The following is a 125,118-nucleotide window of genomic DNA, read 5'->3' on the forward strand; positions in this document are numbered from 1 at the left end:
AGTTGATGGTAAGATCCACATCTGCAGGCTGACTGCCTCTTGAGAATGGCTTACCTGGATTAAAAAGCAGGTTCTATAAAAACCCCAACAGAAAACAAAAGCCTTTAAATATCCATGCAGTATTTCTTTACTATTATGTAATAACATCAACACATTACCCACATAGATGGCAGTAAAATTCAGTTGCCAGAAGCAGCACAAAGCACCAATACTGTGCTTCATCAGTCTGATACAATTCTTCCTATACCATATATAGGTTCCCTTCAGGCCCTAATTGCCACATTATTTTAAACCCAAGTCTGCATATTTATGCTCATTTAAGAAAATGGTGTTTTCTTCACACTCAGTCCATTTAGGCTGATGAACACAGTATCAACAAAAGCAAGTCCTATGAACTTATCAAAGAAGAATCAGAACTTTCATGTTAGCAATTATCTTTGACATAATACTTATGCTAGAAAATTCATTTAATTTTCTTACACTTTGTAGTAGAGAAAGAACATGCATGTTACCTTAAGATCAACCACCATGGACTGAACAAGTAGGAAAATGACAGAGTTCTATTTCCAATTGATGTAAATATGCACTTTGCACAGTTTGACACAGGCAATTGAAGCACTTTCTGTCAGCTGCCTGCTTCCTCCATGGCCAGCAAGAGCTTTTTGTAGACTGTCCAGAAACAACTTCTACAGAATTCAAATATAGCGATAACATAATGTATGAAGTTTCTTCTATTCCAGATGTACCTAATATCATAGCAGATTAACAGCCTCTAAAACTCATCCTATAAAGAATGCATAATTCATATTTGTGGTTTTCAATTTCATAATTTGAGTGGTGGTCATTTAAATGTTTCTCAAATTAAAAAATATATATTTTTTCCTATTTCTTTATTGAATTACTAAAAGAATATACAAAACAGTCCTTCCCAAACAAGGAAGCTGTTTTCTGAACTTTTCTTTTTCCCCCCTGATATGGAGTCTTCCTCTGTCACCCAGGCTGGAGTTCGGAGGCATGATCTCAGCTCACTGCAACCTCTGCCTCCCGGGGTCAAGCGATTCTCCTATCTCAGCCTTCAGAGTAGCTGGCATTACAGGCACCTGCCACCACACCTGGCTAATTTTTGTATTTTTGGTAGAGACAAAGTTTTGCCATGTTGGCCAGGCTGGTCTTGACCTCTGAGCTCAAGTGATCCTTCTGCCTCAGCCTCCCAAAGTGCTGGGATTACAGGCGTGAGCCATCATGCCTAGCCTTCAACTTTGAATTCAGCTGATCATATCTTCTTTTTGATATTTAAAATCTAAATATTGTACTATCTTGGCTCTGGTCTATGATAAACTGTTCCATCCTTTTCTAACACTCCAGACTATATTCAATGTTCAGCCTTCTAAATAAGAATATATTCAAGGCTGTTCTGTTGCTCTAAATTTGTTTCTCAAAATAAAATCATCTACTCTTGTGATGTCAACCCCTCTTTACAGTTCATTAACAAATGTCTTCCCTTGACTTTTCTCCTAAATGAATATCTCACATCTCCACCTACATGTATTCTCAAATATAACATGTCAAAAACTAAACTCACCCAACACCAGCATAATATATTCTTCTCAAGTATACATGGAACGTTCTCCAAAACAGATCATATATTAGGCTACACAATAGGTCTTAATGCATTTAAAGAAACTGAAATCATACGAAGTATGTTTTCTGATCATAATGGAAATGAAAAACCAACAGCAGATGAAAAAATAAAAAATTCACAAATATGTGAAAAGTTGTGAATCTTAACCAATAGATCAAAGGAAAAAATCACAAAGAAAATTAGAAACCATCTTGAGACAAATGAAAATGAAAACACACTAAAACTTACATGATGCAGTGAATGCAGGGCTAAAAGGAAAGTTTAAGGCTGTAAACACTTACATTAAAAAATAAGAAAGTTCTCAACTCAATAACCTAACCATACACCTCAAGGAACTAGAAAAACAGTAAACTACACCAAAGCTAGCAGAAGGAAGGAAACAGTAAAGATTAGAGTGAAAATAGAGAACAGAAAAACAATGGAGAAAAATTACAAAATGAGAAGTTGATTCTTTGAAAAAGTCAAGAAAACTCTAGCTAGTTCAATTAACAAAAAAAAATAAGTAAATAAAAGAGAGACAGAGAGAAAGAACACCAAATTACTAAAGTCAGATAGTAAAGTGGTGACACGGCCAGGCACAGTGCCCCATGCCTGTAATCCCAGCACTTTGGGAAGCCAAGGCAGGCAAAACACTTGAGTTCAGGAGTTTAAGACCAGTCTAAACAATATGATAAAGCCCCATCTCTGCTAAGAAGACAAAAATTACACAAGCATAGTGGTGCACGCCTGTAGTTCCAGCTACTCGGGAGGCTGAGGTGGGAGCATCGCTTGAACCCAGGAGGCGGAGGTTGCAGTGAGCAAAGATCATGTCACTGCACTCCAGCCTGGGTGAAAGAACAAGATTCCATCTAAAAAAAAAAAGAAAAAAGAAATAGAAGAAAGAAAGTAGTGACACTACTGATTTTACAAAACTAAAAAGGATGATGAGATACTATATGAAACTATATGCCAACAATTTGGATAACCTGGACAAAATGGACAAATTCCTACAAACACACAATTTACCAAAACTAACTCATGAGGAAATAGAAAATCTAAATAGAACTATAACTAGTAAGGGGATCAAATCAGTAATCAAAAAGCACTCAAAGAAAAGGCCAGAATCAGATATCTTTCACTGGTTTATTCTACCCAAAATTTAAAGAAGAATGCTTCTCAAACACTTCCAAAAAGTTAAAGAGAAGGGAACACTTCTCCTCCTTAGTTCTATGAGTGCAACATTACTCTGGTACTAAAGCCAGACAAAAATACTACAAGAAAACTACAGGTCAATAATACCTTAAGAATATTGATGAAAAACTCAACAAAATTGACAGCCTATTAAAAGGATGACATACTATGACCAAGTGAAATTTATTCCAGGAGCACAGGATGGTTCAACAACAACAACAAAAAATCAATGTAATACACCACATTAACAGAATGAAGAAGAAACTCCACGTGATCATCTGAATCGATACAGAAAAGCCACTTGACAAAGTTCAACACCTTTCATGATAAAAAACACTCAAGCTAGGAATAGAAAGATATTTCCTCAACATCATGAATGCCATATATTAAAAACCAATAGGTAACAACACACTCAATAGTGAAAGACTGAAAGGTTTTCCTCTAAGATCAGGAACAGCATGAGGATGCCCAGTTTTCTACTTCTATTTGGCATAATACTAGAAATTCTAGACAGAGCAATTAGGCAAGAAAAAGATGGAAAAGTCACCCAAATTGGACAGAAAGAAGCAAAATTATGTCTATTCACAGATGATATATATGTAGAAATCCCTAAAGATGACACATACACACCAAAAACAAACTTACAGCTAATAAATTCAAAGTCATAGAATAAAAAATCAGCACACAAAAACCAGCTGAATTTCTATACATTCACAATGAAAAATACAAAAAGGAAATTAAGAAAATTCCACTTCTGATAGCATCAAAAATAAAATACGTGGGAATTAATGAGGTGAAAAACTTATACAATTAAAAACTACAAAACATTGCTGAAAGAAATTAAACATAAATGAATGTAAAGATATCCCACGTTCCCAGATTGTTAAGGTAACAGTATTACCCAAAGCAATATACAGATTCAATGCAATCCCTATCAAAATCCCAATGTTATTTTTCACACAAAAAAAGAAAAACCCATCCTAAAATTCATATGAATCTCAAAGAACCGCGTAATAGTCAAACCTATCTTGAAAAACAATAAAGTTGGAAAACTCACACTTTTTTATTTGAAAACTTACTGCAAAGCTACAGTAATCAAAACAATGTGGTACTAGCATAAGCATAGTTATACAGACCAATGGAATAGAGAGCCCAGAAAGAAACCTCACACATATGACCAAACAATTTTTGACAAAGGTGGTAAGACCATTCAATGGAGAAAGAACAGTCTTTTCAACAAATGATGCTAGGAAAACTGATTATCCAGATGCAAAAGAATGAAGATGGACCCTTCTCTTACATCACATACAAAAATTAACTCAAAATAGATCAAAGACCAAAACTTAACAGTAAAGCTATAAAACTCCTAGAAGAAAACAAAGGAAAGAAATATTTCCACCACTGGATTTGGCAAAGATTTCTTGCATATGATGCCAAAAAAGCACAGGCAATGAAAGAAAAAAACAGATAAATTGGACTTCATCAAAATAAAAATTTCGTGTATCAAAGGACACTATCAAGAAGATGAAATGACAATCCACAGAGTGGGAGAAAATACTTGCAAATAATATATCTCATAAGGGATTCATAACCAGAATATATTAAAAATTCCTATAACTAAAAAATAAAATTTAGAGCCTTACAGTTTACAGTTTTTAAAAAAAAAAAACTGAAAATAGATAAACCAAGCCATTGCCTCAAGAAATAACAATATAAATAAAATGAAACCTAAAATTAATGAAACAGAAAAATTTAAATGCTAGAAAACAGCTGGGCGCAGTGGCTTACGCCTGTAATACCAGCACTTTGGGAGGCTGAGGTGGGTGGATCATGAGGTCAGGAGTTTGAGACCAGCCTGACCAACATGGTGAAACCCAGTCTTTACTAAAAATATGAAAACTAGCCAGGTGTGGTGGCGGATGCTTATAATTCCAACTATTCAGGAGGCTGAGGCAGGAGAATTCCTTGAACCCAGAAGGCGGAGGTTGCAGTGAGCCAAGATTGTGCCATTGCACTCCAGCATGGGTGATAGAGCGAGACTCCATCTCAAAAAAAAAAATAAATCAAAGACTAGGTTTTAAAGACCAATAAAATAGTAAACATGAAAGGGGAAAAAGAGAAATGAGGAAATAGTTACAAATATAGATATTGGAAATTATTATATGAGGATATAGAAATATAATACAACCTTTATATAATTGTACAAGTAAAACACATAAATATTATATACAACTATTTACTGGTAAAATTGAAAAATACATTTTTTTAGCAAAGAACAAACCATCAAAAGTGACTTTAAAAACAACAGAAATTCTTCAAAAAATTAAAAATAGAATAACCATATGATCCAGCACTTCTACTTCTGGAGTTATATTCAGAAGAATGAAAGCAGGGCCTTGAAGTTATTTGGACACCCACGTTCACAGTAGCATTATTTATAATAGCCAAAAGATGGAAACCACCGAAAAATCCATTGGCAGGTAAATTTAGATAAATAAAATGTTGGTATATACATACAATGGAGTATCATTCAGCCTTAAAGAGAAAGAAAATCCTGACATACTACAACAAGATGAATACTATTTCGGCCATAAAAAAGAATAAAATCCTGTCTTTCAAGGCAACATGAATGGAACTGGAGGACATTATGCTAAATAAAATAAGCTCATGTCAAAAAGACAAATACTGTGTGATTCCACACAGTTGTGACCAGCCTGACCAACATGGAGAAACTCCATGTCTACTAAAAATAGAAAATTAGCAGGCATGGTGGCACATGCCTGTAATCCCAGATACTTGGGAGATTGAGGCAGGAGAACTGCTTGAACCTGGGAGGCAGAGGTTGCAGTAAGCCAAGATGGTGCCATTGCACTCCAGCCTGGGCAACAAGAGCAAAACTCCATCTCAAAACAAAACAAAACAAAACAAAAATAAATCCAGAAAGATTCAAAAATCTGAACTTTTAAATCTAGAAAATATCAGAGAAAAATTAAAAAGCATATTTCAAAAATCTTGGCACATGCCAAAAAGGTCACATGCTGAATGATTCCATTTATGTAAAATGTCTAGTTTAGAACACGTAAATCCATAGAGACAAAAAACTAGAACAGTGGTTGCCAAGGGCTGCAAGAGGAGAAAAGCAGGGAGTGACTACTAATGGGCTTCCTTTTCAGAAGATGAAAGTGTTCCGCACAGAAACAGTGGTGACTGATGATTGTACAACTTCATTAATCCAGGGACTGGGCCAGGGAAGGGCTAGTGCGAGGGGAGGGCCAGGGCGGGGCAGGGACAGGGTAGCACAGGGCCAAGACAGGGCAAGGGTGGGGCCAGGGCAGGACCAAGACAGACCAGGTAATGGTATGGTAGGTCCAGGGCACAGGCAGGGCAGGGCCAGGCCAAATGTCAAGGCCATGGCCAGAGCAGGGCCAAGGCAGAGGCAGGGCCATGGCATGGCAGGGCCAGCGTAGCATAGGGCCAAGGAAATTCCAGGGCATTTAGGAACGAGGGCAGGGGCACGGCCGGGGTCAAAGTAGGGCCAGAAGCAGGGCAGGGCCAGAGCCAGATCAGAATCAGGACTATGCCAGGACCAGTAGCAGGGTAAGGGCCATGGCAGGACCAGGGGCAGGGCCACGGGCATGGCCAAGTCAGGGGCCGGGCCAAGGCAGGGCCTTGGCATGGGCAGTATTGGGCAGGGCAGGTCCAGAGTAGTGCAGTTCCCAGTCAGGGCTAGGCCAGGACAGGACCAGAACCAGGTCAGGGCCAGGACCAGGGCAGAACTGGGGCAGAGTCACTGCCAGGGAAAAACCAGGAACAGGATCACAGCCAGGCACATGACCGGACCAGGGCCAGGACAGGGCCAGAAGTAGGGCAGAACCAGAGCCAGGGCAGGGCTAGGGTAGCACAGGGCCAAGGCAGGGCAAGGCCAGTGTAGAGCAAGGACTAGGCCAGGGTGTGGCAGGGGAGGGACAAGGAAGTTCAGGGCCAGAGCCAGGTCCAGGACATGGACAGGGCAGGGCCAGAAATATGTCAGGACCAGAAAGGGGCCAGGGCAAGGGCAAGGCCAGAGAAGACCTAGACAAAAAGCATGGCCAGGGAGGTACCAGGGCAAGGGCAGAGCCAGAGCAAGGGCAGGGCCAGGGCAGAACCAGAGCCAGGGCAGGCCAAAGGCAGGGCCAGGGCAGGGCAAGGCCAGGGGAGGGCAGGTCCAGGGAAGGGTGAGGGCAGGGCCAGGGCAAAATACCACAGGGCCAGGGCAGGACCAAGGAGGGGCCAAGGCATGGCCAGCATGGGGACTGAGCACTATCAGGGCCAGGGCCAAGCCTGGGCCAGGGACAGGGCCGGAGCAAGGGCAGAGCCAGGGAGAAGGCAGAACCAGACATGGTCCAGAGCAAGGGCAGGGCCAAGGCAGAACCAGGACCAGGACAAGGCAAAGCCAAGGCCAGGACAGGGCAAGGCCAGGGTAGGACAAGGCCAGGGTAGGAGAAGGCCAGGGTAGGGGTAGGGCCAGGGTCAGGTCAGAACCAGGTCAGGGCAGGGCTAGAGTAGCACAGGGCATGGCCAAAAGCAGGGCAGGACTATAGCAGGAGCAGGACTAGGCACAGGGCCAGGGCAAGCACTGGACCAGGCCATGGTGGGGACAATACACGGCCAGAACAGAGGATGACAAGGCAGGTCCAGGGCCATGTCATGGACAGGGTAGGCCCAGGGGCAGGCAAGGGTAGGGCCAGGGCAAGGCCGGAGAGAAGCCAGGGCCAAGGCAGTGCCAGGGCAATGCAGGGCCAATGCAGGGTGAGGGCAAGGCCGCGGCGTGGAAGGGCAGGGAAGGACCAAGGAAGGGCCAGGACAAGGCCAGAGCAGGCTCAGGGCCAGGACAACGGTACAGCCAGGGCCAGGAACACGGTAGAACCAGGGCTGGGCCCAGGCTGGGACGCACAGCGCAGGGCATGGCCTGTGCAAGGCAGGGCCAGAGTCAGGCCATAGAGAGGGGAGGGCCAACACCAAGGCAGAGTCAGGGTAGTTCCAGGGCTGAGCAGGGTCAGGGCAGGTCCAGAGTTGAGGCAGGGCTAAGGTCCAGGGAGGGCCATGACAATACCAGGGCAGAGGAGGGCAGGACAATGGCAGGACTGGGCCATGGCAATGCCTGGTCAACTCCAGGGCAGGGCCAGAAGCAGGACAGGGCCAGAGCTAATGCTCAGGACAGGGACAGGGCATGGCAGGAAGTGCCAGAGCAGGGACAGGCCAAGGTTGGAGCAGGGCAAATCAAGGCCAGGACACTTCCAAGTCCAGCTCTGGCCCTGCCTTGGCCCTAGCCCCTCCCTGGCCTGACCTTATCTTTGGCCCTGCCCTGTCCATGCTCTGTGTATTTGACCAATGTTTCATAACCAGAATCCTACAAGGAACTTAAACAAACTAATCAGCTATTTTTCTGCATTTTTAGTAGAGACAGGGTTTCACAATGTTGCCCAGGCTGCTCCCGAACTCCTGAGCTCATGCCATCCACCCACCTTGGCCTCCCAAAGTGCTGGGATTACAGGAGTGAACCACCGTGCCAGGCCAAGTATTTAACCTCTTTATGCCAAATGTAACCTTTCTTACATTTGGAAAATGGGGATTCTGTAAGTGCCTACTATATAGAGTTACTGTGAGAATTAATGCCTCACATATATACCCGTTTATATAGCTATACTCTTAGAATAGTACCAGAAACAAAGAAAGTACTGGCTAAAATTTAGTTATTACTAACTATCACAAACATTGCTACTATTGCAAATAACATAGTACATAGACAATATTGTTACTATTATAGTTATCTTAAAAACCTAAAAACAAAATTTTAAATAATATTCTAACATAATCTCTCCTGCTCTGCCCTGGCTCTGCCCTAGCACTGGCCCTGTCTCTAGTCCTACCATATCCCCGGCCCTGACCCCTCCATGGCCCTGTTGCTACTCTGGCCCTTCCCATCTCCAGGTCTTATCATGGCCCCACCCTGGTCGTGACCCTGGCCCTACCCCTGTAGAACAGAGAAGAGGTAGGGCAGAGCCAGGGAAGGGCCAGGGCAAATAAGGGACAGAACACATCCAAGTCCCAGAAAGGGCCATAGCCATGACAGAGCTAGGGCGAGTCTTTGGCAGGGCCAGGTTCCAGGCCAGGGCCAGGGAAGGGTCATGGAAGAGTCACTATATGGTCAAGGTCCAGGCCAAAGCCAGGGCAAGGGCAGGGTCAGGTCTGCATAAGGGCAGGACCAGGGCCAGGGATATGGCAGCACCAGGGGCAGGGCCAAGGCCAGGGCTATGCCAGGACAGAACAAGAGCAGAACAGGGCAGGACCAGAGCCACGCCGTAGAGAGGGCAGGGCAAATGCCAAGGAAAGGCCAGGGTAGTGCCAAGGCTGAGGCAAGGTCAGAGGAAGTCCAGGACTGAGTCATGGCTAGAACCAAGACAGGAGCAAAGGCCAGGGCAGATCTAGGGCACAAGCAGGGCAGGCTAGGGCAGGGCAGTAACAAGACCAGGCCATGGCAGGGCCAGCCCAAGACAGAACAGGGCACAGGCAGGGTGGGGCCAGGGCCGTGGCTGGGGAAGGATAAGGACCAGGGTCCAGGCCAGGGCAAGGGTATGGCCAAGGCAGAGGTAGGACCAGAGCCAGGGTCTGGGCAGGGATAAAGCAGGTCCATTGCAGGGCCAGGATTCAGATCAGGGCCAGATTAGGGCTGGCGCAGGGCCAGGGCCGGGGCCAGGGCCAGGGCCAGGACCAGGGAAGGGCAATGTCAGGACCAGGGCAAAGCCCAGCAAGACCAAGGCCAGGGCAGGACCAGCAACATGGCTAGGGCCAGGACAGCGACAGGGTCAGGACTATGGTCAGAATAGCATGTCAGGTTAGGGCCAGGACAAATCATGGCCAGGACAGGGTGGGGCCCAGGACTGGGCCAGGTTATGGCCTTAAGCAGTGAAGGGCAAGGGCCAGGGCCAGGGTCCATGCCAGTGCCAGGGCCAATCCAGGGCAGGGGGAGGGGCAGGACCATGGCTTGGGCAGGACCAGGTTCAGGGTAGGAGCAAAACAAGGGCAATGACAGTGCAAGTTCTTGGCACAGCCAGGGTCTAGTACAGCGTCAGGGCAGGGCCAAGGCAGGGTCTGGGCCATGGTAAGACTTGTGACCGGGCTGGGGCTAGGACAGTGACAGGGCCAGAGTCAGGGCAAGGGCCAGAGCAGTGCAAGGCCAGGATAGGGCCAGGCATTTCAGTGTCAGGACAGGGTCAGGGCCAGGGCAGAACCAGGGTAAGATCTCAAGCAGGGAAGGGCCAGGGCCAGGAGAGGGCCAAGGCAGGGCCATGACAGGGCCAAGGGCTTCGTTAGGGCCAGGGCAGGGTAAGGGCCAGGTCCAAGGCCAAGGTAGGGACAGGGCCAGAAATATGGCAGGACCAGGGGCAACGCCAAAGCCAGGGCTGAGCCATGGCTGAGTCAGGGCAGGGCATGGTATGGCCAGTACAGGACAGGACTAGAGCCAGACCACAGAGACAGCAGGGCCAATGCCAAGGCAGAGCCACAATAGTGCAAAGGCTGAGGCAGTGTCAGGGTATGTCCAGGGTGGGGCCAGGGCCAGAACCAAGCCAGGGCATGGCCAAGGCAGGGTAGGGCAGGACAATGGCATGGCCAGGTCCGTGCTGGGACAAGGCAGAAGAGGGCAAGGCGATGGCAGGGGCAGGGCAGGGACAGGCTTAGGCAGGCCAGGGTCACTTCAGGGCCAGGACACCTCCAAGTCTAGTTCAGGACCAGGGCCAGGGCTTTGGCAGGACAAAGGGAGAGCCAGGGTCAGGTCTGGGCTAGGGCTAGGGCCAGGTCCAGAGCAGGGCCTAACCAATAGGGTGAGGGCCAAAGTAGGGTTAGGGCAGAGTGAAAGCCAGAGTAGGGAGAAAGCAGAACCAGGGCAGGGTGATGACACAGCCAGAACACGGCAGGGCAGGGTGGTGCCAAGACCAGGGGCAGACCACTGCCAGCTCAGGCCGTGTGAAGGCTGGGGCAAGGGCAGAGACAGGAAATGCTCTGAGTCAGGGCCAGGACCAAGGCAGAGCAGGGGTAGGGCCATGGCAGAGTCAGTGCAGGTCCTCGGCAGGCCCAGGTTCCATGCCAGGGCCAGGGCAGCAGCAGGGCCAGGGCCAGGGATATGGCAGGACCAGGGTCAGGGCCAGGGCCCGGGCTGGGAGAGGACAGGGCCAGAGCCAGGCCATAGTGAGGGAGGGCAAAAGCCAAGGTAGGGTCAGGTCAGGTCCAGGGAGTGGCCAGTGCCAGGTGGGGCCAGGGCAAAACCAGAGCAGGGTAAGGCAGGGCAATGGCTCACTGGGCCATGACAGGGCAAGGTTAGTGCCAGGAGAGGGCAGAACAGACAGGACCATGGTGGGGCCAGGGCAGGGATGGGCCAAGGCAGGGCTGGGACAAATCAGGGCCAGCACATGTCCATGTCCAGGTCAGAGCCAGAACAGGACCATGACCATGAGCATTGGCAGGGCCAGTGCCATTGCAGGACCAGGGTCAGGACAAGAGGCAGAGCCAGAGCCAAGGCCAGGCAAGCATAGGATCAGGGAAGGTCCAGGGCAGAGGCAGGGCCAGGGCCTGAGCCAGGGAAGGGCCAGTACAAGGGCAGGACCAGGGCAAGGACAGAGTAGCACAGGGCCAAGACCAGGCCAGGATGGGGTCAGAGCAGCGCAGGGCTGAGACAGTCAACATAACGGTAGGGCAGGTCCAGGGCAGGGCAGTACACGGCCAGGTCCATGGCAGGGGCAAGGCAGAGCCAGGTCCATTGCCAATTCACCGGTTCTCCCTATAAGGCTCCTACCACCTGGCGACTGCTGCAGCCTGGCCACCACTGTAGGCCTGACTCGACCACTGTTGCTGCCACCTCTGCCGACTGCAGCCCCCAACCCATCCCCCACTGCGAAAAGTTCAGCCCTGGCCGCAGACACCTGCCCTCCTAGCATGGCTGCCCTTCTACTGCTCCGGCGCGCTGCAGTCTCCGTTGCCACCACCAAGCTGCAGTGAAGTGAGCCACAGTGTCACAAGCTCCAGGTGTTTCCTCCTCCTCCTGGCATGGAGCAGTTGGGTGGGCAAAGCCAGAAACGCCTAGAGGAAGATGCAAGGGGTGGTAGCGTTAGAGCCTCACCTTGTCATGCCAGCCACTGGGTGGCAAGGGGCAGTTTCAGCAAAGGCACTCACACCCATCCTCCAAAGTCCAGCCTCTCCTTTTGGCCCAAGCTGGCCAGGAACTGGAGGATGGCGTGGGTGTTGGAGACGCCACAGCCCCTAGCTCCCCACTTCACAGGAACCGCTGTGCCAACTGGTTTGCACTCCTCGGGGAGCAGGAGCAACAGAAACTGAGACCCAGACAACCCGCCCCATGCAGGTGCCAATTCCTGTTCCGGATGCCTCCACGCAAAGGGCCCTGTCCCCCGTGGTGTCTGCAACTCCACACTTGGGATAGCCAGGCAGTCTCTGCGGCACAGACCCAGAGTGCATGGGCTCAGGAACCATGGTGGGTGTGGGGGCTCTGCCATGCTCAGGATTCCCACGGAAACACTGTGCGCCTGCCACACTCCAGTATGAGTAAGAGTAGGTCGCCTTCTGAAGTGTGGAGTCCAGGGAGAGGAGAACCACTCCTTCCTTGGATGCCACCACTGTTGCTGCCACCTCTGCCGACTGTTGCCAATAGTGCAGTTCCTGATAGCACCCAATTCGCCCCTCTCCACAGGTAGTCCTGCCCTCAATAGCACCCCCACCTCCACCCCACAATGCTGACAGCAGCGTATATCTGACAGTGCCCTAACCTGTCCCCCACCATGGGCATTGCAGCCCCAAAGAGTGCCCATGACCCACCCACCGCCATGGGCAGTGCAGCCCTGTATAGTGCTACCAGCCAGTACCCCCAATGCAGGTAGTGACACCCCGGATAGCACCCCCAACCCACCCCACACTGCGAAAAGTGCTGCCCCAAATAGCCCCTGTCCTACCACTTTGGTTGTGCTGCAGTCTCTGTCGTCACCGCCATCAACCGCAATGAGGCAAGCCACTGGGCTGCAGGCTCTAGCACCCAGCAGCTGGGCACAGAGCAGCTCTTGCTGATGGCTGCCTCCTACCACTCTGATCATGATGCTGTCTCCATGGCCATCTTCTTTGACTACAAAGGAATAAAACTAGATATCAATAAGAGAAGGAATTTTGGAAAGTATACAGTCACATTAAAGTTAAACAATACACTGCTGAATGAATGACTAGTTGGTCAATGAAGATACTAAGATGGAAACTGAAACATTTCCTGAAACAAATGGTAATGAAAACACAATATACCAAAACGTATGATATGCAGAAAGCAGTACAAAAGCAGAAATTTATAGCCATAAGTGCCTACCATCCAAACAGAAAAAAACTTCAAACAATACATCTTAAAGAACTAGTGAGAACAAACTAAACTTAAAATAAGAGAATAGATGATAAAGATCATAACAAAAACAAAATTGAAATTAAAAAATACAAAAGATTAAACAAAAAGTTGGTTTTCTGGAGAGCTAAAGAAAACTGCCAAACTTTAGTTAACCAGGCTAACTAAGAAAAAAGAGAGAAGACTCAAATAAAATCAAGAGATAAAAAAGGAGGTATCACAACTGATACTTCTAGAAATTCAAAGGATCATAACTGGCTATTATATGCCGATAAATTGGAAACCCTAGTAGAAACTGACAAATTCCTAGACGCATACAACCTACCTAGATTGAACAGTGAAAACATCCAAAATCAAAACAAATCAGTAACAAGTAATGAGATTGAAGCCATCAGAAAATGTCTCCCAGTAAAGAAAAGCCCAGGAATTGATGGCTTCACTGCTCATGGCTTCACACCAAACATTTGAAGACCTAGTACCAATCCTTCTCAAACTATTTTAAAAAACAGGAGAGAATACTCCCAAACTTATTCTATGAGGCCATTATTACCCTGATACCAAAGTCAGACTAAGACATCAAAGAAGGAAACCACAGGTCAGCATCTCTAATACTAATGCATAAATCCTGAACACAACACCAGCAAATCAAATTCAGCAATACATTATAAAGATAATTCATTATGATCAAGTGGGATGTACTCCTGGGATGCAAGGATCATTCAACACACAATGTGATACACCTTATCAACCAAATAAAGGACAAAAACAGTATGATCATGTCAATTGAAACTGAAAAAGCATTTGATGAAATTCAACATCCCTTCATGCTATAAATCCTCAAAAAACCAGGTACAGAAGAAACATACCTCACCACAATAAAAACCACATGAGAGAGACTCAAGCTAGAATTATATGGAACGGGGAAAAATGGAAAGCTTTTCCTCTAACATTTGGAACATGACAAGGATGCCCACTGTCACCACTGCTATTTAACACAGTACTGGAAATCCTAGCTAAAGCAATCAGTGCAGCCCCTGATATGGCCCCCAACCCACCCCACCCCTGCCCGCCACCAGCAGTATAGCACCCCAACACACCCAAACCGCCCCGCCTCCCCGCACTGTGGGCACTACAGCACTCCATAGCGCCCTCAACCCAACCCCCCACCCACAAAGGGTAGTGCAGGCCCAGATAGCACCCTTAACCCACCTCACTGCTGCTGTCAATACAGTCGCGGATAGTGCCCCCAACCCGCTCGCTGCGGAGGGCAGGGCAGCCCCAGACAGGACCCCCAACCCACCCCCCCTCCAGTGCAGGCAGCACAGCCCCAGATGGTGCACCCAACCAGTCACCCAAGGCAGGCAGTCATGCCTGAGATAGGACCCCCAACCCACCCCAGGCCGTGGGCGATGCAGCCCTGGAGAGCACAGTTACTCCAATGCCTTTCTACACTCTGGACAGCTGCAGTTTCGGTCCCTGCCACCAACCGCGGCGAGGCCAGCCAGCGAGGAGAGATGGAACAGCAAGATGAGTGCCAGTGAGGCCAGCCACAACCCTGCAGGCGCCAGGCTCCAGCGTGCGGCAGCCTACTCCAAACTGGGAACGGAGCAGCTAAGAAGTCCCACACGGACAAGGCTGGAATAGCGCAACTCCCCACCTTAGCACACTTTATATACCGAGATTGTAAACTACATGTTCTGATTGGATAAGAAGAAAACTGCTAGGCCTACTTTGATTGGACTTTATCTTCACGTTCTGATTGGCTAGCCTAAGACTCGCTCTCATCCAATCAGAACATGAAAATAAAGTCCAATAAGAGTAGGCCTAGTGTTTTTCTCTCATCCAATCAGAACATGAAGTCCAGGAACCTAGCTTGTATAACCTCAGTATATAAAGCATGCTAATGGGGAGTACCACCATTGCAGGCTCTTGTGTGTAAGCTTGCGTTGGTTTTGTGTTCATACCTTAGAGAAGGCTGAAGCAGAGTCCAACGTCCTACACTGGAGGCAGGAGCTTGTGGCACCAAGTCTTGCCTCTGTATGGCGTGTGGTGGTGATTGAGAGAGGCGGCTGGCAGCGAGAGCTGCTCCATGCTTGGCTACAGGAAGGGAAGAAGGAGGAGGCACCTACCACAGGGTGGAGGCTAGAGCCTGTGGGACTGCTGTTTACCTCGCCTCGCCTCGCCTCGCCTCGCCTCGCCTCGCCTCGCCTCACCACGGTTGGTGGCAGCTATGGACCCTGCAGCCAGCCAGAGCGTAGAAAGGCGATAGGGTAGGTGGTCTATCCGCGGCTGCACTGCCTGCGGCTGGAGCTCGTTGGGGAGTTATTCCAAGCGTCACTACTTTAGGTGTACTAGGGTGTTATTTCAGGTGCCCGCAGTCGGGGCTGGGGTGCGGGTTGGGGGCACTATCTTGGGTGGTATTGCCGACAGAAGTAGGGCTGGTTGGGAGCGCTACTGGGTGCTATACTGCCTGCGACAGGGGTGGGTTGGGGCCGCTTTATGGTTACACTGCTGGCGGCAGTGGGGGCCGGGGGACTGATGCGGACACTGACCGGCCTGGTTCATTGCCCACAGCAGGTTGGGGATGCTAGCCGGGGCTGCAGTGCCTGCAGCGGGGGCTCATTGGGGGCGCTGTCTGGGGCTGCAATGCCTGTGGCAGGAAATAGGTTAGGGGCAGTATGGAGTGTTACACTGCCGACGGTGGGGTGGGGAAGTGGGGGTTGCAGGGAGGTGCTTGGAGGGTGTGGTTTCGGGTGCTATCCAGGGCCAGACTGCCCTCTGATAGAGGATGGGTTGGATGCGCTATTTGGGGCTACACTGCCCACGGCAAGTGGTGGTTGGGGGGCGATACCCCACTGGTGGCAGGTGGGGTGGGTTGTGGGCACCGTTCAGGGGCTGCACTGTAGTCAGTGGGGGGTGAGTTAGGGGCGCTATCAGCTGCTGCACTCCCTGTGGTGGGGGTTGGGTTTGGTGCTATCGGGGACCATATTCCCATAGCGGCATACGGGGTAGGGGCGTTGTCCAGGGCTACATTGCCCACGGCGGGGTGCGGGTTGGGTGTGCTATCCAGGGCATCATTCCCCGCGGCGGGGGGATGGTTGGGGGTGCTTTCCGGTATCTGGGGCTGCATTGCCCATCATGGGAAGCAGGTCGGGGGCCTTAAGAAACTGGCTGCACAGTTCATGGCGGGGAGCAGATTGCAGTGCGCTCCGGGGTGTCAGTGTTCCGGGCAGGGAACTTTTTGGGCGTCCAATCCGTGACTGCATGCCTCACGGCAGGGGGCAAATTGGGGGAGTTAAACTTGGTGCTGCAACGCCCAAGGCGGGGATGGGTTGGGGGCTCTATTGGGTTGTACACTGCAGCGGTGGAGTCGGGGGAGTGTTAGGGGCCCTATCCAGGGGCCAACAGCAGATGGCGGGTTAGGGGCGCTATCAGGGGCTGCCCTGCTGGTGGTGGCAGAGGTTGCAGCAACAGCAGTAGCAGTGGTCTCCAAGGAAAGAGCTTTCCTCCTCCGCAGACTCCAGACTCTAGAGGGCGACCTTCTCCTGCTTGTGCTCGAACTCAGTGAGCACACAGCATTTCCACAGGAATCGTGAGCAAAGCAAGGCCCCCATACCCGATGTGGTCCCTGGCCCTCTTGCTCTGTGTTGCAGAGACCGTTTGGGACCGCCAGGCACGAGGGACCCGGGGTAACTGACACCACTGGGGAACAGGGCTTTGTGAGTGGTGGCATCAGGATGGGGAACTGGCACTTGGGTAGGAGGGCTGGCTGGGTCTGAGTTTCTGCTGGTTCTGCCCCCCAAGGAGTGCAGCCCTGGTGAACCCAGCGGTTCCTGTGGATTGGGGAGCCGGGCAATGTGGTGTTTCCAGTCCTCACTCTAGGCCCAAGTTTCTGGCCAGCTTGGGCCAAAAGGAGAGGCTGGACTTGGAAGGGTGGATACATGAATGCTGCTACTGAGACCGGCCGCTGCCACCCAGTGGCCACAATGACAAGGTGAGGCTCTAAGGCTACCACATTCTGCATTCTCTTCTAGGCTTTTTTGGTTTTGCCTGCCCAGCTGCTCCATGCCAGGAGGAGGAGGAGGCACATGCTGGAGGCTGGAGCCTGCAGATCTCCTGGGGCTGCCACTCCTCTGGCTGCCATTGGTGGCAGCTATGGCTACAGAGGCTGCAGCATGCCAGAGTGGGAGGAGGATGGCCGGCTGTGGCCATGGCAGGGACAGGGCTGTGGCGGTGGCCAGGTAGTAGTAGCTTTGTAGGGTGGGCCAGTGCATTTAGGGCAACAGCAGCGATGGTTGTGTTGACATTGGTGCTAGTGGGGGCAGCAGCAAGTCCCGGGACTGGGAAGGGGGAGTAGGAGCCCAGCGGGGCCTGCCCCCCCCCCCAGGCCTTGGGTGGGTAGGAAGCTTCGGGTGCTGTAGCATGGGCCTCGGTGGAAGGGGTGGAGGAACAGTGAGGGCAAGGAGGAATCCTTGTCCTTTCTCATGCAGTGGGCGTTCTCTTCCTCCTGGCACATGAGCCAGGTCTAAGTGTCAGTATATTATCTCTTTTTCTTTATTTTTTTCTGAGACAGAGTCTCGCTCTGTCACCCAGGCTGCGGTGCAGTGGCGCAATCTCAGCTCTGAGCAACCTCCGCCTCTTGGGTTCAAGCGATTCTCCTGCCTCAGCCCGGCGAGTGGGGTAGCTGGGACGACAGGCGTATGCCACTGCGTCCCGCTGATTTTTGTATGTTTAGTGGCGACAGGGTTTCAGCATGTTGGCCTGGCTGGTCACGAACTCCCAACCTCAGGTGATCCACCCGCTTCAGCATTATCTCTAAAAAAAATTAAGGCGTGACTATTTGTGTATCTTTTTGCTTTTTTGTTGTTGTTATTGATACTGGATTTATTCAAATTTCATGAATCAGGGAGGGGAAAAAAGGTATAATAGGCCTTCTAATTCCCTCACTTGTTCTTTTCCCTTCCTTACAGTCTGTGTTTTCTTCTTATCATCATCTTGCTGCTCCTTCTCTTGTTTTCTTTTTCCCAAGCAGTGGCCTTAAGAAACAACAAACCATAACTGAGTTTTAAGAATAAACTACTTGTTAGTGTGTTGTCTTGTAAAAATAATCTGTTATGTCTTAGAGGTGAGGGGTAAAAATTAGTTGCATAATTACTTACTTATTAGCTATGCTTTCATGATCCTGTCAATGTGTCTTGACTCCTCACTCCTCGGGTGTCCTGGGAGCCCTGACTCCTAACTCCTCAGATGTCTTGAATGGCCCTGGACACCCTTTTCTCCCTTAGGTCCGGCTGGGCCATGACAAAGGAGTAAATGAAGTCATGGAGAGGTCAAGAGGTCACATGGGATCAAGGTCACAGAAGGGTTGAGTCAGCTTCCTGGCTGGGGATCAGGGTCTCCCTAGGGGGGTGTCTTTGCCCTGGAGAGACAGTGTGAAGTCCAGTGGGAGGGGGCAAAGGTCAGAGCTGATGGAGTCACTCACTGTGACTCCTTTGGCTTCTTTTGGGCCCAAAGGTCCCTGTGAGATGAAGAATGATCACTGCAGGGGAAGGACAGGACTTGGAGGAGTGTAGAGGCACCAGGTCCTGAGTCCACAGGAGCCTTGGGTTACCACAGCAGGTGCAGGCATTGGAGAATTTGGGGACTTCGGAGCCCTGGAAGTATGGGGAGGAGGAAGCACTGGAGGTGTGAAGACAAATGTGGACTCTGAGGATTCGGCATGTTACTCTGGAGGTAATGGGAGGAAACAGTGGGGTTTAGGGGATTTATTGGAGGAACAGAGGGTGGTGCTCACCGAGACACCAGCGTTTCTCCAGGACCAATGGGACTGGATGCTCCTGGGATACCCTAGGGGAGGGTAAAGGGCTGGCTCAACTGGGTTCTCCTCTGTCCTCCTCCCCAGCCTCTGCTCCCTTTTCCACAGCTGAGTCTTGACCCCACCCCTCAACCCCAACATGGATCCCTGCCCTCCTCCCCCAACTTTCCAGGACTAGGTCCTCTACTCATCTGTTATCCTCTGCAGAGGACAGTCCTGAGGGCCAGGAAGGCCACATCTTACTTCTCTCCCTGCCCCCTTGGGGGCCCAATCAGTTCAACAAGACCTGGGTGCCCCTAGAGAAGGGAGCCAGGTGGACAAGGGGATGCAGGAGGAGTCACGCACATGGGGGAGAAGAGCCAAGTTACAGAGAGAGACTGGGCACACCGTCTCTGAGTGGCCCTCACTGAGCAGGGACCCCAAGGTCTGGAACTGGGGGGGCCTGGAGCAGAGCCAGGGGCCTTGGGGTCCCACGGCTTCATGGCTGAGGGTGATGGAACAATGCTTGGCTGTGTGTATCGCTCGCCTTCTCTGCTTTGGCTCCAGGATTGCGGCCTAGGCCAGGAAGCCCTGGGGGGTCCCTGTGGGGAGATGGGAAGTCCCCCTTTCAGGCAGAGGTGGGACCAAGTTCTCCCCATCACCTTCCACTTGCTCCAGTGCCTCAACTGGCTGCCCTAGGACACAGGCCCTCATCCCTCACCAGCCGCATCCCAGTCAGTCACTGCAGGACTGGAAGGTCTGGACTGTGTCTCCAGCTCGGCCTTCCTGACCCTACAGATCTAAGGGTATTACAGGGGTGAAGAGGAGGAGTGTCCCTATGCCACACCCCTCCCATGGACTTTCTCCATCTCCCCAACCCCAGTCCCTCCCTGCCATGACTCACACTTAGCCCAGGAGCACCTCAGACCAGTGCCAGCTTTCCTTGCTGACCCTGTGGGACCCTGTCTCCCCTGCGGCACCCACAGCATTGGTCGCACCTGAAACACACACAAGGAGTGTGGAGGTGTGAATGCACTGTGTGTGCAGTGTATGTGTACAGTGTGTGTACAAGAGTGCAGTGTGTGTACATGAGTGCAGTGTGTGTACATGAGTGCAGTGTGTATACTTGTGGGCATGTGTGTGCAGTGAGTGTCCAGTGTGTGTTCATGTGTATGCAATGTGTGCATGTGTGTGTGCACTGTCTGTACAGTGAGTGTGTGTGTTCACACGCAGTGTGCCTTACTCCTGAAGGACAGTGGAGGGGGTGTGAACTGGGGTAGGGGTTCAAGGTAGAAGGGGTGAGGCAGGAAGAGGGGCCAAACCCCAGGAGCCCCAGGATTAGCAACAAGTATAGAGAACTCCTGTCCCCAAAAGGGCTCAACATGGGAGAGTTGAACACAGGGTAGGCATCTGGAGACAGAGGCACCTGGGGGGCGGGGCGGTGGAGGGGATGCTCTAGCATCCACGGTGGCGGCTTCCTACTCTCCCTCATCGTCCGTGAGGACCAAGGATGCCAGCAGGACCCTGTAGATGGAGTGGGAAGGGAGACAACGTGAGGCCCTGGGCAGCCAAGCTCCTGTACTCTTTCTGTTTCCTGTGCTATGCATACACGCACACACACCAGCAGACACACACACTGCCCTCACAATACCCTGCACAGACAGTGCGCACTCACACGTGCACACACAGGCACAGACGCAGTGACAGTTCAGAGTAGATGCAGCTGTGCGCATTGTGAAAAGCTAAGGAGCCTGAATGGGGAAAAGCCCTTGCCCACACCCCACCTTGTTGCCTTGGTTAATCCCTGGCCCAGCCGAAAAGCCGGTCAGCTCCCCTACCCCCACCCCACTGTCCATTCTGATTGGTCAGTAAAGGTGACTACCCTGGCGAGAATATACACACCAAAACCCATTAACGACATACCCGAAACATGCACACTCATAAACCCATGAGCTCATGAGCACACATTCCATCCAGAGACAGCGTAGACACCAGGCATCCCCCTGCCCATCCCACCTGTCACTGTGCACAGCCTGTATCACATGGCCCAAGGACTGCCTCCTGAGGTCCCAGGGTCCATCCCACTTACCTGCGTCCCAAGTAGCCTAGGAGGTCTGATCTCCCCAGTGGGATCAGAGGATCCCTAGAAAGACAGGAATAGGGGTGGGTGAGTGGACCCCTATCTCCAGGTAGAAAGTGTCAGAATTTAATTAGAGGGCACCCATCTGGTGAGTTGATTGCTTGATTATGGGTAGGGGAAAAACCCCACAGATTCGGTCGTGGAAGCCTTCGGTGCTGATGACTGTTGTGATGTGAAGGTAGATGGTGAGTGTGCTTTTTCCTTCCTGTAGAGCAGATAAAGGACTGCTGTGTACTGGGGTTTATTGCTTCTAGTTCACTTGTGAAGAAATCATGCTCTGTAAGTTGTACCTTATCTTATGATGATGATTCTGCTAATGGTACCATTTTCTCTCAGTCTGATAGGGCTGTTAGAATTCTGACTATGGTACACTGCAGTTCACTTGTGAGATACCAAATTTTGATAAATACTATTCTCTCTTGCATTTGATGCACATCGAGCATATAAGGAGGGGAAGTAGGAGATCTAAACCATTAATTGCCTACCATAGGTATAATTAATAGTGATTCTAGTGTAGTCTCCAGGTACGTTCCCAAAGGAATGCTTTGTAACAAATCATACGAATTTTTGTAACAAAGCATCGGTCTTACGCTTTTTCTTACTACAACACCTGAAGCATGCAGAAAAGTGTAGGACTGTTTTTTACATGAAGGCAGTTTTGCTGTGTTGCCCAGGGTGGTCTTGAACTCCTGGGCTCAAGTGATCCTCCCGTCTCAGCCTCCTGAGTAGTATCTGGAATTACAGGCATGTGCTGCCATGCTCCCTTATGATTCTAGTATTTTATGTTTTCTGTTGTTGATTTAAAATGTATTTTTTTCTCTAATAGTGCATGGTACTACCATTGAAGACTGCATAAACAGGTAGGGATTTCACAGATTTTGAAAAGTGATGTGTCATCTAAGGGACTGCAGAGAAAAGAAACTAGTAACTGTTGGGTGTTTTACTCTGGGCTTATGTGCTTCACATTTATCATCTCCTGTAGTCCTCACATAGCTTTGCAAGTATCTGTGCTGTTGTCACCTACTTTTTAAATAATTAGGCAACCATACTTCAGAGAGGTTGGATAATTAGCCCATGATCCCATAGTTAACAAGTAGCCAACCCAAGACTTGACCATGAGCCTGCCTGGCCCCCCAATCACTTCTCTTGAGACGTGTGCAGCAATGGGATCAATGTACAGGTCCATGTCAGATCAGTTCAGAAAGTCACATTTTGTTTTATGTCAGTACTCTTTAGAGTCCTCCTTAGAAGCTTAGTTAGTTTATTGCAGCACTATTCACAATAGCAAAGACTTGGAATCAACCCAAATGTCCATCAGTGACAGATTGGATTAAGAAAATGTGGCACATATACACCATGGAATACTATGCAGCCATAAAAAAGGATGAGTTTGCGTCCTTTGTAGGGACATGGATGCAGCTGGAAACCATCATTCTTAGCAAACTATCACAAGAACAGAAAACCGAACACCGCATGTTCTCACTCATAGGTGGGAACTGAACAATGAGATCACTTGGACTCAGGAAGGGGAACATCACACACCGGGGCCTATCATGGGGAGGGGGGAGGGGGGAGGGATTGCATTGGGAGTTATACCGGATGTAAATGACGAGTTGATGGGTGCAGCAGACCAACATGGCACAAGTATACATATGTAACAAACCTGCACGTTGTGCACATGTACCCTACAACTTAAAGTATAATAATAAATAAATTAAAAAATTTAAAAAAAAAAAAAAAAAAAAAAAAGAAATTTATCCTAACATACTTGACAATTGCAGTGCTAACCAGCACCTTATTTTTACCATCAAGGTTTTTAGGGCAGATCTCACTTAGCTGGACTACAGGACCCTAGGTTTTCCATAAGCAACATCAGGCAAGTCCTGGAGCGGAATATTTTGCTGTAAGTGGTCTGCCTATAGACCACGTTATGTAATTACCTTATTTTGCTCACAAAGGAAATGTTAATTGATTGCTCTACTTTCTGAGTTCTCTGTTTGGTTTTTCCCTTTAGGCAAGTACCTTGCCTTAGTTCCATGAAGCTTTTTCTTTTTCTCTGGAGTCCTTTTTTTCATGAGTTTTCTGTATTTTTTTCTTGATTTTGTTACTTCTGTGCGTTTCTTGGTGGTTTTTTCTTCTGTTACTGTGCTCATGCCAACTAAGTATTCTCCATTTTTCAATAGAATCAAAAGCACATAGATTTTCAGGATTTTAAGGGATCTCGGAGATTAAACAAAATATCCTTTAGTACTTTGATCTGTGTTTGACATCGCAGTCAAGTGGCTGTTCAGGTGAAGAACCTGAAACTGGAAGAGAGTAAATGATTTATTTGGGTACATTTTGTAGCATAAATGAGATTCGAACTCAAATTCCTTAATTCAAAGCCCAGTCCTCTTGTATATCATCCTGTCGGTGAGTGTTTTAATAATAGAAACGGGAGAGTAGGTCTAGTGATCCCAGTGGAAGAGGATGAGAATGGAAATGAGCTGGTGAACCTTAATGGAAGTGGATAAGAGTGGAATTAGCAGGGAAAGGTCAAAGACACTGAATTGGATAAGAGTAGGGGTTTTAGAAAAGAGATCAGAATGTTGGACTTTGTGATAAAGATAAATTAGAGGAATGAAAAACACAGGATGTTGGGAGTTAGCAAAATAGACATGTGTAAGTAGGGGGTTTAAGAGAGTCCTGAACAGGTTGCTGCTTTTTTGTTTCTCTAATTGGAGAGACTGACAAACATCGGGGTTTTTTTTTTTTTATTTTTTTGTTGTTTATTTATTTATTTATTTTTGGAAAGATATTAAGAATTTGAGCCACTAGAAACTTTGTTGCTGTTGTTTAACCTGTAGTCAATACTGTTAAGTAGTCAGTACTGTTGAGAGAACAATGAGAAAGTATAGCATAGGTGTGTGGATTTCCAGTCTGGAGTAGGTTAAGTTTTAGTGGTCTAATACTGGTGATATCCTATGGGAATAGAGTGATTTGGCACTCAAGACCTCTTGATAAGATTTTAAATATTTTGACCTCGAATGAATTTCTGTCATTGTGTACCAACTCTGTGGTAGGCAGTAAGACAGTGAATACACAAGCATGAGGGCTTATCGTAGAGCAGTAGGAACACAGAAACAAGGAAACAACAAACACATAAGTCACTACAAGTGCTTTCTATGAAGAAAATAGAAAATGTTACATTCCAGAAAATTGAGGAAGTTTGTAGTTAGGATTGTGATGGGAGTGTAGGAGTAGAATTGTGTGGTCAGAAAAGATCTTTCTGTGTGCCATTTAAGCTGCCAGCCAGAGGCTGAGAAAAAGCAAGCCCTGTGAAAGTCTAAAAGGAGGAAATTCTGGACAGAGAGAAAAATGGATAACAATTGTTCGTCATTTTGCTTTTAACATCTTCGAATGACCAGGAATCAGGGAGTGGGGTTAACCATCATCATCATTTTTAATGTGTAGAAAAGAAAATGTGCAAATGAGAATCTGGAACATTGTAGGTGCTTTGTGAATAAATGTTCTTATTTTTCCTTTTTTATTAAGGCTTGCTATAGTTTTTGAAGTTATTTCTTAATTGGAAAAGAGTGGCAGAGTTTATCTTGCTTGCATTTATTTAAACATAGCATAAACAGAAGTTTCCCTTACTAGTCATTTCATTCAACTGTTTTTATATCAGTAAAAATGTTACCAAGAAAAATTTTACTTTCTTCAAGCCCTTGTTTACCTAAATGAAGCAGCTTCTTCAGTGTTCTGTTTATACACAACATGAAGTACTCCAAAGTTTTTTTTTATCATGCCAATTATCTTCTTTTAATAATAAAAAAATTTATAATTAAGAATAATTTAAATGTTAAATGCTGTAATATAGCAAATGTATGTTTTAATGCCCTCTTTTGATCGAGATTGCAAATTAAAGTTAGGTCTTCTGAAGTGAGTGTCTTTATTGAAATATGCACCTAAGTTAATACTTTGTAAGTAGATTTCCTTTTGCCTACCATAGTCAGTTTTACAGAATCAATAGCCTAATGAAGATAAACAATAAGCTCCATCTAAAGAGCGTATGTAAGGTTCTCTGTTGAAATGTTTTGGTTTTCAGGCGGGGCACAGTGGTCCATGCCTGTAATCCCAGCACTTCGGGAAGCCAATGCGGGTGGATCACTTGAGGTCCAGAGTTCAACACCAGCCTAGCCAACACGGTGGAATTCCATCTCTACTAAAAATAGAAAAATTAGCTTGGTATGGTGGCATCTGTCTGTAATCCCAGCTCATCAGGAGGCTGAGGCAGGAGGATCGCTTGAACCCAGGAGGTGTGGAGGTTGCAGTGAGCTGAGATCGCGCCATTGCACTCCAGCCTGGGCTCTCAAAAAAAAAAAAAAAATGTTTTGTTTTTCAGTACCTACTTCTCTTATTTTTAAGTCTAATTGCTTTTAATATAGGCAGTTTGGATTTTTAAAATAAGTGATTAGGAAATCTTTAAGCAACTGATTGTTACTTTGTATTGAAACTCATTATTGATATTAATTTTAACAGAGTATCTCCTACAAGAACCTTCTCCAAAAGAACCTTCTCCAAAAAAGGTCATTCATCTGGGCCTGCTGATCAACAGAGGAAAAGTGCAGTAAATGGAAATGTAGATGGTAATAAACGTATTTTATTTTTAGAAGCATTTAACATAATGTTTACTTGAAAACACCATCACTGATGTATTATAACAAGCAAAGGAAGGTCACTTACTAACTGCACAGTAAGAAAAAGAAAAGTGGAAAGGTGATAAATTGTGTGTTTTAACAGACATCTACAAGAGAGTAAATTGAGAGTGCCACTAAAGAAGCTGAATTAATAGCTCCATTTGAAGGTATTCTGAGATCTGAGGAAAGTCAGGAAATAAGAAAGGAGAGAAGAGGAAATAGAGAACGAGAAAGGCAGTGAGTGCAGTGCATAAAAGAAAAGGTACATATGATGGAAGTTGGCAAAATACAGTAATTCCTTAGAAAAAGGAAGAAAAGGGTTTTAGAAAAGTGGGAAGAAGATAATAGTGGGCTTCGAGCACCAAAACTTGTCAGAGAATTAGAGCAAAATTTTTCATTCTTCCTGTCTTCCTCATTGATGGAAGAACCTGACCAGGCAGAGCTATGGTTTTTCTACCATAGGTGAATATAAGCATATATGGTCATCTATGCATGTATACAATTGAATGTCATATACAGCCAGTGTAGAACGGAACTCACACTTCAGTAAATCACATTGGGGGCCTTGTTAAAATGCATATTCTGCTTCAGCAGGCCTGGGATTCTGCATTTCTATTAAGTTCTCAGGTGATGCTGATGCTGCTGATCCTCGAGCGATGCTCTTGAGTGGCAAGGTTATAGACTTTTTCCTGTATAGAAATTGGATAGAAGAGGCACTGGGGAGCTGTTGAAGACGTAACAGGCTCAGAGGACAGCATGATTTTGCTTTTGTTTGAGAGCACATTTCTAGCCAGAGGGGAAGTAGAGATGAAGAAACAGAAATTAGAGCTGTAAGAAACTGTTGCTATAAAGGGGAGATATGGTTGGAGTAATCCATAAAAAATGTGGAATGGGAAGAATCAAGACCACAGATGTGGAAATGTTCACAAGGTAGATGGATTGTGAGCAAGGACAGAGGGGAAAGAAAGAAGTTAGGTAATTTTGAAGTTTTTGATGAGAAAACATATCCATCCATGCCATTGTAAATAACAGGATCTCAATTCTTTTTTATGGCTGGACAGTACTCCATTGTGTATATGTACTTTTTTTTGTCCATTTGTTGGTGTACAAATAGGTTGATTTTACGTTTTGGATTTTGTGAAGACTGCTGCAGTAAACGTGAGAAGGCAGATACCTCTTCAGTTTACTGATTCCCCTGCTTTTTAAGTATATACCTAGCAATGGGATTGCTGGATCATACGGTAGTTCCATTTTTAGCTTTTGGGGGTTTTATTTTATTTTATTTTTTAGACATACAAAAAAATGTCGCCTGGTCTTAAGCGATCCTCGCACATCAGCCTCCCAAGTGGCTGGGACCACTGGTGCGTGATTCCATGCCTGGCCAAATTTTTTCACTTTTGGTAGAGACAGGATTTCAACCTATTGGCCAGGCTGGTGTCAGACTCCTCAGCTCAAGCAGTCCTGTTGCCTTGGCCTCCCACAGTGTTGGAATTACAGTTGTGAGCCCCCACACCTGGCATGTCTTCAGTTTTTTGAGGACTCTCCACAGTATTCTCCGTAGTGGCTGTAGTAATTTACTTGGCCACAATGTATGAGGGTTCCCCTTTCTCCACATCCTCATCAGCACTCGTTATACCCTGTCATTTGGGTAAAAGCTGTTTTAACTGGGGTAATGAGATGATGTCATTTTTATTTGCATTTCTCTGTTGATGAATGGTGTTGAGCACCCAACCATATACCTGTTTGCCATTGGATTGCTGTTGGATAGCAGTTCAAAACATAACAGGGCCAAGGGTAGGTGTTGTTTTGCTTTTATTTCTGAACGTGTTTCCAGCCAGGTGGTAAGATTGTGAAATAGAAATTATCGATGTGAGATACTACTGCTTAATGATTAAAGAGGAAAGAAGTGGTGGGTATAATCCATGAGAAGTATATTCAAGGAGAAGGGAGACTACACATTGAGAGACTTTTCCAAAGACAAGGGGATTGAGAAGGGGGAATGAGGGAGGAAAGAAATAAGCTATCTCAGTAGTTTTGGAGTTAGTGATGAGGACATTTGAGAGAACTTAATTCAGACGGCTTCAGTATGTTTGCTCAGGACATTAGATTATCACTGCCCTTGATATTACTGGAAAGAGAAGTGAGTGCAATAATTGGGGTAAACCACAGCAACTCGTTGCTGTACTTTGTATCACACGTCAGAGGTACAGGTTAAATTTATATTTGATCATCAAAGTCATTTGAACTAAAGAACTGTCAACTGTTTTTGTTAAGAAAGCTATTTTTTAATTAGATACCTGTTCCATAAAAGTACTCGAGAGACTAGCATGGTATACCCAATCACAGTAATTTCAGAAACAAAAAAAGTACAGGATTTATTCTTTGAATAACAAATGTTATCAATAAACATTGTACTGATTTTGAAATATAAAAGGTTATTAGAATGAAGGTGAAATTTTTATTTTTTGCAATAAATATTTACACATTGAAAGCTGCTTATACATTATTTTGTGATGTGTTATATATCCCATCTTGCATGAGGGGATCAAGAAACTTTTAAGACAGGGCCAAACTACAGGATACAAGCAATGTACACATAGCAATATCCCACCTTGTAATTTAAAAAAGATGTATATTTATATTAAGTGTTATTCTATGACTGAACTGATGAATTCGGAATGGTTTATCTGAGGAGAAATGAGTATGTTCAACTGAACTGTAATCACAACTGTAGAATTCCTCACTTAGAAGACTATGATGAATACTTATAGGATAATGGTATAAATGAACTTGACGTGTTGCAGTAACGATACGCCACACCATTTGCCCGTCATCTTTGATATTTATCCTTTCAGGGTCATGATGGCTATTCTTATTGAAGATCTTTTTTTAATCATTGCAATATGTGCCCTTTTGTAATTTATAGTTAGTTGAAATAAAATCTTTTGACACCTTAAATGCATGTCTTATTGAAATTCACATTATATAAAACTTTTATCTAGGGAAAGATAGGATAAAGGAAAATAGCATATAGCTCTGCGAATCTTACAAGGTGAAAAGAAATTTGTCAGAATAGTAGAGGAAAACATTTCAGATATAAAGAACAGTGTACACTGATGAAGGGATAAAGAGAAAGTCATACTGGAAATTATTAGTACTAAATAACAGGCTTAGTATGTTACAAAGGTACTATTATAAAGTGAAGGAAAATATACAGTGTTAGTTTATCTGTTTCTTTTGGATTTTTAATTTTTTTTGTTTCTGACGGTTTTGTTCATTGATGCTGGGTGGATGAAATTGTGACTGAAGCTATGAGATGATTGTATGGCTTGACTCCGGTGACATCTAGTGTCCTGCCAAGTGATTTGTTGAAGTTTTGTAGAATTAGAAGTATTTCTTAAAGAAGCAAATACTCCACTAAAGACTAAGCTTTATTTGAACTTTCATTTTATAAAAAAAGAAATATTTTTTATTCATGTTGGTAAAGACTATAGCTTTTGTCTGTTTTAAGTAGTTCATTTGAATGAAATTACGAATTTTTGAGCAGAACAAGACTTAAAATTGATGTCGGGGAGAGAGCAAGAAAGGCGTCAAGGATGTGAAAATAACCAGCCACAGGTATGTAAAAATTCAATTTCAAATTTCTGTTTTCCTTTGCTTTGCTAACATAGCATAGTTCAAATGAAGTTACCTTTGGCCTTTTAGAATCAGTTGATTATAATTTAATATTTAATTGAAAAACATTTTAATTGGTTATACAACTGAAAATATTCTCAAAATTTATAGTGATTTACAGCTAATTTTTTCCGTTGGAAATGAAGCCAAAAGTTCCAGAATATTGTTTGCTGTTTATTTTTATAACATCCTAATAGAGAAGGTAACATCAAATACTGAATTATAATTTTAAGCAATCAAAATTATGAACAATTTAACAGTGATGGCTGCTGACTTGGATTCATGTTAAAGGAGTAGTCATTGCTATTGGGTCAAAATTTGCAATTTTATTTATTACTGGTCACTAATACTGTGATTAAACTTGTATTCTCCATTGTGACTTATTTATTTATTTTTTAAAGATGAAGTATTGCCCTGTGACCCAGGCTAGAGCGCAGTGGCATGATCTTGGCTCACTGCAACCTCCACCTCCTGAGTTCAAGTGATACTTCTGCCTCAGCCTCCTGAGTAGCTGGGATTACAGGCACGTGTGACTACGCCCAGCTAATTAATTTTTTGTATCTTTAGTAGAGACAGGCTTTCACAATGTGGGCCAGGCCAGTCTTGAATTCCTGACCTCGTGATCCGCCCGCCTCAGCCTCCCAAAGTGCCGGAATTACAGACATGAGCCACCGTGCCTGGCCCGTGATTTTTAATTTGAATTTTGGTATCTCTGTTCAGGGAGAGAATGGGGTCATAAAGTCAACCCAAATGACTATCAATAGAACCGGACTTTGCAGAATGGGAGCTTTGGTGTTAGGGTACAAACAGTAACTTTGTAACTTATGTCTATATGGCAAATCTGTGTTGTTAAAAATTTTTTAATCTACTGTCATTAGTGGACCTTAGAATATATTGAAATTTGACTTAAGACGATAGTCTATATAGAACAGCTACATAACACTATCATATTACAGTATATAATTTGAATTAAATTGTAAGATTTGCCTTTGTTTCTGACTAGTTTTGATTTTGATATCTATTAAAGATTGTCTACTCACCAATTAGTAATCTTTGGGAAAGAAGCACTCAAGTGTGCTACTGTTTGTTCAGAGTATCACTATTTCAGGTACAGAGAGAAAATCGTCCTAAGTGAAGATGCCTTTGTAATACTGCAGACCACCTTTTAATTCATTTTTGGTAAATTAAACACATAATGAATTAATCTTAGTCCAAACAGTTACAAAGTTAAGATTGATGGTTTATATTTTTCCCCTCTTTGAGGCTAAGGTAAACATAGATTAAGAAGTTTAAGAATTAAATTTTTATTATTTTTAAATTTTATGTTTCCATACTTGATTAATGACAAAGTTATCTAAAACATGCCCCCTGACAGAGAAGACATCTGACAAACAAAACTAGCAAATCAACCTTCCACTTCGTATCTGCAAAAAATGTCCACAAACAGAAGTGAACAAGTATGTAATAGCATACATCTCTGTATGTGGCAATCCTTTGTGTGCAAAAATAAGAGAAAATGTGCATCCAACAAGGCACATGACGGTGGAAAAAAATTTAAATCTCATCACAATTGAGTTAAGGGAGAGTTTGAGTGAAATTTGTGAAGACTCCAAAACTTCTGATTGTTCAGAGGAGGAGACACTGCAGGAGGAAGAAATGTAAAGAACATACCCTCTAATTTGACAAATAATATATGTGATTGTCAGGAAAAAATGCATCTGGAGTACTTATCTGTGTAGTGTTCCAGATATTTTCTGAACAAAAATAGTTCAGTCTCATAAATGTCTTTCCATTCCATTTCTACTCTGGGTCCCCAGAATATGGTTGCCAGTCATATTCTGATTTTTCTTTAAAAAACGGAAATAAAGTATGCTGTGAAAATAATAACAAACCAGACACTATACATGTTTTTAACACAGACCAGAAGAATTTTTAAAATGACACAAAGTACAAAAGCAAGGAACCCAGAAGTAGTTACCATAGAAATAAAAGAAGAACAAGAGTGGCACATGATGAAAAAAATCCCCAAAATAGCACTAATTGCAAATTGGACATCAGAAATGTGCTGCCTCAGTGTAATGATCAAAAAAACCTTTTAGATTTGTGGCTTACCTCCTCTAGAGAAATGAAGCATGTGAGTAAACAAAAAGGCATGCTGTTTCTGTTGTTACAGATACAAGAATACAAAACCAGTAACAGAACTTGTTCTGGAAACCATTATATTATAATTGCAGTGCAAATAACAATAAAAGAATAGAACTTGGATTAGTAAATGGGCATTCGTCACCACCACGTAGTGACAGAGCATCAGAAGTATATCTAGAAGAATAGTTACAGCACCATATACGAAGACTGAAGAATGAAGTAGTCATATTAAAACTAGAGTTCCTGACTTTGAAGAAAGAAAAAGTTCAACTTGAGAAAGACTTAGGGGGTCACTTGTTGCTACTTGTGTTTTTTCTTCTGATCAATTGGTGCATTCTAGTTTTTTACTTATGTAAAGCTCTTGTGTAAAATGGGGTTTCTAAATACATAATTATGTGTAGAAATAGAATATTTCTCTATTTAAATAATAGAAGCTCAGGACATTCTACAATCTTTGTTTCTTAATTAACCCAAGTCTATCAGTTTTCCAAGTGGCATGGGGACTGGGAAACTAATCTGTTCGTATACCATGTATATGAATACTTCTGAACTAGGGTAAGCATACTATAAAGAATATAAATTATAAAGAATATATGTTATTTATGTAAGATGTATATAATACAAAGATTTTAATATATAATATGCAATATATAATAGAGAATACAATAAGCTCTAGGATCTAATTTTTCCCTATTAAAGATGAAGTGTACTTAATAAAGTGGGAAATCAGTGGGAAGGAAGCAATGACTGAGAAGTGATATCAAAATGTATCCTTGAGAGTTGGAACAAATATTCATAAAGGAAATTATGTTGTATGTTGTGCTTTGAGGTGTGCAAGTTGATCCATTTAATTCAGTATGTTGGGGCTTATAATCCTGATCACCTTAAATATGTTTGAAAACCAATGTATATGGATACATCTATTTTTTAATCACCACTCATACATGTTTCTGTCAAATCAGCTTTCAACGTGATTTTAATAGAGTGTAAGTTTTAGCATGTATAACTTTATTATACAAGTACTATAGAATCTCAGCCAAAAATTTAGTTTTTGACTCCAAAGTAGAAACCTGAATTCTGTACATTGAGTCTGAAAGATAGACAAAAATCTGGTGATACTCACCTTTAAAAGTAAAAGTAGATGAGGCCTCTCAGCCCCTGCTGAGGTATTAAGTTACTTTCCCAGAGTGATATTTTTAATTCTTCTGATTAATTTGATGAATTTATCAGGTAATATATCTGAGCTTTATGAAATAGTATTGGGTTTTGTGCCATAAAATGCTAGGAAATGCCACTTTAGGAGCATTGGATGAGTCATTTAATCTTTTTTGATAATGAGGCTAAAGTAGATAATTACTTTCACTATTTCCCAGCTATAAAATGTCATGGTTACTGAATGTGAAATTCCGAAAGCATCTTAATTTTCCAGAGCTCTATACTAGCATCTCAGCAGTTCACTCTCCTCCTCCTGTGTTTTTCAAATTTTGGTTCCTGTATTTCAGCAAGCACCGTCACATTTTTGATATCCTAGGATCCAAATGAAAAAAGATGGAGGGCAGTGGGGAACGCTTACTGCAGAAAGGGAAAAGCTTCCTTTCTCTTCCTGAAGCCCCACAACGTCACATTCTCTCAATCTGACTGTTCAGGGTAAACTCCAGGAGGTAAAGATAGAAGAGGATAATTTCATGGTTTTGTCCTTTTATTTCTCTATTACTGCTCATCACAAGGGAGTGAAAATTTACATTAGACAGCAAAGAGTGGATGGGAAATAAAAGCACAAACTTGGAATGGGCCCTTTATGAAAGTTTGAAAAATTTTATTGTATTCACTGAAACAGAAACGAATCCAAATTTATATGAATTTCCATGAAAAAATCATAATGTAACTTATCTGATAATTATATAATGATACAATGAAAGTAAGCATAAAATATTTTAATGACTTATGACAGACTGAGTCAAGTTACAAAATGAATGAAAACAAGTACTTTCTATTGGATAAAATAATGACTTTTTTTCTCAGTGTCAGACTTTCATTGAAGGTTCCAGAAAAAAGGAAGTGCAGAAATAAGAAAATGGAAGTGTCAAGAAATCTGTATGCTGATGACAATGACGATGATGATGAATTAATTCAAGAAATAAGGAGCAGAGAACCTGATAATCACCAGTTTCCCAGGCAGAAGAGCGAACAGTATAATAGGTAAGCCTATAGCAATCTTTGATAGATTATTTATTGTACTATCAAATGAATTCTAATTTCAGGTAATATGCATGGTTAATGAATTTCATACTTTCACTAGAGATATTTTGTCTTGCCTGGTAATCAGAAAAATGCAAATTAACAAGCAATTAGTTACAGTTTTTCCAAGCATAATGGCATTTTATTAAAAAACAACTAGCGTGGGCAAATGTGAAAAAAAAAGGTCGGTCGTACACTTGATAAATCTTTATTGAAGGGTAGTTTAGTAGCATGTGTCACTTTACTTCTGAGACTGGATTCTGCAGGAAATATGGCTTCACACATACACACAAGTTATGGGCATTTATTATATATTATATATAACATACAATAGGTCAACATATATATTCTGAGATATATCTGTGTGTGTGTATGTACATTGAGGTGTTTCTTAGAACGCACACAGTGGCATTTTAGTAAAGTGTCACTCCTCTATTTAAAAAAAAGAAAAAAGAATTTTGATGAATTCTTAGGTTGAGGATGAGGCCGGGTATGGTGGCTCATGTCTGTCGTCCAAGCATTTTGGAGGCCAGGGAGGGTGGATCATTTGAGATCAGAAGTTCAAGACCAGCCTGGCCAACATGGTGAAATCCCATCTCTACCAAAGTATAAAAATTAGCTGGCAGTAGTGGCGCACCTGTAATCCCAGCTACGTGGGAGGCTGATGCAGAACTATCACTTGGGCTGTGATCTTGCCACTGCACTCTAGTCTGGGTGACAGAGCAAGACCCTGTCTCAAAAAAAAAGTTGGATTTATTACCTTCTGTAGTTAAGAGATCTGTGCTGGTGAGGCACAGTCTCTTTACTGGAGCAGCTGCTGATTGTTACGTAAGGTTTTTGGAAGACTGGACTTGAAGGCTTGGCCGACTCTCACAGGCATAACTGGGTTGACATCATCTGGAGCAGTGTGGTTATCTGCATGAGACTGTTGTGGATTAGTTGGCGCTTCCAGGCATGCTGATGGGAGTGAGTGAGTCTCTGGATGTCTTTCAGAGGCAAGTAGCTGACGTTGGTTGGTGTTAGTGAGGCCAGTGGTCATTGATTGACTGACTAGATTTAAAATGGGTTCAGGGGGGCACCTGTTACCATGGCTACAGGTCACCGTTTTCCTTAGTTTGTGGCAATGTTAATCAGATGTTTTCTGTTTGAAAGTTACCTTCTATCTTTTATCAACTATGGTCAAAATGAACAATATGTCATATTCCAGAATTATATACTTACTTTTGAAGTTTGGGTCAAGAGAAATTGTTTAATAAATGCTCTCAGAAAGTTTTTAGAAGCTTAGTCTTAAACAGAAAACTCATCTACATGTATTTTTGGTAAATAATTGCTGGATTTATTTTTGCTTTTTTGTGTCTTTTGGGGTTCAGGCTGAACTCCTGACATAATAATCTCCGATGGGAAATTTCATCCTTTTTGTAAATTTATGTAGGTATATGATAGTGATATTCTTATGCATGTGTTTACTACAGATAAAGTAATTACAATTTTCTACTGGTGAATCCAGCTTTTCATATTAGGAATAGATACTTCATGATAAGTATACAGAAGTTTTTAAATGATTCTATTTTCAAACAAAATCCTATCTAATCAGAATAGTGCTATTTTTGAACTATATATAAAGACATATAGGTATTTTAAAAATAAGTGTTTTTCCCTTTAATGTGTTTTGTTTTTTTCAGGTTATTTGTGCCTCATGGTATTTTGAAAATTCACGTGAAATGTATTAAAACAAAATCTATGGCACAAATCCAACTATGACCCCATGTCTGAGAGTCACTGCTTGCAGGCAGTGAGCTCCAGCCTTTTAGTGTAGCATTCAAGCTTAGTGTAACATTCTTCTCTCACTGTTTGCTTTCGTGTGTTTTAGACTTTACCTTTCAAGTTCCCAGGAAACAACTGGATGCCATGTGCCTAATCCCTGTGCTCACATTCTATTCTTTATGTAGAATGGTTTTCTCCTACTCTTCTGGGTTTTGTTGTTGTTGTTGTTGTTTTTGGCCTGGTGAGCTCCTCTTGTGTTTTGCTTCTTACATAAAGTCTTTCTCATGCTCAGATACAAATTTTTCTAGATCAACTGTTACATATTGCATTGTGTCATAATTATCTGAATGCCTGTTTTGCTTTTTTTTCTGAGACAAAGTCTAGCTTTGTTGTCCAGCCTGGAGTGCAGTGGCACAGTCTCGACTCACTGCAACCTCTGCCTCCTAAGTTCAGGTGATTCTCGGGCCTCAGCTTCCTAATGATTACAAGCGTGCGCCAGCACTCCAGCTAATTTTTGTATTTTTGATAGAGCAAGAGTTTGGTCATGTTGGCCAGGCTAGCCTCAAGTGATCCACTTGCCTTGGCCTCCCGAAGTGCCGGGATTCAGTGTGAGTCATCACGCCAAGCCTGCTTATCTGTTTTTGTTTTTTGTTTTGTTCTGTTTTTGAGATGGAGTCTCACTCTGTCACCTAGGCGGGAGTGCAATGGCGCGATCTAGGCTCACTGCAGCCTCCACACCCCAGGTTCAGGCAATTCTCTGTCTCAACCTCCTGAGTAGCTGGGATTACAGGTGCCTGCCACATGCCCAGCTAATTTTTGTATTTTTACAAAATACAAAAGAGGGTTTCACCGTCATGCCAGGCAGGTCTTGAACTCCTGACCTCTTGATCCACTTGGCTTTGGTCTCCCAAAGTTCTGGAATTACAGCCACTGTGCCTGGCTGATTACTTTTGTTTTTAAAGCTGAGAATATACGTTTTCTTGTATGTGCTGGAACTTCAAAATGGGTTTTTGAATTCGTAAATAAATAGAGATGGAGAAGACTATGAATTTCACAATAAATTTTTTATTCTTTGTAAGTAGAATTATTAGAAAACATTGGCTTTTCAATGGGTTTGTTAAAGTAGTAATCATCCGTTGCATGTAAAGGAAGTAAAGAAAAGTAAAAGTTTTAAAAATACACCTCAAAAGAACCTATGATTACACCAGTGTTTGAGAAGGCCAATGTATGTATGGGTCTTCTACCCAGTCTAGAAGACTGTTAGTCTTCTAGGAAAGCAATGATAGCAGTTTTAGTGACATGGTTAAGGATGAAGGAGGATAAAATCTCTAATTTTCTTATTTCCCTGTGAAGGAATATTAGAAGTGATTCCTTTCTCTGGAAATAAACTAGTGTAGACAGCCTAATCTAGAGAATAGTCAACTGTATCATTACTGCTGGAAGATTAAGATGATTAGTGCCTTTGTCAAGGAGGAGTTTCAACTGGTTGCCATGGAACCCTGACTGTAGTGGCTGAGCACAGAAAACATTTGAGAGAGCTTTGACTGCAAAACGGAGTAGAGGAATGGGTGACAAGTGAAGAAAAATGTGAGATTCAAAGGACTTTTGTTTCTTTTTCTATTTTGGAATGGAAGCTGTTAGAGTCTTCTTGTTTGCTGTTTCAAATGATCCAGTAGAGAAGAAATGTGTTTTTGGAATTTAGTTTCATTTGCATGTCTGAGCATTGGAAAGTTTGATCCATTCTCTTTTAAATATTTACAGTAAATCAATTATTCTTACAATTTCTATTCATGTATCATTTTATAGGAAGAGGTTTTTCTTTCAGAATTGGTTCAGGAATGGAATATTTTAATGTAATGGTACATGAAAATAATCTAAAAGTTAAACTCACATGCATTTGTTTTTAGAAATTCTGTAATAAACACAGACACTTTGGTCATATTGAATAGAATTTAAACATCCCTTGATGATTTATATATCACAGTACCTTTGAAAGTAGTATCATGAATAGCTGTGCTTTAACAAGGTACTCTAAAATACAGGTGTGTCACCTTTCTGGTTTTTCAGATTCTGGGGAGGGGGAGGCTTTCTAATGAATAGTAGAGAAGGCAAGCTACTGAAATCGTTCACTGCAGACTGTAACTTTTGGATTGTATAGTTCAAAGGTTAAAAAAAAAATGTTTCTCTGGACCAACCGTGTCTTTCACATGTATTGTACATTCAGTAAGTGTTGGTTGAATGCATAAATTAATATTTGAATGAATGATGAATGTTTTTTGGTGAATTTCTTTAGAGAAACAAATTTTCAGTTTATTAAAAGCAGGTTTCCAAAACTGCATAGGTATAAAATCTTATTTTAAAAAATTGCAAGATTTAGAGATTATTTGTAATCATAGAAAGAAATGGAAAGATAATACAAATGTATCCGCTATTACTTGTAAATACTTGAAAATAAATATTTTATAGCATATTATAGAGTATCCTGAAAAATGTATTTTGGAGCCAGAGTTCTTGGGTTTAAATGCTGAGTCTGCTACTGAGCAGTTTTATGGGCTTGGGCAAGTTATATGGCCTTTCCATGCCTGCTTTCTTCCTTTATCAAATGCTTAGTATGCTATCTACTTCACAGAATTGTTGGGAGGACTGAAGTGACTTAAATACTTGTATGTGGTTTAGAATAGTACACAGTACCTTCACAGTATGTTTTGAAAAGCTCACCAATGTCATTTTAAAAAGGGTTTCTGTTACATAAGTAATATTTTTCAAGTAAATCTAAACAATTAAAGCTTGTTTGTATAGAAAAGGACAACAAGGCCGGGTTCAGTGGCTCACACCTGTAATCCTAGAGCTTTGGGAGGCTGAGGCGGGTGGGTCATCTGAGGTCAGGAGTTCAAGACCAGACTGGCCAACATGGCGAAACCCCTGTCTCTACAAAGAATACAAAAAACAAAAGTTGGGCATGGTACAGGTGCCTGTAATCCCAGCTACTCAGGAGGCTGAGGTAGGTGAATCACTAGAACGCTGGGCATGGAGGTTGCAGTCAGCTGAGATCATGCCATTGCACTCCAGCCTGGGTGACAGAGCGAGACTGTGTCTCATAAGAACAAAAACAAAAACTGGTTGGAGGGACAATAGAAAAAGCTAGTGTATGGTAATATATTTTTTCTGTGAAGTAAAGCAAGTAACATGGTTTTTCTTTTTCTTTGGCTGTCAGAAAACTTGATCTAAACTTAATGTTTTAGTAGTAATAATACTGTATTATCCTATAATTCTTCCCATTGCATTTATAGTTTTATCCCCTTGTAGAAAACAATTGTATTTTACATCACCAGTGAAAAATTACCTATAAATTTCATGAATAGGAGTGAGAAATTACAAATGGAGGTTTTATATTAAAAAGTTACGGGTATTCTTTGTATTTTACATACTATTTGCCTGATTGGAATTTTTTTTTAGCTTTGCAAAGAAAATACGTAATGAAAAGAACAAAGTTAGACTGATTGGATTTTTTCTTCATGTTCTGATTGGTTATCATAAGAGTTGCTCTGATCCAATCAGAACATGAATAAAAAGTCCAATCAGAGTAGGCCTAGAGGTTTTTCTCTCATCCAATCAGAACACGTAGTACATAACCTCCATATATAAAACATGCTGGGGTGGTGGGGGGTGTTGTGCCATTCCAGGTTCTTGTGGCTGCCTGCGCAGCTGTTCCATTCCCAACTAAGAGAAGGAGGCACCACCTGCTGCATGCTGGTGGCTGAAGCCTGGGGGACTGCGGCTCACCTCGTTGGCTCACCTCACTGCAATTGGAGGCAGCAACAGACACTGCAGCTGGCCAGAGTGTAGAAAGGTGATGAGGTAGGTGTGCTATGCAGGGCTGCACGGCCTGCAGCCTGGGGCTGGTTGGGGGTGCTATCTCGGGTCACTGCATGCCTTGGGTGACTGGTTGGGTGTGCTATCCAGGGCTGTGCTGCCTACACCAGGGTGTAGGTTGGGGGCCCTATCCGGGGCTACACTGCCCTCCACGGGGAGCAGTTTAGAGGCACTGTCCCGGATTGCAGTGCCAGCTGCAGTGAGGTGGGCTGAGGGTGCTATCTGGGGCTGCTCTGCCTGCAGGGGTGTTTGAGGGGGTTCAGGTTCTGGGTACTATCAGGTGCTGCAATGCCCACGGTGCGGGGAGGGTGGTGGTTTGAGTGTGTTGGGTGTGCTATTTGGGGGCTACATTGCTGGTGTCAGGGGGCAGGATGGGATGGGAGCTATTTCAGGGGCTGCACTGATTGCTCTAGCTAGGATTTCCAGCATTATAATAAATAACAATAGTGACAGTGTGTATGCTTATCATGTTCCCGATTTTAGAAGAAAGGCTTTCCATTTTTTTCCATTCCATGTGATTCTAGCTGTGGGTCTCTCTCATGTGGTTTTTATTGTGTGGGTTTTTGAGAATTTATAGCATGAAGGGATGTTGAATTTCATCAAATGTTTTTTCTATTTCAATTGACGTGATCATACAGTTTTTGTTGTTTATTCAGTTGATAATGATGTATCACACTGATTGCGTGTTGAATGGCCCTTGCATCCCAGGGATAAATCCCACTTAATCATGAGGAATTATCTCTTTAATGTGTTGTAGAATTTGATTTGCTGGTATTTTGTTGATGATTTTTGCATCAATATTAGAGATACCAGTCTGTAGTGTCTTTTTTGACGTCTTTGTCTGATTTTAGGGTCAGGGTAATAAAGGCCTCATAGAATAAATTTGGAAAGGCCAGGCATGGTGGCTCATGCCTGTAATCCCAGCACTTTGGGAGGCCAAGGTGGGCAGATCATGAGGTCAGGAGATAGAGACCATCCTGGCTACCATGGTGAAACCCCATCTACACTAAAAATACAAAAAATTAGCTGGGTGTGGTGGCGGTCGCCTACCGTCCTAGCTACTCAGGAGGCTGAGGCAGGAGAATGGCGTGAACCAGGGAAGCGGAGCTTGCAGTGAGCTGAGATTGCACCACTGCACTGCAGCCTGGGTGAAAGAGCAAGACTCCATCACACACACAAAAAAATAAAAATAAAAATAAATTAAGTTTGGAAGTATTTCTTGAGTAGGATTGGTATTAGGTTTTTAAACATTTAGTGTGAAGCCATCAGTAGTGAAGCCGTCAATTCCTGGGCTTTTCTTTACTGGGATGGCGTCAGTCTCATTACTTGTTACCAATCTGTTCTGGTCTTGGATGTTTTCATGGTTCAACCTAGGTAGATTGTATGTGTCTAGGAATTTGTCAGTTTCTAGTAGGGCTTCCAATTTATTGGCATGTAATAGCCAGTTATGATCCTCTGAATTTCTGCAGTAACCATTGTAATGCCTCCTTTTTTAATCTCTGATTTTATTTGAATCTTCTCTATTTCTTAGCCTGGCTAAAAGTTTGTCAATTATGTTTAACTTTCCAGAAAATCAACTTTTTGTTTCACTTTGTGTATTTTGTTCATTTCAGTTTTATTTCTGCTATGATCTTTATTATTTCTTTTCTAATTTTGGGTTTAGTTTGACCTTTTCTAGTTGTGTAAGATGTATTGTTTATTTGAAGTTTTTCTTCTTTTTTGATGGTGGGCACTTACAGCTATAAATTTGACTTTGTACTCTTTTCTGTGTATCATAAGTTTTGGTATATTGTGTTTTCATTACCATTTATTTCAAGAAATTTTTCAGTTTCCATCTTAATGGTTTCATTGACCCACTAGTCATTCATTCAGGAGCATATTGTTTAACTTCCATTTGATTATATGATTTCCGAAATTCTTCCTCTTACTGATACCTATTTTTATTCCTTTGTAGTCATAGAAGATGGCCACAAAGACAGCAGCGTGGTTGGAGTGGTAGGAGGTGGCCATCAGAGAGAGCTGCTCCTTGCCCAGCTACAGGAGGAGTGAGAAAGGGGAACCATCTGTTGCAAGCTGGAGGCTAGAGCCTGTGGCCTGGCGGCTCGCCTCACTGTGGTTGGTGGTGGTGGCGACAGAGACTACTGCAGTACGACCAGAGTGGTATGACGGGCTATCCGGGGCTGCACTTTTCACAGTGGGGGGTGGGTTGGGGGCGCTATTCAGGTGTCACTGCTTGCGTTGGGGCTACTGGTTGGTAGCACTATATGAGGCTGCACTGCCTGCGGTGGGGGGTGGGTTATGGGTGTTCTCTGGGGCTAAAGTGCCCATGGAGGGGGGCAGGTTAGGGGCACTATTGGGTACTACTCTGCTGGTGGCATTGGGCTGGGAGTGGGGGAGTTGAGGGTCCCTATTGAGGGCCAGACTGGCTGTGGTGGGCTGTGAGCTGGGTGCTATTGGGGACTGCACCGTTGGCGGTGGTCAGTGGAGGTGGCTGCGACAGTGGTGGCATCCAGGGAAGGAGCGGTTCTTCTCTCCCTGGACTTCATACTCCAGAGGGTGACATCTTGCTTGTGCTGGAGCATGGCGGGCACACATCATTTCCATAGTAATGGTGAGCATGGCAGAGCCCCCACACCCATCGTGGTTCCTGGGCCCGCACACTCTGAGTCAGTGCCTCAGAGACTGCTTGGGACCCCCCCGTTACGAGGTAGAGGACACCATGGAGGACAGGGCCCTGTAGGTGGGGACGTCAGGAACAGGAACTGGCACTTGGGTGTAGAGGGCTGGCTGGGTCTGAGTTTCTGCTGCCCCTGTTCCCCAAGGGGTGTAGGCCTGCTGGGCCCAGCGGTTCTTTTGGAGTGGGCAGCCAGGCACTGTGGTGTCTCCAGCAGCCACCCCAGGCCCCGTTTCCTGGCCAGCTTGGGCCAAAAGGAGAAGCTGGTCTTTGGAGGTTGGGTGTGGGTGCTTTTGCTGAAACTGGCCCCTGCCACACAGTCGATGACATGGCAAGGTAAGGCTCTAATGCTACTAGTCCCTGCGTCCTCCTCTAGGCTTTTCTGGCTTTGCCTGCCCAGCTGTTCCATGTCAGGAGGAGGAGGAGCCCGCTGCCGCACCATGGAAGTTGGAGCCTGGGACACTGTGGCTCACCTTGCTGCGGGATGGTGGTGGCAACAGAGACTGTAGCGCACCAGAGTGGTAGGAGGGTGGACGTGGTAGGAGGGCCTCCAGCTGCAGCCAGGCTCAGGACAGAACCATAGCAGTGGCCAGGTAGTAGGAGCCTTGTAGGAAGTGCTGGTGCATTGAGGGCAACAGCAGCGGTGTTATTGGCACTGTGCTAGTGGTGGCAGTAGCAGCAAGTCTAGGAGTTGGGAATGGGGGTGGTAGGAGCACTGCAGGGCTGACCCCACCAGGCCTAGGGTAGGTAGGAAGCTGTGGGTGCTGTATCTTGGACCTCTTTGGCAGTGGTGGAGGTGCAGCCCAGAAAAGGAGGAGGCCTCCTTCTCTGCAGAATCTGGAGAGTGCCCTCCTTCTACTGGCACCTGAGCCAGGCGGGAGTGGCAGCATTGTCGCACTCTCAAAATTTAGGGGGTGACTATTTGTGTATCTGTCTCCTTGTTTTCTTGTTGATAGCCTTGTGCTTTTTCAAATTCCATTGTTTTTAGTGTTCTAAGACTTGTTTTGTGAGCTAAGGTATGGTCTGTGCTTGAGACTAGCCCATGTGTTGAGGAAAGTAATGTGTATTCTGCAGCTCTTGGGTGAAATATTCTGTAAATATGTATTAGATACACTTAGTCTATAATTCAGATTAAGTTTATTGTTTAAGTTTCTGTGTGGATTGTGTGCTCAGCGCCAAAAGTGGGGTGTTGATATGTCCAGCTATAATTGTACAGAGTTCTAGCTCTCTAACTCTGATATTTTGTTTATATATCTGGGTGCTTGCTGAGTGCATATATATTTACAATAGTGATGTCTTCTTGCTAAATTGACCGTTTTGTCATTAATATAGTGGCCTTCTTTGTCTCTTATAGTTGTTTTAAGTTTATTTTGTCTAATATAAGTATAGTTATTTATGCTCCTTTTTTGGTTTCCATTGGCAGGGAATCTTTTCCATCCTCTTATTTTCAGATTTGTGTGTCTTTGTAGGTGAAATGTGTTTCTTTTAGGCGACAGATAAATCGGTCTTACTTTTTTTTTTTTTTCCACTCTGCCATGTATGTCTTTTGATTGGAGAGTTCAGTCTACTTACATTCATTGTTATTATTGATAAGGGCTTACTCTTACTATCTTGTCTGTTTGTTTTTTTTTTTTTTTTTTGGTTGTTTTAAGGTCTTCTCTCCCTTTTTTGTTCTTTCCTGTCTTCCTTTTAGTGAAAGTGATTTTTTCTAATATGATTTAGTTTTTTTCTTTTTACTTTTTGTTTATCTTTTCTATGTTTTTTGATTTTAGGTTACCATGAGGCTTGCAGGTACTATTTTATAACCTTATTTTAAGTTGGTAACAACTTAACACTTCTTGCATAAACTAACAAGCCAAAAGACTGAGGAAGACTCTCAACTTAAATAAACATTGTTCTTCTGCTTTTTACGTTTTTTCTTTTTCTTTTTCTTTTTAGATGGAATCTTGCTGTGTCGCCCATGCTGGAGTGCATTGGCACAATCTCAGCTCACTGCAAACCACTGCCTCCCAGGTTCAAGTGATTCTTCTGCCTCAGCCTCCCAATTAGTTGGGATTACAGGTGTGCACCACCATACCTGGCTAATCTTTGTATTTTTTATAGAGATGGGGTTTCACCTTGTTGGTCAGGCTGGTCTTGAACTCCTGACCTCAAGTGATCTGCCTACCTCGGCCTCCGAAAGTGCTGGGATTACAGGAATGAGCCACCATCCCTGGCCTGTTGTTTCTGTTTATAACTTACTGTACTGTCTATGTCTTGAAAAGTTGTTGTAGTTACTTTTGATAGCTTCATTCTTTAGTCTTCCTACTTAAGAATAGTATAGATGCCACAGGTATAGTGTTAAAATATTATATTTTCTTTCTGTGTGCTTATTACCAGTGACTTTTATCCCTTCAAGTGATTACTTATTGCTCACTAGTGTCCTTTCCCTTCTGATTGATATACCCCTTTTGCATTTCTTGTAGTACAGGACTGGTGTTGATGAAATCCCTCAGCTTTTGTTTGTCTAGGAATATCTTTATTTCTCCTTCATGTTTGAAGGATGTTTTCACCAGATATATTATTCTAGGTTTGAAGGATTTTTCCTTCAGAACTTTAAGTATGTCTTGCCACTTTCTCCTGGCCCGTAAGCTTTCCACTGAAAAGTCTGCTGCAGGACATACTGGAGCTCCATTGTATGTTATTTGTTTCTTTTCTTTTGTTGCTTTTAGGATCCTTTATCCTTGGAACTTTGGGAGTTCATTATTAAATGTCTTTAGGTAGTCTTCCCAGGACTCTGACTTAGGGTTCTTTTTGATTCCTCTTTCTCCCTTGTCTCTCACTTCCATCCATTCTGCTGTGAAGCCCAGTGATGCCACTTAAGACTGGTTTTTGGGGTGTCCCTACCTAAGTCTCTATCTGGACTGTCTCAGAAGCACCCACCCTGCTGCATGGCACTGTCCCATACCACCACTCTATTGGCTGCAAGCGGGATCTTTCTGAAACACAAAACAGGTTTTGTTACTTTCGTGCACAGTAGTCTTAGAAAGTGCTTCATTGCCTTCCAGCTGAAGCATAAGCCTCTCAACAAAGCATCAATGTTTTCCCCACTCAGCCTCAGTTCCTGCCCTATCCATTTTGCTTCTCTCTACCCAGGCCCCTCCAGGTCACCGGGAGGCTCAACTGGAGTTGGGGATAGGACTCGCCCTCTGAGGAGGCTAAGAGCTGGTCTCTGTAGTCAGATGGTAGTGTGTCCTGCCACTTTTGGGACAGTGGACAGGCTAATAACCTTTGGTAGACCTCCCTGTCTCCTTCCCTGTAATATCAGGTTGACATTTGTGCCAATGGCTGCATCAATACCACTTCCAACACTGCTTACCACCCAGGTTTGCTGTGAGGATAAACTGAGATTTAAAAGCCTTAGTGCAGTGCCAGGCCCCCAGGGTCAATCCTGAATGAAAGCGGTCAGAGCAGGGAGGTCTGAAAGGGGTAAGCAGGAAAGAAGCTAACAGTGGCTGTCCGTGGTGGCCAGACTTTTGGGGAGTTGTTTTGTTTTTTGTTTTTGTTTGTTTTCTGCTTTCATCACATTTTGTTAGAAAATGTTAGGCTGTCCTACAACATGCAGGTCTTATCATGAAACAGGTGAAAATGATTTCCACTCAAGAACCTTTTTAACTGTCCTGAGCAAAATGTGTCCCCTGCCTTACACCTCTGTTAGCTCTTCTCACCTACAGTAACCTGGTGATCATTCATTTGCCCTGCCTGCCCTCCACACTGGACAGTGGCCAGAAACCATGTTTTTGTGGTTCTTTTTTTTCCAGGACTTGGCACAGCACAAGGCATCAAGTGCATGCTTGTTAATTTGACTTGGATTGAAGCCTCTCTCACTGCTCTCAGGTTTTGCTTTCCATGGCTTCAGTTCCCACAAATCTCGGTCTGAAAATATTAAATATAGTTTTCCAGAAATAAACTATCCATAAGTTTCAAATTGCGTATCATTCTGGATAGTGCGGTGAAATCTCACACTGTCCTGCTTCATCCCACCTGTGATACAAATCCTCCCTTTGTCCAGGGTGTCCATTCACACTGTAGATGCTACCTGGCTAGCAGTCACTTAGGAGCAGCCTCAGTTATCAGGCCAAGTGTTAAGGTATAAGAACAAATCTATCCATGAAGTAATGAGAAGGGAGTTGTCCTAATATTTTGTCAGATCTGAGACTGCAGAAGTTATAGCCACAGTGCATAAATGCTTAAGGCAAAAAAAAGCATTATATTTGTGCGTGGAAGGCTTGAAATATGTTGCAACTGGTGGCAACATGTTGCATCAGAAAGTGTTGAGCTGATATCAAGACTTGAGCAAGGGATTCCATGAAACAAGTGACAAAGCCATTTACTGCAAGTAAGAGATGATTACACAGATTCAGGAAAGGGTTTGGACTGAAAAATATAAAAATTTCTGGAGAGACTGTATTTGCTGATGGAGAAGCTGCTGCCATAGTTCTGGCAGAGTTGAAGTTGATTAAGGAGAAAGGATATCATCCAAAGCAAGTCTTCCAACTGCAATGAAACTGGGCTCTTCTGGGAGAAGATGTCCCAAAGAATCTACATTCCGAAAAGTGCAAGGGAAGCATGACGGCATAAAACATGAAAGGATAAATTAACTCTGGTACTAGGTGGCAATGCTTCAGGACATATTACAAAGCCAGGTATAGTGACAGAATACATACTTAAAAACAACAAAAAAATTTCTGTCCATGTTCTGGCATCACGATCAGAAAGTGTGGGTGATGGCCATTTTGTTTAGGGAATGAGTCCACCAATGCTTCATCCCAGAAGTGAAAAAAATACTTGAAAGAGGCGGGATTGGAATTCTAGGTCTTACTGAGAATAGACAATGCACCTGGCCATCCTGAATCTGTTTGCTATGAAGAAGAAAATGTCAGTGTTCCATTTTACCTCCAAATACAACTGCATTATTTCAGCCCCCTGACCAAGGCATCACTCATGCTGTCAAGGTCACATACACCTGCCTGGTACAGTCCTGCTCCATGTGATGACATTCAGGTGAATGATGGACCAAATACCATGATGGTGGTCCCATAAAATTACAATGGAGCTGAAAAAAATCTGTCACTTAGTGATCTGGTAGCCTTGGTAAGGGCATCATGCAAGATATCACATGTTTGTAGTGCTGTTGATGTAAACAAACCTGTGCTTCCAGTGATACAAAATCTATCACATGGGATTATGCACAGTACATAGTACTTGATAATGATGATAATGACTACTGGTTTATGTCTTTACTATATTTTACCTTTTGTCGTTTTAGAATGTATTCCTTCCACTTATTAAAAAAATTACCTGTAAAACAGCCTCAGGTAGGTTTTTCAGGAGGTATTCCAGAACAAGGCATTGTTAGAGGAGAAGAGGGCTTCATGTATGTCATTGCTTCTGAAGACCATCCAGTTGGAGAAGATACAGAGGTGGAAGACAGTAATGATGTTGATCCTGACCCTGTGTAGGCCTATGAGGTTTAATGCAGGTAGTGTTTTTGTGTTAGTTTTTAACATAAAAGGTTACAAAGTAAAAAAAGGAAAACTGAGAATAAAATATTTTTGTACAACTGTACAATCTGTGTTTTAAGCTAAGTGTTATTACAAGAGTTAAAAAATTAAGAAAAATTAAGTTTATAAAGTCAAAATGTAACAACTAAGGTTAATTTATAATTGAAGAAAGAAAAAAAATATGTAGTACAGTCCAAGTGTACAGTGTTTAATAAAGACTGCAGTAGTGCACAGTATTGTTCTAGCCTTCACATTCAGCCACCAGACTTTCACTTACTCGAGGAAATTCCCATCCTGCAAGCTCCATTCATCCTAAATCTCCTATTCGGGTTTACCATATACCATATTTTATCTTTTATGCCCTATTTTTACTGTTCCTTTTCTATGTTTAGATACGTTTAGGTGCACAGATACCATTGTGTTGCAATTGCCTGCAGTATTCAGCGTAGTAACATGTGGTACAGGTTTGTAGCCTAGGAGCAGTAGGCCATACTATACAGCCTAGGTGTGTAGTAGGCTGTTACATCTAAGTCTGTGTAAATGCACTTTTGTCATTCATGCAAAGACACGATCATCGTATGACATATTTCTAAGAACTTATCTGTGTTAATTGATGAATGACTGTACTTGATCACATTTTATCAGCAATTGATGCAGACCGTAATCTGGACATAATGTAGTGCCACTATTCACTATTGCTAATGCAGTAACATTCTTGAAAGCCGCAGTGGATGAATTAAAACCAGAAGTTGTAAATGCCTGCTAGAGGAACTTATGGAGTGAAGTCATGAATGATTTTAAAGGCTTCTCTGGCATCAGTGGAGAAGTTAGGAAAACCATTCATGCAGCAAGACAAGTTGGTGGAGAATGGTTGCTGACATGCTTGCTGAAGTGGCAGAAGATACTGAAGGCCATCAAGAAGTGTTAACAAGTGAATTGGAAGAACTTGAGTCATCTGCAGAGAAAGATGAAGAAATGAAGCAGAACCAGCACTGTGGACATAATCGAGATGTGCTGAAGTGTTTCAAATTGCACAGGCATTAAAAGAATTAAGGAATATCTTAGGATGGAATGCAGTGTTAAAATTACTCGTATTCTCACTGAAGAATTATAGCCTCTGCAGCAACAGTTTGATTAAAAGAAAGAAAACAACAACTGATTGCAGTGTTCTTCCAGCAGGTCTGGCAAATAAAACAAAAATCTTCAATTCTCAAGGACCCCCAAACAGCATCATGTGCTCCCGACACCCAACAAAAAAGACATTGTCGTGGCGCAATGTTCTGAGATCACTTGAAGCAGGTGACCCTCCTCCTGATGTATCATCAGAAGGGCAGTAGTAGCCTAATGATATTTCAAATGTCTGCATCATTTGCCTCACTTCATGTCATCCCACAGTCACCGTGTCATCTCCCATTGCCACAGGGAGTACAGTACAGTAAGGTATTTTGAGAGAGAGGTGGAGACCACAGTCACATGACTTTCGTTACAGCCTATTGTCGTAATTGTTCTATTTTATTGGTGGTTATGGTTGTTAATCACATACGGTGCCCAGTTTATAAGTTAAACTGTATTTCCAGTGTGTGTGTATGTATGTATGCATGCATAGTAAAAAAACAGCATATATAGGGTTGTGTATTATCTGCAGTATTACGCATTCACTGGGGGTCTTGACACTATTCCCTACAGATAAGGGGGAACTACTATACACATTTGGAGAGAGACATTTTCTTCCATAAATCTACAGAAAATCAGATATTCATTGTTGAAATACCTTAAGGGTTTATAGGACATGAGTAAAGAACATACAGCCAGCTGCATGTTTTGGTGAGCCTATGGAGGGGGATCATCTCTACCTCTAAGCTGTCTGGCCCTGGTGAGGGGGGTGGATTTCCAAGGGCAACAAGGTCTTCTGGAGCTGCTCCTAAATGCAAAGCTCTGATGTGGGGCTCTCAGGGCACTTGCTGCTCCTGTGGCTCCAGCTGCTACCCCTGCTCCCTGAGAAGAACCCCCAGTAGCCCAACTCTTGGTACATGGGCTATAGGGCTGTTTTTATTACCTTGACCTTCTCCAGGTTTCAGGAGAAGCCTGAGCAAGGCTGTTAATGAACATATGTTTCCTTCTCTGGCTTTGGTGCCCAGGCATCAATTTCCCTTAAGTCTGTGGAAGTTTGTTTATATAACTGGTGTGCTATGGAGGCCTATGCACTGTCTGTCCTGGTCGGTATCTGCTCTCAAAGCATTCTCATGAAGATCCAGTGACAACTTATAGTGGAACCTTCGTCTCCCAGAGGATCAAAGCCCATAGCAATTTCTGTTCTTGGGGAAGCTGATAGTCTGATTTGGAGGCAGAGGATACCAAGTACAGGCGGCCTTCACCGACCCTGAGTCAGGCAGTGATACTGCTGATGAATCTGTGATTACTGCAGGCAGCTGGGTGCAGAGCCTCATGGTCCAGGCCCCCAGTGCTTGACTCTTAAACCCAAGCCATTTTGCTAATGACGTAGTGATATCACATTCTATAGAAGAGGAAAAGTATTATTTAGTTTTTCCCATTACTAAGTCAGGCTTAGTTGTAGGTGGTAGCAATACAAAAGGGAACAGGACATGTTTCCTGCTTGGAAGAATTCACAGCCCCTGTCACAATATAACAAGTGGACAAAGTCTCAGAAACTGCAAACTGGTGGTCTGTAGATATGTTTATTTGGCTGGCATGGTGTTTAACATTTTTGAAACCCATTGGTCACAATTCTTTATGAGACAGAGTCTCACTCTGTTGTCCAGGCTGGAGTGCAGTGGTGTGATCTTGGCTTACTGCAACCTCTGCCTCCTGGGTTAAAGCAGTTATCATGCCTCAGCCTCCCAAGTAGCTGTGATTACAGGTGCCCGCCACCATACCTGGCTAATTTTTTTGTAATTTTAGTAGAGATGGGTTTTCGCCATGTTGACCAGGCTGGTCTGGAATTCCTGGCCTCAAGCAGTCTGCCTCCCAAAATGCTAGGATTACAGGTGTGAGCCACTGAGCATGGCCTCTTGGTCAGATTTCAGTATGAAGATATCTTTAAAAATCTTGATTTCTGACTTAAATTCTTGAAAGGTCACCCTAACAACACTGGGTTCACACCCCACTGCACATATACCAGTGGCCACTTCCCTGCTTGGTATTAGCCTGGCTTTTGGGGACGTTTATGTTTATGACTCCTGTATTAGGGGCAGTGAGAGGGGAGCAGTTAATTGTGGAGATGGGTAGGGTAGGTGGAGGCTTCTCAGAGGGTGACTTCCCAGAGGCTGCCCCAGCAGTGGGAGTGCGAGACGGTTGGGGCCCACACAGGCTGTGGCAGGGAGGTAGAATGCAGCTGAGGCATCTGCGCTGGAAGAAGGGCTGTGCTGGGATCTGGCTTTGCAGCACAGTGAAGGTGAATCACAGACAAGAACCCACATCAAGTTTTCTAGCAGGAATGTGAAAACTGACAAAGCCTCAGGAGAGAGGTCAGTTCAGAAGGACTTTGCTTCAAATGTGAATGATGTCACTTGGGGGCTGGGGATCTTGCCACACAGAGATTCTGATCCCGCAGGTCTGGGGTTGGGGTGGGAGAGACTGCATTTCCAACAAGCTCCTGCTGGTCCCTGCACTGTGCCCTGAGTAGTTTGGGCTTAGAATGGAGGTTGCAGTCTGGTGGGCCATGGGACAATTTGGCCTGAGAAATAGTTTTTCTGGCTTGTATAGTGTTTAAATTTTTAAAAAATTAGTTGCTAAGTTTAAAATCAGGTGTTTTGCGTAAAAGTCTGAATTTGTCTCCCCCCAGCATTTTCTATCACATTGTAACAATTTTTTTTTTTTTTTGAGATGCGGACTCACTCTGTGGCCCAGGCTGTAGTGCAATGTTGTGATCTCAGCTCACTGCAACCTCTGCCTCCCGGGTTCAAGCGATTCTCCCCGCTCAGCTTCCCGAGTAGCTGGGACCACAGGCACATGCCACGAGGCCCGGCTAATTTTTGTATTTTTAATGGAGATGGGGTTTCATCATGCTGGCCAGACTGGTCTCGAACTCCTGACCTCAAGTGGTCCACCTGCCTCAGTCTCCCAAAGTGCTGGGATTACAGGCGTGAGGCACTGCACCCAGCCTGCACTTTGTTTTATTGTTAGTATTTTTTTAATACTTGAAATTTGCTTTTTAATTGATTTTTTACTTGTTTGTTGGGTGTTCTTCCTAGCCTGTGAACTCTGCGCAGGCAGGGACCTTGTCTGTCTCGTTTGCCCTGTTGCCCTTAAACCTAGAACAATGTCTGGTGCATAGTCTAGACTATATATATTTATTATTTGTGGAACGAATGAGCAAATCTTGCTTTCCTTTCTTGCATGTCCACAGTGGTGGCCACACCTGCCCTAGGCCCTTGCTAGTATATACCCCTGGGAATCACCTCCATTCATGGAGTCAGAAAGGTGGGAAGAGAAATGAGAGCAAGGAGGAGTAGAGTAGTGCCCCTTATTCTCGGGATATGTTTCAAGATCCCCCGTGACTGCTGGAAATCACGGATAGTACTGAAACCTATATAAATTGCACTATGTTTTTTTTATCTGATAATCAAAATGGCTACTAAGTGATATGGGGGCCCATAAACTGATAACCCCGAAATATGACGCTTTGTCAGGCTGAACTGAAGACGCTTCGAGGGCTCGCTGACCTCCCCCCATCCCCCATCTCTTAATCCTCTGTCTCTCCCAAAGAACAGAACAAAGGTCTCTGAGATTCTTTTATTCTATCTAAAGTCTGAGCCCACCAAAGAAGGAAACAATCACCTCTGGTCACCTCCCTGAGTTTTCATTAACTGAACTCCATATTGCAGGAAGAAAGCTTGAAGTCGGTCAAGGCACCTGGACAGACTTGTCACAAACCGTTATCTTCTCTACAGGCCCAATAGGCTTTGTCCCAGGCCACTGTGTGTTCTTTTTTTGTACTTATTTTTAATTCTTTTTTTTTTTTTAGATGGAGGTTCACTCTTGTCTCCTGGGCTGGAGTGCAATGGCATGATCTTGGCTCACTGCAACCTCCACCTCCTGGGTTCAAGCCATTCTCCTGCCTCAGCCTCCTGGACTGTTGGGATTACAGGCATGCGCCACCACACCTGGCTAAATTTTGTACTTTTTTTAAAGTGGAGATGGGGTTGGCCAGGCTGGTCTTGAACTCCTGACCTCAGGTGATCCACCCACCTTGGCCTCCCAAAATGCTAGGATTACAGGCATGAGCCACCACGCCTGGCCTCACTCACTGTATGTTCTTTAAGCCCATTGAATTCCCTGAAAATCATTTAGTACCCCCCCCCCCAAATCATCCATGCTTCTCTGCTTCCCTTTCCCCTAAGCAGAAGGGTATAGAACCATCTGTACCTCATTGCATGGTGGGGTAAACAGTGTGATTTATGGGCATGTTAATAATTTTTTAGGTCTTCTATTAATCTGCCATTTGACAATGAACTTCCAGTGAACCTTCAGAGGGTGAGCGTTGAGCTTTCCCTTGGCCCTGACAGTGCCAGTGTGGTATGTTGGAAAAGGAATGAGTCATGCTACTCACAACAGCACACAATTTGAAACTGATGAATTGTTTATTTCTGGACTTTTCCACAGTTGTTTATTTCTGGACTTTTTCACTTTCTCACCGCAGTTGACTGAGGTACTATAGTCAGTGAACTAGAAGGAGGACTGGGAAAGTGAGGACCCAGAGGCCAAGGGAGGGAAGACTACAGAGGTGGGTGGTCAGCAGAGTCAGTGCTGCTGTGGGGTGTGGGGAGTGGCCTCCAGAGGGGCCACTGGCCACCAAGAAGGCAGGAGTGGGAAGGCACTATGCTGAGCAGTTGGGGGCTACAGAGAGAGAGAGAGAGCAGGATCTCAAGATTGCAGATAGGCTTAAAGTGTTTTTAGGAGAACAGGTATTTTGGAGCACATGTGTAGACTTGTGGACCCAGTGATGAGAAAGAGAACAAAGCTATAAACAAGGTGGGGAAGAGCAGGTGGCAGCCACCTTAGGGCAGGTAGAAGGTTGTGATGGGCCGCAGGTAGATGGATTGAAATGGAGGAGGGAGAAAACCCTCTTCAATAGAGATGGGGTTTCACTATGTTGGCCAGGCTGGTCTCGAGCTCCTGACCCAGGTGATCCACCCACCTCTGCCTCCCAGAGTGCTGAGATTACAGCTGTGAGCCACCGCCCCTGGCCATCAAGTTACACACTTTAAATGTATATAACTTGTATATGTTAATTATACCTCCATATAGCTATAAAGAATGGTGCTGGAAAAAAAAGAATGGTGCTGAAGTACTACTATTTCTTTAGTAACTGTATACATTATATAAGGGGCACTGTTGTAAATTATTAACAAATAATCTTCTTAATTTAATTGAAGTAGGTGTTCTATTTTTATCTTCCCTTTATAGGCGAGGAAGCTGAGGCACAGAGTGATTGTCACGCCGCCAGTAAGGTACTGACGCCTTCTAAGGCTCATGTGCATCAGTGTTTGTGAGCAGTGGACCCTTGAGTACACTTTGGTCATCTGTGGGTCAAGTACTTCTGGTGGCCTGAACAGGGACAAAGAAATGGAAGGAAGGAGGGAAGGGAAGGAGAAAATCAAGGGGGAGGGAGAAAAAAGGTATCTGGTAACATCTCAGTTACCTTCCCTGAAACCACCTCTGGAAACTACTCTACATTCTAAATGCTACCCTTGTTAGCATTATTTATTTAGTAGTAGTTTCGTTGTTACACAGAATTAGATATGCCACTGGTCGAATCATACCTTATGAAACATTATATACAGCCCAAACCTAATGTGATTTGCATTTTCTGATCTTTTCCTTAGACACAGTCATTGAAATCAGTGAGGAACCTAATGTCCTTACTGAAGTAAACCTTGTGGATTATTAAGACTCTCTTATCCCTGTTTATTGAGGGGCGATTGACAGACTGATATTGTAGAAAATAAAGGGAGGGTTTAACCCATCTGAGGGGAAGTCAGCTCCCTTTCTTAGAGGAGCTTTATGGAATTGTTTTGGAAATTACTAAGATACTTGATTATTATAACTTGCTAACTGTAGTATAAATCACAGGCTGTATGCTTTGCAGGAGAACTTGAGTGATTTCCACTGAATTAAAAATCACCTGTCTTCCAGCTGGACGTGGTGGTGCATGTCTGTAGTCCTAGCGACTCAGGAGGCTGAGACAGTAGGGTTGCTTGAGCCCAGGAGTTTGAGGTTGTGGTGCACTCCAGCCTAGGTGACAGAGTGAGACTGTTTCTAAAACAAAAACAAACAGCCGCCGCCTTCCCCAAAAAACCTCACGGAACAACGACACAAATCTAACTATGAAAGATCTTAAGCTCTTACTGTTTTGAAGTAGAATTTGCATTTTGAAATATTTTTAAGTTTGGAAAACTAGTTCACAATGGTAGAGGTAATTAGACCATTCATATTCAGATTCTTGTTTGTATTTTGTTTGAGATTTCTATGCAAGGATATGAAAATAGAAGCATTCAATAAGGCACTGTAGCTTACTTATTTACTTTTTTAGGTTTGTTCCTGGATGAAGATTCAGGCAGTGATTGTAGCTATGGTGATAAACCAGGTTCTAGTTTACAAAGTTTTATGCCAGAAGGAAAAACCTTTTTCCCAGAAATTTTCCGAACAAATCAACGTTTGTTCTATGTGCAATTCAGAGCCTATCAAGATTATATTTTAGATGAGTAGGTGTTTTTTGTTGTTGTTGTTTGTTTGGTTTTGAGATAGAGTTTTGCTCTTGTTGCCCAGGCTGGAATGCAATGGCATGATCTCAGCTCACCACGACTTCTGCTTCCTGGGTTCAAGCGATTCTCTTGCCTCAGACTCCTGAGTAGCTGGGATTACAGGCATGCGCCTCCATGCCCAGCTAATGTTGTGTTTTTAGTAGAGACGGGGTTTCTCTATGTTGGTCAGGCTGGTCTCAAACTCCCGACCTCAGGTGATCTGCCTGCCTTGGCCTCCCAAAGTGCTGGGACTACAGGCATAAGCCACCATGCCCGGCTGGTTTTTTCCATCTTTTGTCTTTTTAGTTTACAAGTAGATTATTTGTTTCAGTCCCTCAGATTGCTGGTTGTTGTTTCTGAGATAGTGTATTTAAGTGGATTTATGAACTTTCCTCTGCTTTATGCATTTTCAGTTCTTCCTGTGTTTCATTTGTTTGTAGCTGACTATAAGGACTCTGAGGTAAAGGAATGCACAGCTGAGTTCTTGGAGAAGGTCCTTGAGCCATCTGGATGATGGGCAGTCTGGCACACTAATGTGTTCAAGGTTCTAGTTGAGGTAAGGTTAATTTTGTTGTTAACACCTTTGTCTCTAGCTATAAGCACTTTACTTCAGACTGTCACCGCTGAAGTGCTTATTTTTAATTAAAGTTTATGAGCTGATTCAAATAGCATGTGTTTCACATCTCATTGCCATGTTGCAGGAAGTGTTCTGCAAATTTTAAAGGCAACTGAGTTGTTACCAGAGAATTAAACTGGTTTAAATTAATTAAAAGAGGGTATTTGAGATCACTTAAAAAATTAGGACTAATTATGAAGTTAATGGTTTCAAAGAAGTTTTTAACTTCTTAATTGTAGTTCATTAAGCAGCTCAAACCTAAGAGGCATTTTTGTTGATTTATGTTTTTGAGATGAGGTCTCACTCTGTTGCTCAGGCTGGAGTGCAGTGATACGATCTCGGCTCACTGCAACCTCTGCTAAGAGGCATTTTTAAACTAGCCCATTTTTTGCCTAGAAATTTGTTTATATGTGGTTAATCTCTTGACAGTGGGTCCCACTGCAAAATGTAAAAACAATGTTATTTTTCAGCTGACTAGGCCTTTTACATTTGCATTCTAATTACAGCTTTGAGTTTTTCTCAGTGTTTGTTAACTGACCACAAAAAGCCCTAGTAACCTAAAATGACAAACCAGGGAGTGTGAATACAAGTTGTCGCTGCAGCTTCCTTAGAAAATGGCATCACATACTGCAGTGATTATGTACGAGGCAGTGGATTGCAGCTATTGCTTGTGAGTTTTAAAATTTTAGATTATGCTAATATTTTTTGGTTGAAGTTCAGGCCTATTCATTTGGTTATGATAGGGCGCCCCCTGCCAGTCCGTTCTCTGAAAACAGTCAAAGTCATTGCTTCAAAACAGAAGCATGCCATTTCTCTGCTTAAAACTCCTAATGCATTGTGTTTACCAAGGGCCTAGTATTGGCTTTATGGCTTCTCATTGTATAGAAAACACGTAAAATCCAAGCTCCTTCAGATGTCCTTCATGTCCTGGTCTCATTGCCTCTCTCTCTCTCACCTCGTGTCTTGCTGCTCCACTGCACACGCCCCTTGCTCCATTTCCTCCCTCTGGCTCCAGCATGAAGGACTGCCTTCCCGCTCCTCCGGCTGCCAAGCCTGTCTCTGCCACAGGCCTTCTGCACTTTCCCTGCTCTTCAGATGGCTGCTTCCTTCTCATCATCCTCAGCCTTACTCCAAGCTGACTTCCTTGGACATCTCAGCAGAACCAGATCCCCACCCCTGCTAGTTATTCTTGTCACTCGTTATCATTGTGTTTATTGATCTTCCTGACTACAGTGTAAGCTCCGTGAGGATAAGAGCCAGCCTGTCTTGTTCATCCTTTGTGTTATGGGTAAAGGCTCCCCACCCACGTTGTATGCTTTTAAAAAAATCAGATTGTCAGTATTATCTTATAGGTCTATCTTAATTTAGATTTCCATGTGTTACGTCACATTACTTTAAATTTCAGGCCACAGATGTGGACTTTGCAGCCTTGAAGGCAGTGGTGAGGCTTGCTGAACCATACCTCTGTGACTCTCAAGTGAGCACTTTTACCATGGAGTGCATGAAGGAGCTCCTCGATCTGAAGGAACATCGGTTGCCCCTGCAGGAGCTCTGGGTGGTGTTTGATGATTCGGGAGTGTTTGACCGGACAGCCCTTGCAATTGAGCATGTCAGGTAGGAAAAGAAGTTGAGAAAAATAACCTTGTGGCCAGAAACTTTGGATGAAATGAAGTAATTCTGGTCTGTGTTAGACCCAGATTTAAAACTCAACTGTAAACTTGGTCATTGCAATAATTAAAAATATCCAAAGATAGGATAATCTTTTTTAAATAAAAAAAAAATTAAAAGTTTTAAATCATTTTATTTTATTTTTTATTTTTGAGAGAGTCTTGCTCTGTCACCCAGGCTGGAGTGCAGTGGCGTCATCTCGGTTCACTGCAACCTCCTCGGCCTCCTGGGTTCAAGTGATTCTCCTGCCACTGCCTCCTGAGTAGCTGGGATTACACATGCGCACCACCACACCTGGCTAATTTTTGTATTTTTAGTAGAGACGAGGTTTCACTATGTTGGCAAGGCTGGTCTCAAACTCTTGACTTCAGGTGATCCACCTGCCTTGGCCTCCCAAAGTGCTGGGATTACAGGCGCGACCCAACCGTGCACCTGGCTAAAAATGGTTTTTAAATCATTTAATGATAATTTCAAAGTTACAGAAAAGCTGACAAAACTAGTATAGTTGACTCTTGAATGATGTGGGATTTAGGGGTGCCTATCTCCCCCTGTCCCTACACAGTCAAATATCTGAGTATAACATTTGATTCTCCCAAAACTTAGCTACTGATAGCTTACTGTTGACCAGAAAATAAACCTTACCATTAATATAAATAATTGATTAGCACATACTTTGTATGCTATGTGTATTATCTTATAATAAAGTGCTAGAAAAAAGGAAATGTTAAGAAATTCATAAGGAAGAGAAAATATATTTACTACTCATTAAGTGGAAGTGGATCATCATAAAGGTCTTCATCATCCTCATCATCTTCACCAGAGGAGAAAGAGGAAGAAGAGAGATTGGTCTTGCTGCCTCAGGGGTGGCAGAGGCAAAACAGGTGGAGGAGAGGTGGAAAGGGAGGCAGGAGAGTCTGGCACACCCAGTGTAAATTATCAGTGGACCCCACGAAATTCAGACCTGTGTTCTTCAAGGGTCAAGTGTATAAAGAATTCCTGTTTATCTTTTACTTGGTTTTTGCAAATGTTAACAAAGTATAGGGGTTTTTTAATTGGGTTTGTATGTATTTATAAACTGACTTAAAAGTTGTAGATGTTAAGGCTGATGGTTGGTATATTTCAATACAAGAGTACAGAAAGTAGAAGAAGAGAAAGACAGTGAAGCAAGTTATATACCATGCTGTGTGTACTGCTAAAAGACAAATACACTTTTTTTTTAAGCGTATGTCTGCTCAAAGCAAGTGTTTTCTTAGGCTGCCTCTAGAATCCTTAGGGGATGTATTCATACCTGTCAGCATTTTTTGCCATAGTTATTTCCACTGCACAAGCGCACCCCTTGTCCCTTCCATGGGAAAGAAAACCCATACCTGGATCAGTGGGTATGATTTAAACAATTTTTCAGATCAATCTTTTATTGTATAGTTCCCTATACAGATGTTATTTTGGATCTTCTGTAGGTAAGTATATTCACCAAAGAAGGCTTACTTTTAGCTATTTAAAAATAGACTTATATTCCTTCAGGAACTAAAAGACTGAGTAATATATAATGACCATAATGTAAATAATATTGCTTGGTGTTTTGTAGTATAAAAAGTACTTTCCATTTTCTATACCGTTGGTGAATTAACCTGGTTTTGCTGAGATTAACTCGAATGCTCTGCAAAGAAGCAGAATGTTTCAGGCCCTGCTGCCAACATCTTAAGGACAGTTTCCGATTGTATGCAAGAACACTTAATCCTAGATGTTGAGTATTGGGCCAAGCAGAATGAATCTAAAGAACCGGTTTCTGTCCAGAACCCAAATAACTCCCTTCTGTTTTTCTCATTTAAAAAAAAATCTGTCATTTGAAGCATTTGAAGATAAAGGGATGCCTGATAAGTTTAGGAAATTAGGAATCAGGGAACTCATCTCTATTGGCATAGAAGTTCATAGAAAAGTTAAGTATCTGGAATGTTATTTGGTAGTATTATTTGAAGAGGAACCTGGTTAAATGTACACTGCATTTTGAGGGCTGAGATTTGGGTCAGTGCCCAGAGAAGGTCAAATTGTAAGGGATTTCATTTGTTCATTGATTCAATAAGTATTTGAGTACCAGGTCCTTAGTCAAGGGTGGGGTATGTCTGGTGCATGAGACACACCATCATCAGGGAGCTGTCAGTCTAAAGGTGGGAGATGAGCCTTGAAGAGATAATCACGCACAGATGTCTGCGTGATTGGAAATAGCAGTCAGTGCTGTGAAGAATTACAGAGTGTCCTAAGGTTAGGTCAAGTTGCAGTTCTAGGGTTATTTCCTGGAATAATGACATTTGAACTTGGGTTAGCTGGGTGAAAGGGGAGGCAGGGGTGGGAAAGGGAAAAGATTTAGGCGCTCAGTGTGTTGAAGGAGCTGAAAGGCCAGCATGGCTGAAACACAGACAGTGCTGGGAGAGACTTAGGAAATGAGATTAGAGAGGTTGGCAGGGCCCAGACAGTGTGGGGCTTTGTTAGCTGGCTAGTCATTTTTGTCTTTAAGAGCAGTGGGAAGCCACTGAAGGGTTTTTATTCTTGGGTGAATATGACTAGTTTTGTGTTTTGTGTTTTTAATTTTTTTGGAAACAGGGTCTTATTCTGTTGCCCAGGCTGGAGTGCAGTGGTGCAGTTATGGTTCAATGCAGGCTCGAACTGCGGGGCTCAAGTCATCTTCTTGCCTCAGCCTCTGGATCAGCTGGGATTATAGGCATGTACCACCACTGCCCAGCTAATTTTTTTTTTTTTTCTGAGACAGAGTCTTGTTCTGTCGCCCAGGCTGGAGTGCAGTGGCATGATCTCGGCTCACCACAAGCTGCGCCTCCTGGGTTCATGCCATTCTCCTGCCTCAGCCTCCCGAGCAGCTGGGACTACAGGTGCCCGCCACCACGCGTGACTAATTGTTTGTATTCTTAGTAGAGACAGGATTTCACCATGTTAGCCAGGATGGTCTCGATCTCCTGACCTCGTGATCCTCCTGTCTCAGCCTCCCAAAGTGCTGAGATTTCAGGCATGAACCTTCTCACCCGGCCACCCTGCTAATTTTGTAATAAAATTTTTCCGTAGAAATGGGGTCTCCTTGTGTTGCCCAAGCAGGTCTCGAACTCCTGGGCTCAAGCAGTCCTCCCACCTCAGTCCCCTAAAATGCTGCTTTGTGTTTTCAAGGGTTCATTGTGGCTTCTGTATAGAAAACATTCAAATGGAGGGAGTTGGAATAGAGAGACCAGTTAAGAGGCAAGAGAGAGGACTAGAGTGGGGATATAGAGAGGACAGATGGAGGCTTACTGAGAAAGTAGAATGGCTGGGACTTAGTGGTCAAGTGAATATCGGAGATGAGAAGATGTGAATGAGGTGAGAGAAGTCAAGGCTGACTTACATGTTTCTGGCTTGAAAGAATCAACACTGGGGGAGGTGCAGATGGGAATGATGTGTAAATGCTTGGCATGGTACTGGTGAGGATGACATTGGAGCTGAGTCATGGAATAGAACTATAAGTTTACCACATGGAAAAGGCGGAAGGCACTTCTGGCAGCTTGACTAACAAGTTACATGGAGGTTTGAAAGAGCTTGTGAAATTGAGAGTTTATGAACAATGACTCTGAGGCAGGAGAAGTGCAATATGGCAAGATTATGAATCTATTTATAGTACCACATTCAGGACTTCTTTTTGAGGGCTAAAAGCGAGCCAGCAGAGGTTTTTATAATTGAGTAGAGGCATGCTTAAGTTCATTACAACAACGACAAAAGACTCCACTAGAGGGTAAAGGGACTAACAGCCCAGTCTGCAATAATTAGGAGATGGCTGGTTTCATTTTCAGTGCTTTCTTTCCACAGCAGAACTTCACAACTTGGCAGACCACGGTTTCATCCTCAATTTCTTTTTTTTATTTTTAAAATTTTAAAACTTTCTTGTTTTTCCTTTTCTTTCACAGCTGTTCACTCGTTCTTTTGGATTAACCAAAGTAGACAAAATCCTTTTCAAGCTTTGTCTAATTCACTTACTTGAAAAGTGGGAAAAGTTATGTTTAAGTGTTCATATCTGATGTAAAAGTTTGTTTAAGATATGGTTCTATCGTGTTTTTGTTTTTCCCCATGTTATTCAAAGCATGACTAAAAAAAAAACGAAAACAAAAAGAAAAACAAAACATCATTTAAGGCAATAGTTCTCACTCTTGGCTACACATTACCATCCCCAGGGAACTTAAAAAATACCCCTCTATGTCCAGATACTCATTTAGTTGGTCTAGATGGGGCCCTGAACATCTGTTTGTTTGTTTGTTTGTTTGTTTGTTTCTCGAGACAGGGTCTTGCCCTGTCGCCCAGGCTGGAGTATGGAGTACAGTAGCATAATTAGATCTCACAGCAGCCTTGGCCCCTGGGGCTCAAGCCATCCTCCCAGCTCAGCCTCCCAAGTAGCTGAGACTACAAGTGCATGCCACCACGCCAGGCTCATTTTTGTATTTTTGTGACAGGGTTTTACCATGTTGGCCCAGGCTGGCCTCAGACTCCTGGGCTCAAGTCATCTGCCTGCCTTGGCCACCCAAAGTGCTAGGAGTACAGGTGTAAGCCACTGTGCCTGGCCTATTTTACTTTATTTTTAAACCCATTATTTTATATGTTAACTTGATTGCACATTTACACATTATTTTATTGCATCTAGAAATACTCTGTGTTCTGTTTTTATATTTGAGAAAGTTTATAAATTAATACATTTGAAGTGCCAGTATGGTTGTCCCAGTACAAGGTTATTTTGTTTCAGTCACTCTCTAGTTTAGTAATGGCACCTTTTTCTCCCCCTCAGAATCTCAAGGGCTTATTTTTTGAAATTCTTGAATAGTCTTCCTTAGGGAATATTCAGCATAATTTTGTGCCATAGTACTTTAAACAGAAGGAAGGACTAGATTGAGTCATTTCTACTTTTTGATCCTATAAATATAGTAACCTTTAAAAAATGTTCAAAGTCATATTCAGATCCATGAAAAATATAGTAATCTTAAACATTGTTGTGAAACAATTTGAGGTACTGCTCTCCCTACTCCCTCTCCCAAATTGCGCCCTGCGGCCTTCTTATTAAGCTTTTGAATCTAATATATGAGAAGAAAATAATTTCTTATTAAATAGTAATTGCAAATTGTGCAACATGAACTTTCACTTTTTCTAAGTCACAAATGCTTGGATCCAAGAAAAAAAGCAAACAACTCCTCAAAAGAAGAAAAATTAGTGACCTTACAGAAATGGTGCTTTAAACTTCCAACAGCTTCCACTTATTATTATTAGAGTGCTATTCAGAAAGACTTAACATGCACCTGAGTTATGTACTATAAAACACTTTTCTTACTGGCTTGGAGTGCTAAGTGGGCTGTTTTAATGATGGGAAAGTGTGCCTGAAAGGCAGCGGATTTCAATTTGCTTTTAAACTTTCAGGCATTATAACATTCTTGAAGACCAAGTTTCATCAGGACTTATTGTTGACTACCGCAATCTGTTGTCTCAATGTGAGGAGAGTTACAGGAAATTTTTAAATCTGAGAAGCAGTTTGTCAAATTGTAACTCTGATTCCCAGCAGGAAAATATCTCTGTGGTGGAAGGGTTAAACTTTTATTCAGAAATGAAACAGTTGAAACAAAAGCTGAAACTCATTGAGAATCCTTTGTTGAGGTATGTGTGTCTTTGTAATTCTTAGCATCTTTTCTTACTTGCTGTCTTATTGATAGGACTGTTGTGTTTTTTTAAGGTATGTGTTTGGTTATCAGAAGAATTCTAATATCCAAGCAAAGGGTGTCCATTCCAGCAGTCAGAAGATCACTCACGTGGTCTCCTCCACTATGATGGCTGGTCTCCTGCAGTCCCTGCTCATGGACGGGCTTTGCCAGGAGCCCGGTGAGGAAGGAAGAGAAGTTCAGGTAAACAGAGTTTCTCGCTCCAGGTGGCTTTTTTTTCTTCTCATTCACCACAGATTTTCACAAATCCCACAAAGTATTTACAGGAGCTTTCCCGAGATGGTTTTCTGTGCAGTGGGAAGTAGTGACAGTCCTGCCTTTAGTCCTCAGTAGTCACTTACCAGGCATGTGTTAGGTCAGTGCACTATCAAAGGAGATGCTTCAATATGCGGTTTTTGGCTTCCATTTTCAAAGTTAGACATGAAGGCACCTAGACTAATACTCAAGTTAGTTTTTTGGGAGTGTATATTTACAAATGTGTTCTTACTGTTTTCTAGTTCCGTAGTGATCCACTATCTGCTATAAATGCCTGCTTCGAAGGTGACACTGTTATTGTTTGTCCTGGCCATTATGTGGTACATGGCACTTTCTCCATTGCTCACTCCATTGAGTTGGAAGGTGAGTGTGGAAGACACACAGCCAAACTCTCACACCTGAAATGTTTAAGTAAACAATAAATCACCGATCTTGTTGAAACTCCAAGAATATGATTTGAACCCATTTGATTTCTAGTTAGCTGCCTTGAAACATTAAGGACAGGGAAAGCTTGAAAGAGGTTGACCCAGTATTTCAGCAACTTGAGTTGTGGTTCTTTGTAGCAGTGTATATGTTGGGGGGATATTCATATAGAGGCTCATACAGGCTCATATAGAAAAAAGACCTTTAGGAAGAAACATACTTTCCAGATTGTAGGTGGTTTATGGAAAGGAAATCTAATTTCTAGAATTAAAAAAAAATTCTAGCAATATTTTAAAAATTTTTAATATTTTAAAAATTTGTTCCTTGCTCTTATCTCATAGATGTTACAGATATATTAGTACATAGCATTTTGTTTTTTGCTTTACACTTAGCTTGTTTTTGTGAGAGGTATAATGAAGGGCACTTAACTTGAAATTGGTACCAATTATCTTAATTCTCTAAATGCTTGCTGAATGTCACAAATGATACACTTTGTGTCTTGACCAAAGTATACTTTAGAAAAGATTAATGTTGAAAGATTCCATTAAAAATAACTCTTTGGGCTGGGTGCAGTGGCTCACGCCTGTAATCCTAGCACTTTGGGAGGCCAAGGTGGGCAGATCACTTGAGGCCAGGAGTTTGAGACCAGTCTGGCTAACATGGTGAAACCCCGTCTGTACTAAAAATACAAAAATCAGCTGGGCGTGTTGTTGCACACCTGTAATCCCAGCTACTCGGGAGGCTGAGGCAGAAGAATCGTTTGAACCTGGGAGGAGAAGGTTGTAATGAGTCAAGATGATACCACTATGCTCCAGCCTGGGTGACAGAGCAAGACTCTGTCTAAAAATAATAATAATAATAACTTTTTGACAGTTACAATCTTATTGTTCATTTAGAGTGATTTCTAAATTTAGGTTACTTTACAATTGTTCATCTTGGTCCTATATATTTTCATAATGTGTCAAATTTAGTTACGCCTGTTCAACTATTTACCAAAATAGCTTCAAGTTAGCGGTGAAGCTTGTAATGCAAAAAATCATATATCATTTTGGGACTTGTGCAGCTGTTCAGAAACTGCTTAAGCTATGCTCTTTATCTTGTCAAAACTTCTAAACGGAAGCGAGGCTGGAAGTTTAGTTTTCTCTTGTTCCTAGTACATCGTCTTATCCCCTTTTTTGTTTTATGTGTGAAATTTTTGTTGTTTCTATTCTCCAATTTTTGATGTATAATATATATATGTATATAAATAACACATCTGCAAGATAAATCACTGTGATAAAAACACTTTTTTTGGCATAGTGGAAATAACACTGATACTATAGTTTGTAAGGTAGATAAGAATTCCTCCTAGATTGGTGAGGAAATTTTAATGTAATTGCCAGAGTGTTGTAAACAGACATATAGAATGCTGATAGATTAGATATAAAAATGGCTGTATATTGACTAAGAGTCTAGGTCTGAGAATTGGGGAATCAGATGGTATCTCTAGTGTGCATATATGGAGTGTTCATGAGTTAGATTCAAGCTCATCTGATAGTGATCTATAGTTAGCCCGTATAACAAGAGATACATATTGAGTACCTACTGTGTGCAGGGTGTCAGTAGTACTTACAATAGAGTTTTTCTTTCTTGTTTTGAAAATCCATTCCTTTAGGTGATGGTTTTATGTTTTAAGTGGAAAGGGAATGCATCATTGTATAAAAATCTGTGTGAAAATCTTTTCTCTCAATATGCAGTTTTTTGTACTTTTAATTTTTCTGATGATAGAAAGCAATGGTTATTGTAGAAAATATGCAAAGCACAGGCAGATACATACAACAGTCAGAAACAAAATTATTCAGAATTCAGGCATCCAGAGTCCACCCCTGGTAGCATTCCAGTGTGTGGAGTCCCCTTGCATTCTCTAGGGCCCCCAAAGCCTTTGTCCTCTTCCAGTGTAGATACATTGAGTGGCTTTGCTTGTTAAAAACAGCTGCTGCTTTCATTTACTCAGACTCGTCTTTAGACAATGAGAGTTATTACAGCTTTGTCTATGTGCTTCTGTTTTATAATGGAAGTCAAGTGAATTCTTTAGTTTTCTGATACTTCAGTTTTTTGTAAGCCCACTCAGGTGTTTGACTTGGCATTAATGGTTTGAGCAAGATTTATACCAATGTGATGGGTTTTTTGTTTTTGTTTTTTTTTGAGACAGAGTCTGCTCTGTCACGCAGGCTGGAGTGGAGTGGTGTGATCTCAGCTCATTGCAACCTCTGCCTCCTGGGTTCAAGCGATTCTCCTGGCTCAGCCTCCTGAGTTGCTGGGATTACTGGTGTCTGCCATCATGCCTGGCTAATTTTTGTAGTTTTAGTAGAGACAGGCTTTCTCCATGTTGGCCAGGCTGGTCTGAAACTCCTGACCTCAAGTGATCTGCCTGCCTTGGTCTCTGAAAGTGCCGGGATTATAGGCGTGAGCCACTGCACCTGAGATCTGATGCTTTATTTTTGATATGGAGTTTCACTCCGTCACCCAGGCTGGAGTGCAGTGGCACGATCTTGGCTCACTGCAATCTATGCCTCCCAGGTTCAAGGAATTCTCCCACCTCAGCCTCCTGAGAAGCTGGGATTACAGGCACATGCCACACACAGCTAATTTTTGTATTTTTAGTAAAGGTAGAGTTTCACCATGTTGGCCAGGTTGCCCTCGACCTCCTGACCTCAAGTGATCCCCCCACCTTAGCCTCCCAAAGTGCTGGGATTACAGGCATGAGCCACCGCACCCAGCCTTGATCTAATGCTTTTTATTTGCTAATGAGGTGGACTGTTTGTTTTTTTTTTTCTGGTAACTAGTCAGTTTGTCAGATTTTAAGCCAACTGTTTAAGAGAATATTAAAATTAGATCATCTTGAGAACTGCTTAGGTTTATTCAAATGTAATTTATATTAGAATCATAGAATGTTAGAGTTAGAAACAAACTTCTAAGGGTGAATGCTTTAAAGTTTTGACTCAACCGTAAGTCCTTATTATTATTATTTGAGATGGGGTCTCATTCTGTCTCCAGGAATGAAGGCTGCAGTGCAATGGCATGATCATAGCTTACTGCAGCCTTAAAATTCTGGGGTCAAGTGACCCTCCCACCTTAGCCTCCTTGTGAGGTGAGTGAGTGGTGCATGCCACCATGCCTGATGATTTTTTTTTGTTTTTTTGTAGAGATGGAGTCTGACTATGTTGCCTGGACTAGTCTCGAACATTATTTATTTTTTGTAGCACTTTTGTAAGTGAATTTAGTGCTGAGCTGATGTGGGATAGTTGATAGGGTAGTCTTCCTGATACGGGAACTAGTCAGAGAGTTGTTATTAAAAGTTGGATATCCTGGTTTAAATTAAACAGGATATGTGGGGAGATATAGTTTATTTAAATGCAACATGGTTGACTGGTCTTATTATCACTTGCAGTCATTTGAACTAGAGAAACGTGTTCTAGAGTGTTCATGTTTAGGTGTTTTTCCTCACCCATCTTGAGTGTTCTTGCTCTCTCTTCCTTATGATAGGGCCTACCAGATGACATTGTGATAGAAAAGAGGGGCAAAGGGGACACTTTTGTGGACTGCACCGGTGCTGATATTAAAATCTCAGGCATAAAATTTGCTCAGCACGATGCTGTAGAGGGAATCTTAAGTAAATATCTGAATGTTTGGTTTATCGTTTGTTCTAAGATTTGAAGGAAAACTGTACTTTCTGTGGAAGATAGAATTTAATGAAATGTCACTCTTGAGTATAGGCATACCTTGTTTTATTGCACTTCACAGATACTGAGTTTTCTGTTTTACAGATTGAAGGTTGCGGCAACCCTGTTTCAAGCCAGTCTATTGGCACCATGTTCCCAAGAGCGTGTGCTCACCTTGTGTGCCTGTGTCACATTTTCGTAAGTCTCACAATATTGCAAGCCTTTTTTAAAAAAAACTATAGATAATATGCTGATCTGTGAGCAGTGATCTTGATGTTACTACTGTAATTGTTTTGGGGTGCCATGAACCACATACATATGGTGAACTTAACTGATAATTGTATGGGTTCTGACTATTGCACCAATCAGCCATTCTCCTATCTGTCTCCTTCTCTTTGGGCTACCCTATTCCTTGAGACACAGCAATATTGGGATTAGGCCAGTTAATAACCCTACAATGGCATCTATGTGTTCAAGTGAGAGGAAGAGTGGCATGTCATGTCTCTCACGTTAAATTTAAAAACTAGCAATGTTTAACTTAGTGAGGAAGGCATGTAGAAAGCTGAGATAGACTGACACCTAGGTCTCTTGGGTCATTTGGCCAAGTTTTGCATGTAAAGGAAAAGTTCATAGAGGAAATTAAAAGCACTACTCTAGTGAACACATGAATGATAAGAAAATGAAACAGCTTTATTGTTCATATGGAGAAAGTTTCTGTAGTCTGGATAGAAGATCAAATCAGCCACCACATTCCTTAAATCAGAGCCTATTGCAGAGAAGAGCCCTAACTTCGTTCAATTCTATGAAGGCAGAGGGAGGTGAGAAAGCTGTAGAAGAAGAGTTTGAAGCTAGCAGAGGTTGGTTCATGAGGTTTAAGGAAAGAAGCCATCTCTGTAACATGAAAGTGCAAGGTGAAGCAGCAGGTGCTGATGCAAGCTACAGCAAGTTAACCAGAAGATCTAGCTAAGGTCACTGATGAAGGTGGATACACTAAACAACACATTTTCAATGTAGATGAAATAACCTCCTATTGGAAGAAGATGCCATCTAGTACTTTTCATAGCTAGAGAGGAGAAGTCAATGCTTGGCTTCACAGCTTCAAAGGACAGGCTGACTCTCTTGTTCGGAGCGAATATAACTGGTGACTTTAAGTTGAAGCCAGTGCTCATTTACCATTCTGAAAATCCTAGAGCCCTTAAGAATTATGCCACATCTACTCTGCCTGCGCCCTAGAAATGGAACAACAAAGCCTGAATGGTAGCACATCTGTTTATAGTGTGGTTTACTGAATATTTTAGGCCCATTATTGAGATTTACTACTGAAAAAGAAAAAAGATTCATTTAAAAATATGATTACTTATTGACAATGTACCTGTTCATCAGAGAACTAATGATGGAGGTGTACCAGGAGATTAATGTTGTTTTCATGTCTGCTAATAACATCCATTCTGCAGCCCATGGATCAAGGAGTAAGTTTGACTTTCAAATCTTACTATTTGAGTAATACACTTCATAAGGCTCTACCAGCTATTGATAGTGATTCCTCTGATGGGTCTGGGCAAAGTCAACTGAAAACTTTCTGGGAAGAGGTCATCATTCTAGATGTCATTAAGAACATTTATGATTCATGGGAGGAAGTTAAAATTTCAACATTAACATGGGTTCTGGAGAGGGATTCCAGCCCTCATGGATGATTGAGGGGTTCAAGACTTGAATGGAGGAAGTAACTGCAGATGTGGGAATAGCAAGAGAACTAGAGCCTGATAATAGCAAGTAGAACCTCAAGTGTGACTGAATTGCTACAATCTTACAACAAAATTGGAACAGACGAGGAGTTGCTTCTTATGGATGAGCGAAGAAGGTGGGTTCCTGAGATGGAATCTCCTGGGGAGGATGCTGTGAACATGGTTGAATGACAACAAATGATTTAGAGTATTATGTAAACTTGGTAAAGCAGAGGCAGACTTTGAAGGGATTGACTCCAATTTTGAATAACTTTCTACTGTGGGTAAAGTGCTATCAAACAAAATCACATGCTACAGAGAAGTCCTTTCATGAAAGGAAGAGTCAGTCAATGTGGCAAACGTCATTGTTGTCTTATTTTTAAAAATTGTCACAGCCACCTTAACCTTCAGCAAACACCATTCTGATCAGTAAGCAGCCATCAACATTGAGGTGTAAGACCCTCCACCAGCAAAAAGATTGTATCTTGCTGAAGGCTCAGAGGATTGTTAGCATGTTTTAGCAAAATAAAGTGTTTTAAGATGTATACATTTTTTAAAAAACATAATGCTTTTGTATACTTAATAGATGTATTATAAACATAACATTTATTAGTATAAACTCAAATGCTCAGTAGTATAAACACAACTTTTTTGTTTGTTTGTTTGTTTTTAGAGACAGTCTCACTGTCATGTAGGCTAGAATGCAATAGCATGATCATAGCTCACTGTAGCCTCAAACTCCTGGGCTCAAGCAATTCTGTCTCTGCCCCGCAAGTAGCTGGGACTACAGGTGTGTGCCACCACATCTGGCTAATTTTTGTATTTTGTAGAGATGGGGTTTCGCCATGTTGCCCAGGCTGGTCTCAGACTCCTTGCCTCAAGCGACCCACCTGCTTCAGACTCCCATAAACATAACTTTTGTATGCACTGGGAAACAAAAAAAATTGTGTAACTCACTTTAATTGTGATATTTCCTTTATTGTGGTGGTTTGGAACTCAAACTGCAATGTCTCTGGGGTATGAGTGTGTATGGAAGGCTGATTATTTATTTATGAAGCTGGGCATGGTGGCTGCCGCCTGCAATCCGAGTACTTTGGGAGGCCAAGGAGAAGGGTGGATCACCTGAGGTCAGGAGTTTGAGACCAGCCTTGCGAACATGGTGGAACCCCGTCTCTACTAAAAATACAAAAATTAGCCAGGTGTGGTGGTACGTGCCTGTGATCCCATCTACTCTGGAAGCGGAGGCAGGAGAATTCCTTGAACCCGGGAAGCAGAGGTTGCAGTGAGCCGAGATCACACCACTGCACTCCAGCCCAGGCAACAGAGCGAAGCTCCGTCTCCAAAAAAAAAAAAAAGTTTATTCATTTAGGCTGGGCGCGGTGGCTTACGCCTGTAATCCCAACACTGGATCACCTGAGGTCAGGAGTTCAAGACCAGGCTGGTCCACGTGATGAAACCCAGACTCTACTAAAAAATACAAAAATTAGCCAGGTGTGGTGGCAGGCACCTGTCATCCCAGCTGCTCAGGAGGCTGAGGCAGGAGAATCACTTGAACCGGAGAGGCGGAGGTCTCACTCTGTTGCCCAGGCTGGAGTGCAGTGGCATGATCTCAGCTCACTGCAAGCTCCACCTTTTGGGTTCAAGCAATTCCCCTGCCTCAGCCTCCCAAGTAGCTGGGATTACAGGTGCCCGCCACCATGCCCTGCTAATGTTTGTATTTTTTAGTAGAGACGGGGTTTCACCATATTGGCCAGGTTGGTCCTGAACTCCTGACCTTGGGTGATCCTCTCCCCTCAGCCTCCCAAAGTGCTAGGATTAGAGGTGTGAGCCACCGCATGTGGCCTAAAAAATTATTTTTTTATGTACATAGTGTGACGACTTAGCAATCTTAACCCTGAAGTGAAAAATAGCCTATTGATAATAATTTGTTGTTTGATATTAGTTTCTTTTCTGTGTGGTGATTTTTTTCTCTTAAAGCTTTCCAGTGTTGTGGTCTGTGTTCTCTGTATTCAAGGCAGCACTAGACTGAAGTTATCTCCACATGGGAGTAGTGTTTGTTTCCTGGAATCTTTGTATCCCCGTTCTTGAATCAAGGTCTTTTTCTTCCGAGATGCTCAGCAAAATTGCTCTCTGATGCTTTTTTTTCTGGTAATGGAAAGTACTTTTGTACAAGTCATTCTTTTTAAAGAATGTTGCTTTTAGATTGTAGAAAATAACTCAAAATATTCATTGTTTTATATTTTATGAATTTGTAATTTAGGTAAGAAAATTTAAATGATAGCCATTGAGAAATATTTAGACCATAGCTAATGTCAGCACCAGGCTATCTCTAACATTGGGAAAGGCACATTACTTCTTAAAGCAGTCAGCGTGTTTTTTCAACCCAGTTGTTCACCATGGTAAGACTACGCTAGAAAACTGTGTGCTGCAGTGTGAGACGACCGGAGTCACAGTGCAGACATCGGCAGAATTTGTAACAAAGAACTCGGATTTCTGTGGCGCCAAGGTAGAAGCTCTTGGAGAAGTAGTTTGGGTTTAAGTTGTAAATGAAAATATGAAATATGGGACCAAGATGTATGTGCGTACTCCCACTGTCTTCAGACAGTCATCTCTACCAAGTCAGTCAAACTCAACTGTGCAAGGGTTTTCTCATGTAGCATTTTCAAATGATAGGAAAAAAAAGTCATAAATCTCACAATTATGTAGCTTTAAGAGAGGTTTAGATCCTTGAAATGATAACTTTGTAATTGTAGATTCATATAGTGTTGTAAGAAATAACAGGGAGAGGTCCTGCATTATGCCCTTCACCAGTGTCCCCTAACGGTAACATCTTGTGAAACTGTCGTGCCACATCACAACCAGAATACTGGCATCGATCCAGTCAAGTGGAAGAATATTCCCATCACCACAGGGACCCCTCATGCTGCCCTCCTAGAGCCAAACTCACCTGCCTCTCCCACCAACCTCTTCCTTAACTGCAGGCACACCTATTAAGCTGTTGTTCATTTCTATTTATTTCATCATTTCAAAAATGTAGAAATGGAATCACACAGTATGTGGCTCTTTTGGGATTGGCTTTTCTCACTTAGTGAGGTTCTGTGGAGCTTCACCTAGGTGGTTGTATGTACTGATAGCTTGCTCCTTTTTACTGTGGAGGAATAGTCCAATGTGTGATGGTTCCACAGTTCGTTTAGAACTTGTGGGAGGATGTCTAGATTGTCTCTGGTTTTTACCTATTGTCGGTAAAGTTGCTGTAAACGTTCGGGTACAGGTTTTTGTGTGAACACAGTTTTCATTTTTTAAGCAATAAATGCCAATGGATGCAATTGTAGGTCTATAGTAGTTGCATGTTTAGTTTTTTTTTTTGTTTTTTTTTGTTTTTTTAAGAAACTGCTAAAATGTTTTTCAGAATAGTTGTACCGTTTTACATTCCCACTAGCAATGTTTGAGTGGTCCAGTTCCTCCATGTCCTCAAGAGCATTTGGTGTTTTGACTATTTTTGTTTTAGCCTTTCCGGTAAGTGTATGGTGATATCTCATTGTGGTTTTAATTGCCATTTCCCCAGTTGTTACTGCTGTCGAGCATTTTCTCATATGCTTATTTACCATCCTTATATCTTCTTTATTGAAATACCTGTGACTTTTGCCCCATTTTCTAATTGGATTGTTTATTCTTTACTGTAGAGGTTTGAGAGTTCTCTGTATATTTTAGATACTAGTCCGTTGTCAGGTATGTGGTTTGGAGACATTTTTTGCCACTCCGTAGCTTGTCTTTTCACCTTCTTCATATGGGCTTTTGTGGAGCAAAGTATTGAATTTTGATGAAGCCCAGTGGATCAATTTTTCCTTTTATGAGTCGAGGTTTTGGTGATAAGAACTCTTTGCCTAGCCACAGATCCTGCTTTTCTTCTAATTTTTTTTTCTAAAACTTTTACAGCTTTATATATTACATAAGGTTGTCATCCATTTTCTAGTTAATTTTGGCATAAGGTGTGAGGTTTAGGTTCATTTACTTTCCTATTCTGTTTCACTAATCTGTGTAGCCATCCTTCCACCAATACCTGTAGCTATACTTTAAGTCTTAAAATCAGGTAGAATGATTTCGCCTAGTTTGCTTTTTTCAAAATTGTTTCAGCTACTCTTGTTCCTTCACTTTTCAATACAAATGTTAAAATAATTTTGTCTATATCCACAAAAGATCATGCTGAGATTTTGGTAGGAATTAAACCCCTATGTCAATTAGGGAAGGACTAACGCCTTCCAATCTTTGAACACAATGTATTTCTCCATTTATTTAAAACTTCTGATTTCTTTTTTCTTTTCTTTTTTTTTTTTCTTTTGAGATAAGGTCTTGTTCTGGCGCCCAGGCTGGAGTACAGTGGCATGAACATGGTTCATGGCATAGCTTCAGTCTCCTGGGCTCAAGTCATCTTCCCACTCTGCCTCTCAAGTAGCTGGGACCACGGGTGCGTGCCACTACACCGAGCTAATATTTTTTACTTTATTTTTTGTAGAGATGGGGTCTTGCCATGTTGCCCAGGCTGTTCTCCAACTCCTGGGCTCAAACAGTGCTCCTGCTTCAGTCTCCCGAAATGCTGGAATTATAAACATGAGCCACCATACCCAGCCAAATCTTTGTTTTCTTTCATCAGCATTGTGTACTCTTCAGTATACAAATGTGTTTTGTTAGATTTGTACCTAATTATTTCACTTTTTTGAGTGATTGTAAGTGGTATTTTTTATTTCAATATCCGTATGTTCATTGCTAGTATATAGAAATATAATTTATTTTTATATGTTTACGCTATATCCTATGACTTTGTTAACCTGTACCTATAGGAACGTTTTTGTAGATTCCTTGGGATTTTCTACATACTGAGTAATGTTATCTGCAAATAAAGGCAGGTTCTTTTTTTTCTTTTCTAATCTTTATGACTTTTTCCCCCCTTGCCTTATTGTGCTGGCTAGAATTTCCAGCACTATGAAAGCAGACATCCTTACCTTGGTTTTGATATTAGAGAGAATATATTTAGTGTTCCATCAAAAAGAACAAGGTTGATCAGGTTTTTAGATCATCTTTATGAAGTTGAAGAATTTCTGCTTTTTTTTGAGAATTTTTATCATAAGTGGATTTTGACTTCTTTTTTTCTGAGTTCCTGTCTCAGGAATAGGCTGACTTCTAATGTTTTTTCTGGATAGATTGATACGATCAGATGATTTTTCTTATTGGAAAACAGAAAATGGTGGGTTACATTGGTTGATTTTCAGATTTTGAGCCAGCCTTGCCTCTGTGGCATAAAGATTATATTTGCTAATCTTTTGTTGGGAAATTTTGCATCTATATTCATGAATATTGGACTCTAGTTTTGGTTTTCTGTACCACTGTCTTTGTGTGGTTTTATTATTGATGATAATAGCGTCATAAAATGAATACTGAGGTGTTCCCTTTTCTTCCATTTTGTAGAGGAGATTGTGTAGAATTGCTGTTTATTATTCAGATGTTTGATGGATTTTTCCAATGCAATCACCTGGGCCTGGAGATTGCTCTTTTGGAATTTTTAAAATTATGAATTCAATTTCATTAATAGTTTTAAAAGGGTATTCAAATGACCTGTTTCATATTGAGTGTATTTTGGTAGTTTGTGCTTTTTGTGATACTGAACTACTACTTCTAAGTTGTCAGATATATATGTATAGAATTGTTTGTAGTATTTCCTTATTCTTCTGGTATCTGTAGGGTATATAGTAATGATCCCTGTTTCATACTTGATGATGGCAGTTTGTGTCTTCTCTCTTTTAACAGCTAACTCTTTGTTTCATTGTTCTGTGTTTTTTTTTTCTTTTTGATAATTGTTCTGTTTTGAATTTCACTTATTTTAGATCTTTTTTAAAAATTTAATTTTAATTTTTAGTTTTACTTTTTTATGTTCTTTTTATGATTTCATTCCTTCTGCTTGTATTGGGTTTATTTTACTTGTTTTGGGTTTTCCACCTGAGAGATTAGATTATTGATTTGAGACTTTTTCTCTTTTCTAATGTAAGCATTTAATGGTATAAACTTGTCTCTCAGCATTGCTGTAGCTGTTTTGTAAGTTGTGATGTATTTTATTTTCATCCTTCAGTTCATGCAGAATTTAGAAGTGTGTTGTTTAGTTTCTAAATATTTGGGGTTTTACTATTTCTGTTGTTGATTTCCAGTTTCATTCCATTGAATAGAAAACACACTGTATGATTTTAATTCTTTTAAATTTCTAGAGGTTTCTTTTATGGCTCAGGATATGGTCTATCTGGATACATATTCTGTGAGCAAATGAAAAGAATGTGTATTCTGCTGTCGTTGGGTGGTATATTCTATAAAATGTCAACTAGATCAAATTGGTTGGTGGTGTTGAGTTTTTTTGTATTCTTTCTGATTTTTTCTTCTGTCAGTTGTTGAGAGAGGGGTGTTGAAGTCTCTAACTATAACTGAATTTGTTTGCTTTTTCAGTACTATTAGTTTTTGCTTCACATATTTTGCAATTCTGTTATTTGGTGTATGCTCATTTAGGATTGCTATGTCTTTTTGGTGAGTCAGCATGTTTATGAGACATGTTTACTTTGTCTGTCTCTGGTAATTTTTTTTGCTCCAAAGTCTACTTTATCTGATATTAATATAGCCACACTTGCTTTTCCTTTGATTATTGTTCACATGATACGCCTTTTTCTATTTAATTATACTTTAAATTCTAGGGTACATGTGCACAGCGTGCAGGTTTGTTACATACGTATATATGTGCCATGTTGGTGTGTTGCACACATTAACTCATCATTTACATTAGGTATATCTCCTAATGCTATTCCTCCCCCCTCCCCCAACCCCACAACAAGCCCCGGTGTGTGATGTTCCTCACCCTGTGTACAAGTGTTCTCATTGTTCAGTTCCCACCTATGAGTGAGAACATGCAGTGTTGGTTTTCTTTCCTTGCGATAGTTTGCTCAGAATGATGGTTTCCAGCTTCTTCCATGTTCCTAAAAAGGATATTAACTCATCCTTTTTTATGGCTGCATAGTATTCCATGGTGCATATGTGCCACATTTTCTTAATCCAGTCTATTATTGATGGACATTTTGGTTGATTCAAAGTCTTTGCTATTGTGAATAGTGCCACAATAAACATACGTGTGCATGTGTCTTTATAGCAGCATGATTTATAATCCTTTGGGTATATACCCAGTAAAGGGATGGCTGGGTCAAATGCCATCTCTAGTTCTAGATCCTTGAGGAATTGCCACACTTTCTTCCACAATGGTTGAACTAGTTTACAGTCCCACCAACAGTGTAAAAGTTGTCCTATTTCTCCACATCCTCTCCAGCCCTTGTTTCCTGACTTTTTAATGATTGCCATTCTAACTGGTGTGAGATGGTATCTTATTGTGGTCTCTGTGCATTTCTCTGATGGCCGGTGCTGATGAGCATTTTTTCATGTGTCCATTGGCTGCATGAATGTCTTCTTTTGAGAAGTGCCTGTTCATATCCTTTGCCCACTTTTTGATGGGGTGGTTTCATTTTTTCTTGTAAATTTAAGTTCTTTGTAGATTCTGGATATTAGGCCATTGTCAGATGGATAGATTGTAAAAATTTTCTCCCATTCTATAGGTTGCCCGTTCACTCTGATGGTAGTTTCTTTTGCTGTGCGGAAGCCCTTTAGTTTAATTAAATCCCATTTGTCACTTTTGGCTTTTGTTGCCATTGCTTTTGGTGTTTTAGTCATGAAGTCCTTGCCCATGCCTATGTCCTGAATGGTATTATTGCCTAGGTTTTTTTCTAGGGTTTTTATGGTTTTAGGTCTAACATTTAAGTCTTTAATTGATTTTGTATCCTGAGACTTTGCTGAAGTTGCTTATCAGCTTAAGGAGATTTTGGGCTGTGACAATGGGTTTTTCTAAATATCCAATCATGTCATCTGCAAAGAGGGACAGTTTGACTTCCTCTTTTCCTAATCGAATACCCTCTATTTCTTTCTCCTGCATGATTGCCCTGGCCAGAACTTCCAACACTATGTTGAATAGGAGTGGTAAAAGTGGTAAGAGAGGGCATCCCTGTCTTGTGCCAGTATTCAAAGGGAGTGTTTCCAGTTTTTGCCCATTCAGTATGATATTGGCTGTGGATTTGTCATAAATAGCTCTTATTATTTTGAGATACATCCCATCAATACTTAGTTTATTGAGAATTTTTCATGTGAAGGGCGTTGAATTTTGTCAAAGGCCTTTTCTGCATCTATGAGATAATCATGTGGTTTTTGTCTTTGGTTCTGTTTATATGATGGATTACATTTACTGATTCTCCTGCCTCAGCCTCCCGAGTAGCTAGGGTTACAGGCATGTGCCACCACACCCGGCTTACATTTGCGTATTTAGTATAGACGGGGTTTCACCATGTAGGGCAGGCTGGTCTCGACCTCCTGACCTGAAGTGATCGCTGGCCTCAGCCTCAGAGTTATAGGCGTGAGCCACCACACACAGCCGCTTTTTGTTTTTTAATGCATACATATTCAAGCAAAAAATGGTGGGTTTAATTTATGACTTAAAACTATTGGGAATATAACTCTAGAAAAACTATTGCTACAGAGTACTGAAAGTCTTTAAAGTGCATATATTTTCAAAGTATAATTAGTACGTAGAGAATAAAATATCAGTTTATTCACTTACGTTAACATATAAATGATATTTACAGTGAATTGTTTTGAGAAATGTAGTTTGATAGTGTTTCAATTAGAAGAAAATATGAAGTGCTCAAGTACAGCAGTTCTTTCATTGCAAAAGAAAATCCAAACTTTCTGTGAAGAGAAAGTAATGTAACCAAGTCCAACCTCATTCTGCTCCCACAGACCAGTCAATACGTCAGGAGACAAGGAGTTAGGGCAAGGAAGGTGACTTTAGTTTGAAGAGCCAGAAAACGAAGAAGATGGTGGACGACTGTTCTAAAGAAGCAGCTTAAGTCAGTACAAATGTCAGGCTCTTTTTATGTAAAAGGCTGGCAAAGGGGAGGGGGTTGAGATGCAGAGGGGGCTGAGGCTGGCAGACACCTGGGAGCCAGCGAGGGTCTGAGGAGGTTGGGAACTTCCTTGTCCTTGGCCAAGTCACAGTGTTCCTATAAATCTCCACCAAAGCATAGTTGTTTATATACTTCTCCTTTAACTTAGCTAAGAGTTAGTTTCAAAAACTATATGATTGCTGCTTATTATTTTATCTCAGTGCTGTAAAATTATCCTCGCCTACATGCAGGAATAGAAGAAGGCACCTTAAATGGAAATGAAATTAGTTATGTGAATTATTTTGCTGTTTCACTGTTACATTAAGTCCCATGTTTCTTGGTGTGTTTCCAAATCTCTAATATTCTTTTAATGTGTAAGAATCAACTGTGAAGGAGCCGACTGCTGTGTCCACTGCTGTGTCCAGCATGTGACGGTGGAGGAATTCTGGCCCAGCAGAAATCTCCCCTAGATCCACTGGCCTCAGTGACCCTCAGATGCAGTTGGGGTCAGTGAACACAGCCTGGCAGATTGGGAGGCGTTGGTGGAGAGGAGGGAACAATGCTGCTTTAAGGTCCGGCTCACTGCTGGGGAAGAAGTCAGCAGGGCTCAGCTCAGGCTATTTCTTCACTGTGGTGTAAACAGAGAGACCAAAAAAAGAGTAGTGCTTTGCCATGCCTTTATTAATGACTTTCTCCTGGGCGGCCTCAGGCATACCTTTCAGCTGCACAGCGACTTGAAAGGGCCTCAGCTGGGCACATGGCTCATGCCTGTAATCCCAGCACCTTGGGAAGTCAAGGTGGGCGGTTTATGAGGTCAGGAGTTCAAGACCTGCCTGGCCAACATGGAGAAACCCCGTCACTACTAAAAATACAAAAAATTAGCCAGGCATGGTGGCAGGTGCCTGTAATCCCAGTTACTCAGGAGGCTGAGTCAGGAGAATTGCTTGAACCCAGGAGTCATAGGTTGCAGTGAGCTGTGATTGTGCCACTGCACTCCAGCACGGGTGACGGAGAGAGACTTTGTCTCAAAAAAAAAGAAAAACAAAACAAACAAACAAAAAAAGGTCTCTTTTGGAACATGTTTTTATTTTGAAAAATGATATATCAAAATTAAATTTGTTTTACTGTTGATTTTATCATAAAGTTGGAATCTCAGAAAATGTACAAAAAGTGCATACATGAAAGGCAGGGGGACCTCTGTAAATCCTGGCAGATACAGGTCACCCTGTGGAAGCACTGGGGTCCAGCACTGTGCTCTTGTCTTATCGCCTGCATTTTTGGCCCTGAGGGGAGATTCTCAGGACTAGCATTACTACTTGCTGCTTTTCTGTATTGTATTGTATTTATTTATTTATTTGAGATGGAGGCTCGCTCTGTCGCCCAGGCTGGAGTGCAGTGGCACAATCTTGGTTTACTGCAACCTCCGCCTGCCGGGTTCAAGCAATTCTCTTGCCTTAGCCTCCTGGGTATCTGAAATTACAGGCACGTGCCACCATGCTTGACCTTTTTTAAAATGTATTTTTAGTAGAGGCAGGGTTCCACCATGCTTGCCAGGCTGCTCTCAAACTCCTGCCCTCGTGATCTGCCTGCCTCAGCCTCCCAAAGTGCTGGGATTACAGGTGTGAGCCACCACGCACGGCCCCTTTTCTGTATTTTAAATGTTAATAGATATTGTCTGGTTGCCAACTCCTAAATGTGGAAAACTTTATAATCCTAATATGGAATGTATGAGAATTCTGTCTGTATTCATCATCATATTAAATATTCATTTAAATTTTTATTAGTCTAAGCAGTTTAAATGAGATATGTTTTCCTTGGTTCACCATTGTTGAAATGTCTTCCCTTTTCATGCTGTAAGAGAAGTTGATATTTCTCTGTGCCTATATCTACGCATGTCTATAGAGATGCATCTAACTGAGCACTTCTGCAAGATTAATTGTGCTACACCTGTTTGCAAAGGTTTAGGATCATAAAATAATTTTTTTCAAAAGCATTTCCTTTCTAAAATATTTTTAACCTATATAACATACTAAGAAGTAAAAATTATGGCTTAATTTTCTTTCTTATGGAACGCCAGATACTGCTGCATTTTTTTTTTCATATATGTATATATGACAGGAAGGAAAACGTAAGAGTATTTTAAAATACTTATGTGAAACACATATGGGACACATCCGTGGAAGAGATGAACTGAAATAAACAAATCACAGGATTAAAATGGGTCATTAATGATGGACAAGGGACTGGATATACTTCAGTAAGAAGAGGATCTTCTATTTCAGAAATGGGGCTGGGCGCAGTGGCTGTCACCTGTAACCTCAGCACTTTGAAAGGTCAAGGCCGGAGGATTGCTTGAGCCCAGGATAACTTGAGACCAGCCTGGGTAACATAGGGAGACCCCATCCCTACAAAAAATAAAAAATAATTTGCCGGGCGTGGTGGTGGGTGCCTGTAATCCCAGCTACTCAGAAGGCTGAGGCAGGAGAATCGCTTGAACCCGGGAGGCGGAGGTTGCAGTGAGTGAGCCGAGATCGCGCCACTGCACTGCAACTTGGGCGACAGGGTGAGACCCTATCTCAAAACAAAAAACTCCACAGAATGGGAGAGAATATTTTTTGGAAAAGTTCATTAAATTTAAAACTCAAGTGTGGAATAAAGTCGGGCAAGCGCGGACAGGCGCAGGCGGACGGGAAGGGAACTCCAGCTGGCCGCCTGGGAGCTGTGAACGGGCCTGGCAGAGCCTCCAGCAGCCCAGTGCGCTCAGTGGTCAACGGCCTTGGGCTTCTGACAACCAGGCAGAGGCTCAAGCGCGGCAGGGATACGCCCGGAGTCCCGAGAGTGACTAACCAGGAAGGGGTCCGGAGCCAGGACGCCGGGAAGAGCAGGGGAGGAGCGGGTGGTCCAGCGGCGCAGGGCGCGATCCAGAGCACCGAGGTTCCCAGAAAGGCGGCCTCACCACAGCCCGCAGCAGCAGGGGGCCTAGGCCTGACTGGCTGGCTGGAGCCGCAGCCCTGGTCTCCAGGCAGCGCGGCCCCTCGCGACTGCAGCGCCGCCTGCAAGCACCGCGCTCCCTCAGGAGGGGGCTGCCCTGCAGCCGATCCCCGTGGCCACAAGTGCGGGCAGGGTGCGCACTGGAAACCCGGGGGGACGGCTGCCGAGAGCATGGAGGCCTCGGAGCCCGGGCGCCCCCGCCGGTCCTCCGTGCCTCTGTTCTTTAAATTCTGCCACATCTTGAGATTCCTTTTCTCCTCCAGCTGCTTTTGAGGACAGAAGCCGTTTTCTGCCACCTTGGAGCTCCTTCACCGGAGGCTAACCCTTGGTCTTGGCCAGACCGCTTGGGTGTCTCTCCTGATGGAGGGGCCTGGGCCTCTCGGGGGCTGGAACGTGAGACCTGTCCCGGCGTCCATGCTTCCCTTCTTTCCTCACATCCTCCCGCTCAGATCCTCACACATCCGCACATCCTGTGGCTGGGGGAGGCAGAGACTCCAGGACCCCCAGGCAGGGGCTCCACATAGTCCCCACAGTGGGAGCTACTCCCTGTCACTGGGATGGGGACGGGGCTCCACGTTGTGTAGGAACCGGTGCCAGGGGCTCTGCTTTTCTCAAAGCGGGGGCTACTGGCCCACTGGGGTCTCCCTCTCACCTCCCTCTTCCAGGGAGATGACAGGAGCATGGGGCTCCTGCTGCGGGGTGAACGCTCCCTCCTCTCCCCGTGAGTTTCTCGCATCCCGTGATTCTGCCTCCTGACCACGCAGGCCTGCAGTGAACAAAGGGCGCCCCAGGAAGCACAGTTTGGGTCAAGTTCGCGGTTCTTCATTGTAGGACAGCCACAGGAAGGGGAGGAGGACAGGGGGAGGAGAACAGGGCGTTTTCCTTGCAGCCCCTTTTCCCCACGCCCACCCCCAGTCTGTAGGGACCCATTGAGCCTCAGAGGAAGCCAGAAGCCATGGTTCGAGGGGAGAGCAAAGACGCCTGGGGTCTATGGGTGTGCGGCACCCCCAGCTCCCCGAGTTCCTGGGATCTGCGTTAGGTGGCCTCCCGTCCCTGCTCCTCCTGGGAAGATGCCATGGGCCTTCCATGGCCTCCTCTCCCCAGCCCAATGCCAAGTGGACTTGCAGAGACACAAAGCCGGCAGGGACCACTGTGTCTCCAAGACCTGGCGTGCAGAGGCAGGAGCATGAGTGACACGCGAGCGTGAGTGTGAGCGTGTGAGATGGGGCAGGCAGCATGTCCTCAGGTGTCTTTGGGCCTGTGTACAGAGGGTATATGGGCCTGTGCAGAGTCCTCTTCCCCTGATAATTTCCTCAAAACCCACAGTGAGAGGAGAGGGCTCTGGGGGAAGAGAAGTTCCTTCCCTTGTCTTTGAAATGAATTCCTCCTTCCCGAATTTCTGAGTGGGGAAAGTCCAGCCATGTGACTTTGCAGTGTGCAGAGCAGAAGGTAAGGGGCTGGTGTAGCCTAGGTGGGGGCCGCCCTTGGGTCTGCAGCTCACTGGGGGTAAGAGATGGGGGAAGGCTGTGTCACTCCAGGGGTATTTTCTTCCCCCATCTGTGTCTGGGACTGCAGAATAGGGTGCCAGAAGGACCCTGGTTCACCCACGTTGTGTGTATCTCACTGTGGGGACTCTCCCTGCAGGTCTCTCCATCACATAAAGCCCCTTTGAAACAAGAAAGAGGGTCCCTGGGCTACAAAACTGAAAGCACAGCCTCCAGGATGCGGAGGGGAATGATGGTGCTGTATTCAAATTTCTTCTCTCTGCTGGTTGGTGGCTGTGACAACCCTGGCCTGACTTTATGCATCTCTGGTTTTTCTTGCCACCCTTCTGTCCCCCTCCTGTCTTCACCCTGAGTCCAAACAGGCCCTACTGTTGACCCCCTGTCCCTTTGCACACTTGTAACCTGCAGGCAAGGACAGGACCTGTTCAGTCATTAGTCGTCATGAGTGTTTTGTCAACTGTTTTGTTAATGCGTCTGGGGCTATTTGCCCACAATCAGAGGTTGAGGAAATGAGTAATTAACTGGGGGCAAGGAGCTCCTGCCTGACGAATCCTTTTCCTTTTTGGCCCCAGCTTAGGTGGAAGTGGGTAGAATATCTTATATTGGGCAGTTTGGGGGCTGGGGAGGCAGAGAATCTCCTGGGGAATTGAGTCTTGGGGGTGGTGCTCACGCCTCTGATATCAGTAGTCCTAGCATGTTAGAGGAGAAGGGATCAGGACTGGAAGTATATGGTGATTTATTGGCTGCAGCACCCCAGGCCCTACACTTCAGGTATGTCAGGAATTGCAGATCAAACTGAAATCTCCAGGATTCAGGCCCCATCTGGGTTTGCCTGGAGGGCTGTTGGGGCAGATTCCAGGCCTGGCACCAACCCTGAAAGGCAACTTTTAGCGTAGCAAGGCCACACGTCATCCTCCCGGACCTTCCTCTGGGATCTTAGCAGTGCGTGAGAACCTAGGCCATGCCCCCACATTAGGGTGCTGGGGGTGCTTCAGGCTTCTCTCTTCTTTAGGGAGGAAATGCATAGCAAGGGAACTGGATTGCTGTCCTGCTTGGGCACAGACATGTGCGTAGGAGGCAGGACTGGGGTGAAGCACCTTCCTGGGGCTTCCAGGCTTTCAGAGGTAGGGGCAGTGCCTGTCCTTTCAGAAAACCAGTGTTAGAATTGGAGGAAGTATTGTATACCATGGGGTTGTTGAGAGAATCACAGATATCCATGAAATGTCCCAGAAATGATGGGAGAAGCTTTTGGGTGGCTGGGGAAACCAACAGTGGTAGAGAGGGTTGGAGCTAGAGAACTGTTTCTTACAACTTTAATGGGGGATGTTTTGTTTGGGATCTGGTCTCTGCCAGCAGGCAGAGTCTCCACCCTCCTGTTGAGTGACAACCCAGAGGTGAAAGAGCTGAATGCCACAAGTGAATGTGTATATTTTTGCTGCAAACAAGAGGTAACTCCAGGCTCTGGAAGCTCATCTTGAGGTCACTGGTTTGGTTTGGCTTGCAACTCTTTTTGCTCAGTAAAGCCCAGATCAAGGGTTGATCACCAAAGGTGCAAGTGGCCAAGGTGGCAAGCAATCTCATTAGGTTTCTTGGGACAGGGCTATGCCTTGCCTACCATTTCATTCCCTTCCCCACCTCTCATTGTTACTAATGTATGTTTTTTGGTTTTGTTTGTTTGTTTGTTTTTGTTTTTTTTTGAGACGGAGTCTCGCTCTTGTCACCTAGGCCAGAGTGCAGTGGCGCAATCTCGGCTCACTGTAACCTCTGCTTGTTTGCTTGGCTTTCTGTGGACAAATGTGGTTTACTCTTCTGTATGTGCCACACTGTGGAAGGAGAAGAGTTTACTTAAGGCAATTAGCTTGAGGACTGAAGCCACTGAAACCTATATATGCTTCCTCATGTCTGCATTACATGACTACTATGCTGCAGTCCTCACAATATGACTTTACTATTCCACTGTCTTTACCAATGTATTTGTCTGTTCTCACATTGCTATAAAAAATGCCTGAGATGGGGCAATTTATGAAGAAAAGATGTTTAATTGGTTCATGATTCCACAGGCTGTACAGGAAACATAGTGGCTTCTGCTTCTGGGGAGGCCTCAGAAAACTTACAATCATGATGCAGGGTGAAGGAGAAGCAGGCACTTCTTGTATGACTGGAGCAGGAGGAACTGATGGAGGAGCTGCCAAACACTTTTAAACAACCAGATCTCGTGAGAACTCACTCACCATCATGAGAACAGCATGGAGGGGAAGGTGCTAAGCCATTCATGAAGGATCAACCCCATGATCCAATCACCTCCCATTGGGTCCCACTTCCAACACTGGGGATTACAATTCGACATGAGATTTGGGTGGGGACACAGATCCAAACTGTATCAACCAACATGATTTCACAATGGCAGGAAACACTTGCCCAGAAATACAAACATTGCAAATAACTTTCGTGTTTGTTTTAGGAATTTCCTTCAAACTTACTTAAAACTGCTTAACTGTGGTAGATTGCATCCAATAACTTAACTCACCTTGTTGTCTCCATGATCCTGGATGATATCATTATCCTATTCAATCTTAGTCTGCCCCACACTTAAAGAGCTGCCTTAAACCAGACTCTTAAACATCATAAACACCCTGAATTTACCTGTCCCACTCAGACATTATGATTGCCAGGGTAGTGCTGTCTCTTACTGCCATGAGCTTTCCTTTATCAACATATTGTCTTGGTGGTATTTTATGGGAGCCAGAATTCAATAAGCTGCAGTTTTCTTTTCCACACTATGTGGTTGCTTCAATCCTATTTTATCCACTATCCAATCCATCCATCCATCCACTGATTTATTTATTCATTCAACATATATTTATTGAGTGCCTACTATGCATTCAGCACCCTTAGACCCTGGTTCAGTAATGATGGGTAATGTTACAGCCCTTGTCTTTATAGCATTCACCCTCTCCATCATTATGTCACTTTCCTGCTGCTAGGTTAAGGGGCCCAGAATATGCCACTTTGGTTTAAGAATTATTTTGAGTTGAAGACAATTGGGAAAATACAGACACAGGAAAATCTCTCTGTCCTTCTCCTTTCTGCCTAAAAGCAGGCCATGTTTCCCTTGGTAAAGGTAACATAAATTTCCATTTGTAAAGGATTTGTGAAGTGATGTCTCTGTCCAGTACCAGAAGAGGAGAATAATGCTTAATCACAGAAATGACTTTTCACTGGAGACAGTGCCAAGGTGAGTCTGCATAACAAATCCTGCTATTTATCCCTTATGTACTGTATATTTCCTAGTTATAGTTCCACAATTTACCACTCCTAGAAGCCCAAATGATCTGCTTTCCTTTGTCTAGTCACTTCACAATTTATCACTCTTTGTTAAAATGATATATAAGCCCCTGAGTCTGACCACTTTTTACGAGTCTTTTTTTTCTTTTTTCTGTTAATTTTGAGATAGAGTCTCACTCTGTTGCCGAGGTTGGAGTACAGTGGCACAATCTTGGCTCACCGCAACCTCTGCTTCCCAGGTTCAAGCGATTCTCCTGCCTTAGCCTCCCAAGTCAAGTAGCTGGGACTTACAGGTGCATGTCACCACACCCAGCTAATTTTTGTATTTTTAGTAGAGACAGGATTTTGCCATGTTGGCCAGGTTAGTCTTGAACAACTGACCTCAAGTGATCCACCGCCTTGGCCTTCCAAAGTGCTGGGATTACAGGTGAAATCTAATGCACCCAGCCTGAGGTCTTTTCTGTGAGGCCTCCTGTGCAAGAAAAAATATTAGCATCAAATACAATTTTTATTTATTTCTCTTGTTAATCTGGCTTTTGTCCATTTAATTTGCAGGTTTCAGTAACTGAACATAAGAGAGTAGACAAAATGTTTTTGTTCCTCTGTGTAGGGAACATGGAGATTAAGAAGTACTTTCTCCTTGAATTACTTTGAAAGTAGAGCTTTCCAACAGCAAAAAAGCTGGATCTTTGCACTTATAAAATCTGGACTCTGGACTTGATCTTTAGAAAGTCAGGAAGCAAGGTGTTTGCAATGAGTTTGTCATGCACAATAGTGATCAATTGACTTGTCTGTGCTGTTCTTCCTTTCCTCTAAGGTCCTGCCCCCTCTCTCTCTCTCTTTTTTTTTTTTTTTTTCCGAGGCAGAGTCTTGGTCTGTCACTAGGCTAGAGTGCAGTGGTGCAACCTCAGCTCGCTGCAACCCCCGCCTCCTGGGTTCAAGCGATTCTCCTGCCTCAGCCTCTTGAGTGGCTGGAACTACACATGTGCACCATGATGCCCAGCTAGTTTTTGTACTTTTTAGTACAGATGGGGTTTCACCATCTTGGCCAGGATGGTCTTGATCTCTTGACCGCATGATCCACCCACCTTAGCCTCCCAAAGTGCTGGGATTACAGGTATGAACCACTGCACCTGGCCAGTCCTGCTTCTTGCTTCTTTTACCCTGGTGTTACCCCCATGCAGCTGGTGCAGAAACAGAACCAAGAACTTGGAAGTCACAAGGCAGCCCCACCCTCCAATTAGGACTGCTTTTTTGAAGCCCACTGTCCAGTTGGTGAAGTGACCCACCAGCAATGCGCAGGAGAGTTCACAGGGAGACATGTCCAGGATATATGATGAGTCTGGTAGGTAAGGGGCCCTATCAGAGGCTTTACTCAGAGATATGACCCGCCAAGCTGGTTTGTAAACCAGCTCTAGCTGCTTCAGAGTGATCGTGGTGTATCTAGATGAACACAAATCTGGGTGCTCAAATCTCTTAATGTTCGATTTTCTTTCAATTTAATCACAGCACTTTGGGAGGCCAAGGTGGGCAGATCACTTGAGGTCAGGAGTTCGAGACCAACCTGGACAACATGGTGAAACTCCATCTCTACTAGAAATACAAAAATTAGCTGGACGTGGGGGTGCCTGCCTGTAATCCCAGCTACTCGTGAGGTTGAGGCAGGAAAATAGCTTGAGCCCAGGAGGTGGAGGTTGCAGTGAGCCAAGATTGCACCACTGCACTCCAGTCTGGGTGACAGAGAGAAACTTTGTCTCCAAGAAAAGAAAAAAAGGTGTTTCACTTTTCTTCCCTTTTTGTCTTTTTTGCAACTAGTTCTTAGATATACTCCAGCCCAGCTTATTTATCTTCTAAGCTTCAGGCAGCTTACTTTTCCCCCAACCCCTCCCATTTCTCCTTTCTCTTGTGATTTCATCTTTCCTTGGTAATGAGGTTTTGATTGACCTTTTGTATAATGCTAAGTCACCATGAGACAGAATATTTCTCTCCTTATTTTTATCAGGTTTTGTTTGCTTTTGTTTCCTGGGCTCTTTTCGAAAGTGTGTGTGTTCCTGGTTTTGCTTCTAGTTGGCAAATAGACCTGGTGTTGAGGGAGAAGATTGGATACCATGGTGTGTCAGTTGGTCTTTAAAAGAAATAAGCAAAAGTTGATCACATGCTGAAGCTGAGGGCCAATGCAGAGCTGTCTCCCAAGAGGCCAATCAATTTCAAGTAAGGAGATTAAAAGTCTGGAGTGCACAGAGGCTCAGACACGTGTTTCTGGATGCCTGCCTCCTCCAGCAGCCTGAGAGCAGGCAATGGAGTCCAGAGTGCTGGACTGAGCCCCTTGGGTCAATGTCAAGATGATAACAATAAGGAGAGGATACAAACGGAAAAGCTAGCTGATGGGACTCAGTGATTCCTCATGGGACTGTACTAGTAGCTTGGGCAGACCTTCCTTCTGCAGGACTGATTTGCTCAGTGTAAGATGTTCGGCAGGCAGTGCTGTTCTCAACCCCATCAAATATGAGTGGCTCTGGATCCAGGCCACTGTGCTGACTAATCAAACCCAACCCTAAACAAAAGCAATGTCTCTGCACATTTCCTAGTGGACAGATGCACTCTTGATACCCAATAGCCTCGCCTCTGATTTGCTCTCTAGGTGGAGAGGAGGACTTGTATGCCTCCCAGGTGGACAGCTAACTTGCCTTGTCCAGACCGTCCTTGCAGGATTCTAGGGTCCCATGTTCCCTCACTGCCAGGGGCTTTGTAGAGCCTCAGCCACTGAGGGTCAAGGTCTGGGGTGGTAGAGGAGGGAGAGGGGCAGACTGGCAAGGCCTGGCTGAGACTGAGGTGGAGGAGAGGGGCTTTGGCATCATATAGACCCAGGGCTGGACCTAGCTCTGACTCTTACGGGTTCTGCATTGGCTCTGAGCTTCAGCATGTGATCAGTTTGTGCTTATTTCTTTGTAAGACAGTTTGATATACCAGATATCCACTCAGAGCCCAGACTGAAAGTGAGCTTCACGTTTGAAGTTTCTAAAAAAGCAGCTGCCACCCACCTCACAGGGGTTATGCCAAGCTCACAGGAGGTGGTGAGTGTACATGAAGTGCACAAGGGTCCCTAGCCAGCCTTCTACTGCAGGCAGCTACCCAGTGACACTGGACAGGCAGCTGGGGGCAAAAATCCCACTCCACTCCCGGATGTGTGGTTGGAATGTTTGTGTGCCTTCCAAACTTCTGTGTTAAAATCTTTTTTTTTTTTTTTTTTTTTTTTTTTTTTTGAGACGGAGTCTCGCTCTGTCACCCAGGCTGGAGTGCAGTGGCCGGATCTCAGCTCACTGCAAGCTCCACCTCCCGGGTTTACGCCATTCTCCTGCCTCAGCCTCCCGAGTAGCTGGGACTACAGGCGCCCGCCACCTCGCCCGGCTAAGTTTTTCGTATTTTTTAGTAGAGACAGGGTTTCACCGTGTCAGCCAGGATGGTCTCGATCTCCTGACCTCGTGATCCGCCCGTCTCGGCCTCCCAAAGTGCTGGGATTACAGGCTTGAGCCACCGCGCCCGGCCTAAAATCTTAACCCCTGAGGTGATGGTATTAGGAGGTGGGGTCTTTGGGAAGTGATTAGGTCACAAGGGTGAAGGCTTCATGAATGGAATTAGTGTCCTAATAAAACGGGCCCAAGGGAACCCTGTCACCCCTTCCACCTTGCGAGGACACAGCATAAAGGCACTGTGTATGAACCAGAGAGCACACCCTCACCAGACACCAAATCCACCTTGATCTTGGACTTCCCAGCCTCCAGAACTACTCGATTTCTATATTGAGAAACTACCCAGCATATGACATTTTGTTATAGTAGCCCTAAGATGTCAGAGCTGGTGATTTGTTTCAGAAGCTGACAAATTAATGTATTTTGAGGGTTCAGTGAAGCACTGGCAACCATGAATGTTGTGCAAATATCGGGTCTGTGGGAGAGCACAGGGGCAGGAGTGAAACAGGGCCAGGGAGAAGAGTTGTGCAGTGAGGCAGGAGGGACTGAGCTGGGCCTTCAGGCTGGGTCTGGTTGGTCCCTGAGGGCAGGAAGGAGTAAGAGCATTTCAGGAAGGGGAGTAGCATGCAGCTGGTGGAAACCAGAGGTGTTTGTTGGGCAGGAAAGTTAAGTGGGCTGGGATGAAAGCCAGTCAGACAGAGGCCTGTGAATGGGAACAACTGCAAAGACACACTCAGTCTTCCCAGGAAATGACAGGAGCCCAAAACTACAGTTTGCCTGGCCCCAAGGTGACATCCTCTTTAGGGACTGACTGTTCATGCAGGGCCTCTTCCTTCTCTCTGCTGTCTTTGGGTTAGGATGGCCTCGAAAATGGAGTGGGAAGAGGGTGAGACTCTATGTGAGTCTATTTTAGGCCCTGGCTGTTTGTTTGGTTATCTAAAGTGGGGTTCCCCAACACCTGGGCCATGGACTGGTACTGGTCTGTGGCCTGTTAGGAACTGGGCCGCACAGCCAGAGGTGAGTGGCGGGCGAGCAAGCAAAGATTCATCTGTATTTGCAGCTGCTCCCCATCGTTCACATTACTGCCTGAGCTCTGCCTCCTCTCAGATCTGCGGCAGCATTAGATTCTCATAGGAGCACAAACCCTATTGTGAACTGCATATGCCAGGGATGTAGGTTGCACACTCCTTATGAGAATCTAATGCCTGATGATCTGTCACTATCTCCCATCACCCCTGGATGGGACTGTCTAGTTGCAGGAAAGCAAGCTCAGGGTTCCCACAGATTCTACATTATGGTGAGTTGTATAATTATTTCATTATATATTACAACATAATGATAATAGAAATAAGGTGAACAATAAATGTAAGATGCTTGAATCATCTTGAAACCTTCCCCCACACCAGGTCAATGGAACAATTGTCTTCCTTGAAACTGGTCCCTGGTGCCAAAAAGTTGGGAACCACTCATCTAAAGGACAGGAGGAGCTGCTTTCAAAAGCACCTGCCTCAAGATCCAGAGGGTGGCAGAGCCCCAAACCCTCAGAGTAGGGAGGTTCATGCACTTGCCTGAGGTCAGTGGGTGGTTAATGGCAGGGCTGGTTTCCTGCTGTCCAGTCAGGAGGTCCTTCTCCTATACCCCCAGCCTCATCCCCATGTCTCCCCAGATAACTGAGAAATGAATGACCGGAGGTGCAGGCTTAGTTTTGTGGTAAACAGTCGGAACAGCCTGGTCCCAGTGGCTCACGCCTGTAATCCCAGCGCTTTGGGAGGTGGAGGTGAGTGGGTCACTTGAAGTCAGGAGTTTGAGACCACACTGGCCAACATGGCGAAACCCTGTCTTTCCTAAAAATACAAAAATTAGCCAGGCATGCTGGTGTGCACCTTCCCTGCTTGGGAGGCTGAGGCAGGAGAATTGCTCGAACCCAGGAGGCAGAGGTTGCAGTGAGCTGAGATCACACCACTCCACTCCAGCCTGGGCACCAGAGCGAGACTCTTTCTCAGAAAAAAAAAAGTAATAAATGTAAATCAGAAGCTTATGAAAGTCTTAAAATACCTCCTCCGCAAAGGAATATTCCCAAAAACGTAGCTTAAAACTGTTTCAGTAGAACACAGGCTAGAGAAGGGAAAATGACTTCTACCTAACTGTAATAATGGTGAACACATACATAGCACTTACTGTATGCCAGACACTGCTCTGAATGCTCACAAATTAACACATTTATTCCACAGAATAACCCTAAGCGGCAGACAGTAGTATTATGATCTCTAGCTTACAGATCAGAAAATCAGTGGACAGAGGAATAAATGATTGGCCCAAGGTCACACCACTAAACCAGGGCTATGGCAGATTGAGGCTGCAGTGAGCCAAGACCATGCCTCTGCACTCCAGCCTGAGTGACAGAGCCAGATCCTGTCTCAAAAACAAAAAACCCAAACCCAGGGCTGAAAGCCAAATTCTCAACTTCCGGGCCACTGTCCGTTTGACTATTCCAGGAAGCCCCTTACTGAGGGCACAGTTGGTAGCTGAGGGGCTCACATTGGACTTCCTGGTGGCTGGGCATCCCCCGTGTGTCTGTGGCAGCTGGAGAGAATTCCTGCATTTCCCGGGCTTCAGATTTTTCCATGTCATTTTATCCTCAGTGACTGAGGCCTCTGTCTCAGCAGGGCTTCTCAAACTATCAGTGGTAAGGACCCAGGTTTTTATTTGCAGTGGGGTCTAATACATGATGGGAAATGGCAATTTTTATGTTTAAAAACATACACAATACAAGTTTGTTTCTTTTTAATTACTGGATTCTTGCAACATAGCATTGCTCTGTTAAATGTGTGTGGATGCTCCTGAATGCTTACTCTCACTTCCTGTATTTGCCTCATTATGGAGACAGAAGCAATCTTTTGGGTCTCTTTGAGTGGCACAGTTGTTTTTTTTAATTAATTTTTTTGTAGAGATGGGGTCTTGCTATGTTGTCCAGGCTGGTCTCATACTCCTGGCCTCTAGCTATCCTCCCACCTTGGCCTTCCAAAGCACTGGAATTATGGGCATGAGCCACTGTGCCCTGTGAAAGGCACGTCCCTGCCAGCCTCTGCAGTGACAGATTCTGATACTCCCAGAGACAAAATGTCAGGAGCACTAACCTGGCTAGGTCCTGGCTGGGCCTTTCCCCATGGTTACCTTGCAGGGAAAGGAGCTCAAGGCCATCTGGTCGCTTCTCTTGCATTGTGTAGCAGCAAAGCACAGGCCTTAGAAACTCAAAAGCAAATCCATTCCCCTCACTCGTGAGTTGTGTGAACTCGGGGCAAGTTCCTAACCCATCTGTGCTTCAGTTTCTCCATCTGGCAGATGGAGAGCACGATGCCTTCCGCTCAGGGAGACAGTGAAGGTGAGATGCGATCATGCCTGTAAAGTGCTTAGCATAGCGCCTTGTTACTCTGTTCCTCTTTGTCCACAAAAAGACTTGAGTTAGGGCCACTGGGAACAGGTGGGACTCTGGGGGAGAGGGCAGCATGGCTGTGAGTCTTACAAGAACAACGTGGCCCTCTTGAACAAAATGTCAGAACAGAGGGTCTGGGTGGGCACAGCCTCCACAAATCTATACGTGAGTGAGGATTTCCTAGGAAAACCTTCCCCTGGCCAGAGAATTGTTGAGAGAAAGGCAGGAGGTCAACTCAACCTCAGACCAGTTGGCCAAGAAGGCTCCAATTTCACACCTTCCACTGAGATTTGCTGGAGAGGAAGCCTGGTGCTGTGTCTCCAGGGCATCTAGGACAGATGTGGGGTATGTGAACACCAAACAACTGGTCAGCCTGTGGTTTCTGGATTTGGCACTGTTAGCTTCAGACACACCATCTTGGGGTGCAGAGCTCAGCATCAGGACACCTCAGGCCTCTGAATCATCATGGGTAAGGCAGCTGCAATGGCCCAGGTATTAGTATGCTCAGGCTGCAGTCACTTAAAGCAACAGAATGTATTTTCTCACAGTTCTGGAGGCTGGAAGTCCAGGTCAAGGTGTCTGCAGGGCTGATCCCTCTGAGGATGTCGGGGAAGGGTCTGCTCTAGGCCTCTCTCCTGGGCTTGCAGATGGCCGTCTTTTCTCCGTGGCTTCTGAATTCTCTTCCCTCCATGAGTATCTGTGTCAAAATCTTCCTCTTGTAATTGGAACACCAGGTTTTAGAATTAGGATTAGGGCCCACTCTAAGGTCTTCATTTTAACTTAATGATTTCTGCAAAGACCCTATGTCTAAACCCGCTTGCATTCTGAGGCACTAGGGCTTGGAATTTCAACATATGAATTCTAGGAGATTGAAGGGGGCACATAATCCAGTCTGTAACAGCCCCTAACCCTACTGACTTCTGCAGAACCAAGCAAATTAGTCCTCAGGGCAGACTGACCAAAGACTGATAAACAACAAACAAGCTTTCAGACCAACAAGAGAAGACAAGATTGCAGTGTCTTCGTAACGACATTGCTTTATTTATGCAATGCAAGGAAAACTACGTTAGAATTTGTTAATTCTCTCTCTCTTTTTTTTTTTTTTTTTTTTTTTTTTTTGTTATTGTTGTTGTTGTTGAGACGGAATCTTGTTCTGTCACCCGGGCTGGAGTGCAGTCATGTGATCTTGGCTCACTGCAACCTCTGCCTCCTGGGATCAAGTGATTCTTGTGTCTCAGCCTCCTGAGTAGCTGGGATTACAGGCACCTGCCACCATGCCCAGCTAATTTGTGTGTTTTTAGTAGACATGGCCAGGCTGGTCTCAAACTCCTGGCCTCAAGTGATCCACCTGCCTCAGCCTCCCAGTGTTGGGATTACAGGTGTCAGCCACTGTGCCGGGCCTCTATTGATTGTCTTTGAGATCAGCAGTAAAGTAAGAGATGAGGCTAGGATCTCCCAGATTCCTCCTGTCTTCAGTATGTTAAGGCTCAGCCTAGAACTGTGCTCAGCCTTTTCATTGTGCCAGGCTAATTTTTGTATTTTTAGTAGAGACAGGGTTTCACCATGTTGGCCAGGCTAGTCTCGAACTCCTGACCTCAGGAGATCCACCCGCCTCGGCCTCCCAAAGTGCTGAGATTAGAGGCATGAGCCACCTCGCCCAGCCCTGTGTGATCTCACTTCTATGTGGAACCTAAAAGCGTTGAACCCTTAGACCTAGAAAGTAGAATAGTGGTTGCCAGGGGCTGGGAGTGGGGAGTGGTGGAGTGGGGAGGGAGTCAGATGTTGGTCAAAGGATACAAAGTTTCAGTTAGATAGAAAGAATAATCTTTTGAGATCTATTGCACAGCATGGTGACTGTAGTTAAAAATAACATATAGTATATTTCAAAATTGTTAAGAGAATGTATTTCAAATATTCTCATCACAGAAAATGATGTGTGTGAGGTGATAAATAGGTAAATTAGCTAGATTTGATCATTCCCTAATGTACACATATATCTAAATGTCACATCATACCCCATAGTTATATATAATAAAGAAATAAAAAATATGTAAAAATATATTTTTAAAAAGATGCTCAGCATTATTAATCATCAGAGAGATGCACATTACAACCACAATGAGATACCACTTCACACTCACTAGGACGGCTGTAATAAAACACACAATCACAAGTATTAGCAAGTGTGTAGAGACATCAGATCCTTCACACATTGTTGGGAAGAATGTAAAATGGTTCAAATTCTTTGGAAAACAGGTGTTTCCTCAAAAAGTTCAACACAGGACAGGCATGGTGGCCCACACCTGTGATCCCAGCAGTTTGGGGAGCTGAGGCAGGAGGATGGTCTGACCCCAAGGGTTTGAGACTAGCCTGGGCAACATAGACTCAGTCTCTAAAAAAGAAAAAGTGAGTGGCGTGTGTCTGTAGTTCCAACTACTCTGGGGGTTAAGGTGGGAGGATTGCGTGAACCCAGGAGGTTGAGGCTGCAGTGAGGTATGATTGTGCCACTACATTCCAGCCTGGGTGACAGAGCAAGACCATCTCAAAAAAAAAAAATCAACATAGAGTTACCCCACATGTAGGGAATCCCACACCCAGGCATATACCCAAGAACTGAACATATGTCTCACAAAAACTGGTACACAAATGTTTAGAGCAGCATTATTTATAATAGCCCCCAACTGGAAACAACTCAAAACTCTATCACCTGATAAATGGATAAATAAAATGCGGTCTATCCATGTAATGGAATATGATTTGACAATAAGAAGTGACGAAGTGCTGATACCTGGTATAACGTGGGTGAACCCTGAAAACATGCTGAGTGAGAGTGACCAGTCACAGAAGACCACACATTGTATGATTCCATTTATATGAAATGTCCAGAAGAGACCAATACAAAGGGAGAGAAAGTAATTAGTGGTTGCCTCGGGCTGGGAACGGAGCAGTGTTGGGGAGTGACTGCTCATGGGTGCAGGGTTTCTTCTTGGGGTTATGAAAATGTTCTGGAATTAGATGGTGATGACAGTTGTGCGACTTCGTGATTAAACTGAAAACCAGTGAATTGCATGCTTTAAAATAAAGTAGTGAATTTTATGGTATGTGAATTATATTGAAAAAAAAGTCAGTGAATGCTTAATGCAGAAAATAAGAAAAGAAGGAAACAGAAGTTGCAATTGCAGCATCCGGAGATAATCACTGCAAATGTTTTGATGCAGATTTCCAGACTCTTATGTAAATCTAAACATCTTTGGAAAATAAAGTGGGATCATATGGCCCATATGCTTTAGTGAAAGTTTTGTTTTTATATTGCTAGTACTTTTCCTCTGCATTAAGAAATAGTCTTTCTAAGTATCAGTGGGTTTCACCTCTATGTCTTCTCAAATGTCTTGCCTTCCCACATTTTCTCTGCCAAGCCACGATCCTCTTCCCTACTCTCTTCTCCAGGAGAACTTTCCAAGTTCATCTGCTCCACCTCCCTTTGGCACCTCTACCTCCCCTCAATGCCTCTGTCTCCCCGAGCCCCTTCCAGAGCTGCTAGAGGAACTGAGGGGAACTGAAGCCTTCTGAAGCATGAGGTTTGTGGGACTCAGGGTGCTTCTGGAGGGCAGAGTGAAGGTCAAGACCAGCAGAGTTAGATGGGCATGTACACTCCAGAGCATGCATGCCAGGGGAAGGGAGAGATCGAGGTCCAAGGAACACACAACTGGGCCCAAGAAGGAGTTGGGGAAGGGCGCTGACAGGCAAATTATGTGGCCAGAGGTTCCAGTGTCAGGTCCCAGCTCTCTCTCTTCCTTGCCCTTAGTGGGCCTCAATTCCAACAGCTCTAAAAGAGGGGACCGAGTGTTAAACTTTTCCCAACAGCAACACCAACCATCCGTGCTCCCAGGCTTGACCCACCTCCAGAGGTTCACCCTGGGGAACTGGCCCTTCCAGATGCTTCTGTCATGCCATCTAGATGCATCCATCAGAAGGAAAGGGACAGTGATGCTATCACAGGGAAAACTGAACTTGCTCCAATTCACTAAGGGAGAGAGTTCCCACCTAATTATTACTACTTCCAAGTTACTCGTATCCCACTCAGGGCTCTGAGGTTGGGGCCTTGTCTTTTCTTCCACATCTCCTCAGGCTGTGGTTCCCAAACTTGAAGGTGCACCAGGATCACCTGGAGTGCGTCATGAAACACACCAGCACCACTCCCAGAGCCTGTGAGCTCATGGTCTGGGCTGGGGCTGGAGACACTGCATTTCTAGTACGTTTCCAGGTGACGCCAATGTTGCTGGTCTAGGGAATCCCATTTCAAGGCGCACCATTCAGCAGCCTCAACTCTTTCCTGCTCCCCCAGCCATCTGCAGCAAATGTCTCCCCACTAAAGTGGGGGCTCCCAGTAATTTTGGTGGCTTTCACCATTCTGGGAATAGTTTGACTGCCATTTCAATCTCCTCTAGTTCTTTTGGTGGATGGATGGATGATGGAGAGGGTAGGAAGTGAGGGGTGAGGATGAAGGGAAAAAAGGCACCAGAACTTTATTAGTAAATGGCAGATTGAGAGGCCAAGGTGGGCAGATCACTTGAGGTCAGGAGTTTCAGAACAGCCTGGCCAACATAGTTAAGCCCTGTCTCTACTAAAAATACAAAAAATTAGCCAGATGTGGTGGCATGTGCCTGTAATTCCAGCTACTGGGGAGGCTGAGCCAGCAGAATCTCTTGAACTGGGGAGACAGAGGTTGCAGTGAGCCAAAATTGCACCACTGCAATCCAGTCTGGGCCACAGAGCAATAAATACCCTGTTAAAAAAAAAAAAAATGTATAGCCGGTATTTATTTGCATGCTAGTCATTCTGATCACAAAGCTCCCTCTTGGAATCATTCTATTAGGTTCCCTTGGAAACTTTTTTTTTTTTTTTTTTTTTTTGAGACAGAGTCTTGCTGTGTTGCCAGGCTGGAGTGCAGTGGCTCAATCTTGGCTCACTGCAGTCTCTGCCTCCTAGGGTCATGTGATTCTCCTGCCTCAGCCTCCCGAGTAGCTGGGACTACAGGTATACGCCACCATGCCCAGCTAATTTTTTGTATTTTTAGTAGAGACGGGGCTTTACCATGTTGGCCAGGATGGTCTCGATCTCTTGACTTCGTGATCTACCCGCCTTGGCCTTCCAAAGTGCTGGGATTACAGGCGTGAGCCACTGCACTTGGCCCCATAACATTTTAATAGAGAACCAGCTGTTAGGTTGAAGAAATTACTTCCCAGCCACTTTCTGGCAGTGTGTTAGGGACATTTCCAATGAGATGATTCAAATAACACACTTTAAACAAGTCCTGACATAGAACCAGTTTACAATACAATTCCGTAGACGTACATCCCACAGCATAGAGATCAGCAGTATGGGCTCCAGATCAGAAGGCCTGGGGTTGGATCCTGGCTCTGCTACTTGTTAACTATGTGACTTTGGGCAAGTTACTTAAGCTCTCTGTAACTCAGTCTTCTCACCTGTGAAGTGGGGATAGGGATAACAGTACTGCCAGGCTTATAATGGATAATGGAATTGTTATCTGTAAAATATACTTATGACAATGCCTGGCTCATAAGCGTTTAATCAACATGGGCTATCATTCCTGGTTCAATGCTTTTGTGCAAACTGAAGTATAAAGATCACTGTAAAGGCAAATCCCATGGGCTGGGCCCCCACTGGGGTTATTCTGGATGCTTCTCTCCACTAATAAGGCCACTTGACAGGCCAAACAGATGCTAAGAATGTGCGTGGGAGTCATACTCCCTGGGTTCAATCCTGGTGAAAAACCTCCTTCTTAGTTATGTGAGCTAGAACAAGGTGCCTCACTTCTTTCATCTGTTAAGTGGGGACAGCAGTGGTATCTGCTTCATAGGATGGTGTGATGGTTAACACTGAGTGCCAACTTGATTGGACTGAAGGATGCAAAGTATTGATCCTGGGTGTGTCTGTGAGGGTGTTGCCAAAGGAGATGAACATTTGAGTCTGTGGGCTGGGAAAGGCAGACCCGCCCTTAATCTGGGTGGGCACCACCTAATCATCTGCCAGCATGGCCAGGATGTAAAGCAGGCAGAAAAGTGTGAAAAGGCTACACTGGCCTGGCCTCCCAGCCTCTTTCTTCTGTGCTGGATGCTGCTTGCCCTTGAACATCAGACTCCAGGTTCTTCAGTTTTGGAACTGGAACTGGCTTTCCTTGCTCCTCAGCTTGCAGATGGCCTATTGTGGGACCTTGTGATCATGTGAGTTTATACTTAATGAATATATATATGTTTGTGTGTGTGTGTGTGTGTGTGTGTGTAGGATACTTAATTTAATAATATACAGAGTAAGTATTCTCTATTTTAATGTATTCTCTTTCTCCCTCCATTGCTAGAGTATAACAGAATATAGTTTTTCTAACTGAATATGTAACTGGGCCATCACTTCATTGAAACAACTCAGGATGCTTAATTTCCCTTGTAAAATTGATTTTCACTCCATGTTCGCAGGGAGGGCTCTCTATGTTTTGAATGTTTCCGCACCGTGTTAGAGGATAGGCTCAAATGGAAGTCTAGACAGCTGGTTCCTGACCACTCCTCCCTTGATTGTGCTTACATCAGCTTCACTTTTGGAAAGCATTTTAAAGGAATGATAAAGTAGCTTAGTTTCAGAGTTTAGATTTAAAATGTCTTCCCATTTTTCAGTCAAAAGTCCAAAATGGCCAAAAATAAAAGTTAAAAAGGCCTTATTATTAGGTCTATTTGGAATATCAATGTGTGTAAAGCATGTGGGGCACTGCCCACTCCAAGCTCCATTTCTAGAACATATTTTTTAAACTGTGATTCATTTAAACTTTTTTAAATTTCACAAATAACAAAATAGAAATAAATATGCATATACACACATATCTGTTTATATAATTTTAGGGGGGATAATCAATTTCATGCGTTTGAGGTTACAAAACACAGTAGGAGTTGATCCGTGTAAATTCAAGTTGGTCTGAATCACTAGCATTTATTAAATTATCATGGAGCACAACCTGCCTCTCTTTGATCCATTTATTGACACAATTTCCTCAATTATGAAGAGCGGTGAGGGGGCGACATTAGGGGAAAAGGCAAGTCCAGGTGATCTAAGACAATGGGATACAGGGGAAAGGAGAGTGTAGTAAAAGGCTCCTGATCCATCCCATGATAGGGCCACTGTCCAACCGGCCTGACCCTCCCCTCACTCTTGGGTTCTGTGATAAAGGCTCCTGATTTGGGCTGATGGGAGAAGGGAAGTCACTTCCTGTAACTGGCAGCACTGGGAGGCCACGGCTCCCTCTATTCAGAACAACTCAGTTTCATATTCATAGAAACCTCAGGTCCAACTTTAATCAGTCCACTCTTGCTGGGCAAAGGGGAGAAAGGGCATCCTGAACATGTTTTCACCAGGGCCTGAAATCTTAACACCTGACATCACAAGGCTTAGATTCCAGTGGAAAGATGGGTGAGAAACACACACATAAATAAGCAAGATAATTTCAGAGAGAGGCAAGCGACTGAAGGGTCAGAGGCTGTGACTTAATTGAGCTTGGCGTGGGACAGTTGTGAATCCTTCTCTGATGATGAAGTGTAGCTGAGACCTGAGTTATGAGGAATGATGGTGCCTGAAGTCTTGGCTGGTTTGGGACAAAGCTCCCATTTCAGCTCTCTCCCTGGTAATGTTGTTCAGGAACACGAGCTGCTGCTCTTCCCAGTGTTCTACCATCTGTCTCTTTTCTTGTGACATTGTCTGAGGTGAGCTCTGCAATAGTAGGGACTTTGGTTCACCGCTGCACTCCACTGGGCAGAACAGTGCAGGGCCCACCATAAGCACCTGTGGAATGAATGAATTAACGAACAAATGAAAAAATGGAGTAGTTCCGCTGTCTCCTCCAAATCGCCAGGCCCCTGTGTTCCTTACCTTAGTGACTGCAAATGATACCCTCCGGTTCCCAAGCCAGAAACCTGGTGTCAGCTCTGACACGTTCTCCCTCCTCCAGCCTGAGCTGATTCTTTCTCAGGCCTGGCTTTGTGGGTTTTGGGCCTCTTCCAACAGCCTCTTCATGGGATCCCGTCTTCAGCTCGCTCTCTCTTGCGAATGCTTCCGGCTTCAGCCGGGCAGATCAACATAAGATAGGACTCCGATCAAGACCTTTCTCTTCAGGTGCTCCGCAGTTGCCCATGCTGTCCCAGATCCTTGGGATGGTGTAAGCCTGGAACAGTTTAGTGCCAGGACATGCCCCCGCCTCCCCTCTCACCTCCTTTTCTCTTTTATCCTGAAACCGGTCGCCCTAAACACCCACAGTGTCTGCCCAGTTGGTGTTCAGTAAATGGTGCAGCTGATCTCAGGTGCTGCTGGGAAATGAGCCAACTGTGTCCCCAGATCTCTGGAGGGAGTCGGGGGGAGTTGTGGGGAGAGAGGACAGGAGAGGTGACAGCTGAGACAGGTGTGCAAGCATATTCCAGGGGAGCCTACTGTGGTGAAATGGGGTCCCCTGGCTATTGGGTTAGAGGGGTCTTTGGGCTGTTCTGCCAGGATACCTACCAAGCACCCATCCCTGCCAGCCCTGTGGGATCAGGGGCATCCCAGAGGCCTTAGGACAAGAGATACGACATAGGCTCCTGACACAAGGGACCCCAGGAAGCTGGGGGTGTCAGGGCAGAGGCGAGGACAGGAGCCAGGCTCCAGCTTCAGAGCAGCGCGGACATTGGCAAGACTCGCGAGCTGGAGCCTACATCTGTTTTTGCAACAGCTCGCCCTGGGGCTCCCAGCCCAAGTGTGGGTGCCTTCCTAGGCAGCAGCTCTGCCCCTACCCGCCTGCCTCTCCTCACAGCTGTTCCAGGCCCCTCTAAAACCAGGGGCGCAGAGTCAAACCCTAAATTGAACCTCCAATGGAGCCAGAGTCCAGCCCGCGGATGCAGCCAGCTCAGAGCAGGGAGGCTGTGGGGAGCAGGTGCCCAAGGAGGAGTGGCGCCATCCCGTGTCACAAGAGGGGCAGCGAGCGATTCTGTGGCAGGAGCCGCTCTGCATCAGAGAAAATTGATTTGTCCATCTGACGTGTTGTTTCCATAGAAGCAGGGCTTAACCTTTTAAGTGAAGATTAAAAAGCTATCTAATGCATTTCAGATTAGGCTTCAAGCATCTCAGTACTTAACGCTGAAGTGTTTCTGTGGGACTTGCTGTAGCCATTCATCTAACCGCCAGACACAGCCTTTCCAGCATCTGAAGGCTCTCACTCAGGCAGCAATCTAGGTTATTTATTTTTTGAAATTCATCAAGAAATACAACTTCTGTGGGAGATCATCAGAGTATTAATAATACCTTTTAATTAGTGAAGAGCACTGACTTCTCTTCATAAACACAGGAAGACCGGCACACAGGCAAGATCTGCACACTTTCAATTTATTGTATTCTTCCAGATCGGACATAAAAAGCATCTTGGGAATTGAGATCACAACACAGTGTTTACATCATTTTCAAAATCAGGCTTGTATTGAATTCTTTTTAAAAGAACATAGTAATTTTTAAAAATCTAAATATTTACATATTAATAACACATATGTACGGAAGATTGAGATGTTATCCATAGCTGTTTTGGTTTTTTTTTTTTTTGCTGAGGAAGTGTATGAAAAGGATTTCCAAATAAAGTCTGAACAGTAGTCACAGTAAGTAAACAAAATTTTAATTTTTAAAATAAGGTTTTTCTTTTTTTAAGGTGGAGTCTCACTCTGTTGCCCAGGCTGGAGTGCAGTGGCCCAGTCTCAGCTCACTGCAACCTCCGCCTCCAGGGTTCAAGCAATTCTTCTGCCTCAGCCTCCTGAGTAGCTGGGACTACAGGCGCATGCCAGCACGCCTGGCTAATTTTTGTATTTTTAGTAGAGACGGGGTTTCACCATATTGGCCAGGCTGGTCTCAAACTCCTGATCTCGTGATCAGCCTGCCTCAGCCTTCCAAAGTGCTGAGATTACAGGCGTGAGTCATCACGCCCTGCAATATGATTTTACCGTTGCAGTTTTGATACTTATTTTCAATGTGTGGATCCATTCATCACACATATATTTGGGTTGAACAAGCCCCACCTGTCCCCAAATGCTAAACACTCCAAGCCGTGGCCCCGCCTTGGAAGGCAGTTCTTCTCAAGGCTCTCGGCGAATCTCTAACAGACCACAGTTGGAAGTTAGTGTTTCCGCCTTTACCAGCAACATACTCATCCTATTTTAACAGAGTGAAAGGTCACTAATTAATCTTTTCCCTTCCCTTGGGTAATATTTCCTTCTTGGAGGCAGAGGACAGATTCTAAAACCCATGGTGCCAAAAACACAAGAGCCATGGTTCGCAGTACTTCATGAGACCACTTGATAAAACAAAGGGACCGTTTTCAGTCCCTGCCCAGTAAGGGACTGCCCAGTAAGGGATTCATTCTGCCCAGTAAGGGATTACTTACTGGGCAGAAATGGAAAAAGGCTAACAAAAAGGTATGATGGAAATAATTTCTCCAACCCTTCGTTGTAGCCCCAAAAAGAAGAAAAATCAGCCAGACATATACGAGATGTAACTTGTGTAGTAGTTACGTTGATTCCATGAGCCACGCCTAAAGCCAGCTTTTTGTCACAGTACAGGGATGCCTTCTCTTATCTTTGATGACTGGCAGGCCTTTGGTGGAATAGGAATTTATCACAGAGCACCCCTCCTATCTCTAGGTTTAGCATTTCAGTGTGATGTGATATGAGTACTTTGGACAGGGCAGTCAGGAAATCTGGGTTCTAGGCAGGGCCCTGACTACAGAGGGGTTAACGGACTCTGGGCAACCGCTTACCCTCATTCATGCTCAGTTGCCCCACCTGCAGAACGAGGGGTGGGACTGAGTAGCCTCTACAATAACTTCTAGCTCTTAACATTCTGCGCTTTCCTAAATCCAGGGCTAGGGGAAGACACTGGAATTGCCAGTAGGCAGGTGTGATCCCTGGGTTTGGTGATCTGCAGTCCAAACTCTTTTCCTGCCAATTTTTGGCCTTTGGGTCAAGTGGCAAGATTCAATGCAACTTTCTTTATACAATAAATGAAGTGTAAATGCAATGTTTCTAAATAACAGAGTATTTTAAATTCACCATCTTATTAGAGAAAGAAATCGAGGTAAATATATCTATAAAACAAATACTTTCGTGGCAAGATATCTTTTTAAAATACAGATTTTCATATATTAGTTTTATATAAAGTGAGGGACAAGTATACTAGGAACCAAATAAATGATATAATATTAAGTACATTTTTAGCTAGTTGCCACATGGTGCCAAAACCCTGTACCACTCAGTTGAAACCATCTGTTAAAATGGCTATTAGGTATCATGTAGATAACTGATTGATTTTCTTACCTTTTAATTAGTTATTTTGTCATTGTATTGATGCAACTTATGTGAAAGGTTTTTCTTTCCTAAGAACTCATAGGTCATTTGCACTTAGTTTCAAATGTCTATCTGGGGAGCACTGATGTCATGAATGATTTCATCTAATGGGTCAGAGCTATCCTCCCAAAATCACTTTTTCATCTTCTTCATCTTCTAAAATGATGAAGGTCTAATTAATCTTGGCCTTCACAACTGCTCTCTCAGCACTGGAAAGAGTCATGTTCCTTTATACTACATCTAAGCAATTTACATTAAAATAAATACGTTTCAAAGCTCTATTCACACTGAGGTACTGAATGAAAATGGGGAAGAGAGAACTACTTCTTTTTAATGGACAATGAACTAACTGAATCATATGCTGAACTTTTAAAAGGTAAGGAATCAAACCTAAAAATGATTTTAAAAATCTTATCTCAAATTGGAGGCTTGATTATCACACATTACAAAGAAAGTATGTGAAATGATTCAAACATGACAGGTAAGCTTGACAGAACACCCACACTTTGCAGGAGCTTGAAATGCTACGTGGATCTTTGTGGAATTTCAAACGGAAGTTACATATGCCACTGAACAATGTCACTAAAATCAAAGTCTAGGCAATGAAACCTGGTTCTGTGTCTTCCATGTTTTCTCCCCTGGTGTCAAATATATTAGCACAACAGAGTCAAGAAAATGAAGGGGGAGAGCTGCTTCTCTAAGGAAGAGTTGTCCATGTGTCTGTGACATGGCTGGAGGTGGGTGTTCTGGACAAGTAAAGAACTTACTGGGGAGGTGTCTGTGTTTCCCAGTTAAGTTGCTAAGTTTCTACCCAAGGCTTTAGTTGTCCTCCCATGAAAAATTGTAGAAATTTGAAATTTGTAATGATGATGTTTTAAGAGAAAGCCCGTGAATGTGTGTTACTATTAGAGTATATCCACATGCTATCCAGTAATAGAAAATGGCCTAATAAAATATAATTTACCCACAAAACAGAGTATCATGCAGCTATTAAAATAATGCACAGGGCACCACTGCAGTCCAGGCTGGGTGAGAGCGAGACTCCATCTCAAAATAGTAGTAGTAATAATAGTAATAATAATGCATATGAAGATTTGCCCTAAAGTGGAAAATGCTTGTTAAGTAAAAACAAAAACTTAGGAAACAAAATTTTACGTTTGATCTCCACTATATAAATAAATAAAATGGAGAAACATTTGCCAAAAATCACCCAATAATGGTTGTCGGTGGGTGGTAACAGCAATTGAAATGTTCTTCCTTACACTTTTATTAATTTTTTAAAAGAAAAGTATGTAAAATGCCAATTTATGACAATTGCTAAGTCCAGATGAACATCCCCCATTTCAAATTTGGAAGCCCCATTTTAAATTTTAGAAAGCATTGTTTTGATTTCACTTTCTCTATAGTTTTTTATGTGAATTGTCCCTAGCTCCTGGGTGGCTTTTCTTGAGCCCCAGGTCCTTTCCGTACGTCTGTGCTATAGCATTTATGTAATTCCTTCTGCCTCTCACACTAGTCTGAGGGCATTTGTACACCAGCACCCAACACAAGGCTGATTCCTGGTAGTTGCTGCAAAAGGCTTAGTGAAGAGGGTTAAGGGAAAATAAAATGGATGCACTATAGAAGTGGATCCATTTTTGTTAAAACATGATGAATAGAAGGTTGCTTACATATAATGCATCCAAACAAATGTCATCTGACTTTCTGCCTGTAACACTGCCCTAGTCATTTCTGGATCATAGGAACACTTAAGGACTTAAACACCTTTCCCTGCCCTTCCCCCAAACACACAAATTTGGAAGGAGGAAAAAAAACCTTAAAAAAGCAATGAAAGCATTGTTGAGTCTTTAGAAAGAACTAACTGTTGCTAGCTCAGATAAACTGGGTAATGAGAGTCTGTATCAGAGCCCTTGGTCACTCCTGTGGTTCTGACCAATGAGGCTCAAGTTCAAGGATGAAACCACATGTGCAAGAAAGGTGGAATTCTTAAAGGGATAAACGTTTTTATCTATCATGCTGCTCAGTGATTTGTATCAAATATCTATCAATAGTTTAGTAAAAAGACCTGCAACTGTGTTTTACTATTGTCTTCATTATGACCTCACAGCCTTGGGTAAAGTTTGAGAAAAGACTGGAAGAACTGAGTTTGAGCTGCAGTGAACCAGGCCAACTGACGACGAACATTTTAACTGTGAAGACTGAGACAGTGAAGTGGACTCCTAAAGGCATTAGCACATCCATTGTCTCTTGGGATCTTTAAGAAATATGCTGAGAAAAGCTGGCTTTGGCTTAGGTGTGAGAAATCTATACGGTATCATGGCCGGGAGTCGAGGGACCTGGGTTCCGGCCAGGCCATCAACCAGCTGTGAGACCTTGGGAAAGTCAATGTTTCTGGGCCTCAGGCTTTTTTCCTGTAAAATAAAAGTACTGGATAAAAAGAAGGGATTGGACTAGGTGATCTCTCAATTTCCTTCTCATTCTCAGATTCCTTGACTTCTTTTTTCAGTTCCATGAGGCTCTTCTAACACCCTCTGTGCTCAGTTTTCTCATTGGAAACATATCTCCATCTTCAGATAGGAAAATACAAAGGCATTCTGTACTCACCACTTGGAGGTGAATATAAACTTCAAAGGGAGTGGTTTTCAAATAAGAAGAGCTCACTGTGTCACTTGACATGGGGAGGACAGGCAGTGCAGATGCCCGGGGCAGTGGGGCACTTGGGAGAGGGAGACCACTTGGGAAGCGCAGCTAGAAAGTTTTCACCATTCTTCTCCCTTTTCAGCTATCGTTGGTTCATGTTATAGATGTTAATATCATTATTTGAATACAATATTTTTTGATAATAGTGATATAAAATAAACTTTCCTGTATTACAATTTTTTTAATCTTATGAACCTCATTCTAGTAATCAATGATGATTTCTGTTTATTTTTACTTATTTACATAGGCTTAAATATCGAACCAGCATGTAGGGTGAATTGTCTAAATAGGGTCATCGAGAGGATGTGTCGGTGAATTCCTGCTGTAGACTTGCACTTGGCATCGCCGGAACCACTCCTGGGGGGCAGCTTAGGAAATGTTGAGAATTAACCTTTCTTTGGAGACGACTGATTCAGATCCTAGAGCTGCCAATCTAACTCTGGCATCAATGTGGTCATGAAAAAGGAACAGGCGTTGCTTCAGAAGATTCTCCATTTCTACATTTTAAAATGCAACCCTTCCCTCATCTCTGATGTATCCATCTCCTTGGTAGTTTTGCAAAGTTAGATCCTTCAGTCACACAAAACCTTCTGTTAAAAAAAAAAAAGTTCCTCATGTGTCTCCTGATAATGGATGGGCTTGTTAGTTTCCCCTAACATGTGGGGAGAGGGGAAAACACTATGGTTCCTGGGATAGTTTTGGTGGTGCCCTCCAAGACCCATTGTCTGTGGTCCCCACAGGAAGGCCCATGCTGACTGCATAATGTGTGTGGGCAGCCCTTGTGAAGCTGTTGAATGACGTCAGTCTTGGCACCATGTTGTAACACTGAGTCGGTAGAAGGCTAAACCAATACTACATATTTGTTTTTATTGTTGTTGCTTTAAACACAATCAGGGCTTAGCTATAGCTAGAAACATTGTAAAGCTCCCCTGTCTCCTTCATCCTCCGACATCCTGTCCTCAGATGAACACTCACTGGCATTAGTGAAAGACGCCCTTTTCTGCTGACCTGCTGGATCCACCACAAAAAGAAATCACTGAGAAGGGACGAAATACGCAAGACCAATCTAGGTTGGAGAAGATTAGCAACCACCAAAAATGATGATGTAGGTGAATATTTAATAACATAAAAATATTCAGTCAAACCATGGGATAAATAGTGTGATTAAAATTCTGGAAACAAGTTTACAAAAAAAAAAAAAAAAAAAGGCCATATTAAAATGTGAACTGTGTTTCCCTCTGGATGAAAGGCTATAGTTTTAAATTTTGTTCTATGGCTTTTAGAAATTATTTTATATATGACAATAATGAACGTGTTTGTATTTAGAAGACATTATTTTCTTCTGATTGGTTTGAGTGGGTTGGAATAGACAGATGGTCTGCATGGTAGTTCTCTCATTGCCTAGGATTTTAAAAATCCTTCAATAATCATCATCATCATGAAAATATCCACCATTTATTAAATGCTTGCTGAGCACTTGACATGCAATGTGTTATTGAATCCTTAGGAAACTCTACAAGGTGGGTCTGTTGTTCTGCCCATCTTAACAAATGAGGAAAGTGAGACAGAGGTGAGGAAGCTCACTCCAGGTAACACAGCTAGTAAATAAAAATGCCAAGGACATGAATTGGGTTAATGTCTGGGCTATTCATCTCTTTGCTATTAATAGTCCAAATATACCACATGCATGAATATGAGCTAATTTCTTAAATCTTCGAGTTCTAGTTCATTTTGTATTTTAGCCACTTTATTTACATGTATAATTGCTTTCCATTATTTATAACAAGATCAGTTTGGGGTATAAACTGATCTTCCATTTGTAATTCAGCTACCTTCCCTTTGAAAAAACAGGCCTATGCTATTATGTGCTTTAGTAAGAAAAAAAAGTAACAAAAAATATAGATGATTATATATAAATTAGAACATGCTAGCTGCACAAATAGGGGCCGAGAGTCAAGAAAGAAAAGCATTGTTGTATTATTCAAATTTAATTATAACATCTATCTGCAACAACAAGCTCACAATCTTTCTTCCCTGGTGGCAATCAGGTTGTTAAGTTTGGAAAAGATTCAGCAAGTCCAGTAAACCTTTAACAGCAGTGACATCTTTACTCTGAGATCTAACAAAATTAATATATTATTATTTCAGCTGTGAGAAAAATTAATGAAAATGATAAAAATGTATACCAGGAAAGGAATCATTGGAGTTATAGAATAAAGATTATTCCATGTGATGAGAGCCCCAAATGAATTTCTATTTGGAGTCACTAATGGCCTTTCAAATCTGTGTGGGGCACTTCTTTTTTTTTTTTAGAGGCAGTGCAGGCTTCCTTAAGCGGGAGCCAATTAGCTTGTGGAGTCAGAGTCTCTACCTTATTCCAGGAATGGAGCTAGATATGATAAATAAGGTTGAAGTTGTGCAATATCTATGTGACACTTTTGCTAGGAACGCAGAAGAGAAGGGCCAAGGTGCCGATCGCAAGTATCTGGGTGGATCATCTAAACCAGCGGTCAACAGTTACAATGTTCGACATCAAATATTGTGATGTCTAAGGGGCAGGAGTGGGCAGTCTTCCAAGTGAGTGGAGGCTCCTCGAGGAGGGGAGGGGTGGGGAGCAGGCTATGGCCTGGATCTCATCCTGTAGAAATGGACAAACCCGGGGGGGGGGGCGGAAATGGGCATTTGTGATATGAATTATTAATAGAAATGTGACGTGGTTACGGGATGTGTTCCCTGGCCAGTCTGCTTGTGGAAAAGAGAAGAGGGATGTGGCAGCATATCCCTACTGGGTGCGTGCCTCTTTGCTGGTGGGACAGGGAAAGGGAATAGAGACCAGAACTCAAAATAAACGCTCTCAGTATCTGATGACAGAAGGAAAATAAGGTGTGTTTATGTCTAAAATATGCAGCATAATGAAGGCACCAGAACAACATTTAAATTGTGTTTCTTAGTCATGTGATCCACTGCCAGCAAGGTTTTTCTGGGTCCCTGAGAACAGCCTTCTACAGAATTTCCCCATTATTTTTGTTTTTAAGAAACAGTGTCTCACTGTCACCCAGACTGCAGTGTAGTGGCCAATCACAGCTCACTACAGCCTCTAACTCCTAGGCTCAAGCAATCCTCCCACCTTAGCCTCCCAAGTAGGTTGAATGACAGGTGCGTGCCGTCTTGCCTGGCTAATTTTTAAGGGGTGTGTGTGTGTGTGTGTGTGTGTGTGTGTGTGTGTGTAGATAGGGTTTCCATCTCCACAAAACATCTGGAGGTGTTGCCCAGGCTGGTCTTGAACTGCTGGACTCAAGCAATCCTCCTGCCTCAACCTCCCAACTATTTTTAATTTTTGAGGAAGCTCCATACTGCTTTTCATAATGGCTGCACTAATTTAGATGAAATTAGAGATTTGTGGCCTCTTAGATATAATCATTCTTATTTGATGGGAGAAAGCTGACTACACAGGGATTCTTCACTAGTACATTGGCCCCCACTGTCACTTTGGGGAAGCTGAGACTTCAATGACCAAATCTGAACAGTCACAATTCAACTGGCGCTGACTTTTCCTGGAAGAATAATCCCAGAAGCTCCAAGCCCAGAATTTTAAACCCACATACACAATCTGTGCATGCACGCGTGCACATCCCCCTCCCCCCGCACCTTAAAATCCCTTTTACTTGATGTGGTGTTGCTGGTAGAAGAGATTCTTTCTTCTTCGTTTTCTTCTTTTTTAACCTTAAGCAACTTGTACTTTTATAAAGTCATGCAGATCCAAACAAATAAAAATCAATAGGCAAACAGAAGCAAACCATAAAAGAGATCTTTTCATATATGAATAAGACGTTAAGAGATCAAATCACAGCATATTATACACAGTATTTCCTTCAAAAGACAAGACACTGAAATAACCTAGAGCCAAGTATTACACTTTATAAGGTCGAAGAATTCATACGTGCTTCTCCAATTATTTTTTTGCACCTTAGTCATACCTGAGCCTGTTTTAAACCTCCTTCTGGCCAGTTCAATTTGATCCTGTAGAATCTGTACCCAATCTCTTGGGCCAGGAAGCTTATCCACATGGTTAGCTCTACAGTACTTTCTCTGAAGACTGAAAAACAAAATGTAAAATATTGTTAAATGCCTTAACAAGTAAAACATGCAGATATGAAACAGAAATATATTCTAAAAAGAAAAAAGCATATTTCTAAATGATGTGAGTTTTCCATGATATATCTTCAGTGTCTCTATTATATTTCTTTGGTAAAGATGGAGATTGGCAGGTCTGGCTAGGTCCAATGCGTTGTGCTTCAAAATGAAACTGGTGATAATCACTAGGTAGTTTGTAAGGAAGCTGCTCTTTTTACTGGTTCTACATCCTTGTGTATGTGTCTTATAAGCAGAGAAGAAAATGTTTCCTAAGGGTCTACTGATGTTATGACAAGGTTTAGCAAATGTATTAAGAGAGTTCACTGTTTTTGTTGTCAATTCAAAATTGCATGCAAAATTACATGGAAAGATGATATTTCTCATGGTGATTTCTACTAACTCAATCAGTACTCAAATAATAGTGCAGTTGGTGTCATGATGAAAGTCTGAATTCTACTTTATGTCAACCCCTTGTACATCACATGAGCTCCCAGGAAAGAACTACCCGATTGAGCACAAAGGGAACTAAGGGAGAACCCCATGGCAGCACACAAGGGAGGCAGGACGATGATCGTGGGAAGGCTGTGCACAGTCTGTGCACACACATGCGGTGCTGGGGTTGACATTTCTGCCTCACACTCACTCCTGAGCACTTTTAAACTCATCTTTTCAACTTGTTTTTTGTAAGGTCAAGATCTGGTAGGCCATCACATCACGTTGCCTCCTTGGTATTTAAAATATTGGTAATTTCAATGTTTTAAAAAGTTTCTCTTAGAAAACAAAAAGGCAAAAGAAAATATTGACAGATTCAACTACAGAAAAAGGTAAAATTTCTATTGAATGAAAAATAAGACATTTCATCAGAATGAGAAAAGCTAGTTGTACTAAATGTGACCAGAAAGGTTCACTATCTACTGTCAGATAAAGAGCTCATTCAAATAAAAGAGTAACTTCAAAAGTCCCTATGGATAAATGGGCAAAAATATTTAATAAAACATATTAGGAAAAATGTCCAATTAACACGTAAACCAAAGAACTGCAAAACACATTTTATACCTACTAAAATTAGAAAAACAATTTAGAAAGCTAATACTTGATACTGATAAAATTGGTACATTTAAACATTACTGTTGATGCAAACAGGCAAAACTCTTTTGAGAAATAAAAGTAATATTTAATGGAAGACATAAAACTGTTATACCTTTGGACTGGTAATCTTACTCCTGGAAATTTAAGGAAATAACTTGAGAAAGAAAAGCAGCTATATGTGATCTCTACTGTCAAACACATGGAAACAATCCAATTGTGCAGTAAGATCAATGTCAGTAGTGTGGCGGATACATTTCAGGGAGCCCAGAGTGAAGTGGGGGCTCCCCTTCAGGAAGCTACTGTGAAAGTCTGAGCTAGTGAAGCATCTAGGGCCTCTCAGAGAACTGGCATTGTTTGCTTAATCACATGATGTGGTAAAAAGAGAAGAAACAGATGGTATGTGAGCTGAAAGAACATCGCAGGCTTGGTTTGGAGCATGCTGAGTTTGGGGTGTCTGTGGAGCACCCATGTGGAGATGGCAGATATAGACTTGGTTACAGGACCCCCAGCAGGTACCAAAACCTGCAGATCTTCAAGTCCCTGATGTAGGCCAGGCATGGTGGGTCATACCTGTAATTTCAACACTTTAGGAGGTTAAGATGTGAGGGTTGCTTGAGGCCAGGAGTTTGAGACCAGCCTGGCCAACACAGTGAGACCCTGTCTCAGTTAATCAATCAACCAGTCAATCAATCAGTAAATAAATAGATAAATCCGGGAGTGGTGGTACAAGCCTGTGGTTCCAGCTACTCAGGAGACTGAGGCAGGAGGGTCACTTGAGCCTAGGAGTTCAAGGCTGCAGTGAGCTATGGTCACACCATTACACTCCTGCCTGGACAATCAAGCGAGACCTTAAGCAACTTGTACAATTGTGCCCTGAGACTCTGGAGCATACAACAGCAGTGGAGGGGTGCCCAGCCTATTTGCATTATTTTTTATTGTTGTATTGAATTTTTTTTTTTTCTGAACATTTTCAATCTGCAGCTGGTTGAATCTGTGGATGCGGAACCTGCAGACAAGGAGGCCAAGTGTATTTAGACAGAGAAATCTACAGTTCAGAGAAGGGGCCAAACTGAACACACTGCTTTAAGAGGCACAGACATACATGTGGTGGTTAAAACTGAGAGAGGTTGGGCATGGTGGCTCACACCTGTAATCCCAGTACTTTGGGAGGCCAAGGTGGGTGGATCACTTGAGGTCAGGAGTTTGATACCAGCCAGGCCAACATGATAAAACCCCATCTCAGCCAAAAATACAAAACATTACCCAGGCGTGGTGGCATGCGTCTGCAGTCCCAGCTACTCAGGAGGTTGAGGTAGGAGAATCATTTGAACCTGAGAGAAGGAGGTTGCAGTGAGCCAAGATTGCACCACTGAACTCCAGCCTGGGCAACAGAGCAAGGCTCTGACTCAAAAAACAACAACAGCAACAACAAAACAAAACAGTGAGAGAGAGAATGCTCACCAGCAAGAACACAGAGAGTGGAAAGGGCATAGGCTGGGTTGGGAACCCTGGGGCATGCTACGCTGCCAAGGAGAAGGTGGAGGCAGAAGAGTGCATTGAAGGGCTTAAGCGTGGCTGGCCAGGCAGGAGGGGCGGGGAGAGGTAGAAAGGCCAGTGAGTGGTTCTAATAAAAAGGAGGGACCAGCAGGCTGCAGGGCAGAAGAGGGGTAGGAGGGTTGGAGAGATGGCTTGGTGCCCTCTGAAGGTCAGTAAGGGCCAGGAACAGTGGCCACTCTCAGGACACCTGGCCCAGAGGGGAGGGCAGAAGAAGAGAGGAGACAGGAGTGCCGAGGGATGGGGACTTGGGCATGGGGTGCAGGCTGAGGGAGCAGCAGTGTGGCAGAAGAGAACAGGATAAAGGGAAAAAGAGGAGACGATCAAAAGCACCACCCTGGGGGCGCTGGGGCTGATGGATCTGGAATCGATATGAAGGGGCATCCTCTAACAGAAGGAGGGAAACGTCCTTTTCTGAACCCATGGGAAGGGAAGATGGTCGATTCAGAAGTGGTTCTAGGCTGGAGCAAACACTCCTGAGGCCTCAGTGGGTTCAGGGGTGAGGGGCTCTGGAGGATGGAGGGTGTGGGGGGGAGGTGAGGGATCTTCTCAGAAGAATCGGAGAGGAAGCGGACCACAGACAACTAATACGGCTGTCAAGCTGCAGACGAGCTATGGGGTAGGGCTATGCAGTGTGGCGACAGGCTACAGGCTTTCCACCTCGGTCCCCTGCAGCTCCTTTAGGACAATGGATGACAGGGCTGCTCTAGGCTCAGGATGTTGCTGGGCAGTTTTGGCAGAAGAACAAAGATATAATCCCTTGAAGATGCTGAAGGTGTGACCTAGCATGAATGAACTCACCTCTCCACTCCCTCCCATCTCCTTCACCCCCTAAATCTAGGAAGGACGGAAGGATGTGAAGACAGAAAAAAGCTCATGGGCTTGGAGATATCTATAGAGATCAGGGAATGCAGATGTCAATGGGTTGGCAAGCAGGGGTCACAGAGCTGGAAGAATTGTCCCCTGAGATACCAGAGCATACAGCAGTAGCTGAGGAGCAGCCATGTGTGAGGATGCTAAGGTGTGGCCAACAGTGCAGGGCTGAAATGCAGCAGAGGTGAATGTCACTGTGGATGAGGTCCAGCGACTACATAGGCTAGGCTATCTGTCATGTGGACAGAGAAGTGATCAGGATGACAGTGGGACTGGGAAGAGAGAGAAAGATGTAGGGCTATGATAAGAGTCTTATTGGAAAGGTTCCATTGAAGCCCCACCTGCAGAAGAGGGGCAGTGATGCTTAGAAAGCAGAATTAATGACTAGGGAGAAAATCAACGAGGCTGCCCAATGTATGATATGGGGGGACCGGGAGAGCAAGGTGTGGAGGTGCTGAGGAGAGGCTATCCCTGGAGGTGTGCATGCTTTCAAATCTCTGCCACTAGATTCTAAGTAACTTCAGGGTCTTCATCTCTTTTGTCTCCCTCAAACACCTACTATAGTGCCTTTTTCTAAAGAGGAATTCAAGCATTTGATAAATAAGCAAACATATTTTCCAGTTTTGTTTCTAATGGAAGCAAATACATTAGCTTACAAATTTTGACTAATTGGGGGAAAATGGTCTATCTGAATTAGCAGGAAGTGTTTAATTAATAGGATCTATTTAAAGAAGCAAGATCTTATTGACTTCAAATGTCCACAAGAACGTTTACTAATCAGATAATTTCCAAAACGTTCTTGAAGTCATGTTTTAATAAACAGAACAAAATATTTCCATTTAGCATCCTATTTATGTATATAAAAATGTGTACTTCAAAATGGCTCAATCCACTATCTTAGCAGGTAAACATCTTGCCCCCCCCTTGTAATATTATTTATAGTTAATTTCCATGGAAATCCCGCTTTTCTTGGGTTGTGAAATGCATGTGTCCAAATTAGCACACATTAGAAAGTCATGGCTCCAAATTAATGAAGTGGATTTGGACTACACCACACTGAATGATTCCCATGTGGACAAGCAAGTTCAAGATAAGCCAAAGGAGACTGTGGGCTCTCTGCTCCTACATCGTGAGGAGGTTCAGATCAGACCTTTCTAGGCCAACCTTGAGCTAAAATATTCTCTCAGTCACTAAAAGGGCAGCCATGTCTGCTTATTTTTTTCTAGTTTCAATGAAAACTTACTTCGTTTCAATAGAAGTCAAGAAAATCACTGTCTCCTGGGTCTGTGTCTAAGATCTTTGAAGGTGCAGCAATAGGCTTTTCAAAACATACCTATACAAGTAAATATTTCCACCGGACACATAATTGACATTCTAGTTCATGGAATACATCTAAACTTAAAAGAGACTTTTAACTGGAATTTACCTACTGAAGACGAAATCCTCTTCTCTCCATTATGACAGCAGATGAGACCTCAAGAACAAGGCCAAAAGACTGTCATTGCATTGATCTGCAGTCAATATGCTATGAGAATAGAGGTATTGGGGAGACAGAATGCATTTTTGCTACCTAAATCTATAGCTACAGGTCAAGCTATTATCCTGCTAACAGTTCCATTAGGAGTAATGATGTGAAAAAAGGTATTGCATTAATGTACTGAGTTTTCTACTATGGTAATAGTGGGTCATTAAGAATCATAGTCGAACCATTTGCATTAATCTTTAGTATGCAGTACGCTCTAAAAGGAAATTTCCCTCCTTTCCTATTTTAATACATGAAGAAGAAGCAAGGGCTAATTTAAAAAGAGCTCAGATAATCTGAAAAAGTGGAATAAGATCAACAAACTAAATAAAAGAGTTAAAGCATCTCTTCTGCTTAATATAATTTGAGTCTCAAGGCACAGGTAGTATGTGAAGTCACCAGAGAAACGACAAATATTCAGTCTGATCTGTACATGAATAATGACTTTTCCCATATGCCAGCATTCATTTGAACCCTGACCTTTAATTGTATATAAATAAGCTGCAGGTGGCTGGGCAGACCCTTCCTTCAGAATGCTGCTCCTCATGTAATCATCATCAAGTGAACGCAGCAGCACGTGGCGTGTCTGACATGCTGAATGTGCCACTCTGTGAATAGGGCAGATTGACCATGTTCCCCAAACAGCGATCTATCCACACTGTCATTTTCCTGAGGGTCTTTTAATTTGGGTTTTTCTGACTGGCTGTGCAGGGAAAAGCAGAATATGGCATGGACTTTGAAAGGAAGTCACTGTGTCTAGCAGACACTTTAAGAAGCAGGAGTAGGTTGGAAGAGCTTTTGCGTTGCTGTGAAATCTTCTAAGAACTTTGGCTGGCAGTCACAGCACAGCTTCAGATTTGATGACTCAGTTTTAACTTGTGGTCAAATCAAAGTTTACATCATGGAAGGAAATCAAGGTTTAGAGCTGGCAGAACTGAAAACCAGGTCTTCATTAGATCTGCCAAACTCCTAGAGTTCACAAGGGGCAAGGGACAATAGTCTCTGCAGTCAGGTCCCAGGGGACAAGCAGAGGGACCCAACTGGGGACCACTTGCAGCCAGGGATGTACAGAGGGAGAGGGAGTTGTGGGAGGCAGCCCGCCCACACATCTGAGTGAGTGGACCACAACCAGGGTCCCTCCCACTCTCTTTCCTCTTACGTCTTAAAGCTATCATTTGAGATTCCCCATCTGCTGGGCAGTTTAGACACATCTCATTTAATCTCTCAGCAGCCAGTGGGGGTAGGTACTGTGCTCCTGAATTACGAATGACAAAATTCAAGTTTGGCAGCTTAAATAACTGGCTTCAGACTGCATAGCTAACAGGAGCTATTTTCCACATAAATGACTTACATTTACAGTTGTGTTTGTGCACACAGTGATTGTAAATGAAAAATGGTTGAATTGTAAACATAAGCAAACTCATGGCTAAGTGAATCCTCCCATGTTAAACTTGAGAATGCTGGATGTTACTTTCAACCTCACAAAACAGACTTGAATATAAACAGACTAAATGTCCCCCAATTAAAAGGCAGAGTAGCAAGTTGGGTAAAGAAGCAAGATCCAACTCTATCTTCAAGAGACCCATCTCAGATACAATAACACCGATAGGCTTGAAATAAAGGGATGGAGAAAAAATCTACCTAGCAAACAGAAAACTAATAAAGCAGTTGCTAATCAAATTTCAGTCAAAACAGACTTCAAACCAACAAAGAACAAAAAAGACAAAAAAGGACATTACATAATGAAAAAAACCTATCCTTAATATATATGGACCCAACACAGGAGCACCCAGATTCATAAACCAAGATCTTACAGCCTTACAAAGAGACTTAGATAATCACACAAAAATAGTGGGAGACTTCAATACCCCATTGACAATATTAGATCATCAAGGCAGAAAGCTAACAAAGATATTTGGGACCTGAACACCTACCTAATGGTCTTAATAGACTTCTAGAGAACTGTCCACCCCAAAACAACAGAATATACCTTCTTCTCATCTGCACATGGCACATAATCTAAAATTGAACAGACATCCAGCCATAAAACAATCCTTAGTAAATTTTTAAAAACCAAAAGCACACTCTGAAAACATAGTGCAATAAAAACAGAAATGAGTACTAAGAAAATCCCTAACAACCATACCATTACATGGAAATTAAACAACCTGCTCCTGAATGACTTTAGGGTAAAGAATAAAATTAAGGAATAAATCTAGAAAATCTTTGAAAATAATGGGAAATAATTTAAAAGAATAAATAAGATTAATAGACTGCCAGTTGGACCAATGAAAAAATCCAAGATTCAAAAGAAGATCTAAATAAACACGACAAGAAATGACAAAGGGGACATTACCACCTACCCCACAGAAATACAAAAATCCTGAAATTTAAAAACATACAAACACACACACACACACACACACACACACCCCTTATGCAAACACAACTAGAAAACATAGAAGAATTTGATAAATTTCCTGGAAGCCTACAACCTCTCAAGATTTAACTAGGAAGAAATTGAATTCCTTAACAGACTTATAATGAGTTCTGATATTGATCAGTAATAAAAAGCCTACCAACTAGAAAAAGCCCAGGACCACATGAATTCACAACCAAATTTTACTAGGTGTATAAAGAAGATCTAGTAAGATTCCTACTAAAACGATTTCAAAAAATTGAGTAGAAGTGTTGGGTTCCCAGCTCTGGGGGAAATTCAGGCAGGATACTCAAGCGGACCTGTGAAGGGGTCCAGGTGGAAAGGAACTCCTGCTAACAGCCATGTAACTGAGTCGTCTTACAAGGGGATCTTCCAACCCCAGCCAAGTCTTTCAGTGATGTCACCCTTGACTAATATCTGATTTAAAACTCATGAGAGATCTCAAGCTATAATTCTACAGCCAAGTTGATCTCAAATTTCTGACCCATGGCAACCATGATAGATAATAAAATTATTCAACTGAGTTATTGAATTTTAGGGAAATTTGTTATATAACATTAGATAACTCCACCTTCATTACTTAATCACCTTATAATACCCACCTCCAAATACCATCACACTGGGTGTTAGGTTTCAACATATGAATATAAAGCACAAATGACTTTAAAAATGCAAATAACCTCTTTAACCTTTGGTTGACTCCTTTTCTTATTAATATTATTGACAGTACGCTACTTAAAATGAAATAGTTTTCCTCATTTATCTTTCACTTTTTGATGAGGTGGAGTAATTCAACTAAAAATTGGAACTATTTATCCATAATGATAATGAGATGCCCAGAAATGTATCTTTAAGGTATTTATCATAGAACAACAGGAATGTCAAAATACCATGTTAGTGAATCATTGCTCTTTAAAAGATTAGTGATGGCTGTGTAGCCTTTTGGGGAATACTCTTTAATACTGGTTACAGATAGCTCTTTGTAATTTGAAAAACATAAAACAGTAATAAATTAACAGGTAGAATTCTAAAATATATTACATAGCGAAAGAAGGAGAATTAAATGAAGCAATGTCTCACATATTCAGCATTTTGAGGAAACTCATACAAGGGAATTTTCTAGGATGAATGTATTTTTTGAAGTAATCAAATTTAAAGAATTGTAACTGTTGGCTTTTCTTTGCTTCTTAAACATTATAAACTAAAATCATGTCAGAAGTATACCATATTCTCACATTAAATAGTTCCGTCTCTACTGAAGGTCAATCTCCTGACAGTGTGACTAATATAGATAGAGATTTGTGATCGCTGCTTCCAATTTGCCGTGAATGAGAAATTTCCAGTACCATTGGAATTCAGTGTAAACGGAGAGTCACTATGCTCTGAATGATGGCCTGCAGGCAGGGATGCTGGAGCATAAGGTAGAATTTTGCTGTAACATTGGATGTATTACAATATGTATCTTTTGGTTTATATTTATTATGTAAACAATTCTAGCAACCTGATTTCTTATCTTCCCTTCTGTTAACTCAGAGATGTCCCCTGGCTACTGTTTTTTTCTTGGTAGTTTTCTGAGCCATTTAATCTTTCAGACAACCAGCTTGTGTCTGAACATGTGTGTGTGTGTGTGTGTGTGTGAGACACATGCACGTCACAGGGTGAGCTGTTGTGTGTGCATATGTGTGTGTGTGTAGATGGCTGAGAGGCACCAATGACAGCCTGTCTGGGTGCAAACAGGCCAAGCCCCACTCCTCAAGATGGAGGAGGAGCTGTTGCCCCCTGAGGGGACTCCCCAGTAGGCCACTGGGGGAAGCCCCACGACCCAGACAGCAGGTGGAGAGCAGCAGCCGGCCAGAGAAGAACTACAGCGAGAAACTGTGCGGAGCTCCAGCCCCTGGACTTCTTAGAGCAGAAGAGCCTGGGCACCCCGCCCCTGATGATCTCACTGCACACAGCCTAGGGCTCCACTCGCCAAGGAATCCGGAACCTTCTCCTTCCAGCTCGCCTAGCGACCAGGCCAACAGAGTGGTCTCTGAGGAGCCCGCGCAGGAAGGCAAGGCGACGCCCGCGGAGAAGGATGCGGAGCATGTAGAAGCAGAGACTTCAGGGGACCTGCGCGGGGCGGCGGCCCCAGTGCCCAGCACAGCAGGAGCTGGAGACCGCGCTGAGCACCAGATGACGGCCCGGTTCCTCCAGGGCGCCTGCAGGCAGGCGGCAGGGTGGCTGTGTCGGGAACCTGGAGCGGCTCCTGGCCCCACGCAGGCAGGGTCCCCAGAGACAGCTCGTGTAGCGGATCCGCAGTCCCGGGGCCCTCAGGCACCGCCGTCGCTGCCGCCCTCCCTCAGCTCTGAGCACGTCCGCCCTGGCCGAGCCAGCTTCCCCCAGTGAACCCGCGCCCGGCGCTCCGGCTCTCCGCAGGGGGCCCTGTGGATCCCGCAGGCTTGGGCTCCTGGTTCCTGTCCCAGCCTGCGCCTGCTCCAGCGCCCCCGACTCCCCAGCGGCTCCTCCCCACTCCTAGCCTTGGCTGCTTCCAGCGCGGAACCGACCCCCTCCCCTGCCTCCAACCTCGCGGGTCGCGCCTCTTTGCAGCCTCTTTGGCGTCTGCGCCTCAGCGCTGGGGCCAGGGTCCCTCTTGAGCTCGCCGCCAAGCTTGCCAAGCCTGCCAAGCCCTCTTCTGCCTCAGCCCTCCTGGCAACGTCTTCCTCGCCCGCTGTTCGACATCGCGCCACAGCCAATGCCTGCTGTAGCTGTCTCCTTGGCGAAGCGCTGCAAGGGCCAGCGCCCAACCTGTCGCTGCGGAAGACCTGGGCACAGAACCTGCCCTGGTGCTGGGCAAGCGCTTGTTCCTTAAGTCCCCGGCCTGGGCAACCTGGAGGAGCCCAGGGAATAGCGCTCAGGACCCACAGGCTGGACAGCCTGCCCGCCCGCCGCTGGCCACTAGGCGCCCGGGACCTGACCACCGTCCCGGCCACCTCCGCCCGTTGGCAGGGACGGTCCCCTTTCAGCTTGCAGTTCCTCAGCGAAGAGGAGGACCCTCCACAGACCCTCGCCGGGTCTCCAGCGCCGCGCCCACCATGATCACAAATGGAGCTCAAGGTCACCGCAAGGCCATCAAGCCGGGCAGGACCCGCTGCTGCGGGGGGAGTCCAGGACACCGCTGGACTTAAGAGAGGGGTGGGCCCGGGCTTCGCGCCGGTGCTGCCCCCTCACCTGTCTGGATCTGGTGCCCTGCAGATCCAGGAGGGCACCCACACTGGGGAGAAGCGATTCAGCGGTGCCATCTGCAGCAGGGCCTGCACCAGCAAGGGCAACCTCCAGGTACACTTGGCACTCACATGTGGAATAATGACCCCCACATCCTCCCCCAAGGCGAGCTGCCTCAGTGGAACAGTCCATGGCTCTGCTAGGGAGTGATGGCCTGAAGTTCTCTGAAACATTCCAGAAGGATCTGACAGCCCAAATAATGAATGGCGACCCCAATATTTGGAACCAGCATGCTGCTCGCTCGCAGGAGCTTGCCGTAAAGAATGAGATTTCCATCATTCAGAACACAGGCTTTTCCCACATCCCAGGAAATTTTGGCTACTGCACCGCCCCTCTGGGTACCCTGGGATGCAAAAAAGCTCAAAATAGTCCTCCCATTGTCAGCCTGGACAAAGCACTGCAGCAGCCTGCACAGCAGGCAGCATCCATTGGCCGGGTCACCCAGAAGAACAAGGAGATGGTCTAAACTGGCTGAACACAGGGGACTCAGGTCCTTCCACAGTGAATCTGACTGTTCTTGAGAATTCTGCAACCTTTTAAGTAAAAAAAAAAAAAAGTTGATTGGAAAGTGGCCTCAGGAACACCAAGAGCCCAGACAATCCTCACTTTTCCCTAGAGGGTCTCACTGTGTTGGCCAGCCTGGACTCGAACTCCTGGCCTTAAGCGATCCACAACTTTGGCCTTTCAATTGCTGGGATTACAGGCGAGAACCACTCCACAGCTGGCCTTTGGAGGGACTCTTGCTTTGTGTGTTTGGGCTGGTCTTCCTATGTAATCAGTAAGATGTTCCTGCAGTTTAGTTTGGGATCTTTCTGCACAAATTCAGTGGATCCTGTGGTTTTTTTCATGTAATGAATTGTATTACAAACAAATTTGCAATGAATAAGCTAGACAATTAATTCAGTTAGTAACCTAAGGCCTAGAAAATTTCATTACTTTATCCACACATGTTTATAAGGAGATGGTTGAAGAAGTAGTCAAAATATGCAGATTCCTAATCATCCCCAAGAAGAAGGGAACCACTGAAAGGCAACGTGGGAGGGTGTGTGGGGTTGTTCTGAGGTTGTGAAAGCCGCTGAAATTCACACATAAGGGGATAGAAAAAGGCAATCCACATATTTTGAGTACCTACATGTGCCCAGTATAACTTGGTCTTTGTTAAGATGATCTACCACTTTTAGAGTCACACAGAACTGGATTGAATGCCGGTTCCATCGCTCATTAATATACTATCGTGAATGTTCAACTTCTGAGTCTCAGTTTTCTCACCTACAAAAGATGGGGTTGTTATGAGGCTTACATATGGTACATGTGTATAAATCTAGACACAATGCCTGTAATTTTGTAAGTGTTCAATATATGGAGGGAGGAGTATTCTATTTCCCTCATTTAATTTTTTGAGCAAGTTTATAAAATTTGTGTTATTCATATTTTTAGAACAACCAAGGATGAGAAAGATTACATAAATTACCATAGTCACAAAGCAGTCCCCAGTACATTTACTTAGTAATTGCTAATTAAAAGGAGCAATGGCCAGGCACGGTGGCTCACGCCTTTAATCCCAGCACTTTGGGAGGCCGAAGCAGGTGGATCACCTGAGGTCAGGAGTTGGAGAGCAGCCTTAACAAACATGGATAAACCCTGTCTGTACTAAAAATACAAAATTAGTTGGGCATGGTGGCACATGCCTGTAACCCCAGCTACTCAGGAGGCTAAGGCAGGGGAATCATTTGAACCCAGGATGTCGAGGTTGTGGTGAGCCGAGATGGTGCCATTGCACTCCAGCCTGGGCAACAAGAGTGAGACTCTGTCAAAAAAAAAAAAAAAAAAATTAGCAATGATAATGACATTTAGAAGATTGTATTACGTAGTGCGTTTCTTTTCTTTTCTTTTCTTTGAGATGGCATCTCACTCTGTTGCCCAGGCTGGAGTGCAGTGGTGCAGTACGGGCTCATTGCAACCTCCACTTCCTGGGTTCAAGCGATTCTCCTGCCTCAGCTCCTGAGTAGCTGGAACTACAGGCATGTGCCACCACATCCAGCTAATTTTTTGTATTTTTAGTAGGGACAGGGTTTCACCGTGTTAGTCAGGATGGTCTCGATCTCCTGACCTCATGATCTACCCTCCTCAGCCTCCCAAAGTGCTGGGCAGGCATGAGCCACCGCGTCTGGCCTGGTTTTCTTTTATATAAGCCTCTTCGTTTCCTGAAACCATAGATTCTAAGTTGCTCTATCAAAGTGATAATTAGAAAAATGTGATATACTTAGTGCATAAATTTTAGGAAATTTCCCCTATTACTCTTGTTTGGTTGAATATGTGTGTTATTTTCCAAAAATGTAAATTGAATATATATGTGTTGAATCCATATATGTATTGAAAATATAAGTTGACATCACAGAGTAGACTTAGTTCATGGCAATGCTTTTTCTGAAAGCACCTGGGTCTCTCTAGTTTCTAAAAACCTCACAGGCCACAGGGGAAAGGGCGTTCTTTGGATGCCAGATAATGCATGAAGCAGATTTGGTTACAGTAATTTTAGCGTAATTCATTGTAAAGTGATGATCTCTAGGAACTTCCTCACAGTGGAGCAACCTGAAAGCTCCCAGCAGCCAGCAATGAATGAAAGGTGGGGGCGGGGCTGCCAGCAGGGCGGGGCCTGGTGAGCCAGGGGCCTAGGTTCCCACCTCACAATGGGGGCGGGGGCGCGTGGAGGGGACTCTGGGCCTGATTGGTTCCTGGGAACCAGGAGGGAGCTCTGGCGGTTGGCAGGGCAACCTCGTTCAGTTGGTGGGAA

The 125,118-nt window shown here is 43.7% G+C and overlaps 1 protein-coding gene and 1 pseudogene across 1 annotated transcript; both read left to right on the forward strand.

Annotated features, from left to right (window-relative positions):
- Positions 1-42,163: 42,163 nt before the first annotated feature.
- On the forward strand, positions 42,164-72,178 carry LOC112614672 (SHC SH2 domain-binding protein 1-like). Its single transcript, XM_025371376.1, is given in 11 exon segments — positions 42,164-42,282; positions 42,369-42,556; positions 55,316-55,369; positions 55,967-56,082; positions 57,548-57,756; positions 63,241-63,474; positions 63,551-63,719; positions 64,034-64,154; positions 67,580-67,584; positions 67,740-67,866; positions 72,027-72,178. Coding segments are annotated over 11 exon segments (1,494 nt in total).
- An 11,662-nt stretch (positions 72,179-83,840) lies between these two features.
- LOC112614673 lies at positions 83,841-121,696 on the forward strand (annotated as a pseudogene).
- The last annotated feature ends 3,422 nt before the right edge of the window (positions 121,697-125,118 follow it).

This window comes from Theropithecus gelada, chromosome 20 (assembly GCF_003255815.1).
Source record: "Theropithecus gelada isolate Dixy chromosome 20, Tgel_1.0, whole genome shotgun sequence".
In the NCBI taxonomy this organism is placed as follows: domain Eukaryota; kingdom Metazoa; phylum Chordata; class Mammalia; order Primates; family Cercopithecidae; genus Theropithecus; species Theropithecus gelada.